Here is a 115,396-nt window from a genome sequence, read left to right as displayed (position 1 = left end):
CCGAACCTCCAACCTCTAAAATGATTCTAGCTGTCATGTGTGTGGCTGGGGGTGCGGGGTGAGCTGAGCACCCCCCTGTGGCGGCGGCGAGTGGGAGTGGGAGTGGCTGCTGAGCCTGACCATCTGGCCCAGCAGCCCTTGAGAACTGTGAGGTGCTCCAGCACACCAGCGCAGTTTGGATCAAGCATCAACACTCTGCTCACCCCACCCCCAGCCTGGCAGTTCAGCCTTGAGGCGGCGGCGGCGGGGCAGGCACAGGGTGGCAGCAGGAGGCAAGACAAAAACATATGCAACATACTTGTGCCCCAGGCCACCCTCCAGACCACTGGGCCCCGGTAATTTATACTGACTCCCCCCACATTAGCCCTGCTTGAAAGTAGTAGAAGCATGCAGGGAATGCTGGGAAACATTGATAGGGCTTAAAATGCAGGGAAACCTTGATAGCTCTCTACCCCAGAGCTTTGGAACACGCTCCCTGCTGAAATAAGAGCCTCCCCATCTCTAACAACTTTTTAAAAGTCTTTAAAGATGCGCCTATTCACCCAAGCTTTTAATTAAATATTGTTTTAACAGTTTTATCATCATTTTAAAATGTTGTTTTAAAAATTCTAATTGTTGTAATGTAACTTTTACTATGTCATTAATTTTGTTTTAACTACTGTTTTCATTTTTGTTGTCATTTAGTTTAACTAATGTTTTAACTTTTTGTTTGCTTGTTGTAAACCACCCAGACACATGAGTTTTTGGCGGTATAGAAGTGTGTTAAATGAATAAAAAAATGAATAAATGAATAGCATGTCACTATTAGAGGTGGTGGCTTTATATATGGCACTGACATGCGGAAGGGGGCAAATCTAGTTTAGTATCCCCAAACTATTTAAGACAGGAAATCCCAAAGCTAAAGCATCTCAGAGGAATTCTTATGATTCAACCTTTCCATAGCTAAGATTTGATTTGTCCAAGCAGTGTACTCAGTGCCAAATTTCAGCTTGGTAAGTGTGCCTTTGAGCATGTACCAAATGCAACTCACTTACCACTAGGGCCAATGTCAGCGGAGGGGCACTCTTGGGCAGCTGCCAAGGGCCCTGGGTCCTCAGACGCAGGGGTGTATTTATAAATGAGCAAAAGGACCAGGAGCCCCAGCTCCGGACGGCCCCCCAGCTTCAGCCCTCCCTATTTTCTTCATTATCTCCCTCACTCTGAGGGACCGCCAGAGAGGGGGTGAACATGGGCCCCCTCTCCCCTAGCTACGCCCCTGCTCAGATGAGCCCACTGCTGGTTCTTGAGACCATCTCTGTTCCCATAGCCATTATGGGGTGATGGCAGAGTGACTGTATCTGGGTCCACCTGGGGCTTATGGATGGAGGGCGGTTTGCTGAGGACTCCCTGAAACCTGCAGCTGGCCCTACTTGCCATTGTAGAACCACAACCTCCCCACACCGTTAAGAGGAGCAAATAGGGCTTCTAGTTTAGAAAACACGGGTTCCAGCAAGGTCTGGGTCCTGTCACCTCTCCATTCAGCAATTAATCAAAATGTATAGTACCTGGAACTTTAGAAACCTTAGCTCATTATTCATCCTCACAACAATATTGTGAGGCAGGCTGAGGCGACTATTATTTTGCCAGATGATGCTGGAGGTTTTGAAGCAGAGGCTGGATAGTCATCTGTCAGGGATGCTGTAGTTTCCTGTATTGAGCAAGGAGCTGGACTTGAGGATCTCAGTGGTCCCCTCCAACTCTAACATTCTACTATTATTTCTTCACTCCCTCTCCCAACGTGCACTTTAGTTGCTCCTGCTGTGTGTCACAGGATGATTCAGGCACATCTTTCTGGCATGGACTGGAGGATCATGCTTTGCTCTGTGTGGTAGCCACCAAGTCTTTTCTGACCTATAATGCTGCCACATAGTCTCTGAGACTACAATCCTATAAGCGCTAGCTTGGGAGAAAGTCCTATTGAACCTAGGGACACCGACTTCTAATGAAACATGCACAGGAGGTTGGGCTGCATGCCAGATAGTCCAGGTATGGCCGGTGCAGTGAACAACCCTAGGAAAGCAGATGTGGCTGGGTTTTGTTCTTCTTTCAGATCCCTGGGAATTTTATTAGAGAATCAGATCCCTCAGTTATGTTTTCTTATCCCATCTGACTATATGTTTGTGAACTCACACTTTGTTAGGCTGATTTGTTCGGCACCACTGGAGTAGTGGAGACAAGTGAAATTAAATCCAAGTGCCCAGCTATATCAAGGTGGCCTGAGAAAGAACACCATTTTTGAAAGGGGGCAGTGCAGCTGTCAATATCCCTTATCAGGGAATATATGCAGGCCCAGCAAATTAGGTCAAATTAATTCATCTCTGTGTTGTTTTATTCATAATCCAGGGTTCTCCTAGGACATATATTTGAAAGAAGTATGCATCCAAATAAAATCAGGTTCAGATTTTATTAATAGGAACATAGGAAGCTGCAATATACTGAATCAGACCATAGGTCCATCTAGCTCAGTATTGTCTACACAGATTGGCAGCGGCTTCTCCAAGGTTGCAGGCAGGAGTCTCTCTCAGTCCTATCTTGGAGATACCAAGGGAACTTGGAACCTTCTGCATACAAGCATATTGGTGCTCTTCCCAGAGTGGCCACATCACCTAAGAGGAATATCTTATTTGTAATGGTGTCTTATTTGTTTTGGTCTCTACAATATATATTGTAATAATCTTTTCCTCCTCCTCTTCCCAGTTTTCTGAATCTGCTTATGAGAGCACACACACTTTCACTGCAAGTATTTTTTAAGGCATTCCAATCCTGGATATCTGCTCTCTAGGGGGAAGTACTCAAGCACTGGCGATATCTAAAGAAAGTACAGTTTCTCTCAAAGAATGAGTAGGCACTTTGTTTCTTGCAAACAATATCCACTTTCTTGGAGTTAGCGTCCTGTAGACTGTAGAGTAATTGCCTTCTAGCTAGGAATCCTAAGTAGCTGCCTAAAAGCTAAGGGAGGGAATTACTGAAGAGGAAGTGAGTAGGGGTTGCCTTGGTCTGTGTTATTTATTTTTTAAATTATTGATAAAGTCTTTTTAGATTAAAACAACATAGTTATTTGCATTATAATAATAAACACATAAAAACACAAAACAATCAAGACAATAACATAAGTTAGCAATAACACAAGTTTAACCACAGAATAAGATAAACCAATAGCTCTCAGAAAAGGAAATGTTTTAATTTTCTACCTAAAAATGACCAAAGAGAGACATCTATCTATCTGCCTTGGGGTTTTCTTTTAACGAAAGGCAGTATAGAAATGTAAAAATAAAAAAAAAATCTGGGGAGGAAATACCTCAAAGAAGGTGCCACTACTAAGAAAGCCCTGACTATGATGCTTACCAACCGAATTTCTGTCAGAGACAGGCCCATGAGCTGGGCCTTAAAGGCCAGTCACAAGACCCTGGTATGTTTGTATGGGAGAAAAATGTCCTCAAGATGTATCATTGAGACACACTGCCAATTCACATGACCACTCAGCGTGTGGCTAGTTGCTTGTCATCCTCACTATAATTCAAATCCTGGTTAGGGTTATGGTTAGGGTTCTTATTTATTTATTATTTCTCTGTGCAAACTGCTCTGAGCCATTTTTGGAAGGGCGGTATAGAAATCAAATAAATAAATAAATAATGAATAAATAAAATAATTGTGTTTTAATTGTGTTTTAGTAGTTATAATGTTTTAAATTTTAATTGTTGAAATGTGTTAATCTTTTTATTGGTTGTTTTATTGTCTTGTAAACTGCCCAGAGAACTTGTGTTTTGGGCGGTATAAAAATGTGTTAAATAAAATAAAACAAACAAACAAACTTTTCCCAGCATTATGGACTTCTCAAGGGATCTGGATCTTCACATAATGTGTCCAAAGTATGATAGTTTGACCCAGGTCATTTGTGCCTTGAGCGAAAATCCTGGATTGATTTGTTCTAGGATCCATTTGTTTGTTTTCCTGGCTGTCCATGGTATCCTCAAAAGTCTTCTCCAGTACCAAAGTTCAAAAGCGTCAATGCTTTTTCTATATTGCTTCTTCGAAGTCCAGCTTTTGCATCCATAGAGTGTCAAAGAAAAACCATTGTCTGAACTATTCTAATCTTTGTAGATGTAGACACATCACGGCATCTAAATAGCCTTTCCAAGGCCTTCAGTGCAACCCTACCAAGTGCTAGTCTGCGGCGTATTTCTTGACTACTGGATCCTTTACTGTTGATGTTCAATCCTAAAAGGCAGAAGCTATCCACCACTTCAGTGTCTTCATTGTCAATTCTGAGGCTGGTTGCTGTAATTTAAGACATAGCACCCAATAATTTGGACACCACCCCACAACAAGTAAATATTGGCAAGAAAATACAAGCCATGTAAATCTGATCACATCCCATGGATTCCTTTTCTTCTAGAGCCTTGTGGCCAGGGCTCCACAACATACCCCTGGCCTGGCCCCGCCCCCTCCTCTTCTCCTTGTGATTGGCTGGTAAGGTGCTAAGGCTCAGCCCACCCTTCCTTCAGCCTGACAGGCTCAGCAGCCAGGAGCACTTCCCTGGCTGCTGAGCCTGTCAGTCCAGTTGAGGGAAGGGGTGAGCTGAGTCTGAGCACCGAGCCAGCCAATCAGGAGGAGAAGAGGAGGAAGGGGCACTATCTGACATTCTTTCTCATCCCTCCTGGAGAGGACTTGTCAGCTTGAAGTTGAGTACTGGGATGGGAAGTGAACAGCATGCTAGTGGATTATGGAGGTGGGAGTGGAGAGCAAAGAGCGGATTGTTGTTGCCAAGCCCACAGCCCTCATCTCCCCTCACTGTCCAGGAACATTTGTTCCAGCATGCTCTGTAGTAACTATGCCTCTAACATGGACTGATTCTTTGTATCAGTGTGAGCTGAATTCTGTGGATCTCTGTCTCATATGCTTACAGGGCAATTGTATGTGTATTTACATTAAAAAATAAATTCCATTGTGCTCAGTGGAGTTTTCTCCCTAGCAAGGGTGTTTTGGAGTTCAGGGCTCACTGCTGAATTTTTGTCATGGTGAAGTTTCACATTTTGAACTGAATCTCAATGAAGAATTAGTTCTCAGACAAATTAAAACACCACCAATAATAATGTCCTGGTTGTGAAATATTTGGATCCTGATGTGAGGAATTCCAGATAAGATGCTTAGCTAGAGAGAGAGGCTGCATCTTGTCTTTTATCCAGCAGAATGGGGCCAGAGTAAGACCCATTTTGTTCCACTGATGCCAAACATGGCTTTTAAAGTGAGAACTATGCAGAACCCAAACACAAGATCAGAGTAGCCTGCGGCTAAGGAAGACTTTTCTGGCACAATTCTATAAGATTAGGAAATGAGCAGGAAGTGCATACATGAGATCCAATCCTGCCAGTATCCTCTTAGAAAAGGTCTCGTCTTAAAAAAAAAAAAAAAGACTGGGGCCCCTGGACATATTTATTGAGCATGTGGTTTCCATTACTGATCCAGGGATTTTAAAACTGTGTAGCTTCCAAATATGTCTAATCATATGAACAAGCCACAAGGAAAGCTATTCTGCCTGCTTTCAGCAAAGAAAATGCATTAAGAAAAAAGAAAAATGCATTAAGGGCCTGGCTATTCAGGTTTTTCATGGGCATATATGGGGAAAGACACACTTCCAAAGGGGTGATATCTGTGCAACAACCAATTAATGACAAGTCTACACCACACAGATCAATTTCTGCAGTCCTATTTGGCACATGGCTATTGCATACACGGTCTAGATAACAAAGGCATAAATTTCCCTTCGATATGTATGTACCTTTACAGACTTCTATTTTTTATTGGCAGAAAGGTAAAATGCAGTTCAGAAGACAAATCATGATGGTTTTCTGTTCTCCCCACTTTCCCCCTCAGGGCAATGCTCTCCTCAGTCTGAAGTCAGGATTGCAACCTTTTAACACTGTCCATTTTCGAATGTTGATGATTGTGCTTACAGGCAATTTAAGATTTTATCTGCACAGGGTGGAGATCTGAACTAGAACATCAGATTAATGTAAGCCACACATGACCTGATCAATTTCCTGATCCATCTCTACGCAGCAGAATGTGACTGCAGCATGACTCAATGCAATGCAATCATGGGGTCCTCCCATCCTAGGCTGGCTATAAGTAACATGCTGAGCAAGGACTAAGGAAAGATCCTGTGCAGAAGCACTTGTGTATGAGCAAGTCACTCTGATCCTCCCAAAAGCCCCAATGCAGACATGTCTTGAAGTTGGTCCAAAGGATTGGAACTTGTGTCTTCTATGGAAAATGTTTTAATATAACAGTCTTGTTCTGCCACCAGAATTTTTGGAATGGTTTTCTCATTTCCTCTGTTGAGGATTAAAAGAAACCATACAAAGTAGGGGGAGGGGAGATGGAATGTGCTTGAGGATGAGGGTGGGGGAAGTCAGAAGTCTAGATGGAGTTCAGAAAGGGTGGAATTCACAAAAAGCCTGAAAAAGGGAGGTGTCCAGATGGAGATGGAGGAACTGTGGAAGGTCTCCCCCCCCCCTTTTGGTTTAGATAGCAGGCTGGGGAGAAATGTGTACCACTATTTGTGCTTTCAGAAATGTTGCTGTGAAATACGAATGCTTTTAGCCAGTCAGGACTCTGGATTGTAACAAGTCTGTTTGGGAACTGGCCCGGTATTACTGTGAGAGCCACAGTCTCCTTTGTCTGAGCTGGTGTGTATCTTTTCACTCTGCTAGAAAAGATACATACATTTCACTTTCAATGTTCAGAAAATGGCATCAGTTTGAAGTAGTACAAGCAGTAGAGGCTCTTCTCACGATCAGTGAGAATAGCCTGGAGTGGGTTAGCGGGGAGAGTGGGCTTAGCCCGCTCTCCCTGCACATGAGCAGGCAGTCTGCTCCAGGGCGGAGGGCAAAGCAGCTACCCACACGACTGCCGGCTCCATTACGGAGCCAGCGGGGGCTGGGAGGATCAGGGGCCGTGCAGCCCCTGGAAGCTCCAGCATGCCCTGCGTGAGCACACAGGGCATGCTGGAAAGATCCCAGTCGGGGGTCTACTCGTGAGTTGCTGTAGTGCGGAGCCGTGGCACAGCAACACACAAGCACAAAGACGAGGTTAGCGGAGCGCTCACTCCGCTAACCTTGGCTAAGGGCAGCGGCAATTAAGTGGGTGACCTGCTTGTAAACCACCAGGCTTGCCTGCGAGCCCGGTGGTTTACATGACCAGCAAAAATCGGGCTAGGAGAACCTAGCCCGGTTTTTGATGGTCGTGAGAATAGCCCCGTAGTCTTTTATTTAGCAGTGTGACAACATACAATTTGCATATTGTTATCCATATTTAATTGACTTTAACACTATTTGCACATTGTGGGTTTTTTTATTTAACTGAGAAGAAAAACTACAGAAAAGAAGAAGATAAGAAGAAAATTACACAAATACTGCAGATAACATCTCACATATGTCTTATACATCAACCTGGATTTCAACTCTCTGTCATATCAACATCCTATTCTATCTACTCTCATTTTAGTTTGGTCTGTTGACCTCCAAATAGAAATGTCTAAATAAAATATTTAGATATGTTATCTAAATATATAATTAGGGATCAAAGTTAATTAATATTAAAATTAAATACGATTCACTCACGAGTTTATTTGCAGAGAAAACCCAAATCTTGGATGAGGTATCTGACCCTGTAACAAACTGTAAAGTATAAATGGTTCCCAGGTAAGTTCAAATTTATCATCTGGTTTATTCTTTATGTACTGTATGAGGTAATCCTTGCCATTGAGGCATATTCCCAGAGTTTATGTTGCCATTCCTCTAACGTTGAGACTAAGTGTGTTTTCCAGTAAGAAGCATAAAGGATCCTAGTGGGAGTCAACGTATATAAAGAAAGCTCCATATATTCTACCAGTATATAAGGCTTGGTGATATTTAACATGAAAATGTCTGGTAAAAAATGAAAATCTATATTTAAAATTTGTTGCATCCTACGGTGGATTGTCTTCCAAAATTTCTGAGCTTTCTGCGTGTCCACCATATATGATAAAAAGTTCCCAGCTGATTCATACATTTCCAGCAGTTTCCGGGATACTTACTATCCATCATTGCAATCATCGTTAAAGTGATATACCAATGAAAGAACATTTTACACATTGTTAAAGTTGAGGATATCATATCTGGGGAGTTGCATATATTCTAGAAGTGTTAACCTCTAATGCTGGAGGTGGGGAAGGGGATTATGGTTGTCATCTTCACCCCATGGGGCAATTCTATGTAGTAAAGGGTGAGGAACTCCTTCCCAGATAAAGAGGCTCAGGCCAGAGTTAAACTGTCTGCCACAACTCCTGTTTTTAATAAATAGTAATGCAAAGGCTTTCCACTCTTCTCTTCTCCATTAAGAAGTGGGCCAGGGTGGGGAAGGTTTTGTTTCAGGATACCTCTTTCCTGATTTGGGTGTTAATTGAGGGAAGCCCCCAAACAATTGTGGACAAGCCACTTCCTGCTTGACTGCACCCTCTTCAGCTGGCCTGGGCTGTAGAGGTCATGCTGAGACATGCCTCCCTGGTAGCCTTAGATGGGGTCTTCATCTTAACACCTCTTGGGCATTGTCCCATCTCATGCTAGATGGCTGAATCTTCATAATAATCCACCACCAGGCCACCCTCCTTCTCTCTGGCTCCTGGTTCCCACCTTGCCAGATCTTCTTATGGACCGTTGCCAGAGTTACTATTCCTCCCTGAGCCATTTCCAGGCTGTTCATCCAATATGGCCATTTCCAGGCTGTTCATCCAATCCTGGGTGATGTCATCACCAGGTGTGGCTGTGCATGGCCAAGATGCTCACCTACTGCAGCGGTTGTAGCACTGAAAGGAGCAGGTGGGTGAGTCAGGTCCATAGAGGCCCAAGGTCAACAAATGAGTTGCATGACTCAGTTTGAAACTGGAACTCTCCTGTTTAAGTCCAACACTAATCCTTATACTAACTGGGCAAAAAGGCACCTTTTAAACTGGTGGCGCTTTTCTATTTAGCAGGGGGAAAGCCCCAGTCCCTATGGAGCACAGCATTGTGTCCTTTGCTGTGCTTGCACCTCCCTTGTGTTTCTTTTTAGATGTTGATTGACCCCCTTTGAGACAGGGAACTAGCTTATTCATGAGTGTAGCTATAATTGAGCAGATAGGTTCAAAGAACCCGGCCCCCCACCCAGCTCCTGAGGGCCCCCCAGCTCTCCCCCTCCCCATTTTTTCATCATCTCCACCCACTCTGAGGGGCTGCTGGGAAGAGGGGCAAACATGGGCCCCACGTTGCCCTAGCTATGCCCCTGAGCTTATTCCTTTTTCTCATTCTTAATCCTTTTGCTATGTAAATTGCTTTATGAACTTTTTGTTGAAAGGTAGTACATAAATATCCTTAATAACAATGGTCAACTTCCAGTCTAAGTTAGCCATGACTAAATCCCATTTAAATTAAGTAACTTCTTGTATTGATTTCAGTAGTTCTTAGTCATGATGAAGATGTCTGTTACTTGCTCAATAAATTCCACAGTGACTCTGGAAAGTCTAATGACTATGCTCTTTACTCACTGTAGATGCCTCATTGTTTCCAAATTTTGCATTTATTTCTGTGATGCCCACTGAGGGACTAAACTTCACTTATTTCTTCTGAGTTTCTCAAGATTCCATCAAGAGTGCCCAGGTGCCTGAGAGGCCATATGTAGCCTATAGACAGAACATTTTCAGGTCTTGCCTTATTGGTCGTCTTAGAGAATCCATGACAGATGCACAAGATCCTTTCTCTTATTAGAATGAAGCTTACCTGTCTATCTGAGCAGGACTGGCATGTGGCCTTTCACCACTAGAGGAGAAGGCAATGTGTTGGCCAGCCTCCCTCATAAGCCTTGCCTGGAACTGGCACTGACATTGCCCTGTCATTCTTACTGGCCCCACCCCCACTTCACCTGACCCACTTTCTGGCAGGTATTGTCCTCCAGGTGGCCCATTCCACTGTTTACAGCTTCAGTTCACAGGCTACAGCATCCTGCTGGGCTCTCTGTCACTGGTTGCTCTCTATCCTGCTATCACTCCACTTGGTGCTGAAGTGGGCCAGTGGGTTTGGGACTCTGAAGCTATGAGCTAGAGCTTTAAACAGATGTGTGGGCTGCCTGGAGAGTGGAACATGCCAGAAGGTGAGTCTGGGGGAGGGGAAAGAGGGGTGATATCTGAGCTGGTGAAGGCAGTTGAGGAGGGTAGAGCTACATCAGTGTTGGCTTCAGGTGGGGTCCAGGGCCAGCAAGGGAGAAAACATACAGGGAGAAGGGTGGTGGTAATATGGAGGCTGGAGTGGGACCAGGCAGGTGACTGACACCTACAGCAGGGGGTGTGGCAGGATGCCCATGCTCTCTGCCCTGTAGTGCACTTACTGCCTGAGGCCATTGCCTCACCTTGCCCATGGGGGAGCTACCCCTGTATCTGATCCAATCAGACTATATATATATATATATATATATATATATATATATATATATTTATTTATTTATTTATTTATTTATTTCAAGTAAGATTACAGCAGTACATTTAACATAATCAAGGATAACAACTATATATGTGTGTAACTACTGAAAAACGGGGGAGGAAAGAAGAAAAATATATAATAAAAAGATCCCTTAAGAATAACTTTATCATAAAATATAACCTGCCAAAGAAAAAAGTGGAAACAAACAAAAGACCTTCTTAGGATTCCCCCCCCCCCCTTAAAACACCTTGAAGAATTCGTTGAAATGTGATTAAAACAACAACAACCTGTTCAAATGTTGATAAGGAACACATATCAGTTATCCAAAGTTGCAATTCGGGAGTACATTTGTCCTTCCAGTGCTGTATTATAATCCTTGTGGCAACCCTTCAAGCATGAAGAATTCACAATTTTTGATGTAAAGCTAGATTCCATATGCTGGGGGTGTACCCCCCAAAAACAACAAACAAACAAACAAACAAACAAACAAACATGAAAGTCTTTGACAGGCAATGATTGCTGCAAAGTCATATTAACAACCTTATGGATTTCAAACCAAAATGGAACAATAACCAGACAGGACCAAAACATATACATAAGTGTACCCTCATACAAATTATACATCCAACATCTAGAAGTCTGGAACCAACCCATATTAAATACTTCATGTATTTAATGTGAATCAGCTATACCTTTGCAACCTTCTGATGATCTAGTTTGTGCCCAGCCTTTTTGGCTCCTCTGCCGTGGCTTTCTATTGCCAGTTACCAGTATCCATTTGTTGTGCATTAGCTTTCACTTTTACTTTGATACCACTAGTACCAGGCATTTGCCTCTCCCATTGTTAGTACTAACTTGTTCTAGTTTCCTGATATAGCACTGCAAAGACAAGAATGTGCCTGGTCTCAATTGCCTCCCACACTCTGTTGAAAGGGCCCAGAGTCCATCATAACCACTTCATCTATTTAATTTCTGTCATCCTCTGGAACAACACCCAATTTACTTTGCAGACAAGGCATTTCTGTCATATTGGAACTTTCATATTATTCCCATCATACCCATATGGTTTGATAATTAACTTTAATTATCTGCTAACTTGGCAAAGAAGCACCTTTTAACGTGGTGATTCTCGTTATTTAGCAGGGGGAGAGTAACTGGCCATATCCATCCCCTGAACAGCATCCCTCCAGTGACTGTGGCTGGTGTCTCTCTTATGCTTCTTTTTAGATTGTGAGCCCTTTGAGGACAGGGGTCCATCTTATTTATTTGTTATTTCTCTGTGTAAACCACCCTGAGCCATTTTTGGAAGGGCGGTATAGAAATTGAATAAATAAAATAAATAATAAATTTATATACAAGTCATGCATTAATATATGTGTTTTTGAGAAGGAAGAATGATGAAGAACAGCAAGGTAATGGCCATCAATGGGCCAGGTTGTACAATATTCCAATCAGCTCCTTTTAATCACATGTAGGAAGAGCGTAATATAGGAAGGTGCTGAAAGGTATCTCATGCTGCACGGGAGTAGGCAAAGGTAAACCCCTCCTGTATTCTACCAAAGAAAACCACAGGGCTCTGTGGGCGCCAGGTGTCGAAATCAACTTGAGGGCACAATTTTACTTTAGGAAGAGCATAGATGTGGGCATCCCCCACATTCACTGTGCCATCATGTAATCACATGGGAAGGCTGGTTGTTTGAACCAACCTTCTCCTTTCAATACTACTTTAAAACAACCTTCTACTTTTAATATTACTTTAAAGTAGTATTAGAACCATGCATAGATGGGCAATCTGGATGAACCACCCAGCCTACATGATTGAGTGCCAATATGTCTGGTTGGGGGCAGGGGGGAGATGTGTGTGCCCATGTACCTCCCCTGCACAATTAAAGGGGACCAGTCGGAGTATCATCCAAACCAGCCCATTGTGTATTATCTAGCTGCTGAAAGAAAGGTGGAGTTCTGGTATGATAGGATTCCAAAAGGTTCATAAAGTGAAGCCATAAGAAACTCACCTGAAATATTTGTAATATGTTGCACAGTAGGGGAGATCTTAAAGTGAGGGGAAACCTTTGATCCCCTGTCCCTTCTCTGACTTCTTGGCTACACTGTTGGACTAGAACAAATTCAATCTACTTATAAAAATAAAACAGGAAATTCTGTGCCATTTGGAAGTACATGGAAATATACTGTGGTAAGGTTATCTATTGTTGGTATGAAGGTGGGTTGAGTATTTTGGTTGCAGCTGGGATAATGGAAGGTGATAATGAGTCAATAATTTCTGATGTGGGCAGTCTTGCTATACATAGACATGGTGGGTTGCTGTACAAAGTGGGTTTGTTGCAGCAGGAGTGGGTTGACTCCAGTCTTCTTTGGCTTTTTGTTTTGTTTTATTTTGTTACTAGAATCCCCATGGTCCACTGCTGTGTTCATGCTCAGCAAGAGTTCATACTCAGGATGTCTTCACAGTTGAGGCATCATTGATTTGGCTTAAGTGATCCTGAATATTGTGTAAGATCATCATAAATAACTTGCTGGATTAGATGAAGGTCTATCTAGCCCAGCATAACTTTTGCAAGAATCCCAGCAACCAGAAGGCAGTAGGCAGCTTACCAGAAACTGATCAGTAGACTATGATCTATCTTCTTCCCACTCCTGTGCTTCCAAGTCAAGCTAGTTTGGTTTGTTGGCTGCACAATGCAAAAGGATGTAAGCCCTATTTATATTCAGGGCAGCTTCAGTTGTCAAACAGACCCTTGGTTAAAGCCAGATATCTATGCAATATCTCTGGGCTCAGAAGCACATGCTTCTCCCTCTCATGCCTGTGCAAGCATCCTCTTCCACTCTAGGTTAAAGTAAATGGAGAGAGATCATGACATCTGAATTCACCAATATTGATTTATTCTAGATGGAAGGAGTATACTGAAAATCTGTATAGCAGGGATGTCAACATCCAAGATACTCTAGAAGATATTCCCTAACTGCAGGAACCTCTAGTATGGGAAGATGAAGTCAGATCAGCACTCCAGTCATTACCAAGTCGGAAGGCTACAGGAATAGCTACAGAATTGTGACAGGCAACAGAAGAAGAATCAGTCAAGGCTGTAACCAAACTATGCCACCAAATTTGGAGAATGACACAATCGCCAACAGTTTGGAAGAGTTCAGTCTACATAGCCATACCAAAGAAAGGAGACTTAACAGATTGCACAAACCATCACACAATATCCTTAATTTCACATGCTAGTAAAATAATGCTCAGGATAATCCAATGCAGATTAGAGCCCTATGTGGAAAGGGAAATGCCGGATGTTCAAGCTGATTTCAGAAAAGGTGGAGGAACAAGAGACATAATTGCTGATGCATGCTGGATAATTAAGAAAGCCAAAGAATACAAGAAAGAAATCAATATGTGCTTTATTGACTACCGAAAAGCCTTTGATTGCATCAACCACGTGAAGTTGTGAAATATCCTTAGGAAAATGGGCATCCCCTAACATCTCATTGTTCTCATGAGAAACCTATACACTGGAAAGGAAGCCACAGTCTAGACAGAACATGGTGAAACAGACTGGTTCCAGATCAGCAAAGGGGTAAGACGAGACTGTATACTTTCTCCTTCTTTATTCAGTTTATATGCTGAACATATACTGAGAGAAGCTGGATTGGAAGAAGTTGAGCATGGTTTTAAAGTTGAAGGAAGAAACATCAATAGTCTGTGCTATGCTGATGACACCACTCTAATAGCTGAGAATGCAGATGATCTGCAAGCTCAAGTAATGGAAGTCAAGGAGCACAGTGAAAAAATGGGACTACGACTAAATGTAAAGAAGACTAAACTAATGACAACAGGTACAGCAAGCAGCCTCAGAATTGACAATGAAGACACTGAAGTGGTGGATAGCTTCTGCCTTTTAGGATCAACCATCAACAGTCAAGGATCCAACAGTCAAGAAATATGCCTCAGACTAGCACTTGGTAGGGTTGCAATGAAGGCCTTGGAAAGGCTATTTAGATGCCGTGATGTATCTATACCTACAAAGATTAGAATTGTTCGGACAATGGTTTTTCCCTTGACACTCTATGGATGAGAGAGCTGGACTCTGAAGAAGCAAGATAGGAAAAGTATTGACGCTTTTTAACGTTGGTGCTAGAGAAGACTTTTGAGGATACCATGGACAGCCAGGAAAACAAACAAATGGATCATAGAACAAACCAATCCAGAATTTTCACTCGAGGCAAAAATGACCAGGCTCAAACTATCATACTTCGGACACATTATGTGGAGACCCAGCTCCCTTGAGAAGTATATAATGCTGGGAAATGTTGAAGGAAAGAGAAGAAGAGGAAGACCAGCAGCAAGGTGGGTGGACTCAATTACGACAGCAATGAATGCACCACTGAGAAACCTTAAAGGCCAAGTTGAAGACAGATCATCCTGGAGATAATCTATCCATGTGGTCGCTATGAGTCGACACCAACTTGACAGCATTTAATCAATCAAACTTCAAATAAGCCGAAATCTGTAACTTACTTCAAAACTTGGATACAGATCTCAGCTTATTTGAAGCAAGTAGGCTAGGATAAATCAAGATCAGTGGGTTTGGATGTCATAACCAATCTCAGTTTACTTTAAAACCTGGAGCAGACAGTGGATGCTCAAAGGGACATGGAGGAAGGAGTGCATGCTCCCAAGGCTCAGACACAGACACAGAGCACAGCTTTAACTGAGGTTCCATGTAACATCTGAGCCAGCCTATTATGTTCAATGCATGCACAATCTGTACAGTATATACATGTACAGATCTGCATACATGTACGGTCATTAATACATTATGTTCAACATACATACAGTAGTATACTTTCTATATGTAGCCTGCATTTGAGGTGGCCTGTACCCAGGTTCATTTTTCAAATGAATGCACATGCATTCACATAAAAACATGTACACATACAGACACCTGTGCATATGTAAACAACTATACAAGACTATACTATACAAGACTATACAACTATACAAGTGTCTGTATAGGGATGGTAGAATGCAATCAAAGGGATTCTGTGGGCTGCCACACTGAAAAATGGGTCACATAACATGTACATTAGTTAGTAACCTTCAATTATTTCACTCTTATTTTAGCAGAATAATAGATGAATTGGCTAAGATAGAGAAGCCAGCTAGTTTTTATGTGCAACTGTTCATCTATGTACTTCCTACAAGTGTCGGTTTCTGTGAGCTATAATCATTATATACATTTTATTATAGCAATTTCAGGAGTTGCATCTGAAAAACCATTGAAAATAGCAGCTAGCACTGTTCTGCAAATGCTTGTGCAAGAGCTTAACAAGTAAAGTTCTGTTGGGAGATTTCATGATTCTGCATAAGCATCTTTAGATATAGTTTCACTTTCTCATGTATCATTTTAGACCAAGTTGTAAAATAGCCTTTCTGGGAGCAGAAGGGCACCTTTGGATCCAACCTATCATCTTGAATTGCAAGTCTTCAGTTTTTTGCCTTTAGACAATTCATTGATGAGGCTACATTCATGTTTCCTCTGTTAACACTTTCCAGGTATTTCCCATATCAGAGTCTTGGACTTCCATATTACATTTTTTCTTTTTATTTTATTGATACCTATGCTGGCTGGAAAGATTCCTCACTAAGGTTTAGAGTGATTAGGTTTTGGTTAGGCTTGAGCACTATTTTGATGAGGTGAGTGATCCCAGTCCAGAAAAGGTTTTGATACAGGTTAAGCAAAACAACAAAAATGAGGAAGGGAAGAAAATGCAGAGCATGATAGAAAACCCCCAAAGTCTGTAACAAGATGCAGTTGAGAAGGTGTGATTTGGGACTTAATTAGATTAGTGGACGCTAGCTAAAAAAAAAAATTTCTAGAGATGCTGGAACGCAGAATCAAGAACTGCTGTTCTCCCATGTGAACCAAGATAAGTGCCAGCAATTACTAGGATCTATCTCCAGCTCCCAGCAGAATACAGAGGTCCCTTGTGAAGCAATGAGCAGACATAAAAAGAAATGTACTAGTCTTTATACTGTATTTAGCAAGGCCGAAGATTAATTTTCCATGGTGCACTAGGTAAAGAGTCAATTCCTCTAGTTTTGGAGATCTATAGTGATAGTCAGTCTTGAGGGAGGAATAGGCCTCAACAGTTACAGTAACTGCTTGGAGAGTGGGCTTTTCCAAAAAAAGGAAGAAAGCCCAGGAGAATCACATCTCTGTGGCCCAATGCAAAGTGAGGGGCAGAGTTTACTGGACAGCAGCCTATAGAGGAGTAGAGGAGGGGTATGTTAGAGTTCAGTTCTTCTCTGGAAGCTTCAGAGTGAGGTCCTATCAGTAACTACTGTAGGAAAAAGGGAGACTAACAGCATTGGGCTGGCAATCAACTGGAAGTTGTCCCCTGCTAACTGAGCAAAGAGGCACCCTTTAAAAGTGGTGAATCTCTTTATTTAGCAGGGGGAGAGCAACTGACCCTATCCAACCCCAGCACAGCATCCCGCCAGTGGCTGTTGCTGGTGTCTTTCATACGTTTCTTTTTCAGACTGCGAGCCCTTTGGGGACAAGGAGACATTTAATTAATTTATTTATTTCTGTATATAAATCGCTTTGGGAACTTTTGTTGAAAAGCGGTGTATAATTTTTCATCATATGCGTATTCATAAGTTCTTTACCTGGAAGTAAGTAGGAAGGATAGGGAACAGTTTAGCTAGATGTGTCAGGGAATTTATTTCTGTTTAAGTGCTTGGATTTTACTGCATAGTTCTTGTAGTTCTTGGGGAAGGGGTTACTTGAATGGGAGCAGCGATTGTTGATGCATCTATAGGTTTCTTTATCAACCAGTTATAAATAAATCCTTGTTGTTAAAGAGCATCACTCCTTACTGGGTCCTGCCCTAGTCACACGCTCTTGAAGGCCTAAGACTGCTCAAGCCTTTCATGTAGGGAGGGGTTTTACACTTTACTCTCCCAGAATATTCCCTTCGAAGGGTGAATCTGCTCATGTAAATAAGTGGGTGATGGCAGCCTACTAGGGACTCCTCACCACTAGAGGAAGGATTTTGCACGTGCACACGCACACACCTTTGAATGTTACAGGATCTCTCCCCTGGATGGCTAAATTTGGTATTCTCTGAAGCACACAAAAATCCTAACTGTAGCCATGTCAGTCCATTCAAAAAAATCTCAAAAGTCACTGTAGGATAATGCCTTTATTAGGACCATTTGAAGTGTCTCAAAAAAGCAAGCAAGCTTTGGAACTATTCCATGTTTTTAAGGTGCCTGTGTCTGTAGAGATGCTGGTGGGAGTATTTTAAGCTTGAATAGGCTCTCTGGTTGTCCAGACTGATTCCCAGGTAGGTGGAATTACTATCAAGCCACATGGTGGAAACAAATGTGTTTATCAGATGTTATGGAGGACCTTTGCTTTTAGTTTGAATTATGTAGAGGACTGCACATTTTTCAAGCCCAAACGGTCCTGTTATATCCTCTCTCAAACAAAAATTGTGGTTATAAAGTTGTCAAATGTTGTGCCTGTTGTTATTGTTAATAAGAATAGCTTGGATCCTAACTGCGGGGCTTTCCTGCCTCCTCTTCCTCCTCCTCCCCGCTCGGTGGCAGGGAACTTGTACACACAGGCAATACTCAAGCAACTTAGACAAACAGGGTATTTTCTGTAGGGCTCCACCCCCGGAAGTCTTGCTCTCAGCCTCTGAACCCAAGCTCCACATCTGCCCAAACATGCCTAGCTGCTGAACTCCAGAGGCCCCACCCAGGATCCAAAATAGTTTATTTCAAATACTTATTTTTATCATGACTTGTGGTTTTGTAATGCTGGGCAAACTCTTGCTATGTATGAACCCAACATATTTCGAATGGTTTATTGGAGGGGTTTTCTGTATTCAGGTCACTATGGAAAAGCTCCATTGTGTTTTTACCAGGATGTCAGGTAAGTAAATATGTCAGTAGGAAGGGTGGGGAGATGGTTCTAAAATGAAAGGGAATTTCCACAAATGAATGATAACAGCCTAGCATTTGAGAAATTTTGCTATCCTGACAGTAATCAAAATAGTCAGGTAATTCCAGGAATTTGGGCAGGAAGAAGAACAGGAAATGTTCAAGAAAAGAATTTGGATTTGAGAGAGAATTTAGAAGATTTGGGAAATTGAGGTAGGTGTAAACAAGGAATACCGAATCAACTCAGCAGAGTGAGGAAGAGGAGAGCTGGTCTTGTGGTAGCAAGCATGACTTGTCCCCATAGCTAAGCAGGGTCTGCCCTGGTTGCATCTGAATGGGAGACTTGATGTGTGAGCACTGCAAGATATCCGCCTCAGGGGATGGAGCCACTCTGGGAAGAGCAGAAGGTTTCAAGTTCCCTCCCTGGCTTCTCCAAGATAGGACTGAGAGAGATTCCTGCCTGCAACCCTGGAGAAGCCACTGCCAGTCTGTGAAGACAATACTGAGCTAGATGGACCAATGGTCTGACTCAGTATATGGCAGCTTCCTGTGTTCCTATGTTCCAGTATATGGCAGCTTCCTATGTTCCTATGTACTTATGCAGATTGTTCATCGTGCCACACAGAGAATAAAGATAATGTTGGGCACAGGAAGGAGATGTTCCCTTCCTTCCTCCCATATGTATTTTTTGCTTTAGGGTTATTCCTCTAACATTTAACCATTCTGCTGCTGCTAGTCCTCCTGCTTTCAGTTTCAGCATAAGCAACTTGCACACAATCCTGGCAGCCTGGTTCACACCCTTAACCTCGGCTAAAGGCCCGGCATAGAAGTTGGGTTTGGCTGGGCAGGAGCGCCGCAATCCGCATGGATCCCAGCGCTCCACATGAGCAGCCTAGCCCAGAACAGCCTTCGTGTCTTGGAAGGAGTGTAAGAAGGGAAGATGTCAATTGAGTAGGAAAGACCCATGTGATTGGCCCCAACCCTGTGGATGGAGAACTCACACACCCTTTCCAGTGGTGTGGCAAGCAGATTCTACACCTTCAAAAACTGTGTGAACCCTAGTTGATAGCTTACAAGCCTCCTACAACCATGTGGCTGACTGACTGCACTACCCACCTGAAACCAAATCCACATTTACTATGCCACCATCAGTCCAGTTAAGGATGTGCTCCATTCTGGTAGTGCAGTAAATGTGGGCTACATCTTAAGCAGGGCATGTGGTGAAGCATAATTGCCACCACTCCAGCTCAGCTGTTCAGCTTGTACGGTGGTACATCATATGAATTGATCCTAAGCACGAATTCAAGGAAAATTAAAGGATTGGGAGATAATAGCGTTTTTTTGTTTGTTTTAAAAGAATGAGATATTAGACTTGGAAAGAATGTGAAATACTCCAAGGAATATAGGGTTTTTAAAAAATAACATCTGAGACATCTGCTGGAGAAAGGAGGTAGAAAATATATGATAGAAGCATATGTTTTCAGGAGTGGCTGCAAAAGAAGCATTAGTGAATATGGGAGCAATACAACACAAACTATTTAAACAGGTATGAAAAACAGATGTTACCAGTTTGAAAACTACACATACTAACAATCAAAGCCAAGAACAGAACCATTTTGATCTGGTGCTAGCACCATCAAAACTGAAGGAAGCCTTTGTCTTCCCTGAAAAAATGGGCAGAATATGTTTATAACTATATAACTACAATGTTTTTTGAGTTAACGAAGTCAGCTGGTCAAAGACCAAAATAAAGTATTGATCGATTGAGCCCTTTCTCACGATCAGTGAGAAGGGCTTGAGGGCACACAAGAAGAAAGTTTGGAAAAGCTTACCTCCCCTGCAAATGATTGGTTTTCTGGGTCTGGATGCAGAGATTATGTGCCCAGATGTTCAGCTGCCTCCTCTGGCCGTGCAGAGGGTCAGGGGCCAGGACAGGTAATCCTGGCTCCCAGAAATCCCAGAAATCCTGTAAGTGCACACTGCATTGTGGTTATCCCCCTGACGACAGGAAGGAGCCCCACAGTCTCCCAGTCCCGGCTGCAAGCAGCTGGTGCTGGCAGATGATCCAGAAAACAGGGCTAAGGGAGCACTCACTCCCTTAACTGCATTTAAGAGGCTGGCTCTGCAGGCAATTTTGCCACCGAAGCACCACCAGGCTCGGGTGCGATCCCAGTGGTTCTGCCAAGACCAGGCTTGGCTCCTTAGCCTGGTTTTGGCTGGTTGAAAGAACAGCCTCATTGATTTAATAATGTTTTAAAAAATGGTTCACTGAAATCCATTTACCAGGGCAGCAGGGATGACCCTTCTGAGGAAGGGTGAGGTTGTTACCTCAGGCACAATTGTGAGGAACAGCACAGGGGACTTCTGCTCCTATGGGCACCACCCCACAGACTTTCCTGCCCTCTCTTGTCACCATCCTTCCTCATGCCACTGGGGTACACCATTCCCCCCTCCTCTTCTCCCTGCCCCATGTGCCAGGATTAGCATGCCCCTGCTGCCACAATAAGAAACCTTGCCCACTAAATTTGGGAGCCCTAGTCCCAAGAAAACTGAAATCCCTGTCTACTGTATCACAATAAGAATCCTAGTCCCAGATAAGTAACATCTGAAATTCCCAAACTAAGGAAACTTAAATCAAAATAACATCTGACCAATAAAGTGAAGGAAAACCAAAAAAGAAAATGAAAAGAAAAAGAAACGTACAGCTGATGTGATATTAGCTGCCAGGGAAGCAAAAGTTCTAAATGCCTTCAGCATATCATAAGATTTATTTCTGGATAGGCAAGAAATTTTTAAAGGTGCTGGAAATAAACAGATAGTAGGAGGAACTTAATCCCAAGGAAGGACAAGTGTATTGAAACCGACAACCTTTCCCCACTCCCCCCCAATAAGACCACAACAGTGCATATAACATAAACAAGGATAGCAATTATATATGTGAGTATAACTGGAAAAGAAAAGAAAAGAAAAGAAAAGAAAAGAAAAGAAAAGAAAAGAAAAGGGGGGGGGATCCCTTAAGCATAACTTTGACATAATAAAATACAAGCTACCTAGGAAAAATGAAAGGGAAGAAAGAAAAGAAAAAAGACCATCTTCTAAGGTCTTATATATCTTTATATCTTTATATATATCTCCCCCCGCCCCAAAAAAGCATACACAATTCATTAAAATTTGACCAAATAGCTGAAAATTCCTCTTTTTACCTTTCTGTTGGCGGGGGAGGGGGGGACCATGTTCAAATGCTGACAAGGAACACATGTCAGTTATTCAAAATTGCAGTTCAGGAGTAAATTTGTCCTTCCAGAGCTGTATTATAATCCATTGGGCAAACTCCCAAGCATGAAGAATCCACAATTCTTGATGTAATGCTGGATTCCATATGCTGGGGATGTACCCCAACAAAACATGAACATCCTTGACAGCCAATGATTGCTGCAACGTCATGTCAACAACCTTATGGATTTCAAGCCAAAATGGCACAATAACTGGTCACGACCAAACCATATGCGTAAGTGTACCCTCATACAGATTATACCTCCAACATCTATCCCTTGTTAAACATTCTCTGAGGTGTCCAATAAACATGGAATAAAAATTTCTTCCATCTTAGCCTCATTTTGAAATACAAAAAAGCATGTTTCACTGCCTTCAAAGCAACTCACCATTGATTTAATAAAATAGGGTATTCAAGTTCATTGTTCCAAAGATCTCAGATATAATCAATATTGATTTTATCAATGTCTTTAAGCTTCTGATAAAGCAAGGTTACAGGCTTAGGTGTACCCAATAGATGTTCTAGGTACAATAATAGAAATGGAGTTTCAGAAGCTGCAATTGCATCAGGACCAAAAAGCCATGACAGTAAATGTTTTAGCTGAATAAACTGCCAGCTAGCATTTAAAGATAAATCAAGCTCAGCCCTCAAAGTATCAAAAGATTTTAAAACAGCTTCAGAAGATATCAATTGATCTAGTGTAATGACATTTTGGGCAGGCGCAGAGCCAGCCGAATGGCGGCCTGTGTCTGGCCGTGCCTGGAGGCCCCTCTAGTGATGTCCCGTGTGTGTGATGTCATGCACATGGGGGCGTGGCTCAGGCTCCGGAGAGTCAGAGTGAGCTCTCCCCCCCCCCAATCCATTTTAGGCAGCAAGCGCTACCTGAAATGGACTGGGGAGAGCTTGCTTGGGGCTCTCCAGAGCCTGGGCATAGGTGGGGGAGAGTTTTCAAACTTTGCCCAAGGCATGACCAAAACCTGAAACTCATTGTTCCACCTTAAGAGTGAAGACAGAATAAATAAATGCCCAAAGATAAGCTTGAAAATGCAGAAAGTAACCTGCCTTCTTCAACAGGTAGTTGAAGTTTATGAAGTGAAAATCTGGGCGGGTGTCTTTGCTGTAAGTGTTGGAAAGTTAAAGGACTTTGCGCTGTCTCTTGCCTCAGACAGTGGAGGACAGACTAGTAAGTCAGAGGGCAAGAGGGTCAAGACATCTGTCATCACTTCTCCACTGCTCTGATGCTATCCCTTTGAAATGTAGATTGCTAATCTCAGGGATTCAACTTCCTTCCTCCTTCTCTCTCTTGCTACCTGCCCGCCTACCTTGCAACATGGCAAGTTCCTCTCCCTGCACCAAATGTGCAGAGAGGATGCAGAATCCAACTGCATCTAGTTAGATAGATAGATTAGAGATCCTAAATCCTCACTTTCCTATCTAGAATGGAGTTCCTTAATAAATGCCTTTTATATTGATTTGAAACTATGAATTGGCTCCAAGTTACTTTACTCTCAGCACATACGCATGCCTAACCCAATCCGCTGTGTGTTGTGCCTCTGTGCACTCTGCTATATTGAGAAAGGAATTCTCTCACCACAAGAGAATTTCCAACAGTAAGAAGTCATTGAGGTTATTCACATGATTGTAGAAAATGGGGCTAGCCTCCGCTAGCCTGATTTTCTACAATCGTGAGAACCACCAGACTTGGCTGCGAGCCCGGTGGTTCTTGAGCGGGTAACACACTCAAGTAGCCCACCCCTAAAACTGGGTTTGCCGAGCAAGCGCTCCGCAAACCCTTTTTTTAAAATCATGAGTAGCTGCAGTTACTCATGAGTAGACCCCCAGAGGGAGGCTGAAAATCAGCCTCCCGGCTCAGGGGTCTCCCCAGTATGCCCTACGCACTTGCGCAGGGCATACTGGAGCTTCCGGGGGCCACACGCCCCCCAAACTCCCCAGCCCCCGCCGGCTCCGTCAGGGAGCCAGCTATCATGTGGGCAGCTGATCAGGCCACCCAGGGCTCCCGCCCTGATCGTCTGCGGGGAGAGCGGGCTTAGCCTGCTCTCCCCACAAACCCAGGCAAGGCAGGTCTCCTTGATCATGAGACCCGCCTCATTGACTAATTTATAGGCTTGCTTAAAATATGGTGAAGGCACAAGAATTGGAAGACCTCTTAAAATATATATGATCCTTGGTGCTAGATCTTAATCATATTTATTTTACCCCAGATACTCATGGAATTGTAGCCCATCTATCTAAGTCATTTTTCATTTGAATCAAAAATTTGGAAAGCAGACAACCTGCTGTTTTTGTTTATGCTTAAAAAAAAAAAAATCTGCCACCAATGTGCACATTCCCTGAAGCTGGTTCAAAACAGACAGGCTATTTTTAGTCTACAGCTAAGACCAAAAGGTGACTTTTAGTCTCCCAACTGCTTGTGCAAAAGGTCATCAAAAATAATTACTTCCTGTTTGGACCCACTGTCCTGATAGGAGGCTCTGCCAAGATGCAAAAATTGTGGGACAAGATCTTGCCCAGGGTTGTACGACGGCAGATTGCCAGAACAAGAACAACAAAGGCATCCGCATAAAGCAGACAATTAAATAAACATTTGTGGCTGTTACAGGGCTTGAACTTTTTCTCACTGAAAAGAAAACCACCCCAGTGGTAAAACAGAAGCATGTAGCTGATAATGTCTTTATGCAATGCACAGTGAGGGTCTGGGATCTGAACTGCCATGTCCTGGGCCTGAAGTCACATATAAATGATGAACATAATAGATAACAGGTCCCTATGTATGTAGAGTCCAATGTGTGTAAGCTTAACAATCCATGATCCTTTCCCTTTCCCTGGATTTTGTTGGGTGAGGACCATGTAGTCAGGCCTACTTGTATTATACTCTGAATTAGTATGTGATATGTCTGGTACACATAGGCAACTGGGGGATAAATGAGTGGAAGTGAACCAGATGCTCCACCTTGTTTAAGTAAATGCTTCCTCCCTCCCTCTCTCTCTCTCTTTCCCCCCGCCCCAAATTTTAAATTAATGTTGGTGTTTTTAAAGACCTGTCAGAATCCTTATGTATGGGACCTGAGGACTGTTACGTAATGAGGCTGTTCTCATGAGCAGCCAAGCCTGGGCTTGGCTGCCCTTGAGAATCACTGGGATCCACACAGATCCCAGCAGCACCTTAGCAGCCCAGCTCAGATGAACTGCTTGTGCGCTAGCGCTGGCTGCTTCCAGCTGGTGCTGGCATCACCAGGGGAATTGCCACAATCAATGCACTACATGCTCACGTGGTGCATTATGGGATTTCTGGGGGCCAGAATGATGCATCCCGACCCCACACCTCTGCACTGCCCATGGCAGCCTGGACCATCTGGGTGCACAATTCACGCACCCAAAGACTCTCCAGGGATCATCTGCCGGGAAGGCGAGCTTCTGCTGCCTTCCCCACCGCCTGCCCTCAAGCCCTCTCATTTAATTCTGAGAATGGGTTCGATAAATGATCAAACTAATTCTGGACAGATGACAATACCAGAGCAGTAGATGTGGTCCTCCCCTACTTTAATCATACCATGGTTCCAGAAGTTCAGGTCAGGAGATATCAGTTGACTAAGTCGGGACACAAAAGGAATGCAGGGGAATATGAAAAGAATACAAATATTCTGTTTCAAATCATGCACACCTAATGCAATTTGAGTCACCTTTTGAGATACTTCCCAGCCACTGATACACTTGGTTTCTTTGCTGTTGGAATATCACGACACCTCCAGGCTAATGCTGGAGGGGGCAGCTTTGCCCCACCTGGTAAAGAAGTGCACGACACCCAGTGCACGACACCCAGGACAGTGCACGACACCCAGAGAAGTGCACGACACCCAGGACAGCTTAGGGTAAGTGCTTCTCTGGAGCAGTACTTTGCCCTAGTCATTGATGCACTTTGCACATGGCATCTCATTTGACACAATCTTTGTCTTCACTCCCTCCCTCCCTCTCTCCCAAGGCACAGAATTGGCTTTGCTAGTCATCCTATTGGGGGGCAAGAAGGAATTGTTTGCCTTCTGACAAGTTAGTCTAGATGTGGGGGGAGGGAATTCACTTATTCTATTCTGTCCCTGTTAATTAGCTTTTAAATCACAACTGGCAGGGTCCATGTGGGCAGGGGATAGGAGTAGGGATGTATGATCAGTGAGTACCCTTGGCATGTTTGAGCAAGGGGAGAGTCGTCAATCACTCTTCAAGGTTTAGTGGCACAAGGGCTAGGATTGGGACTCCTCCCCACTTTGGGGGTATCACCAGCATCAAGACTAAATAGCTTGGGGGGAGGAGTAGGCCTATGAAGATACAGGTCAACCCTCTCCTTAGGGGCTGACAGTGCTAACTGAGCAAAGACGCACCTTTCAAAGTGGTGATTCTTATATTTAGCCAGGGAAGAGCAACTGGCCCTATCCATCTTATAAACTGCTGTAAACTGCTTTGAGAACTTTTGTTGAAAAGCAATACATAAGTAGTAGCAGTAGTAAGAAGTAGCAGCAAAGCTCTGAATAGCTCTGATCCACTGTTCTAAGCCAGGGTATGATTACCAAACAGTCTTGGGGGAAGGATGCAAGTGTCTGACTCTGGCCTAAATGTAGGGCCCATACTCTCATGATGGTGGTGGAGAGTTAGAATTGACTCAGGTACCTGAATTGTTAAAGTTATTAATAAAGTTGTGACCTTTTGACCCACAACCAGTTCTCAGTGTATTTATTGCCTTGTGTCTTCTTGGTGTGGAGGCAAAGTTCCGAGTATACAGATTGAAAACAAAGCACTGTCTGGGACCAAAACCGGGACCTTAATTCAGCTTAGCCTGGTCACCTTCCCCACACACCCCATCATGCCTTGCCCATTCCAACTGTTGAGGCTCCAGTGTGTGTAATCTGTAACCATAAGAGGGAGAATATCCACGCCTTAATATAGCATGGTGGTGGGGATAATTTCAGCTGTTCCATATTCAACCCCCGTTTCCAGTTACCATCATTATAGTCACAAAGATCTTAGCCTCCTGTTCCTCTCCCTCTGCCACTGCAGATATTAAGAACTCCCTTTCCCCCATATAATTTTTTCATGGCACTGTGCTGAATTTCTGTTGACACACATTCCTCCTTATACAAAACTATTCCAGCTTCTCTTCAGTTTACCAGGGACCAATAAGATAGTGGTCTCCTTGCCAGGTGACCCTTTGAACCACATAGGGGCTATTCTGACGATTGGGAAAAATTGGGCTAGGAAAGCCTAGCCTGATTTTCCCCGATCGTCAGAACCACCGGGCTTGACTGCGAGCCCGGTGGTTCTAGATCGGGTAACCCGCTCAAGAACCCCTGGCCTAAAACCAGGTTTGCGGAGCAAGCGCTCAGCAAACCTGGTTTTAATTATCGTGAGTAGCCGCGGCGTGGCTTCGCACCGCACCTGCTCACGAGGAGACCCCCGGAGGGGAGGCGAAAAGCTGCCTCCCGGCTCCGGGGGGTCTTGCCAGCATGCCCTGAGCACTCTCCCCCAGGCCCCGCCGGCTCCGTCATGGAGCCAGCAATCATGTGAGCGGCCAATCTGGACACCCAGGGCTCCCGTCCCGCTCACTGCAACAAACCGGGTCTCACGGATCGTGAGACCTGGTCCACCGTTTAGGGGACAGGAGGGAAGAAGAGAGTGATACTGCAATGCTATACACACTTTCCTGGGAATAAACTGCATAAAACACAGTGGGCTTTCGTTCTGAGTACATATGCATAGGATTGTGTTGGTAGAAAGCTGCATTGTATCTGAGAGTGAGGGGAAATGATTGGATTGATCCTGTTTATTATTTTGATAAAAGTGGATGTGTTCTTTTGGGGATGGGGCAAATCAATCAATCCATTATTAACTGGTAAAAAAAACCCAGGTGGTGGGAAGAATGAATGAGTGGATATTATTGTTACTGTTTTTGAGGAAGGATCAAAACAAAAACAAAAACCCTGATTAACTGAGGCTGATATGGATTGAAAAGTTGAATGGTGGGTTCAAAAATCATGTGGTCATAATATAACTTACATGTATCTAAGGTATCAATTCCATCCTCTGCCCTAAATCAAATCAGCACCCTCTGCCAAGAGAAGAAATTAATATCCCTCAGATAAATTTGGATTAAGAAACAAGGTAATATATTGATGGCAATTTATTTAACCCATGTATGTGATAGGTAGCCACCTAATGGCACAGCGGGGAAGCAGCACGACTAGAGAGCATGAGGCTGTTGGTTTGAATCCCTGCTGGTGTGTTTTCCAGAATATGGGAAACTCCTATATCGGGCAGCAGCAATATAGGAAGGTGCTGAAAGGCATCATCTCATAGAGATGGCAATGGTAAACCCCTCCTGTATTCTACCAAGAAAATCACATGGCTCTGTGGTCACCAGGAGTTGATGCCATGTCAATGGCACAACCTTTATGTGATAGGTAGTGCTAGAAGCCAGACACAGTCACAGACAGACTGAACTGGCAGAGTTTAGAAACTGCATCACCTGCTGCCAGCTTAAGTTGCGTTACTTCTCCCAATGAAACGGGCTGCATGAAATCCCATTGTCTTCTAGCTTCTGGTGTACATGTGGCTAAGGATGAGTTCACATGTTTGTAGATATGGAATTTCTTTGCACACTGTAGGGAGCAAGCTAGCACATGATCCTGTCACTACCTGCTAGGTAAAGGTAAAGTGTGCTGTCAAGTCAATTTCAACTCCTGGTGCCCACAGAGCCCTGTGGTTTTCTTTGGTAGAATACAGGAGGGGTTTACCATTGCCTCCTCCCTTGCAGTATGAGATGATGCTTTTCAGTATCTTCCTCTATCACTGCTGCCCGATATAGTACCAGCGGGAATTCAAACCGGCAACCTTCTGCTTGTTAGTCAAGCATTTCCCTGCTGCTCCAGTTAAGGTGACACCTGCTAGGCAGTATTGTGTAAAAACTGATTTGAAAGTACTTCTGATTTATATGAACTGCCAGCTTCTCTTCCAAGTTAAGGTAGGAGGAAATTCCTCCTAGCAGAGAATGAGAACTTAAGAGAATGTGCACAAGTCCCAGATTCATAAAACCCAGTGAAATATTAACAGGAGTGTGAACTGTTAATTAATCTAGAGTCAGAGAGTGAGTTTGCTACATCTCTTAGCTGTGCTCATGACAGCAACCTATGACATCAGATACATAATGGAGAGTGATATTCTAATTATAGGCTAGTTTGGGAATCATGGGTATTTGTTGGTTATGATTTCTAATTACAGAGGGCAGTTTTATAAGTGGAAGCCTTCGTGTTTCAAATTTATCTGTGCAGATCCACAAAAATAACTCTATGCTCTCCAAATGAGCCAAGCACGCAGGCCTTTATAGAAAGGGTTTATTTAAAATAGGACTGACCAGTTTGTTATATCTTCAGCTCCCTTCTAAGGTGCCTCATTGTTTACACCAACATACTGAGTGCAAATGTTTCGATGAGGAACCAAGCTGATGTTTTGCTAAATTTACCTTGGTGCCTCTGCTGATGAGCTGCTAGGTATCATCAGCAGACTGGGGCCATTGAAGTACATTCTCCTGCTGTGTTGTGTGATGCACCAGCAAACGAGATATTGCAGAAACTAGTCTATTCTTCAAAGCAATCAGAAAAGAACAACCATAGACCAAAATGTCTGATAGCTTGGAACAGGGAACTGGGAAGTTTTATTTGATGCCAAATAATTCATGTTTATCCTTCCATGTTGTCAGAAGTACACAATACATATCAGCACCTAATTACACTCATTGCCAAGTATTTTCAGATTCTTTTGTGCCATTCCCCCCCCCCATTAGAATAAAACAGAGGAACGGAAGGCTCTGCAATTTGAGAAGCCTAAAATTATAGGTTGAGACAGCAAGAATAAATTACCAGTCTGAGAGGCTGATCCAGGATCTGGGGCTACACACAGCCAGGATCAGAGAGCATTCAGAACCAATCATTTGTTTGAGTAGGAGCGGGGAGAAGGGGGTTGGGTTCAGTCCTCAGCCCTCTCCATGAACAGATGATTGATGGTACCAAACACTGAAGCTATTCTCACGTGCACCCTAACCCAGGGAAGCCCAGCCTGGGTTGAGCTGTGAATGAGAACCGCCGGGATCGGGATCAATCCCAGTGGGGCAGCGTCACCTAGCCCCACGTTCAAACCCAGCTCTTAGCCAGGTTTAAGAGCTTGAGTGGGCCTCGGGATCATGTGTTCTGGGGTTATGTTTAGCCCCAGCCACACAGAGATGGGCTCCTAGAATGCCTGTCTCCTGGGGGAATCCTCCAATACATCACATCATCTCAGGAGCTCCACGCTGCGGCATACAGCATATTGTATGGGATCATGGTTCACACTTGAAGCAACAGACAAGCACTCATCTGGGAAGGTGAGTTTTACCAGCCTCCCCCCACCCTGCCTGCCCACCTGGTCATGTGAATTACCTCACTATCTCATTAGCTCTTGGCTCTATTGGATCAAGGCATGAGATGCAATCCTATGCACCCTTGGAGTCAGTCTCAGTGAATTAAATGGGACTTACTTCCATAAGGTGTGCACAGGATTGGGCTGCATGCCAGTTGGCTGTCTACAACAAACACTGTGTGTGTATGCACAGGTGTTTGTGCCTCTCCCATAAAGGAGAATATCCAGCTAGAAGAGAAAGAAATATTCTAGACATAAAGAGGAGATGGATGAATTCCTGTGCAGAGCATCCTTTAATAAATGAAAATATAACCATATCTTCAAAAACAAAATCCTCATAAAATTGCTACAGAGCAAACCTCCCCTGGACAAACCTTTATTAATTCATCGGTTCCTAACTCCTCCCACCCCACCCCTTGCAAAAAAGAAAAAGAAGGGAAAAAACATCTTTGAGGTTAGCACCGGTCTATGTGTATCCCACCAGCCTCAGTGTGTTGGGGAAGGTCTTCCTCATCCCCATGCATTTCTCCTGGTCAATGAAGAGCGTATTTGCTTTGACAGCTAGGTCATGTTCCAGGTTGGCTTTGGTGTGGACCAGTGTCTGGAGTGTATCTTCTGCATCTCTCAGCCGCTGCTGAAGGGTCTGGATTGTGTCATCAATTTCATACACTTCATTAACAAGGCTGGGTGGAACACAGCAACAAAGAATGAGTTAGCTGACTCTGCATAGGAAAGGCATTTTTGCCTTCCAGTTGTCAAATTTCTGGTGAAGCCTCTGCAGGCTTAGTAAGGAAACAGCTCTGAATGCTACAGACACCAATTATCTTGTGCTTTGGTGAGTGTTCAACATGCTGGCTTGCTATAAGGAGACTAGCAAAAATATCATGGCTTCCCAGCAGAGTAGGAAGCAGCCCCTTTCCCCATGAAATCAGTAGGACAAAACTTTAGAGTGATGGAAAAAGTCCATTCGACAGGCAACACCACTGAGAGAAAAAGGATGGAAAGTTGTGGTTTCCTGTTCTCATTTTGGTATTCTGGTTGGTCAGGTTTTTTTCCCCTGGGCTTCACATTCCTCTGTCAACTCATGTGAGTAGGCAAAACACAGCAGAATTCATGAATTGCAGGGTGGTGAATAAATGAAAGGTGGATAAAAACAGTAAAGGTGGCAAGAGGGCATTCTAAGGTGATACCTATTTGTTTCCAGTTTGTGAACCAAGTTAAAAAGTGAACTCTTGAATACCGATGCGGGATAAGACCAACAATCTATTTAGCCTTGTTTCCTGTCTCCCACTGTGGCCTGTACGAGGAGTTCAGAGGAAATGTGTACAGCTATTCTTTGCTGGAGCCAGCTGTCCAATAATTCACTCACAGCTAAGCTCTCAAAGTTTCAGGATAACATGAATATAAGGTTGCATCCCCTGACTACAGTATGTGTCTCCCTTCTTGGTGCCTGATTAATTTCTGCAAAAATATGTAATTAAAATCAGAAAATAGGCACATCATTATGTTCTGGGATTTAAAAGACAAGAAACTTGTTATCACAACCAAATTGGGGAGTTGGAGGGAAGGCAGGATCCCACCTGCCTGTTCCCAGGCAACCAGAGCCTGCTCTGGTAAGGATGTGCCCAAACCGCAATTTGAATCGCGGTTCAGGCACTTTGAAGGAAATTAAAAAGGGGACTTAAAGAAAAAGGAGAGCAGGTGCTTACCTGCTCCCCACAGCCCCTTTCAGCTTCCTGCTGGGGCAGCACTGGTCCCAAAAAGCCCCCCATGCACCATCAGCATGCAGATGGCATCTGTGCAGGTGCCAATTGTGTGGTCAGCAACACCATGCTGACCACGCAAATGGTGCATGGGCGGCTTTTTGGTGCCAGCGCCACCCCAGCGGGAAGGGACAGGGGAGAGCAGCTAAGCACCTGCTCTCCTTTTTCTTCAAGTCCCCTTTTTAATTTCCCTAAAAGTGTCTGAACCACACTTTGAACAGTGGTTCAGGCATATCCCTATGCTCTGGTCTCTGCTGCTCACGCACCCACACGAATGTCACAGCAGCAATCTCCATTACTGAAATCAGGAGTTGGGGCCTCCAGATATACCAAAATGCAGTGGAGGAACAGTAGAGAGGCAGCCCATACTATTGCAGCAGCTCTGCTCTGCCTGGCCCATCTTCCCACTCAGCTCTATGATTAAAATGGCCACCAGCAGTCTGGGTATGTGGCTACACAGTTGTTTATCATATTGACTTTATAAAAATGTAGAGAAATATCTGTAAATGGTAGCAAACTTTTATTAGATCAGGGACCAGTTTAGACCAATGCCCACCATCACAGTTACAGGTAGCATTCACCTCTTCAGACAAACCCTGCTGTAACTGTATGCAGTGCAGTGGAGGGGGTGGGGGGAGTGACGTGCCGGGGTTGGACTTCCAACCCTTTTTGGAATGTTATGGAGCCTTAGAAGCTTGATATAACTTAGGGCCACAGCATGTCATAATCTGGCCTGCATGTGGCAGGCAGGAAAACCATTAAGTGCTCCTGCCCACCATTTCTCCAGTTCCAGTCACCTCTCCCTCCAGAAACAGCATTTCCTGTTTAAAAGGACTGTTGGGATAACATGTGAAAATCTGTGTAACATGGTGTTTGCCCTCCAGCTGTCTTCTGCAGAAATATGAGTAAATATGCTCAGTGAAACTCTTTTTACCAAAAGGATTCCTTATTTCCATCAAACAAACAAACAAACAAACAAACAAACAAACAAGCATTTTAAATCTAATTGTAGGACTGTGCTCCTTTGAGGAGCTGGGTAGCTGAAATGCCAATTGAACTTGGTGAGCAATGAAGGAAACACATATAGGGCCTGAGGTCACAATGTAGCGGATGGATGATTTGTTTCAGAATCTGTGTTATTTTTGACAGGGGAATAAGCCTTTCCAAGTCACAAAGGCCTTGTGGGAAGTGACCACAGTATTATCAGACATCTAGGAAGCTATCATTTTCCCAGATGATTTACGGATGCACTTCAGATAACTTTATCAAGACTCTGGTTGAGCAATTTATGTTCTAAGCATGTAAAACTGTGGATGATGAAGCTGAGCTGGACAGGAATGGAAGGCAAGTAATTCCCAAAGACGTGCAAGGCCATAGCTGTTTATAAGAACCATTGCACACAGGTCCGGCCCATCCATTGGGTGCCTAGGGCACCAAGCAGGGAGGGACACTGATGGCCTAGGTCACATGCCACCTGGTGAGCCCCAAGTGGGCTGGCCTGCCAGCAATGCAGACCTAGGCGGCTGTCTGGGGCAGCAACCTGTGGGGTATGCTGTTGCATCCCTGCCCTTTCTACCATTCAGGCTCTCCCTGCAGGAGCAGTGGTCAAGGGCAACAGAATGGGAAAAAAAACAGCAAGTGGGTGAGTGGGTGGGGGGTGATGGAGACCATCTACCCACATGATGGGAAATGCCCACTGATCCACTCAGATGATGGGGCCTGCCCAACCACCCACTTGGATGATGTGAGACACTCACCCCCATGGGCAAAGGGAGTGGAGGATGCCAAAGCCAGGCTTCACCTGGGGTGCCACCAATCCTTGGGCCAGCCTGGAATGCACAGAATCACATTTTCCCAACCTGGAAGCAAGTATGCTGTTTTTTGCTGTTTTTTGCTTACCGTAACTGGGCAGAGTCTCGGCAGAGTTCAACATTGGGTCTACGAGTGCGCTCATCCAGACGTGTGTGGGCCACCTTCAGAGCAGGCCCTTTGTCCCTGATGGACTTTCGAATGGCTTCTATGGTCATCTCTGTCTGGAAGATTTCTTGTAGAGTCTGCAGTTTGAGGGGAATAAGAAAGTAGAAATGCCATCAACAAATTGATACATGTCTTTAATAAAGAATATGCTTTAGTACTGGGGTTCTTAAACTTGTATCTATAAATGCTGTTGGACTAAAACTCCCATTATCCCTAACCACAATAGCTGAATGGATTATGGAAGTTGTAGTCCAACCATGTCTGATGATCCAAGCTTGCTTCATTCTTTCATTCTTTCATTCATTCATTCATCTATCATATTTATATGATATGTGTCTAAGTGGTATACACAATTTAAGCCACAACAAATATAAAACAGAGTAAAAACAATTAAAACACTATCCCAGAATAAAAGTTTAAAACAATTTCATGGGATAAAAATAATTAAACAGTTCAAAATTAATTTCGGTTAAAAGCCTGAGAAAACAGGTGTTTACTGAGGGTCATCCTAAAAGCAAACAGAGATGGAGAGGCTCTTTTGATAGGCAGCATATTCCAAAGCCCCGAGGCAGCCACAGAGAGGGCCCAGTACCAAGTCACCTCCCAAACGAGTAGTCAAGCTTGGATGTTACCAGCATATACACCACTGTTTTAAGGTCATTTACCTCCAGAAATGGGTGTAGCTGACCTATCAGCTGAAGCTAATAAAAAGCGCTCTTGGCCTGATCCTGGCAGTGAAGCTCCATCTAGCCCAGCTTTTCAACGTAGCTCTTAGTCGGAGTTAAAAGCTCGAGTGAGCCCTTAACCCAGACTCCAGGATCATGTATTTGTTGTGGCTGCATTCAGTTCCAGCGGACACAGATATGGGTGCTTAGATATGGGCAGACAGGGGCACCACACATGTCACACGGGATATCTATTGCATTGTGGGATATCCGGAGGCCGGGATGCGTGGTCCCTTCACAGCTCCGTTTTGCACAATACAGTAAGGACCGTCTGGGAGCGTAATGCGCACTCCCAGCAACACTCTAATGATCACCTAGGAGGAAGGTGAGTTGGACCAGTCTTCTCCCCACCTGCCCACTTCCCTGCCCGCCCGGTCATGTGAATGACCCCAATATATTACAGTTTTCTTTACTGTGCTTCTGTAAAAGGACTTCGATCCATTCAAAATCTAGTATGTTCACCTATAGTTCCTAATTTTCTTCCATTCAAAATTCACTGACACAATTATCTTCAGTCTGAATGGGCCGTAAATGAATTAGACTGCAGTTTTATCCACACTTACTTTGGTGTAAGCCCCACTGAACTCAGTGCAACTTACTTCTGAGTAGATGGGCATATGATTGTAGACAGCTGAGTACCACGACAGACCTTATCTCAAGCAAGGTACAGCTCTACACCTGCCATTGTGAGTGCTTTGGTTTTTGACAAGTGAGTCACCAAAGCACATACAAGAGAGCGAGAGAGCGGGGGTGGAGGTTGAAGCTTTGCTGGCTGCTTCAGGGCACATCTCCATTTTCTTACTGGAGAAGATGGAGCACCGAAATTGATTTATGTAAGAGTAGCATTTGGGAATCTGGTAGTGACATAATTCCTACCATCATGCCAATGGTGCCCATCACACAGGTCTCGCTATCAACCCCATTGCTGTTGAGGATGGTGAGAAGCCAACATAGTCACGAGACTGGTGCACTGAAAAGTTTAGATGTCTCAGTCTTCCCACCCACCCCATGTAAATCTACTTGTGTAGCTGTGCCTTTGGCTATAACCATTCTGCAGACCATGACTATTTTCAACAAAATGTCTAGAAAGGGAAAAGTTAGATGTGGCTGTATCTCAGTATAGAACTTCTCATTATGATCACTTTGTGGCACAGAGACATTTTGAAGACAGATGCCAGAGGCATATGACCCCCAGCAGCAAAAGGGGCAGATCTATATTATGCTGCTCAATTAAGTTACTTCTGTTAGAACAGAGGCCTGGGTTTGGGTGATAATTCTTTCGAGGAAAGAGTAACAGAGCAGGGCATGTTTTGCTTACCAAAAAGAAGACAGAGAAAGGAGAGAGGGGGAAACCCCAAATATTCTTTTCTGTCCCTCAGGGAAGGATAAAAGAGAAAACTTATGTTGAGAGTTCAAGAATAACCTCTTAAATGTAAGAACAATAGAAATTAAAGGGGAAAGTTGTCTAGAGAAGCTGCGGAATCTCTACTTGTAGAGCTTTAAGGAATATTCTAAATAGCCTCATTGGGATGCTTCATGAAGAGGCCTTCCTGCTTCAGGACATGGGCTGACTTCTTGGTTAACCTCTTCCTGTTCTCTGTTCTGGTCAGGCTTGCCCAAGCCCCATTGGTGCCTGAGGCAACTTGGTGAGCCACACTGCCCCATTTCCATACTCATTTCCTCTTCCCCAGTCACACAGAGCCTCCTTCTTCCCCCTCACAAACTGGACCTCACTCCTCATTTTGCCCAAACACAGCCCCACCCCTCCCCTTCTCCCAGTTGGACAGTTTTCTTTTTCACACTCCTACTACTACCCTTCCTCCACAACTCTCATCTTTTCTCCTTCATACTTTTTGGCAGAAGCTCCAAGTGCAACTGCTGTTTCTTGGTCAGTCACTGGTCTGCCCATTCTCCCTCCTTTTTGAAAGGGGAACAGGGCAGGGACCTAAGCAACATGAAATGTGGACTCACATTGCCTTCTGCTTCATTCCTCACCCCTGGCCTTTCCTCACCCTTGGCCTCACTGCCTCTGTCTTATCTGATCTTAGCAATGCCATTGCCTTCCTGTGACTCATTAGTGGGCCAGCCCTGGTTTCTATGATCCTTCTAAACCATCTTCTAATGACTGTAGAAAAGTATCCTCCTCAATGCATCATTTCAAATGGCTCATTCAGAAGAAGAAGAGACCTTTGCAAAATCTAGCTGTCTCTCTGCAACTTCAGAGTGTACCTTTGACAATGAGTAGCTGTCAGAAGTGCATTGTCTGTACCAATACCTTACATTCAATTCATTTTACACTAAGGAGGAGGAGGATGACAATGACGATGACAACAACAACTTTATTTGTTAGCTGCCCCATAATGAATTGTTCTCTGGGTGGCTAACAAAAGAATAGCAGAATATTTTAGTGCAGGGCTAAATAAGTCTGTGGAATTTGAGAACGATTGCTGTTATGGGAATTCGCAGAGAGTTTTTCATCCAAAAAGAAGAAAAGAAACAGAGACACTGGACATTGTCTTATGAACATTGACTCTGAGCTAGCTTATTTTACTCCCACATCAGGTCTGCATTTCCAAAGCTGTTGGGTTAAGGCAAAAGTCTTTGCAAGATGTTGTGGAGTTGGTATCTATGTTATTGTGCTTTCTTTCATGCTGGGTTCATAGAATTATAGGTTTGTAGGGGATTTGTTTATTTTACATGTGCATCCCATCTTTCGTCCATGGTAGGGCTCAAAGAAGCATAGATAGGGTTCCAAAGTGGTATCCAGACACAGACCTGCTTAGCTCCAACCAGATGGATGCATCATGTGCTCTCCAACTATGTTCTGGGATCAAAGATGAGCTAGTCTAATGCCCACAGGCAAGATCATTGCTGCACACAGATCCACACAGCAATCTACAGGGTGTGCCACAGGCGGAAAGCAGATGCACTGCAGCACATAAAACTCCATATGACTCACATGCCCAAGAAGGCAGCTAACCCCAAACAAGAAGACAAGAAGTTGAGTTCACCTTAGCCAGATAGGTCTGAATCTTGTTCTTGGCATCAGCTGTTTCAGAGATGCGGTTGGTAAAGGCAACATTTGCTTTGTTAAACTGGTTCCACATCTCATTGGCAGTCACCACAAGCAGCGTTTCAATATCATCCCTGAGCTTGGAAGAGGCAGCCCGCTCACTCTGGGAGCGTAGAATGTTATCATCAGTAAACTTGGCCCAAGATTCTGGCACGGAAATCCTGGGAAAGCACAGCAAGAGACAAACAAGAACGTTTGTGTGGCCCTTCCTAAAAGCTGCTTCAGTTGCTAATGCATCCAGTAAACATTCCAAAAGCTCTGCATTGATTGATAACAATACAGCTACTTTTGCAGCTTAATTACATACTTAACATTTGCATTTGCTCTATTTTGACATACTTTTTTTTTTAGTCTAACAATTTATATGCATATTTTCTGGATGATAGTCTTGGAGCATCTTCCTGAAATATATATATATATGGAATTTAGGGTGGGAATGAGGGAGGGAGACAAAAAGAGATTTAACAAAAGGGAAAGAAAGGAAATAAGTAGCCAGAAATTTTGAGTTTGTATCCAAGTCTGCCCATATGTAGACTCTTATCTTCACCACTCACATTAATTTAAGCACCATGTCCTCTTGATTCTTAAGAAGTAAAAAGAATGTATGCTTTCCCTTTAAAAACAAACAAACCCTAGTCCACATTATTGCAGTAAAAATCTTTTAAAGCTAAAACATGCATTTCCATTGAAAACTGGAACATCTGTAGCCACGTAACTCTGTTCTATATTGTTTACTCCCCCCTTTAAAATATGTTTGGGGTAATTATGAATATAGAATGGGAGGGAAGGCAAGGGTTAGTGGAGGCATAACTCAACAATCATCCTATATATTTATAAAGGTGCCACAATATACATATAGCTCTTCATAAATGAGGTTGCCCCATGTCACTGCTCTACCTTTCCAGATGCAAAGGAGTTTTAAGTATTTTGTGCAGCTTCGGCTATTGCCTAGAAAAGCTTATGCAACAATACACTAGTTTAGGGTTGGTGCACATATGAATGAAGCATTGGGTGTTTCCTTGTATGTGTGAATCACAGTAATCAGAGATGAGTCACCATAGCTTCCACTTCTGATTCTAAACTAATTACAGCTTCTTGTGTCATCCAAATTCAGGAAGCAAGGTTGAGTTAACTTATTATTTCAACTTAAGGTTCAAACAAAACAGGATCACACTGTGGTAGATCCTGGTATATGAAAAAGCCAGCCACAGTTAAAACTAACCTCAGCTCCCTGAGTATGGACAACACACAGAGCCATGGTTCATTTAAAATCAAGACCAGAAGCTTTCAGTCTTCTACTTCAGCATGCTAAGATGGAGGGGAAGGGGAGCACACAAGCCTATAGCTCCCTGGGGCTCATTTATGATAATCTAAACCATGGCTTGGATGATCATCTGAAGAACCCAAACAATATGTACTGATGAGTAATCATAATATGAGAAACCAACAACACAGCCCTATGCTAGTCTGCTCAGAAGACAGTCCTGTTGAGTTCACTAGGAAAGGCTCTCAGGTTAGGGTATGCATAAGATTGCAACCCAAGTCATGAACAGTCAAGTACAAACCACTATTAAGTCTCTAGGATGGAAAGGAAATTGGACCTTTATGCTGCTCTAGAAAAATACTTTTGGACTTTGGGATATATTTGCATCTAGACATATCTATAAAAAAAGACAGGAAGATTTTAGCCTTACATCAGTAGAGTGATTCAACGGAGGCCAAATTGAAGTCTGTATGCTTACTTCAGGAACAGGCACACAGTTTCCCATAGCAGGCTCAAAGGATGATCCTTCTGGGCTGTTACATCATTAGGTAAAGGTAAAGTGCTGTTGAGTCGGTTTCGACTCCTGGCAACCACAAAGCTCTGTGGTGGTCTTTGGTAGAATACAGGAGGCGTTTACCATTGCCTCCTCCTGCGCAGTATAAGATGATGCCTTTCAGCATCTTCCTATATCACTGCTGCCCGATATAGGTGTTTTCCATAGTCTGGGAAACATAACAGAGGGGATTTGAACTGGCAGCCGATGGCTTGATAATCAAGTCACTTCCCCACTGCACCATTAGGTGGCATGTTACATCAATAGTAGTCATATTTTTTGCAACTAGAGCTACAGTTCTCACTCCAAGGGCACGTAAGCACAAGGATCCAGACAACACTTACGTAGCATCAACTCGCTCCACACCTCGGTAGTAGCTGATGCCATCAGATGTGTTCCTGAGATGGTGACATTTGTCATCAATCCGGTGAGCTGTCTGCTTGTCACTCAGGTCTTTCTCTAGCTCATGTTGAGCTGCCCTATCAGATCTGTAGTCAAAAAGGCCAAATGCAGTCAAGCAGTGAGGCATGATCATGGCTCATTAAAAAAGCAAACCCTAACCCTCTTTAGACCCCTTATTATAGAGTTTTCTATCTCCCCTTCATTATGACAAATGGGTGTTAAGTTATCAACTTAATTTCATTTTTACGGCTTTTCAATAATGATTAAGTCCACTGGCAGATGTGATTCCATCATAGGCATCTAGAGAGGGAAGGCAAGAGGGGGCAGTTACTGCCCCGCCCCCGTATCGATCCAGTCCCATTGAATTCAATGGGGCTTGTTCCCAGGCAAGTGGGTACAGGACTGCAACCTTTGCCCACTCCCCACTCCCACACCCACAAAAAGTCTTGCAGATGCCCGTGGATTCCATGGATTGCAAATATCTTGTAGGGACATGTTTTATTTAGTATTTATTTATTTTATTTGTCACATTTATATCCCGCTTTTCCTGAAAGGCTCAGAGCAGCTTATAGCATTCTTTAGAATTTATTTATTTATTTATTTATTTATTTATTTATTTATTTATTTATTTATTTATTGAAACATTTTTATACCAACCAAAACTTACATCTCTGGGCGGTTTACAACAGAATAAAAACAAAGTAAAACATTTGTTAAGACAAAAGGTGGGGGGACCACACACACATTACAACAATTTAAAAATTTAAAAATAATATTTTAAACAGCATTAAAACCATTAAAACCACATTCATTAAAAGCCTGGGTGAAGAAATGTGTTTTTAAAGACTTTTAAAAAGCTGTCAGAGATGGGGAGGCTCTTATTTCACTAGGGAGCACATTCCAAAGCCTCAAGCCAGCAGCGGAGAAGGCCCGTCCCTGAGTGGCCACCAGACGAGCCGGTGGCAGCTGCAGACGGACCTCTCCAGCAGATCTCAGTGGGCGGTGGGGAATTAATAATTATGTCCCAAAAAGGGCTCACAATCTATATATATGATTCTCTAAGGCATACCCGTGGCTAATCCCATGTGTGGCAGCTCTCGAGGGTTCGCAAAAAGAAGCACCTGATTGGGCAGTGTGGATTCCATATGCAGATAGGGAGGAGGAGCCTGTGAGAGCAGAAGCACCATGGTGATTGGGTAGTGGGGATTTCATATGCAGATAGGGAGGAGGAGCCTAAGGCACCATGGTAATTGGGCAGTGGGGATTCCATATGCAGATAGGAAGGAGGAGCCTGTGATGGTTAAGGTCAGTTGGAATGCAACTCTTACTCTTTGGAAGATGTTCTTGATTGCAAAGGAGAGTTGTATAGATAGATAGATAGATAGATAGATGTCTGCAAAGAGAGGGGTCATGAGGGAGGAAAGAGCCCCTTCAGGAGAAGGAGGCTGCTGTTGTGTGAATTAGATAAGGAAACAACATGAACAAGATCTGTTAACTCAGGAAGGGAGAGAGAGAGAGAAGAAGAGAGGGGAAGAAAGAGGGGTCAAGCAAGTGGAGGAGAGAAATAGAAAAAGAAGGGAGGGGAAGAGAGAAAGAAGGAAGGGCAAGGGACGGGCCTGAGCCTGTCAGCAGCCTGAGGGGAACAAGCAGCCATGGTGGTGGCAGCAGCAAGGAAGGGCCCAATCAACTACTGCTGCTGTTTAGGGCTACTGAGGTCATTGGCGGAGGCAGGCAGGTGGGCAAGGGACAGGCCTGGGATGGACAGTCAGCGGCCTGAGGGAAATGGTGGTGGTGGCAGTGAGGAAGGGGCTGGTCAACTGCTGCTGCTACTGTGGGGAGGAGCAGGAGCAGGGCTTGGGTGAGGGTGGGGAGGACTCTGGGGATAGGGGGCTGCAGCTTGGCCAATAGTCACCAGCAATGCTGCAAACACAGCCAAGAGCAGTGAGGGAGATGGAAGCAATGGGATGGAAGAAAAGAAGGAGGAGAGGAGTGCGGCTCAGGTAAGGGTGGGGAGATCTCTGAGGTGAGGGAGGCTGTGGCAGGGGTGAGGGGAGCAATCAAGTACTAGTCTACAGATGCTCTGCATGGGTTAAGCTAGTCTTTAAAAAAAAATCAAACAAAGATGTGGAGAGTTGTCAGAGGGGAGAGTCCAGAAGGTACTTAGTTCTCCTCAGGCTAATGGAGGGGCCTTGCTGCTTGCCTCACCCTCTGCTGCAGCCTGATGACAATGGCTGTAGAGGAGGACTTGGTTCTCCTCAGGGGGAGTGGCCAGAAGACAGTTGGTCTTATCGTGCTGGCCTTGGGGTAAGCTCACTTCTCCTGCTGAAATGGCACATTTGCAATTCAAACACAGATATGGCTTCTTTATAATCCCTGTTTACTTGTTCCCTCCATATGTTTTATGATATGTGTAGAGGGGGGAAGAGGGACAGTATTTGCTGGTCCCATCCCTGACATTGCTGTGCCTGCTGCCCCATCTGTGCATTCAGCACCACATCTGAAAGGAAAGTCTATGCATGTATAGCTGTAGTCATCATGAACACTGTGCAACACATCTTGGAAGCCTGGCCCAGACAATTTCCTCAGACTTGTGTACATGAGTGTTTAAAAATGATGTCCATATCTAATACATTGGTTGCAAGAAACACTAGTGCAACAAGATGTTGCTCATAATACTTGTAACTAGCTTAACCCACGCAGAGCATCTGCATGCTAGTATTTGATTGCTCCCCTCACCTCTTGCCACAGCCCCTCTCACCTAAGAGATCTCTCCACCCTCACCTGAGACCCACTCCTGCTCCTCCCCACAGGAGCATAAGCAGCAGTTGACCATGCCCTTCCTTGCTGCTGCCACCACGGCTGATTGTTCTGTTCAGGCCACTTACAGACCCAGACCCGTCCCTGCCTGCCTGCCTGCCTGCATCTGTCAATGGCCTTGGTAGCCCCGAACAGCAGCAGTGGTTGACTGGGCCTTTCCTTGCTGCTGCCACCACCACCATGGCCACTCATTCCTCTCAGACCACTGACAGGCTCGGGCCTGTCCCTCACCCTTCCTTCTTTCTCTCTTCCCCTCCCTTCTTTTTCTCTCTTTCTCTCTCCTCCACTCACTCTTCCCCTCTGTCTTTCTTCCCTCCCTTCCTTCCTTCTTCCTTCCTTCCTTTCTCCCTTCCTGAGTTAACAGATCTTGTTCATCTTGTTTCCTCATCTAATTCACACAACGGCAGCCTCCTTCTCCTGAAGGGGCTCTTTCCTCCCTCATGCCCCCTTCTGCTATTTTTAAAGAATGGGTTAAACCAGGGTTTCTTAACAACCATGTTGTTGGACTACAACTCCCAGAATTCCCAGCCACAAAGGCCATGTCTGGGGATTCTGGGAGTTGTAGTCCAACAACATCTGGGAGCCCTGGGTTAAATGATTTTTAGTTATTTCGTTTAATTAAATTTAAACTAAGCTTTAATTTTAACTGTTTTATTTTTGCTGTGTTTAAAATAGTTTGTACACCACCTGGAGATTCCTATGTCAGGCAGTTTATAAATATGACAAACAGTCTCCCCAGTCTAATACTGGACTGCAACTTTAGGGAAATACCATTTCCTCCTGCAATTCAGGGTTTGTATACAACTTAAATGGACTTGATTTAATCAACTGCTGATCCTCCAGGTCGATGTCAAAGTTAAAATGAAAATTCATACACAACTGAAAGTTTGCAATGATACAGAACCTGGTTTTTATTTTATTTTGAACATTTTGAAAAATTTAAAATCCAACTTGAAAAGACATTTTCAAACTGTCTAAATTACCAAGACAGTAAGGATGTCTTGGCAAGATGATAGTCTGCAATTTATGTTCAAAGGACCCGTAACAGGTAAGAACTATCTTACCTGTAACAGTATGAACTATCACAATCTCTCTCTCTCTCTCTCTCTCTCTCTCTCTCTCTCTCTCTGCACATATGTGCTACAAGCTGGCATGGATATGAGTTTGGCAAGCTGCTCACCCATAAGGAATTGCTATTATCCCAAGGCTAGGTGAAAGGCTGACTTCCAGGTGCTCTAACAAATATGGATAGAAGACAGTTTGGTAACTCCCATGGACACAGGGAGCCCTTTCTCACAATGCATGAGAAAGGGTTGGGGAATGTGGAGAGGAAGGCTGTAAAACCTTACCTCCCCTGCAGACAATTGCCCAGTCTGTGCTGGGTGCACAGATTGCGTGCCCACATGGACTCCAGCTCTCCCCAGCAGGCAGTGGCAGAGAGTTGGGGCTGGGATGTGTCCCCCCCCCCGGAAATCCCATAATGCACCGTGTGAGTGCACAGTGCATTATGGGGACCCCCCGCTGACGCTGCCTGGAAGATGATCAACAAAACGGGGTGCATGCTCCCTTAACCTCATTTTGGAGGTGGGCTCCAGTAGCAGGTTTGGCGCTGGACACCGCATGGCTCCCAATGGTTCACACGCACAGCAAAGATCAAGCTAAGGCAGCCAAGCCCGATCTTTGCTGCGTGTGTGAACAGCCTCGGGGTTTCTTTCTGGTCCATCTCATATACCCTTATTCAATGAGAAGGCCAAAGGCATAGCTAGAGACATTTCTCCCTCTCAAGCTTCACTATGGGGAAAATGGATGAGGTGTTCACATCTGAATTTATGTTTAAAGCCCTCTTGAGGGAAGTGAAGACCAAATGTTTTCTTACGCAAGCTGGGCTATCGCCTTATCCAAGTGTCTTCTCATTCGTTCTTGGCACGAGTGGATGACATCAACCTCCTGGTCAAGTTAGAAAAGCAAAACTCTTGTCAACATTTCCCTTGATTCGTGAAGGTAACAAGAATCATAATGAAAACTACCCCTTGGTGGCCTCTGCAAGCACTACGACCAAACATGCAACTTGGTGTGGCAAGTCAGGAGTAGCTCTCTGTCCCTCGAGCATAATAATTAGTGTCCTGTCTTTTAGTACTTCTTTTAGAGGCCCTGCTGAGAGTCGGCTCCATTTGGGGGGTAAAAGTGGGTGGGGAGACATAGCAGGGTTTCATGCTGGTGGCTTTAAAGCACTAGAATTCCATCCCTCAAGAGCCTCACAATGCCCCTGTCTGCAGATTGGCAATACAAGGCCTCCCTAAAACCTCTGTGTGTCGTCAGAATAGCTTCAGGCATTAGAAGTGTTTCTAGAAAGAAGTTTAATGTTACTTTATTCTTCAGAAGGGTAGATCCCTCTCATTCTGGATTTATGCAACTGTTGGCTGCTAATTTTAATGTATTTTTAAAAAATCTTCTGCATTTTATAATAATTGTATTATATGTTGCTTGTACTCAGTATACATATTATAAGTCATTTTGAGTAGCTTAGTAGAACATTAACATAGGGATGCTTCTCACGATCAACAAAAATCAGGCCAGCAGAGGCTAGCCCAATTTTTGTTGACCGTCAGAACCACCGGGCTCGCAGCCGAGCTCGTGCCTTCACGCCATGCCTACTCACAAGTAGACCCCCGGGCAGGAGGCTTAAAAGCAGCCTCCCAGCTCGGGGGTCTCCCCAGTATGCCCTGCGCGCTCGAGCAGGGCATACTGGGGCTTCCGGGGGCCGCGCAGGCCCTGCTCCCCCCACCCCCCTCCAGCTCCGTCTTGGAGCCGGCCATCGTGTGGGCGGCCGATCCGGCCACCCAGGGCTCCCTGCATGCTCGTCTGCGGGGAGAACGGGCTTAGCCCGCTCTCCCCGAAGTTCTGTCAAAACCAGGTCTCACGGATCATGAGAACCGGCTCATATACTAGGGTTGTGCACAGAACAGGGTTTGCATTCCATTCCGAGCTTGAAACGGAACGCAAATGCCCAGAATGTCCCATCAGAACCACCGGTTGAATTGATTTGTATGAACTGAAGCAGTGTGGTGCAGTGGTTAGAGTGCTGGGCTAGGACCGGGGAGACCCGAGTTCAAATCCCCATTCAGCCATGATACTAGCTGGGTGACTCTGGGCCAGTCACTTCTCTCTCAGCCTAACCTACTTCACAGGGTTGTTGTGAGGATAAACTCAAGTATGTAGTACACCGCTCTGGGCTCCTTGGAGGAGGAGCGGGATATAAATGTAAAATAAATAAATGAATAAATAAATAAACAAACAAACAAACAAACAAACAAATAAATAAAACTGATTTGTATGATAACAAGCCAACCAAGAAGCAAGGACATCGCAAGCCAGTCAAAAGCCAGTGCCAAAACCAATCAGCAAGACCTTCAAAATGGTGCATGGGACACTCAAAACGTTTTGACTTGGAATGGGGTCATCTCGTTCCAAGCTCAAAACAGGCCCTTCATTTGAAGGGTGTTCTGTTTAAAGCTCGAAGCAATGGAAATTGATTATTTTGAGTCAGAACATTTTGAGCTCGAAATATTCTGCACATCTTTAACATATACATTGAGGCTGTTCTCACTCAAAGCCTAACCCAGGCTAGGGAAATCTAGCCTGGGTTAGGTTGCACATGAGAGCCACTGGGATCAGGCCCAATCCCAGTGAGGCAGCACCATCTAGCCCAGCTTTTTAGCCCAGTTCCTAGTTGGGGTTAAGGGAGCGAGCGCTCCTCTATCCCAGGGTTCCTGGTTGCGTGTGTCCTCGGGCTGTGTTCTGCTCAAGGAGACAGAGACAAATCAGCATTGCTCAGCAATGGATCTAGACAGTATGTGTTTTCCTTTGCATAACAATCACTTAAACTTAGGATTTCTTCACACAATCAAGAAATTGAATATTTTAAGTGAGGTAGGAGAGAGAAAGAGAGTCCCTTTCTTCAAACCTGTTTTTATGATGAGGACACCTCCTTTGCTCTTCATACAAACAGGCAGCAAATTGTCCAACTCTTCTCAGAGTTAAATGACAATTTGATTAATCACATGACCTACCAGGTGGGAGGGTGGGGGGAAGGCTGCACAATCCTCACCTTCCCCCCAGATGATCCTGGGCACTTGCCTAGAGCACCCATCTCTTGTGGAAATCCCCCAATGCACCACACTCGGTATGTGGTGCATTGTAGGATACCTGGAGGCCGAGATGCGTTGTCCTGGCCGCTGGAGCTGCACACTGCTCAGCGCAGCACTGCTTGTGTGGGAGTACATGCTGCACTTCCAGAAACCTTTCCATGATCATCTGGGGGCGGAGGTGAAGATTGCGCAGCATCCCCGCTGCCCGCCCAGTAGGTCATGTGAATAACCCAATTGTCATTTAACTCTGTGAGAGAACAGTTGGACAATTTGCTACCAGTTTGTATGAAGAGCAAAGGAGGCGTCCTCATCATAAAAACAGGTTTGAAGAAAGGGACTCTTTTTCTCTCTCTTACCTCACTTAAAATATTCAATTTCTTGATTGTGTGAAGAAATCCTAAGTTTAAGTGATTGTTATGCAAAGGAAAACTCATACTGTCTAGATCCATTGCTGAGCAATGCTGATTTGTATGAAGTGGATAATCTGGCCAGCATGCTCATTCTTTTTCTATCTACTTGTCAGTCATGTGTGTGTTTTGTTTAGCTTTGGTTTCTAGAAACATTTTTAATGCTTGAAGCTATTCTGAGACTCACAAGCCTTTGGCTCTGGCAAAATAAAGGAACTCAGGCTCTTGAGGACTGGATTTTTCCATGTGGCACTTCCCTGTTGGAAACTCCTTATTTCCTTTGGATGAAAGCATTCTCCAGATAGCTTCTGGCATCCAGCTGAGCTGTTTGCCCCTTGCCTTCATGAGCTAATAAGCACCTTGGAACAAATGACAGTAGGGTTTGGCCAACACAATGCTGTAGCACAGGGAACAGGATTTGTGCTCTGGACTGAGTGGCAGGAACTAGCAATGGCTTGGAAATAGACACTGGAATGGGTTGGGCCAGCTCTTATTGACATCAGTATGAAACTTTCCACTGACTATCATGGAAGCTGAAGAACTAAGCTTTATTTAAGATAAAATTTTTGGAAAGGGTTCTGAGTTGTCCAGTTGCCATTCTCTTGGGTAAATGTGGTATTTAATTAAATGGCAGCAAAGAGAGTGCACTGACAAGTTATAGTAAGAATCCAGGCTCATTAGCTTCTAGGAGCCCAGGATAGTGCATTTTTAACAGGATCAGTAATTAAAGCACAAATCTTTATTAGACCAGATAAGGTCCAGGCAGTTCTTTGGAAGTTGTCGCACTCATCACATATCGGAAGGAAAGACAGAACTGGGGAAAACACATGCATTTATGTCCAAAAGACGTAAAAAGACCCTGGTGGTGGTGAAGCTAGGTTGCTGAAGAAGTAAACACTTGAGAGAATGAAGAACAAATAAGGTAGGTAGAACTAGAAAGCAGGATGTACAGAGGAAGGCAAAGCCAGGAGCCACACTCCGCAGCACTTAAAAACATAAAATTGTTTCTTGGAAATTTCCTGTCCTGCAGGGGTATAGATCTCACCTCCCCCGCCCCCGCCCCACAGTATTTGAGGAGTTCCCCCCCCCTCATTTTAATGAATTCCTAAAACATATTTTTTTCTCCAGAACTGTTTTTCCTCACAAAGGAATAAGGACCAGGAAGGGTCTTAAATCAGGCATTCCAGCAAACCACAGGCACTTTACTTCCGGGGCCACCAGCACTCAATGGAACCTCAGCAAGCTGGGCAGATTATTCTCTGTGAGTTAAGGCTGCAGTAGCAACCTGGACATTGTCAGGTGACCTCACAGATGGAATACAGTCAGCTCAGCTGACTTACAAACTAATAGTAAGCCAGCCTTTGCAAAACCCTTGCATTCATGTCAGCTGCTCAGTCTAAGCAATCATCCTACTGAGTAGCAACATGAACTTGGACTTGGTATCTGTTATCTGACCATCAGCCTGTCATCGGCCATGTCTGCTGCCTCTGGCCCTTGTGATCCTAGTGTACCCAATCCAGAACTTGATTCCAGCCTGTCCTGACCACCACCCTCTGCTGCTGGTCACTGTTGATTCTCATCTGTCTGCACCATAACTGGACCTTCAACTGGAATCTATCATGAAGTTTGGTGGATGGTGCAGTGGGTCATTCACGTGGATGGTACAGTGGGTCATTGGTCAGTACTTCATGACTTGTTGCTGTCATGCATTTCCTGCTATCCTCCATTTCCTGACCAGCTGGTTTCCTCATCTAATCCCATTCACAAGAAACATGCAATGTCGTAAATGCTTTGCATTTATTTCTTACTAGTGTTTTTTAGCGCGTTAAAATAATGGGCGCTAGTGTTTCCCCTCCCCCCACCTCCCGTTCCCTCCGTCTCTGGCGGGGCCGAGTGTGGCCGCCGCTGCCAGTGGGCCCAGCCCGCCGCAGCAGCCGCCGCCGCCAGCAGGCCAGGCCCAGTCCTCTCCCCGCCTCCGCCGCCATTGACCCCAGTCGCCCTGCAGCGGCCACCGCCACCAGCGGGCCACTCTCCCCGCCGGCGGCCGCCAGTGGGCTCAGTTCCCCCGCCGCCAGTGGGTCCAGTCTCGTGGCCGCTCGGCCGTACTGTGTTCTCTGGCCGAGGCGGCGGCAGAGCCGCCACCTCGGCCGGCTTCCCCCGCCTCCTCCCATCTGGCAAGGTTCCCGCTGCTGCCTCTGTCCTCCCGGTCCTCCTGCTGTCGCTGAACATGGCCGCCCGTGTCTGGGCGGCCGTATCTTTCACGGACGTTCTGGGCATGCGTTCCACGCATGCCCAGAACGGCCAAGAAAGACACGGGCCAAGAAATGACACGGGATCATGATCAAGCCTTTTATTATAGAGGATGGCTCTTTATAGTGTATGTATGTATGTATGTATGTGTCTGTTTGTCATCTATCTGTTTATCTATTTGTGATATCTATCATATATCTATTTATCTATCTATCGTTATTTTGCCCCACTTTTCAGCCAAAGGTCTAGGAGTTATTGAACACTACTTGGTGGTATGTCTGCTGATAGTCTCAAAATGATGTTTCCTCTATTTGTGCTTCCAGACACGAAGGCAGGCATTGAAATGAAGTTTACTACAATGCCTTTTCCTTCACCATATTTCCCATTTATAGCTCCACAAAGAGAGTGATGAGATAATATCATCATGCAAAACATCTGATCCAGCCAGCTGCACTGGCTCCCAGTCAATTTCCGGGCCCAATTCAAAGTGCTGGTCCGGGCCCAATTTAAAGCCTTAAATGGCTTGGGACTGGGTTACTTGAGATAGCGCCTTGACCCATATGTCCTTACCCTTACCTTAAGATCGTCTTCAGAGGCCCTTCTCTGGGTGGCACTGCCAAACAAGGTGAGGCGGGCAGCTACCAGGGAGAGGGCCTTTTTGGTGGTTGCACCCCGTTTATGGAATAGCCTCCCCAGTGAAGTTCACCTCACTTCATCACTTTGTTCTTTTAGATGCCAGTTAAAGACCTTTTTGTTCACCCAGGCCTTTTAAATTCAGGGTTTTAAATTCAGCTTTTCAAATTTGATCTGATTTTTAACAAATTTTAAAATGAGCATTAATGCTGCTTTGTATTGTATTATGTATTTTGTTTTCACCTTTTTTGTCGGTTATGATGTAATGTGGTATGTGTTTTTATTCTATGTATTAATCCTCTGTTATGTGCTGCCCAGAGAAAAATTTGTTATGGGGCGGTTGACAGATAAAGTTGTTTATTACTATTACTATTATTAATATGTATTCAAAGCTACTACACAGCATACCGCTAGCCAGCGCAGAAGGTTCAAGAACTCCACATTTCCTACTCAGGTTGCTCCATGAACTCACCGTCAGGAGTTGTTTTTCCACATCATCATGAACAAGATCAATGCCCATCCTCTTCTCTCGGTGAAGCAGGCATTCTTGGGCTACCTGTTTGATATCACAGAAAAACTGGTGAAATGTTTGCATTTTTTCAAAGTGCTGTATTATATATTTAAAAGATTCTTTTATAAAATACTCATCACATTAATATATATACGGTATATGTACTCCACTCTGTTACTCAAGAGTCCTTACAGTGATAAATTTGCACAGTATAATGTGCCATTTTCAACAAGTTAGTTCCTTTTGGACTTATGACTTCACTTATGGCATATGGGCCATATTTATTCCTAATAAAGAAGATTGGAATAGACAACTGTATTACTGATAATAAACAAAGTTCTGCATACTCAGTATGTTGCCCTGACACAATTATGGAATTTTGTGCAACTGTCACTTTTCTAAACCTCCTGGTTGTGAAAACATTCTTCTAGGGGGCAGAATTTCCAGTAGACATGCACAGAACTGAGTTCAGGTGAAACCTAATAAGATATTTCAAAGGCTGCATACTGACATCTGATTGGCTGAACTACAGCTGGAATCATTGCATACCAGTGGAAGAGATCAATTTACCTGGAGTGGCCCTTCTGTTTCTGCTAGTGCCCTATCCAGTCTCTTCTTCATATCTGCAAGAGCATTTGTCTCCCCAATCATTTCATCTGTCTCATGGTTGAGCTCTGTTTTCCAAAATACAATGTCATTGACTCGTTCGCCCAGATTTTTTGTTGTTTCTGTTTGGGTTTTCCTCGTCTGCTGCTCCTTTTCCTGGATCATCCGGGAGGTGTCCACCCTCAGCCTCTCAGCACCATGCCGTGACATCTCTGATTCCTTGTAGTTTGACAGATTACATCTATACCAGTCATCCGGTGTGTACCTAGTAAACAGTGCTGTTCTGTTGGAAACAAAGGGCAGCATCTTGCTTGGAGTGAGCCCCTGAGAGCTCTTGGAGAAGGGCGCCAAAGTTGGAGTGATGGCGGCCACTTTGTAATAGGCACTGGGTCTCCAAGGAAGGCTTAAGCTGTGGGTCAGGGCATAGTGAGGGAATCGGTTCCTGTAACTTGATGCCATGGTACTGATGGCTGGCAGAAAATTTGAGGGTGTCGGTCTTGGATGAGCATATGTTGACGTCAGAGTAGAGCCTACAAGCTCCATGATTGCAAATGTCTATTCAGTCACGTTTCCTATGCCAAGGAGGAGCAAGAACAAGGACACAATTAGTGAAGTCCTGCTCACAAAGAACAGAACTAATTGACAGAGAAGTCGGATGCCAAGGCTGGTCCTACCTCTGAGCAGTGTGAAAAGCAGCCCTCTTCAGGCACCAGATATTTGAATGTCATTTTAAAAAGCAGAATGTGATCAAATATTGAATGAAATTATCACCATAAGAGTCACCATTTGAATTGCCTGTTTCATGTATCAAAATGCCTTGCATTGTCTTTTACTAACTCACATAAAATACTTTACATCGTGCGGGTGGTATTGAGGTTTCAAACATGTGTCTGCCAAAGCAACTCCTGTCCCACATGCTTTAATACTGTACAACCCACTTTTAGCAAGTAGCTCAGGATTTTGCCTGATATAAAAGAAGAACAAAGGCTTATTATACGTATATTATACAGGAAGGACTATAATTTTATTATATTACATTATACAATTATATATATTATTATACAGGGATGAGAGCTGGCCTTGTGGTAGCAAGCATGACTTGTTCCCTTAGCTAAGCAGGGTCTATCTCGGTTGCATACAAATGGGGAAATGCATGTGTAAGCACTGTAAAATATTCCCCTTAGGGAATGGAGCTGCTCTGGGAAAATAATCTAGGTTCCAGGTTCCTTCCCCGGCATCTCCAAGAGAGGGCTGAGAGGGATTCCTGCTTGCAACCTTGGAGAAGCAGCTGCCAGTCTGTATAGACAATATTGAGCTAGATGGACTAATAGATTATAGATGGACTAATAGATGGACTAATAGACTCAGTATATGGCAACTTCCTATATTCCTATATGACACAAACCATTTTCCCCTAGGGTACATGGCTTCATCAGACTAAATCTCTGTGATTCCATCAATAAGGCCTTTAATCAGCCAAAAAAAATTTGATCAACTGACCAGTCACACATTGGTCAAATGATGGGAAAGTATTTTAAAAGCATTAGCTTTATAGGAACAACAACAAAAGGTGCTTTAATAATTAACAGGCTTGATACTCATGCTAATTATAAAAACAAATACATTAATTGTCATTGTGAAACAATGAATATTACTTTTTAAAACAGTAATTAATTAATGTTAAAAGTTATAATATCCTATTACCATTTTTGTAAGAAATATTTCTGTACTATTTCAACAAGTTTGAATGATTTCCTGAACAATTCTTCGCTTTGCATTTATCCTGGAATACCAGGGTCATTTGTATTCAGCAATACTTGACCACTTCAGATCATAGGTCAATTATCCATTGACTGATAACTGACAATATTCAACAATGTTTGAAAAGCAAGTAGCTACTGTGGACAAGAGAAATGTGGACATGGAAAAACAGAACGGGTTCTAGGTCACAGTACAGTTTTAAATTAGTTACCAAATTACCATTCTGGAATTGCATTTAGTACCATTGTCCTGCCCATTCTTGTCCTGGAATCATTTCTCTAGCAAGGTATCTGTACAGTATAGCTACAAAACCTGTACAATCTCAAAACATCAGGGGGAGACCATCGCCATCATGTACAGTTTATGAGTTGCCTAAATAAAATCGGACGACTGCTTACTATTGGAAACAGATTGCTGGGGCAGAGGCTCTTGTTCTGATCCAGCAAGACAGTTCTTGCATTCTTCAAGTCAGTGCATGTCCACATCATATGCTTAGCTGTAGTGACTGAAAATTCCTAGGCAATAACAGAAATTTCCTATGGGATGCAAAGTTGTCAAGTAGGAAACATCTCATGGAATTCCTGTGAGACAACATCCTGTAGCTGCACAGGACCTTTAAAAAAATATATGCATGTGCTTGTGTATACAGTCTTGATAATGAGAATGGTTCCGTATACATTCAGATCCTAGGCCAATTCATGCTCCACACACAATAAAGCACTTGTGTCAGTATCTGCACAATCCAAGAAGTTAAAGCTTGGCCTTTTAACAAAGGAACTGTTATACAGATTATCTGTATAATACAGATAATGTAATGGATGATACAGATTATTTGGACCCATTTCAAACTGGCTTTCAAGCAGGCTATGGGGTTGAGACTATCTTGATTGGCCTGATGGATGATCTCCAATTGGCTATTGACAGAAGGAGTGTGATTCTGCTGATCCTTTTGTATCTGTTGGCGGCTTTCAATACCATTAGCCATGGTATCCTGGGTTTCCTGAGGTGGGATTGGGTAGCACTGTTTTACAGTGGTTATGTTCCTACCTCTCTGGTAGATTCCAGATTGTGCTGCTTAGAGACCACTGCTCAGCAAAGTGAGAACTAAAATATGGAGTTCCACGAGGCTCCATACTGTCTCCAGTGCTCTTTAACATCTACATGAAACCACTGGGAGAGATCATCAGGAGGTTCGGTGCAGGGTGTTATCCATATACTGATTACCCACATCTATTTTTCCATATCAGCCTCATCAGGAAATGGCATAACTTCCCTAAATGCCTGTTTGGAGGCAATGGGCTGGATGAGGTAGATGGCCTTAAAACTGGAGGTAGATGGCCTTAAAACTGTGATGCATATGTTGGAAACCTCCAGGCTTGACTATTGTTATGCACTCTATGTGGGGCTCCCTTGTATGTAGTCCAGAAACTACAATTGGTACAGAATGCAGCAACCAGACAGGTTTCTGGGACAACCCAAAGGGACAGTTTTAACACTGATTTTAAAATAACTGCACAGGCTACCGATATTTTCAGAGCAAAATATACAAAGTGCTGGTTATGACCTATAAAGTCTTCAATAGCTTGGGTCCAGGGTACTTAATAGAGTGCCTTATTTGTCATGAACCCAGCCGCCTATTAAGATCATCTGGAGAGGTCCGGTTATGGTTGCCACCAACTCTGTGGCTGCCCCAGGGCTTTGGAATATGTTCCCCGCTGAAATAAGAGCATCTCCTTCTTTGTTTGCTTTTAGGAAGACCCTCAAGACATACCTGTTCCCTCAGGCTTTTAACTGAATTTAATTTAAAACTATTTGTTTTAATCCTATGAAATTGTTTTAATTTTTTATTCAGTGAAATTATTTTGTTTTAACTGTTTTATATCTGTTGTGTTTTAAATTGTGTACACTGCCTAGAGACACACATATTGGGCAGTATAGAAATATGCTAAGTAAATTAAATAAATAAAAAAATAGAAAAGTCATTGTGTGGATATAGAGTAAATCCACTTAGAGCAGAATATCACCCAAGGTCAGCTGTTTGACAGTTTCTTTTTTTAAACACAATAACATTGTTGAAGTTAGCTTAATAAACTCACCTTGACACACAGAGAGATTATTGGTTCAAGTAACCACAAGCTGACTTGCAATCCATTGTCCTTTTCACTTAGGTAATTGTATGCTGGAAATCTAATATTCATGGCAATCTAATGTAAATACCTAGGTGTACATAACACACAATTCAGGGACAAATACACACAGAGACCATTGTGCTGAGGAGAACTTCACTTGGGTTACAAGAGCAGATCACTGATGATCAAACAGAACCTCTTGGATGTATTAGACAAAGACAGAAAAGGTGGTGGCTAAATGTGGGCACAGTACAGTATCAAAACAGAACAGAATTATATCACACATCTTACATATCGTTTTCTTTCCTGTCACCCTAATTGGTATTTGCCTTTGTTGCCGCAGCATTGTGATGCTGCCTCATATGTTTGCTTGTTTATTATTTATATTTTTATACCGCCCTTCATCGAAGGACCCCAGGACAGTTAACAGTATAAAACCACTAATAAAACTTCAATAAAAACATACTGATGAAACAAAACAAAAGCACAACTACATTTTAAAAAAGAGCCGGGGGCCACTCATTGGCCCAAAGCCTATATAGAAAAGGCAGTCTTCAGATTCCTCCAAAAGGCAGGAAGATGTGGATCTCAACCACAAGTGAGTTCCACAGCCTGGGGGCAATCACTGAGAAGGCCCTGTTCCATGTGCTTGACAAACCAGCCTCTGCAGGTGTCAGCCCATGAAGCAGAGTCCTCACAGTCGATCTAGTCAGGTGGGGAAATTCAGCTGGGAGCAAGCAGTCCCTAAAATACCTGGGGCACAAGCCATTTAGGGTTTTAAAGGTAATAACCAGCACCTTGAATTGTATCTGGAAACAAATAGACAGCCAGTGCAGTTGCCCTCAGAATCGGTGTAATTTGAGCACAGTGTGCAGTCCCAGAAATCAATCTGGCCGCTGAATTCTGCACCATCTGTAGTTTCTAGAATACTTTTCAACAGCAGCCCCATGTAGAGCACGTTGCAGCAGTCCAAGGTGATGTGACTAAGGCATGACTGACAAAGGCCAAATCAGCTTTTTTGAGGAAGGGTCACACTGGCACACCAGCTGAAGCTGAGCAAAGGTACTCCTGGCCACAGCTTCAACCTGCTTTTCTAGGATCAGTCCTGGATCCAGGAGAATCCCCAAGCTGCAGACATAGTCCTTCACAACAACCCCATCTAGAACTGAAACCCCATACCCTGGTCAGATCTTAAACTACCCACCCCCACCTCCATCTTATCAGGATTATGTTTCAGCTTGTTAGACCCCACCCAGCCCATCATGGCTTCCAAACCATGGCTCAGAACCTCCTCTGCTGCTTCCCTGGGACAGATGACATAGTGAGAGAGCTGGGTGTCACCTGCATCTTGCTGACACCATAGCCCAAATTTCTGGATGATCTCCCACAATGGTTTCATATAGATGTTAAACAACATGGGGGATACAATCGAGCTCTGAGGGACCCCACAGGCCTGAGGGACCCCATGAAGCCAAGCAAATGTCCCCAATAGCACCTTCTGGACCTGACCTTCCAATTAGGACTGGAACCAGTCCAAGACTGACCAACTCAGCCCCAACTCAGAGAAGTAGACCAGAAGGATACCCTGGTCAAATGTAATAAAAGCTGCTGGGAGGTCCAGCAGAACCGACGAGTCTAGCAGAAGCAACTAGACAGCACTCTAGACTCCTGTCTAGTTCCAAGAGTAGATAATCCGTCAAAGCAACGAAGGCAGTTTCTGTCAATCAAGCTGAAAACCAGACTATCATGGGTCCAGATACTGAGGCTATTCCTGCAATCAGGAGAAATTGGGTTAAGGGAGCCTAGCCCGGTTTGTCCCTGTAGTGTGCTGCAATGGCAGCAAGCCTCTGAAAATACTGCCCCCTTAAATGAGGTTAGCGGAGCATGCACATTGAACTTCTTAAGAATCTAGTGCTCCAGCTGGTGAAGTGATTTTGAACATGTTTGTTTGTTTAATTTAGAAAGGTAGTTTTTGGGCAAGGCCCCAAAGTAGCATACAACTCAAATAAAAAACAATCAAGACAATGCAAGGTCATAAAAAGAGCAGTAAATAGCACAATAAAACTTCAGCAGCAGGAACCAAAATGCAACCTTTTTTGAGAGTGCAGAAGTAATCCACACTGGACTCATCTAAACAAGGCAGTCTTCACCCGTCCCCAAAACTCCAAGAGGGAAGAGGCTAGGCAGGCTTACTGAGGAAGGGAATTCCAAAAAAGTCTGGGCACCACCACCAAGAAGGCCCTGTCCTATGTGCCCATCAAACATATTTCAGACAGAAGAGAGATGCAGGGCAGGGCTTCTCTGCCTGATCTCTGGAGTGAGCAGGCAGTCCTTCAGATTCCCTAGAACCAAACACTTAAAACTTTAAAGGTGATGACAGAAGCAGCTGGTGCTTGTGCTGCTGGGGCAGTGGCAAGAGGCACCTTTAAGAGTAAATTAGTAGGTGCTACCAACACACCAGAAAGCTACTTGGAGCAGTAGCATGCTGCACTTCCTGCAGCGAGGAATCAGCTCCACCACTCACCTGGCCTCCGCAGATGCCTCTGCCAGCTGAGTGGCGGAGCAAATCCCCTGCCACTGCTCCAAGCAGTTTTCAGGTGCAGTGGTAGTAGAGATAAGCAACTACTAATTTACTCTTAGGTGCCTCTTGCCATCCCCCTCCCCCAGTGGCACCCGCACTGGCTACGAACTACCGGGTGATGATATGGACTTCCCTTCATATTCTCTATATGGCAACACCAAGGTGTGCTCTTGATGAAAGCATCTTAAAATATGAAAAAAGAACAGACGGCTCACAACCCCTATTTATTTGGCTCACTTCACATGATTAGAACAATTTCCAATCAATGTAAATTCTTGATTTGTGTGGTGCGTGCATTCTCCTGATTTCTGGTCATGTGAACCATTTTCAGCAGTTTCAGGTTGACACCGTGCTGACCCAGTGTTGACCTAGGATCGTGAATCTAGGATTTAAGGTTTACTAGAGAGCATTCTAATCATGTGAATAAGCCCTTAATGTGCTTAGTTTGGCAATTACGATCTTCCTTATATTAAATATATATTTAGCATATTCCTTATGTTCAACTTAAACTTCTTCTTTATTCTTTCTTGGTTACCTTCCTGACCCATGAAGGGCAAATAGGCCTAACCTGCTTATAGCAGCCTCAGACATAATTGAGATTTCTCAGTCTGCCACCCTTTAACCTTTCGATGCTTGCTAGTCTTTTTTCAAACTCTGTATTCTTCCTACTCTTGGTCTTGTCCACTCTACGTTGTTTGCCTGCTGGGCAAGGACTTGTATGTGTTGCTAAAGAAATGTAAATCAATAAACATTTACAGCACAAGCCTATCTATGAATATTTACTCAAAGTGCATCCACTGTGTTCAATAGAGCTTACTCCAAAGTAAATGCATATAGGATTGCAGCCTTAATTTTTTAAATTTCAATTTATTTATTTATTTTTATTTTTATTTATTTGATTTATATACCACCCTTCCTAAAGTGGCTCAGGGTAGTTTAGACTTTTAAAAAAACACTTAATAAAACAATTAAAATTTTAAAAAAGCATTTGAACTAGATTAAAGTTGAAATTAATACTAGATATCATTAAAAGCCAGGCTAAAAAGATGGGTCTTTAAGGCTCTTCTGAAGGCCTCCAAGGAAGATGATGATGATGATGATTTGTATGATTTTTTGGAATAGAATTACTTTAAAACATCTAAATAATAATTGTACTAAGGCTGCTACACCTACAAATGAGCTCCTTCATTTGTATCATGAACAAACTGTGTTTTAGGAATGCATGGTATTATTAGTTACTCAGTGATAAGGCATATGTGATTATTTTATTTATCTCTGTTTGCTTTGTCCAAAAAAATCTTCATTACAAAGTATGGCAAATCAATGAAATGAAATGGGGGAAAATAATAATAGTGGAAGCTATTTCCTGAAATAGAGAAATGAATTATCTCTAAATTCTCAGAAGCACCCTCTAATTTCAGGCTGGTGTGCAGGTGCCAGCATCCACACTTCACATACCTGTCACTAGGATGCCAAGTGCCAAAAGCTTGATAAAAGGTTCAAGAAGATCTCCAAGAGCTGGGTCCCTTCTGGGACAATCCTACAAACTGAGAACTCCAGCCTCTCCAAGCCCTTCCCCCATGTGCCCAGGATTAATGTACATGCTTATAACATACACTTGTGACATCTGCTGTCCCCTAAGATATATCCATGTTAACATTCAGTGCCTATTTAGGACTTGAAGCAGAGGGAGCAAGGGTTTCACACGGTATCTCTTCTAACAGGCAAATAAGTCTCTTTTTGCTATTTAAATCCTCCCACCTGTTTGCACTTAGCTATGGGAGAAACTAAAGGTAACAACGAAGGACTACTGCCCATTACTTCCTACTACTTCCAGGGGGGTGGGGAATCCTGTTTTCTCTGCCTTCTTTTTTCCACATATTACTTTTCCACTCCTCTCCTAATATTCCAGATAGCTCACAGCTCCTTCCCCCCTTTAACTCTGTTCTATAAAAGTGGCTCACTTTGGAGTTGTGCAGTGGATTATGCTGAAGAGGTGCAAAATTACCTTCTTCTGACTGCTTGTCAACATTGCTTGTGACCCTTTGTCTCATTCCAATCAGCACAAGCATACATGCATTTAGTCCTGAACCTGTACTAAGATGAATGGCTTTTGATTCCCCTAGGATGCATTGTCCAGGAGACAATGGGATAAGGTGCCCTACCCCAGGCACTGGGTATGTTGTGTGAAACTGGCAGATCCTTACTAGCCTTTTGCCCCTCAGCTGTCAGGAGCAGGCTCCTGGAAAGCCAAGGTGACTGCTGCCACTCACCTGTTTGAGGGTTGGTGCTGAGAAAGAGAAGAGGGATGGATGGAAGGAGCTTCCTGTATCCACAGGCTGCTGTTCACTCAGTGCCCAGTAGCAACATCTTCCTCCTACACAAGGCTTCTATCCCGCCCTCACCCTTTGTGACACACACCCTTCCAATACTTGTCATTGGTCAAAAGGTGGGTGGAAGAGAAGGGAGGGGCAGAAGGAGGAGAGAGCGTTGTTAAGGACTCACTAGCTGCTTAGTAACTCTATTCCCTGACTGCTGAAAGGGGGGTTGGGTGGGGAGGAGGGAAAGAATGAGGGAGTGAAGAACTTTGGTGTGCAGCTGTAGGCACACACCGGTGGCACCTCGGAGGCTGAGGAAAGTGTGTGTCTCCTTACATTGCACTAGCCATGAACATACACACTCAAAACTGCTGTCATTCCCTCCAAGAAGTCATGCTGCTGCACACTAATGCCGTGGATGAAAGTAGTTGTGTTTGCTGACTGTCTCCTCCATATGACTGAACATTGCACAGCAAGGGAGTCGAGGCCAGCTAAAGGTGCTGCAGCTTGCCATATTGTGGCAGGGTGTAAGTGCTCATAAAGGCAAATGTTCCTGGGAAAACTTAACAAAGTACAATATATGTGCAGGTGGGGGGGAAATCAAGGTACACCCAGATTTGGACAACATGGTTGCAGTTAGAGATGGCTTGTCATTTTTAAATACATTAAATCATTTGTTTGTGTGACTCTTCTATTTTTAACACTGTTTTCATTCTGCCTAATGTATGTTTTAGCTATGTATAATCTGGCATTACATTTGACTTTTCCATAAAGATTCCATAAAGCAGTGTGCATTTCTAGTTAAACAAATGTATAAGTAAATCATAGAATTTTAGAATTGGAATGGATTTTAGAGATCTTTTAGTCCAACTTCCTTCCTGCTCAGTGCAGGAAACTGCTAGCATCTCTGACAGATGCCTGACTCTTTTTGAGAACAGAGACATAAGGAGAGCCCATCACTGCACAAGGCAGATTGTTCCACTGTTAGATAGTTAGGATCCCCCCCCCCCCCGCTAATGTCTAGCCTAAATCTGCTTTCTTACAATTCCAACCCATTTGTTATAGTCTTGCCTTCAGGAGCAGGAGAGAACCAGCCCACCCCTTTCCCAGCTCTTCATATTTGAAGATGGTGATCACAATGCTCCTTTGTTTTCTTTTCTCCAGGCTAAACATACTCAGTTCCCTCAACCACTTATTATCGGACTTGGATTTCAGACACCCCACCCCCTTACCATCTTTGTTGCCCTCCTCTAAACCCCTTCCAGTTTATCAGTGTCCTTAAGATGTGGTGTCCAGGACTGGACACAGTATTCCAAGTGAGGTATGACCAGTGCAAAATAGAGTGGAAGGATTACTTCTTGTGATCTGAACACTATGCAACTGTTATTGCAGCCTAGGATTGCATTAGCTTTTCTAGCAGTTGCATCACACTGCTGGCTCATATCTTTTTGTTCACTAAAACACCTAAACTCCTTTAACGTGTATTGCTGTCAAGCAGGTCAACCCCATCCTGTACTTGCACATTTGATTTTTAGCCTACTTTTCTTAAGGAAAGTAAATTTATGAGACACCCAGCAGTGTGTGTGTGTGTGTCCCCATGTGTTCCCCCTATCAACTTCACAGTGCCTGAAACAAAATAAACCAAATTGGGCACAGTTGGATACATAGTCACACCACAATGACATAGTTTGTATTGATGTCATCAACCCTGATTCAAGATGGCGGACATGTGAATGTTTGAGGCATAGGTGGGCTAACTTGTAGACCATCTGACACAGGGATTCTCAACATTGGGTCCTCAGATGTTTTTGAACTTCAACTCCCATAATCCCCAACTAAAGGCCACTGGGACTGGGAATGATTTGAACCAAATTTGGAACAGTGGTAGGGGCACCCCAACAGCGCAGCTTGTGATGATGTCATCTACCCCAGTTCAAGATGGTGGACACATGAATGTTTGAGGCACAAGAGGGCTAACTTGTGAACTGTGTAACCTATTTGGACCAAATTTGGGCCAAATACCGCTGTAGGGACATATAGGCACACGTCAATGGCATAGTTTGTGATGATGTTATCCACCCCAATTCAAGATGGCAGATGTGTGAACATTTGAGGTGCAAGTGGGAACCAATTTGGCCTAAGTTTGGTACAGTTGTAGGGAGACATAGGAACACCTCAAAGGCATAGTTTGTGATGATGTCATCTACCTCAATTCAAGATGGTGGATGCATGGATGTTTTAGGTGCAAGTGGGCTAACTTGTGAACTTGTCAACTTGTGAACTGCCTAACCAATTTGGACCAATATCTTCATCAAGAATGATGTAGGTCTTTGCACCTTCCTTTCCTCACTGTTGCCTTTAGCATCTCCCCCTCATGGCAACTGGGTATATATATGAACATAAGAAGCTGTCTTACATCAAATCAGATCACTGGTCTGTCTAGCTCACTATTGTGTACATTGACCAGCCCTGACTCTGCAGTGTTTCACATGCGAGTCTTCCCAGCCCTACCCAGAGATGCCAAGGATTGAACCTGGGACCTTCTGCATGCAAATCAGGTCCCCTACCTCTGAGCTATGGCTGCTCCTCTAAGCGGGCCCATTATCTGTGTGGTGGGTTTCTTCTCCTCTCACTTCCTTTGCATTTTACAATTGCACATTTCTCTATAGATGTAACACAACCAAATGATTTCTTGTAAGTTTGTACAAGTAATTGAGAAACACAATGTGGTAATGGGCAAACAGAGATGCCTGAAGGAGAAGAAAGTAGCCTTGGCAAAGCCTGAGGAAAGCTTTTGGAGCATGAGGTCACTAAGTGCTGTGCAAACAAATAACCATTGATAATTTGGCAGCAGTGTGGAGTATATTCATTTAGCTATAAAAGTGATGCAAGTAGTCCTCCAGATGAGCACCATACAAGTTTGTGCTATAATGGCTTGCAAAGTAGTCAGCACTGTGTGTTCAGAAGATGCAGAGGATATCTGTCCGTCTCTCTGACTATGGCCACATTCACACATAACATGAAACTGGAGGTTGCCTAACCCACAGTTAATTTTTCAAATCGTGAATCACATTGCAGATGTTCGTCCAACTGTAATTCAGCAACTGCTGTATTGAGGGCAGGGGAACCCCTCCCTCTTCCTGGTCCACTGAGGCCACATCCCAGCAAACTCCATAGCGCTTGCATCACCAGACTGTGGGCAAAATGTCAGGATTTATCCAGGGTGGCAGCCACCGACCATGATCTTCAAGGGGGTGTGCTGAGAGCAACTGTGCCATTTTGGAATGGTCCACCTGCTCTCAGCAGGGATAGGGCATTTAAATCCCTTTAAATGCTATGCCACACAATCCCTTCTTCTGACAGCAACTGCACCGTACAATTTCTAGTGGGGAGGGGCAGAAGCTGAGCGGAGCACACCAGTGAAGTAACTGCCCCCCAGGGAAGTAACATAGTTACTTGCAGTTATTCATGAAAGAGAAGGAAACATGACGACTTCCTAGGAGGGGATATGTATATGAGGGAGGGCAAAGGATCCTGGGGTCTGGCCCGCTGTGACCAAGGATGCCCTTGTGATGGTTCACCCCGGAAAAGCTATCAAAAGAGACCAAACCTCACTCCTGCAAACATGGTGGCTTACTGCCAGGAGACTAACACTCTCATGAGAGGTCCAGTCTACTGGGGAGGATCTTAGGTTGAAAACCTTTGGTCTTCTGTCATCCTCCATGCTCATGAGTTGAGCTATCCAAAAAAAGGGCCCCCCACTTGCATGGGGCCCCTGTTCTCTCTGGTTAATGATAGAACATTTGCACAGTGGCCCCCTCTTCTCCAGGGAAGCCTTTGACACACCCAAAGGAGATTTTGATGCTCCATTAAACTGATAAGAACAGATTGACTATGATTAGAGAATACTTGACCATAACCAAAAGGCCAAGAAGCCATTTGTCCGGGCGTAGTTGGGTGAGCAGACTGGGGAAACACTGGGACCGGGAACAGATCTTAACTCCCATTCAAATTTCCCAGGTTTGGCCCGGTATTGTGCCATATGCAGATCTGCCACCATGAGGAATCAGAGGAGAAGGGAGCCCTGGTTGTCTGTGACCCCAAGAGAGTGGGGTCACCATTCCAGGCAAAATTAGACACGTTCAAATAGGCAGATGGGCATACTTTGACTGCTCCTTCACAGCAGTTGGCAAGACAGGGAGAGGTGTTGCTGGGGTACCCATCCCCGTGGCTTGCTTGTAAACTTGGATGGCAACTGCCATCCAGCTCACATGTGTGTCCCCATGGTCTGACACTCTCATGACAGAGCAGTCTGTGGGAGAAGGGATGTTATTGCACAGTCCCCACAGACGGTTCTTCTCATGAGTTGAGAAGGGGTATCTTGATGGCCTCATGGCCTCACACTCACATGAGTGAGTGGTCTGCTCAGGAACAGCATCCATCACCATCACAGAGGAGGAATCTCCCCTGTCATTTGAGGCAATGCTGATCCTGCTGCCCGGCCCTTCTCATGAATAAGCCTAGGGAATACACATGTTTCCCTTAAGGGGAAAGGGCTGGGCCTCCCTTCCCCAACATTATTGTGGAAAAAATAGAGCAGAGCCATTCAATAATTACCAGTTGGGGCTGCCCTTTAAACCTGACCCCTGATATCACCACCCTGCCATATGTTCCCATCCCAGCGATCTAATGTGGTTGCCCTGTTTATGCTGCCAACGCAACTGCATGTGCTTGTGAACATATATCTTGATCACATCATTTCCTGAGAACTATACACGTAGTGCCCATCTTGCCATCCCATCTCCTTTCTCTGTCAAAAGGGGGAATAAGGGACAGAATGGGAAGAGGGCATGCCCCCATGTGACTTTCCCATTTGACAGGCTTTGAAGCTTGGGATGGGACATGGTAGCGTCCCTGTTTTGGGGGAACTGCTTTATTGGATCAGAGACAGTGGGGGAGGGGCAAGTACTCGGAGAGGTGGCCAGCGAGAAGTGCTTCAAGCATGCAGCCCTCTCTATTATGATGGTTCCAGAAACTGCACAAAATTGCATTTATGGTGGCATCTGCATTTGGACGTAACGCTTCCGCCAAAAACCCTCAGCTTGCAGCAGCAAAACTCACTACAAACTGCAGGTTAAAAGTGGAGTTTGGCGAGGCAAACCACAGGTTGCTTTTGCCATGAAACTGCAGTTGCATGCATTCAGATATTCACAAATTCAAACTTCTGCCCCGTTTAACTGCATTCTTGTGTTACATGCGTATGCAGCCTATGTCTGCTAGAGTATCCAAATACAAAGGAGGGCAGCAGCCCTGTCTTTTAATATTGAAGGAGTGAGCTGCAGATGCCCCAAATCTCACTTCTGCATTATTAACAAATGCTGTGCTGCTTTGCATCTGATCATACAGCATTGGTGGGAAAACTTGAATAGCTTTTTCAGATATTTTATCTTTAGCACTCTGCTCACACCATACACATTCCAGGGTCAGTAGTATGATATCCCACCCCTTGGCAAAGGAGGGAGCTTTGCTGTTGTTGGGAGAATAGTTATAGTTTTGTTGCAGAGGAAAACCTTTGTAACATTTTCTTCTCTTTTTTTAGAAAAGAAAGATGAAAAATGCTCTGCAGCACTGCAGATAGAGTACATCTAGCCTGCAGACAATGGGAAAGGGATTTGATTTGAATATTAATGCATGTGCTTCGTATGTACAAGGTCCCGGGTTCAATCCCTGACATCTCCACCATGAAGATCATGAAGCGGGGCTGGGAAGACCTATTCCTGAGACCTAGAATGAGCGCTGGCAATCAGATTAGATATTATTATTAAAACTACAAGTAGGGTTTAGCTTGATTTGTGTTTGCCAATTGAAAATTTGTGGCAGGTTATACAAATGTTCTCACCTGTTACTGGTACACTGCAGGAAACACCCTTTAAATAATGTGTTGAGTCCCTAGATCAAATCTCGCTTTGGCCACCAATGTTTTCAATAGCCTCAGAGAATCCATCACTCTTTCAGCCAGAGGCTCCAACACGGGGATGATAAGAATAACTGGTTTACCTTACAAGGCTGTTGTATGGATTCCTGAAATAATACCCATGAACACTGGATATGAGCAGTGTATATATTTCATACACAGTGAGGTTATTCTCACAATTAGCCCTGCCTGGGTAGGACAGTGCTAGCCCAGGTAGGATTGGTTATGAGAAGCACTGGGATTGCTCTTGATCCCCATGCTCCTCTGCCAGGTTTCCTGGGTTTGAAATCCAGGCTAAAAGTGGGGCAGGAGGACACGTGCGTGCCACCTACCTCACTGCCCAATCGTGTAGGCAAACGGGCTGCTGGCAGCCATTAAAACCAAAGGGGCCAGGGGGAGGAGCGACCCGGCATCAGGAATTTCCACGTGCAGCCCTCAAGGACATATTCTTGAGTGGCACAGAGGTCTTCCTGGGGGAGGGGAAGTCGTAAAAATTGCCCTTCCCCCAGGGCACTGGTGCAGAGAGTTAGGAAGTGCTGTTAGTTTGCTTTTCTCGCTGCCCTGGTGCTTCCTTGCTATGCATGTCATCCATTGAATGTAACTTCTGAATAGGGCTAATATAATACATGTCTTTTGGAGGAGATTCCAATACATTAACCCTTTTAAATGTATCCATTTAGTACCCCCACCAAAATACACGTTATGTGGATTTCAATAGGGCTGGTTTCTAATAATGAAATTCAACAGTTTGATATGTATATTTCAAATTGATTGCTTTTCTTTGCTCTCAAAAAGACAAAAACCAAACCAAAAACAAAAGACATTACCATTTCACACTTTGCCTCAACTATTCAGCATCCCTTCTTTGCTCTTCTCTTCCATGAGACCTACTATCTCTCAGGCAGGCAGACTGACTCAAGCAATGCATTATGATCTCCTGTTGCTACATTGGAACCTTTAGACAGAGAATGTTCAGCTCCCTGTTTCAATACTGCTTTATTATTAATAAAGAGCTTCAGGGTTTTTATTTATTTATGCTATTTGGGGATGAAATCAAAGCTAACTTTCAGCGATGAGCTAGACGTGCAGCTACGGTGTTCCAAAGGTTTATTGGGCTTTCTTACCTTGAATGAGATTTTATTGGGATGTTATAAAACACATATGGCTGGTCCTTTAAACATATGCACTAGAGACACATTTGCTCTGATATGAATATATACCAGTGGGAGAAATATAGTTTATAGAGGACACAGTAGATGAAAATCAAGACTCTTTAAGCTAGTTGCTCCGAATCCAAAGAATAATGGTGGTGGAAATAATGGCCACTCCAAACATATATGCTTCATCTGTCTCTTTTGATATCTATCTATCTATCTATCTATCTATCTATCTATCTATATTAAAACTTTTATCCCGCCCTTCCAAAAGGCTCAGGGCGGTTTACATTAAAACACTATTAAAATCAGTTAATAATTAGAACAAAAATTATAAAGGCATAAAACAATGATTAACAATTAAAAACATCATAAAACAACAATTAAATAGTCAGAACAATTTTTTAAAAAGTTTTTAAAAGCTGAGAAAGCCTGGTTGAAGAGATGTGTTTTCAGAAGTTTTTTAAAAAATTGCCAGAGATGGGGAGGCTCGTATCTTAGTAGGGAGTGCATCCCACAATCTCAGGGCAGCAGCTGAGAAGACCCGTCTCTGTGTAGCCACCAAACGAGTTGGCAGCAACTGGAGACAGACCTCCTCAAATGACCTTAATGGGCGGTGGGGCTCATAGCGAAGAAGATGCTCTCTTAAATACCCAGGGCCTAAGCCGTTTAGGGCTTTGTAAGTTATAACTAGCACTTTGTATTTTGCCTGGAAACCTATTGGCAACCAGTGTAACTCCATCAACAGAGGAGTAATGTGGTCTCTTCGAGATGACCCAGAGACCAACCTGGCTGCTGCATTCTGAACCAACTGAAGTTTCCAGACTACGTACAAAGGCAGCCCCACATAGAGCGCGTTGCAGTAATCCGTTCTGGAGGTTACCAACAAATATATCATTATTTTTTGAGGTCATTGATCTCAAGAAACGGGTGCAGCTGGCGTATCAGCCGAAGCTGATAGAAAGTACCCCTGGCCACCACCTCAACCTGAGAAACCAAGGAGAGGCGTTGATCCAGAAGTACTCCCAGACTGCGAACCTGTTCCTTTTGGGGAAGTGTGACCCCGTCTAGAACAGGTAGATCAAAATTGTGTCTAGAGTTCTGACCCCTCACAATAAGTACCTCCGCCTTATCTGGATTCAGCCTTAGTTTATTCTCCCTCATCCAGCCCATTACTGCTTCCAGGCAGGCATTTAGGGAGGATATGCCAGCTCCTGAAGAAGTTGACATGGAGAAGTAGATCTGGGTGTCATCAGCATACTGGTAACATCCAGCTCCCCTGATGATCTCTCCCAGCGGTTTCATGTAGATGTTAAAAAGCATTGGAGAAAGTACGGAGCCTTGAGGGACACCATACTTAAGCTCAGATTTTGAAGAGCAACAATCTCCAATCGACACAATCGATTAGGTGGCTATAATGTATAAAGTGGGGTATGCTTAGCCATGATGGGGGACCTTTGATCTTAAAAGAAGAAGAAGCATAGACATGACTAAACTAACCCTTTTTATTGACAACATTCAGGTAGAAAAGGAATTCCATTTGTAATATACCATAATCGCTTATACAGGCATACCTCACTATTGGCAAACTTGGCATCCACGGTTTTGCGTATCCACCAAATTTCAGGTACTTGGGGAGCACATCATTGGACTCCTGAAGGCCCTTGCAGCCTGGTAGGGTACTTTATTTGGCCCATTTCCATGGTTACTAAACACTTTTGGCAATTTTTTAAAAAAAGTCTGGGAAGCTAACCCCCACAATTCTATAGACTCAATGACTAAATTTATGAATGTAACGCGAAACCAGAGTTAAACGGGGCAGAATTTGGAACTCCATTACATCCAAATTTGTGCAACCATGGTTTCGAGCCAAAAGCAACAAGCAGTTTGCCTTGCCAAACTCCAGTTTGAACCCTGGTTTTGCAATAAGTTTCACCATTGAGACTTGAGGTTTGGCCCCCAAAAGCATTGTGTCCAGAAGCAGACACCGCCATAACTGCAGTTTTGCACTGTTTCTGGAACCGCAATAACAGAGGGTGGCACAGACCTGCCCAGGAACACAGTAGCTGCAGCTCTCAATGGCCGCCTCTTGGCTAAAGTGCCACGCCCCCCACCATCCTCCTTTCCCCATTTTGCCTGGCAACAGTGATGTGTATAGAGTTTTTAAAGAGACACTATCCTTTCAGCTATTTCTGGCTTTCTGCCACTGTCAAAGGGGATTGGGCACCCCCACCCACCACCACCGATGGTGGGGGGAGAGAAGAAAGACGGTGATGGCGAACAGTGTATTGGCTGAACGGTTGTACGCGTCTCACCATTCCAGCCAAGCTGGCGGCCATCTATGCAGATACACGGGTCCACACAACACAGCATTGCACTGCACCCCAGCAGCTCCCCCTCAAATGGATTGCAGCACTCCACTTCAATTCCTTTGTGGTTTTGTTCCAAACACTCCATCCCCCTCACAGAGCAACTCATTCCGTTGTCCCGCCCACGACCAACATAGGCGGCCTGGCAGAGGAAAGGTGTTACCAGGTCTGCACCAGCAGCCATCACCATTGTTGGGGTCCAGGCCAGATTGAAGGTGGAGGGGCTGATATTAAAAGCTGGGGGCACAGGTGGCCAGTACAGTGCTCCCCCTCTGAAGCATCTCAAAGTTAGTTCCCTGCTGTTGAAGTGCTACCTGGCCAATATGAGGCAGCTGCATTCCAGTGGGCTGCCACTGTGGGGGTGCACAGTTTGTTTTAAACACACACACCCAGGGTTCCCTCCACATTGGAGTGTATCTGGGCATTGGTGTAAAGACTGTGATGGGGGAGAAGGCCCTCTTCACCCAGCCGCCACACCTCTCAGTGTTCTCCCCATGCATGTCTCTAACAAATGTTTAGAAGGTTGTTGTTTTTTAAAATTCTGAACCAGCAGCGATGCTGGGATAAGGGGCTTGCTCTATGTGAGAAACCTTGTCCTGTTCCAAATATGGGTTCATCCAGGGGCCCTCCAAGGCCTCTCTTTGCCATGCTCATGCCCCTGCCTCGTTCCTCCCTATGAGCACTCAATGAATCTGTCATCAGTACTCATCTCAGTTGTGCTTAGCAGTATCTACTATCCTGCAGCTGCCCCTCTGTTTGATGTGCTCTATTACGCTATCAGGGAATGTGTGAAGTAGATACTGTTGATGGGGCCTTGAGGGCATGAGGGCAATATCCCTGCGCTTGGCCCTATCCCACTATGGGGAAAGTGGTTGCCTAGCCCACACACGTCCTGTCCTGCATGAGCGTGCATGCAGCAGATGGCCCATTGTATACACCTGCCCTGACTGCCAGTCTTGTGACCACAGGTGTTTGGTGGCCCACAACCTCTAGTTTTGTGCAGACACCTAGCTGCACCAAACAGCCATGCAGTGCCAGCAATCTTTTGCTGTCACAACATCCAACTGGTGGCACTGTCACTGCCAGTGCCACCTGGAGTGGTCAAGGTGGGGATGCCCTGAGAAAGGTCTGAGCAAAGCTCTGGATGGATGCAGAGACCAGGGTCTTTATGGAACTGTGGACAAGCAAGGGGGTGCAGGCCCAACTGCAGAACCAGTTCCTCAATGAGGCCACCTATGGCTGGATTTTCAACCAGATGGCTCTCTGTGGGTACCAGCGCACTGCCAACCAGTGCAAGGAGAGGCTGCAGCACCTCAAAAAAGAAAGGTAACCTCGCACAACAAATTCTCCAGAGTGGAGCACAGGACTATGGCCCACTACAATATGCTGGCATCCGTCCTGCTGGAAAGGAGGAATGGCATCCTGGGAGCCACAGTGCATCCTTCTCTTCCTGGTCTGGTGGTCTAATGGCTACAACTGCGGTGCCCTGCCAGCCCCACATGCCCACAACACTCTCCAGGATGCCCGAGGTGGCTGCAAGCTCTGCTTTCCCTGACCCCTCATGCACACCTACAGCCACCCAACAGCAGGCAGGAGTGCCAAGGACAGGGTAAACATCAAGGGATGACAGGGGCTGCGGAGAACCCATGATTGTCCAGTCCGTGGATCCTGCTGGAGATCCTCTGCAATCTGGTTTATATGCCATTGACTCAATCAATGACGATCATGAGAATACCAGGACTGCATCCATTGTCCCCAAACCACCTCTCTGAGGAGGAGAGCCAGTCCTCCCTGCCAGTCCTCCCTGAGCATGTCAGATCCTGCAGGAGGCAGGACTTGGAATCTGCAGCCCCCAGTACCAAAGCCTTGGTGCTTTTACTGTCCTTGGGGCAGGTGGTAGTCATGTGGTGATGAGATACGCCCCGTTGGATGGAACTCTGTGATCCGACAGTGCACCAAGGCAGGTAATGCCACAGGATCTGTTTCAATTACATCTTTATGCTGATCTCTCTCTCCATGCATCCTCCCTGTAGCATCACCAGAGAAAGAGGATCCTGGCTAGCCACAACCTGTGCAGGAAGAACCGGCCATGTCAGCTGTGCATGCCATGCCCATGACCAGCAAGATGCTGTCCCACACCAGCTACCTCAAATGCATGGTGGGCTCTATAGGACGGCTCATCAACCAGCCCCCACCCATTGCCCCTCAGCAGTCACTCTACCAACTACAGCTGCTGATGCCAGGGCCCTACCTGCCTGCACCAGCCAGCCATTCCCAAGCCACTCTGGCATCCCAAGGAGTGCAGGGGCCGTTCTTTCTTCCCCTAGTCCACCGAAAGGGACCTTCAGGGTGCTGCAGGCTGGCCATTTGCCATCCATGCCTGATATGCCCCTAAGACCTCCCCCTGTGGATCCACATGCAGAGCCTTTAGGTGTCAGCCCAGTTATTTATTTATTACATTTATTTATTTATTACATTTATAAACCACCCCATCCAAAGGATCTGGGTGGTATACAACAAATTTAAATAGACACATAAACACACACCATTTTTAAAAAAACAGTGCTCAAAACAATATAAAAACAATATAAAAACAATTTAAAACCAATTAAAATACTTTAAAAAACAATTTTAAAACCTTGGAAGGCCAGGCCAAACAGATAGGTTTTAAGGGCTCTATTAAAGGCCAACAGTGAGCCTAAACTGCGGATATCTGCCGGGAGTGCATTCCATAGGCCAGGCGAAGCTACAGAAAAGGCCTGGTTCCAAGTCGCCACCAGATGTACTGGTGGTAACTGGAGATGGACCTCTCCAGATGACCTCAACGTGCGGTGGGGAACATACAGAAGAAGGTGCTCTCTTAGGTAGCCTGGACCCAAGCCATTCAGGACTTTAAAGGTAATAACCAGCACTTTGTATTTCGCCTGGAAACATATTGGCAGCCAGTGCAACTGTTTTAAAACTGGGATAATATGGTCTCTATGTGTCACTCCAGAGACCAGTCTGGCTGCAGCATTTTGAACTAACTGAAGTTTCTGAACTATGTACAAAGGTAGCCCCACATAGAGCACATTGCAATAGTCGAGCCTAGAGGTTAGCAGCTGATACACCACTGTTTTGAGATTGTTCTCTTCATGGAATGGACGCAGCTGTCGAATCAGCTGAAGCTGATAGAAAGTGCTCCTGGCCATAACCTCCACTTGAGATACCAGGGTGAGACTAGGATCCAAAAGCACTCCCAATCTGTGTAACTGTTCCTCCTGGGGGAGTGTAACCCCATCCAGCACAGGAAGATCTAACTCATCCCTCAAATTCCAATCCACCACAATGAGTACCTCCATATTGCTTGGATTCAGCTTCAATTTGTTATCCCTCACCCAGCCCATTACTGCCTGTAGGCAGGCATTTAGGGAGTGAATTCCATTTCCTGATGATGATGATGATGATGATGATGATGATGAAAAATAGATTTGGGTGTCATCAGATACTGATAACACCCTGCACCAAATCTCCTGATGACCTCACCCAGCGGTTTCATGTAAATGTTTAAAAAGCATTGGTGACAGAATGAGCCCTGAGGGACTCCATATAATAGCTCCCATTTTGCAGAGGAACAATTACCAAGCTCCATCATCTGGAATCTGCCTGAGAGATAGAAGCGGAACCACTGCAAAGCAGTGCCTCCTATCCCCAATTCCCTCAGGCGATCCGGAAGGATACCATGGTCAATGGTATTGAATGCTACCGAGAGATCCAAAGGAACCAACAGAGTCACACTCCCTCTGTTGATTCCCTGGTAAAGGTCATCCATCAGGCCGACCTAGGCAGAATCAATCCCAAAGCCCGCTCTAAAGCCAGTTTGGAATGAATCTAGATAATCATTTTCCTCCAAAACTGCCTGCTGCTCACTCTCTCAATCACCTTGCCCAACCTGGGAGATTGGAGACCAGCCTATAACTATCTATCACTAAGGGATCTAGGGAACTCTTCTTAAGAAGTGGTCTCATCATTGCCTCCTTCGAACAAGGAGGCATCCTACCCTCCCTCAGTGATGAGTTAATGATATTAACTAGGCCATCTCCAACAATCTCCCTGCTAGATAGAAGCAGCCAAGTCAGGCAAGGATCCAGAGAACAAGTGGTAGGCCGCACTGCCCCAAGCAGCTTGTCCACATCCCCACTGTCAAAGGGGAATGGATAGAAGCAGCCAAGTCAGGCAAGGATCCAGAGAACAAGTGGTAGGCTGCACTGCCCCAAGCAGCTTGTCCTAGTCCTCTCTGTCAAAGGGGAATGGGCACCTTCAATGCTGGCATCACAGAATGAAACTGATCCAACCTAATACTGCAAGAGGGATTGCTGGACACCTCCTTAATAGACTCTGCAGAAATAGTGGAGTCCAAGTCAGTCTGAATACAGGAGATTTTGTCCACAAAGAACCCATTAAAAGCCTCACAGCAGAACAAAGTATGAGGGGACTGATTTCAAATCGAAGGAGCCTGAATCAAGCTCCTCACAACCTGGGACTAAACCTGGGACTCCTAAAGCTCTGCTGAATGCGAACCTGCAGACACAATGCGTGCAGACCAGAATTGTTTTTTTGCTGCATGAACCGTTTCCGCATAAACCTTCAAATGGGTTCTATACTGTGTCCTGTCCATTTCAAGCCGGGTTTTCCTCCAGTTACACTCCAGTCGCCTCCCTTGCTGCTTCAGACCCCGCAACTCCTCTGTATACCAAGAGGCCACTCTTAAAAGCAGGCTGGAAGGGATGCTTAGGAGTTATCATGTCTACTGCCCTGGTGAGCTCCCTATTGAAGGTTCCCATCAGGGCATCGACAGAATCACTGGCAGGACCAACACTAAAACCCTCCAAGACTTTTTGGAATCCTACTGGGTCGAGCAGCCGTCTCGGGCGGACCATCTTAAAAGGTCCTCCACCCCTGCAGGGCTGAGTTGTGGATGTGAAACCAACCTTAACCTTAACCAGTTGGCATGCCAGGGCAGTAATCAAGTACCCTTGCGCACGTGGAGCCCATGGCCCCACCAGAAGACCCTCACCCACAGTTTTGGGGAGAGCGCCGGCGGGGGGAAAGCAGAAGGGCAGGGATGGGCAGGTAGGAGGCACCTTTCCTGCCCCTTAAAGTAACCTCCCCCTTCAAAGGTAAATATATACACATATGCCCACCACTAACCAGTGGGATGTTGTTCTTCCTTGAAGAATATCCCCTGAAAACCTCAAATGCCCCCCCATTTTGCCACATCAGAATGGATCAGCACTTGTCATGAAGCAGAGCCAGTTCAGACTACTTAAACCAGGGTTGTGAAGTTAAACCACACAATGTGGAGCTGGTTCGGACATTCTGGCCTTGTGTAGTTTATAAAGGGCCGGGGACAATATGTCAGGGACTCTAACTTCTTTATACATGTTGAGTTGCTACTTGGATAGTATGCTAGAACTGGCTTGTAGTGTTATTCCAGGGGGCTCCTGGGGAAAGAATTGTGGTTGCCAATGGGGTGAGAAATTCAGCCCCATTTCTCAGCCTCCTCTCTCAAAAAAGTTCAGAAATTCCCCCCACCTCCAATATTCTCTCCTTGGAAATGTGGTGGAGAAAATGAGAGGAGCATTTCAGATCAGCCTGCCTATTACATATGCACTCACTGAACTGTCATCATTCTTGTGCAGATTTTGGGACCAGCATTGTAATGGTATATTAACAGGTCTGAAAACTGAGCAGAAATCACCTCTCGCTTGTGACAGGGCTTGTTAATAGCCTTTCGCTAACTTCCAGTACACTAAAGCAGCTGACATCATACCAAAAAAACTCATCTGGACAGGGTTTTGGTATATCAGATGCAGTGACTAGAGTCTTATGTGACCCCCTGATACTGCAGCCAAAGAGTCAAAGAGTGCCAGTTTGAATCTGTGTCCCCTCCCCGCCCCCCAGGAAATACATTAGAATGGTGGAGAGACTGGCATGAGGTAACCTGTGTATCCTCTCCCCGTTCAGCATTGATATGACTTATGAACATAGGAACAAAGGAAGCTGCCATATACTGAGTCAGACCATAGGTCCATCTAGCTCAGTATTATCTTCACAGACTGGCAGTGGCTTCTCCCAGGTTGCAGGCAGGAGTCTCTCTCAGCCCTACCTTGGAGATGCCAGGAAAAGAACTTGGCGCCCAGATGTTCTTCCTAAAGCGGCTCCATCCCCTGAGGGGAATATCTTGTAGTGCTCACATTTCTAGTCTCCCTTTCATATGCAACCAAGGCAGACCCTGCTTAGCTAAGGGGACAAGTCATGCTTGCTACCACAAGACCAGCTCTTCAGGTATAGTGCAGTCTCAGACATAGCTCTGTTATTTCCAACATTTCAGGAAACCAGAGAACTGCAGACTTTCCCTTTTCTACACTGCCCTGCAGAGCCTCCTGCCTCCAGTGTAGCAGCATAGCAGCACCTCTTGCTGTGCTGTGTTTGAACATTAAAGACCATCATTTCCAAACGCGAATTTGCAGCTGGAGTGAGCCCAACAAACTGCTCAGTTTCATCCACAGAGCAGAAAACCACCCAGGCAGTAGCAGCAGGACATGAAGCCAATACCTTTGCCACATTATTGCACTCCAGTTCAGGCCTAAATAGAACGCCACTATCATATTCTCCATATCATCAATCAAAGCATGCCCTCAATCAGGTCTGTAGTCATAGTAATGTGTCTGTGTGTCTGTCTGTCTGTCTGTCTTTTTTCAGCCATTCTTGTATATGACCAGATTCATACTGGGCAAAACAGCCTAAAACTTTTGTCATGTTTTTTTATATGCAGGAAGGGGGAGGGGTTGTTGGGGTGGACCAAATTTATTTCTTACATTTCTATACCGCTCCATACAAAAAAGTCCTTGGGTGGTTCACAATTGAAAAAACTATTAAAACATTGACACAATTAAAACAACGTTAAAAATACAGATAAAAACACTAAACCCCGAAGCTCTAAAACTATAAACTAAAAGCCTGTTTTCAAGTCCTTCTTTGAAATATCCAGAGAAGGGTAAATTCTGATTTCACTATGAAGTGCGTTTCAGAGTCCCAGGGCAACTCTAGGAAAGGCCCGGTTACAAGTCACTACCAACCGAGCTGGTGGCAACCGCAACTGGACATCCTCAGATGATCTTGCTAGGCGGCAGGGTTGATGAAGAAGAAGACACTCTCTTAAACATACAGTCTAAATGGCACACTCCAGGAAAAACTGCACTGCACGTTTTTGCAATGTGTGTAAATCAGCTCTCAAACCCAAGGTTCATATGGCAGCTCAGGGGCCTCTAAAATCCTACTTGAAGGGCATGAAGGTGATAGCCAGTCCCACTGTCTTCATGATGTGATACTGAACTCAAAAGTATCGTTTTAATTTATGTGTTAAAAGGACCTTTATCCAGCCCTTCTGTCCCAATATGGGGTACTCAAGGTCGCCCACAACAGACCACAATAGTCTCAACATAACTATTTTAAAAACCCAAAAATATATCCAACAAAACCTACCATCTAGCTTCAAGTCACATGTGTGAGCCATATGAGGCAGATCAATGGCTCATTAGATGTATAATTATATTGCATTTTAAAGCTCATGTGGCACTACATATCTTTTTTATTATGTTGCTTAATAGGAAGGCTTCATTCTCCTGGTGTGTGGCTTATAGACTCATTCGCCATACATTTGTCTGCTTTCTAACTTTGCTAATCCCTGGAAGATTTTCATTTCATTTCATTTCACATCAATTGGATGCTTTTTCAACGGTTTGGATGCCATTCTTCCACAGACAGATTTGCACTCAAAGTAGTTTACAACAATGACAAATATATCATCTAGCACAAGGGTGGGGAACCTTGGCCCTCCATGTGTTTTTGAACTAAAACTCCCACCATCCCCAGCCACAATTGCTGGGGATGATGGGAGTTATAGTTCAAAAACAGCTGGAGGGCCAAGGTTCCCCACCCCTGATCTAGCATATAAATCCTATTTAAGTCAAAATAACAAAAGCAATGCAAAAAAAAAATTGAATGTATCAAAAAATAACATAAAATAATCCAATAATAGATAATATTCCAGTAGCAGAGATGCTGAGATTAACTAACAAAATATCATCTGATACAGCATAAGCACTAAAAATGCAATAGCAAGTTTATTTTGATAATATCATATATATATACACCATATTTTTATACCGCCCAAAACGCAAGTTCTCTGGGTGGTTTAAAAGACAATAAAAGCAACCAATGAAAAGATTAACACATTTCAACAATTAAAATTTAAAAAGTTAAAACTATTAAAACACAATTAAAACACAATTAAAACAATATCTAATTAAAAGACTGGGTGAACAAATGCATCTTGACTATCCTTTGAAAAGTTGTAAGAGATAGAGAGGCTCTTATTTCACCAGGAAGTGTGTTCCAAAGCCTCAGGACAGCAATGGAGAAGGTCCGTCCCTGAATTGCCACCAGACGAGCCGGTGGCTGGTGATATAATAATGAGCCGGTGGCTGGTGATATAATAATGAAATTAAAACAATATTTCACACTCATTACAAATACTCAGTATCAGCCACTTTTTAAAAAAATAGAACACTATCAGTGAATTAAGAAAACCACATAAATCATTACCACACAGGAAAACAACAGTGAAGATAAAAAAATGCAGAGAAATGAAAGTAAAAGGTTATCCAGGGCCCTCAATGTCAGTCAATCCAGATGTACGTCACATCATGTGACGTAATAATAAAAAGTGGATTTGAGCAAATGTGGAGGGTGGCGGGCATTATACTCCCTAAGAAGTAATCCCAGCCAGCACACACACCTGGGAATGGGAGGCAAAGACTTCTAAGTCACAAGCCGTGACTTCCTAGTAGGTCTGAGAGCCCCAGCCTCCTTCACCTCAGAAATTAAGCAGAGCTCATTGAGCAGAGCAGGAAACAACAGTAGCTGAGTGACTCCAGATGGCCTGGCCTACGTGTGATGGTGTGGGGGGGCTTACAGGAACAACAGAAGGCACGATTAATCAATGTAAAGCAGCAAAAACATAAATCCAATATATTTATATGCAATAACCGTAGCAGAATATAATGGTAATAATTTTGAAATAAGTGCCAGATGTACAAACACTTATCAGTTGTCCACTACTTCTGTACTTGTTGGCTGAAACAATGGAAGCCAGAAGCCAGTTTTCATCTTGCTCAGCAACTGTGTTAAAACCTGTCTGCACATTTCCCCTGATATCACAACTGAATTATATCTACTGGGAGGAGTCACTTCTTTTCCAGAAAATGAACTGGGTGAGGTTTATTTGGACCAGTCTTTCTGATGCCACTCATATACAATTCGTGGGCATTTTCTTCTTTTCGTGGAATCTTTTTTCTTATGGTTTCAATCAAAGAGAAAGGTAAGTACGTAGCGATCTTTCATTGGTGGACCAACTGTTGCTTGTAAATATATATATGAGGGCTTTTAAGCTAAACAAAATTGTTCAGCAGACAGAATGGAATGATAGCTATTACTTTCTTATAATGAGAAAGGATCCAGACTCAGCCCACCAACAGACCTGTATTTCTGTATCTCCACATTTCCTTTTTCTTAAATTTAGCCTCATCTAGAGCTCATCTGGCTTTTAGGGGGGAAACCAATGAAAACATATATTCAATTATATATATCGCTTCCATGCAGTGGACCTATCAGCAGCAAGTTCAGGAGGGGTGGTGGTGCCCAGTCAGGCAGGGTGAGTTTGTCGCCACTCTCCTCTTTGTCACACGCCCCGACCTTAGTTCCCCGACAATATCCAATGGAAAAATATGTTTTTAAAAGGCAAAAGCAATTAACCTTTTATCAAAAATGATAACTTTGTATTTTGTTTCATTCATGCCTACAAGCCTCTCTTCCATGATTGGGGGGGGGGTTAGTTAGTTAGTTATGAGGGGCAGGGGTGTAGCTAGGGGAGAGGGGGCCCTTGTTCATCCCTCTCTCTGGCAGCCCCCCAGAGTGAAGGAGATAATGAAGAAAATAAGGAGGGGTGGAGCTGGAGGGCCCTCAGGAGCTCGGGGCCCGTGTTCTTTGAACCCTTTCGCTCAATTATAGCCACGCCCCTGATGAGGGGGTAATGCTGCAGCAACTCCTCTCCCTGATCATCAGCAAATGGGGCTATGTGATGAGAGCAGCAGCTCCTGCTTCTCCCACTCTTTGAGAGGGAGAGGGAGAGGAGGAGGAGATGAGTTACTGCCACATCCCCCCATTCATTGATGGGGAGGGTGCCTGAGAGACCAGCTGCTGCTAAGGAACTTGGTGGGAAGATGCAGTGATGGCAGTAGTAGCTCCTCCTCCTCACCCTTGGGAAGGCTGGGAGAAGGTGAAGGAGCTTCCAACATTACATCCCCCACATTCACCAGTGAGGAGGGGGAAGAGCTACTGCTAAGTCCCTTGGTGGCAACGCCTCTTCCACGTACCTCCCCATCAGCAACTGGTCTTTTCTGTGTCATCACGGGGGAACTCTGGGAGGAAGCTCATTTGGAGAGGAAGGAGGTGGCAGCAGCAACACCTCCAGTTTGTCATGCTGCCACTGTCTCCCCATCTGCAAATGGGTATGACCTCCAGAGGCAGGGACATTCCCATCGGAGGATGGGGAGATGAATGGGAGAAGGCAGAGTCAGCATGAGAAACCTGTGATGCAATTTCCTCTTCCTGACATCCCCCCGCCACCAATATGGGTCATGGGTGTTTTCCAGTTGTCCATAGGCCCTAGGGCCAGTGCCCAACTTGGCCAGCCCCTGATGCCATACCTGAAAATGGGTTAACTTCCATCACACTTCTGTACTTGGCTGTAATGCTTAAGAAGAACTAAGCATGTTAGAAGGCCAAGGATTCAGCCTTTCAAGATTGCCACAGGGGTGTAGAATTTTACAGTGAATTTTATAAAAGATACTTTGCTTTACATAAACATCCCCCTTTCCCAGCATCAGCTCCTTTGGTTCCCCCATATGTTTCCACTAAAAACACTTCAACTCAAACCCTTGACTGGAGCTCTCCAATATAACATCTGCATGCCCCAACCAGCCCTCCCATGGGATGATGAGTAGAATCAAAGGTTATGTTCTGCCTCAGGCCTCTTCCTTTCAACAGTACTTTCCACCAACATTTAAACAGCTCCGTGAAGTATTAGTGTGGGCATGGCAGGCTAGCCTCCCACAGAACACCAAGACTGACTTCTCTGATTCTGTTTCCTGCCACCTTGAACGGACAACAGACACAGGACCCTAATTAGGAAAATACAGCTGTGTTGCATTTCCAAACATGTACAGTAACAACATACATTGCAGAGTTTTGAGCCAAAACACTTTTAAAAGCATCGGTTTCATAGCATTGGACACGGTATGTTTGCTTTTTGTAAGCCTTAATTAGCCGAAAATACCCTACTTTCATAGAAAGCCAAGCTGTCTTTTCGAAGTAAATTATCTTAGGACCTACAGCAGCCCTCTGTACCAAGTTGTTTGTCATCCTGAACTGCAGAGCAGGAGGGAAGAAAACTTGCCTATCACATCATCCTAATGTCCTCAAAGGACAAGATACATCATATGTCAGTTGCTCTCTGTGGAAGCAGACACTGATGTGAAGATGCACCATGCCAGTGGTAGCTAATCTTTTGGACAAATGTGCTATCACAGTCCAAAGTGGCACATTTGTCCAAAAGCACCACTCCTTTTGGATTTAGGACCACTCTAGAATGTGTGCTGTTACACATATGCAGTCCTACTTCTACTACGGCTACTACAAATATGTATTTTCAGCAAAAGTTCTCAAAGCAGTTTAGATAGATAGATAGATAGATAGATAGATAGATAGATAGATAGATAGATAGATAAGCTCCCCCGTCCCCAAACACCTCACAATCTAAAAAGAAATGCAAGTTAGACACCAGCAACAGCCACTGAAGGGATGCTGTGCTGGGGTTGGATATGGGCAATTGCTCTCCCCCTGCTAAATATATGAGAATCACCACTTTAAAAGGTGCCTTTGCTCAGTGAGCAGGGGTCATGAACCTCACTGGCTTTTGGTGTGATTTTTCCTTTAGGCTACTGAGTCAGGGAGCAGTCAGCTGCACAGTATTGAAGAAGCAGGAGTGTAGGCCTGTCTGACCAATGCTGGGATTATGTGGGAGAAAGTAGAGGGGGGGATTAATTCCACAGCCTCACCCCTCTTACTCCTTCCAGTTTTAACCAAATTATCCCCCCACTGCAGAAAAGTAGAACTAGCCATTCCAATTAAAAGCAAGGCAAACTAAACGTTTTTGGCCTCCTAAATGGCCAAAAAGGACAGAGAAGCACAGAACCCGGCAGGCATTGTCTAGAGTACGGCCTGGTGTAACGGCCTTACTTCCAGCCACAGCAGTAGTTCTTCTCTCACCAGAAGTGAATACACAAAGTAGGGCCTGATCAGGCAATCATGGCTAGCATGGGGGAGGATGCAAGATTGTGAGTCTAATCTAGGATATGACTGAATGACATACCTCTACACAGTGTGTAGCCTGTTCAAGATGCTACAAACTCCTGCTGCACGTGCCACTTCTTGTGGCAGACATGCCCAAAGTTTGCCCACCTCTACTCCTTTTGATTGGATCAATCCACAGAGTAAGCAGGTTCCATACAATTTGCTTGTGTATGGAGTTCCTGCCATGTGGAAGCATTTTTCAGTGGCCCCAGCATATTGGCCATAACATTTTAATTTGATTTCTGTGTACAGTTGTGAGAAGTTAGATGTCCTCAGAGATCCTTTCAAAAAGTGATATTATTATTATTATCTTGTTTACACAGTCAGACAGGTGTTATTGACTGGTTTGTTTTATCCAGACATAGAGTCCTTTTCCAACGACCTGGGATGGCTGAATTTTATTGTCAATTGTCATAGATATCGTCGCAGAATATAGGCTGTTCCCAGTAAAGCTGCTTTTTGTAACTGGCTGATGGTGATTTCTGTGGTGTTGAGGTGCTCTTCAAGGTCTTTTGGAACTGCACCCAGGGCGCCAATTACCACTGGGATTATTTTGGTCTTTTTCTGCCACAGCCTTTCAATTTCAATTTGTAGATCTTTGTATTTGGTGATTTTTTTCTATTTCTTTTTCTTCTATTCTGCTATCCCCTGGTATTGCTATGTCGATTATTTTGACTTGTTTTTCTTTCTTCTCGACTACAGTTATATCTGGTGTATTGTGTGGCAGATGTTTGTCTGTTTGTAGTCGGAAGTCCCATAATATTTTTACATCTTCATTTTCTTCAACTTTTTCAATTTTATGGTCGCACCAATTCTTGGCTACAGGTAGCTTGTATTTCAGTGTATCCACTGATGCACTTGTTCCAGTGTATCATCCCTGCTACCTTGTCATGCCTTTGTTTGTAGTCAGTCTGTGCGATCTTTTTACAACAGCTGGTTATTGACCATTTGAAGTGCACCTTCTTCACTGTCCTTTCTATATTCTTCAAGGCCTCTTTTCTCCTCCTCTACTGTTTGATGGACTTGCAGCATTCCTCTTCCACCTGAGCTGTGAGGGAGGTATAGCCTATCGACATCACTGCGGGGGTGCAGAGCATGATTGATGGTGATGATTTTCCTGGTCTTACGATCTAGCGTCTCTAGCTCTGCCTGGGTCCAGTCTATTATTCCTGCAGTGTATCTGATAACAGGTATAGCCCAGGTGTTTATGGCTTGTATGGTGTTCCCGCCATTGAGTTTGGACTTGAGGATTTTTCTAACTCTCCTGATGTATTCACTTCCAATTTTTCTTTTCACTTCAGTGTGTGTGATGTTGTTGTTGTTGTTGTTGTTGTTATTATTATTATTAAGCATCTAGACTAACACAGCCCTGATGTTAGAACATTAACAATTTTTCACGATGCCCCCCTTACTTCTGATGCCTCTAATGCCTCACCCCCTGAAAATATGTCCCTGAGGGCCGGGGATCCATACATCTGGGGCAGTAGAGGGAAGGAGGGAGCAGGAAAAATTATTCCACACCTGAATAAGGGCATCAATACAATTATTATCATCATCATTATTTTATTATTTTATTACTATTCATTTTAAATGCAATGCTGAAGTGTCTATTGGGGAATTTATCATGGTCAAAATATAGACGTTTGCACTATTTGATGAGAGGCTTTCCTTTATAAACTTGACCAGCTTACTGAAAGCAGTCTTGTGGAAGGTTTTCAGTTCAGTGTATGACTATGCATTTACTAGAACAATTGGGAATGGCTACCTTGCCCATATGCCTGTGCATATGTCTGTGTTAGACAAGATTGTGCTCATACCCTTATGCTGTTCAATCCATTGTTAACAGATCTTCCCCAGTTATTGAGTTCAATTGACTCACACCCTCCAAAATTACTAGCTAGGCAACATCCTATATTATTTTATGCAGATGATGCAGTACTGGTGTAACAAACTAGACTTGGCTTGAGATGGGGATTATTTGGTTTCTCAAAATACTGTTAAGACAACTGTTCAGTTATTTGTTTAGAAATAAACATATGGGACATTGGCATTGTACTAATCTGTGCAATTCCATCTTAACACAATGTTCTTTTCTTCTGTCAGACCGTTCTCCCTCTGAACTCTATCAAATGACAATGGCCAAGGCAACAGAGATGCTATATTAATTTTTGACAGCAGCAAATAGATCAGGAGGTCTCACATGTATGTATGCAACATTCTTCATTAAATACCACTAAGAAAAATATTTATGTTGTCATGGAAATTTCATCTTGGCTGGACATGTGCAGCTTGGTGTAAGCGGTGCTAATGGGGAAGGGAGGGAGCTTTAGAAGGAATAGATCAACCCCCCAAATATGAGCTTGACATAAAGGTTTTTATTGCATTGTTTTATTCATGTATTTGTTGTATATATTTCTGTAGCTTTCTATCTATTTGCCTGCCAGTCTGCTTGCCTACTTACCTATCTATATACACATGCATGCATACATAAATATGTACAACACACTTACACACCCACGTTTGATTCTTTAAGATCTTCTGCAGTGGTTTGTCATGATTTTCCAGGAAGAGACTGATGATGCCAAGAAAGTTATTGTTAAGTTTCACTGTGTGTGTGAAAATTTATATCCTGCAAATACTCAAGAATCCAGCTGCTCACCATGGCACCTCCATGGCGTGGCCTGTTTGTCCCAGCTCTTTTGAATGTAGAACAAGGCATCGGGGGGCTGACTGGCTCCTGAACTAGAGAGGGCAGATATTAGGGGGCCCATGAGCCTTTGGTGTCTCCAACCCCCTCAGTTCAATCTGAGAGGGAACCCCTCCCACCCATCCCTTGTGTACAGTATGGGCTTAAGCAGGTTGCCTATTGGAGCCGGACAGAAATTTTTTGGGCTTCTCACCTGATTGGACTATAGTGCATGCCTTTTTTTGCCTGCCTCATACTGTTCCCTTAGTTAGTCTAGGTTTTCCTGGTCACAGCGGAAGGCACAGTGTGGATTACAACAATAATGTAGGGCTGGTGAGCACCTTAGGCACGTGTTTGGCCAAAGAGGGGCCCTGGTCAGTCCCTAGACCTTTCACAGCTCAGGGAGCTCTGACTTGACTCTCATCTGTTGAAGCATCACTTCTCTGAATGGCTTGGCAGCTTCAGCAGTGTGTGTGTGTGGGGGTGGGGGGTGACGGTTTGGACAGATGCCTGATCTTAGGTCAGCTAGGGAGGGCAGCCTCCACCGCAGAGCAAAGGGGCTGCCTGTAGCCAAGGTCTGTCGCCCGTGGTATTTTAGTTGGGGCTTGCAGTGTGGGTTACCACACTGAATGGGGGTGGAGAGCCTATCCCCTTCCACTTTAAAATTATTACAATGAAGTTGTGGCCCTTTAATACCATAAGTTGTGTCTCGTGTCTTCATTAGTCTGGGTGCAACAGTAATAACATCCAATGAATAAATAAAAAACCATCAAAATAAAACAAACAACACTAGATTCCCAAACAGTCATAATTGCCTGGAAGTAAACAGCAACCAAGAGTGATAGCCAGCTCTCTATAAACAAATGCTATAGCATCAGGCAGCACCAAGATTCATGTCTTACCATATGCCTGGCAAAAAAAATATGTCTTCACAGCCCTCTTCAGCCCACTGAGTAGTGACATAAAATAGATTTCTCTTGGTAAGGCATTCCATCATTGGAGGTAAACGCAGAAAAATAATTTACTCTGCACTTGCTCAGAGTTTAGTTTTAGAGGGCTTCCTTTCAAATATTTCAAAGACCAGGAAGCTCATGTGGAAACAGGAATTCCCTCAGATAAGCAGGCCCAAGCCATTTTGGGTGTTATAAGTAGCAACAATCACTTCCAACCCTTCTTTTAGATTTCTACACTGTGAGATGCAATAAAATTACAGTCATGGAAATTCTGTGAAGCCTGTTCTCAATTCTCCTATTATGGACAGAAAAAGGAGAAGGAGAAAGTTCTGCCATGAACATTGTTCATGGCACTGAACCAGATGAAAATGACAGAAGCAGAAAAGGCAGACAGACTTCTGCCCCCAAGAAGTTTGCAATCAGAGCCCAGACAGCTATCAGTTTTATCACACATTCATTTACATATCTCAACACCGGAGATATGTAATAGAATGAGATGTGTGTGGTAAAATCTTCACCACTTAGCAGGATGATACAGATTAGAAAGCTATCCTCAGATGAGGATGCTCATCCTGGGATAATTTAGCCTGTTGTTTATGGGAGACAGAGGCAATTGCGCTCAAGAGGATAGCAGGCTTAACAGTTTTGCTAGGCTGACATAAACCTCACCTTTTCTGCACTTTCCCTTCCCACTCAGCCGTCCTCTACTCCACCACTTCTCTGTGCTACATCAGAGCACATTACAAATCATTTTGAAAGAGAATATGCCAGTAGTATGTTTTGTAACAAACTGAGCACGCTATTGGCATGAAATTAACTTCCAGTAGCAATAACACTGGTAGTTTTCCTTCCGAAAAGTGGTCCTAAATCTCATGAATGGGTATACTATCCAGATCTCCAGATCTCTTCACTAGACTTCAGTTAACATTTACTTTTTTAAAAATGGTTTTCAGAGGGAGGGTTGACCATCTTGATGTTCTGTTTCCAAACCATTTAACATGATCTTAATCATATCACTGTCAAACATGGCCAAGCGAAATGTAAGGCTGTGGTTTGGTGATTCATACTGAGATAGTTTAGAATGGACTAAAAATTATTTCTGCCTGTCACAACCAATCATTTGAGAAGCCCCAGTCACTAAATTTGCATGGTCAAATGCTTCTGTTAATGCATGTTCTCGCTCTCGCTCTCTCTTTCTCATACATGTGTTTGTTGGGGGGTGGGGGGCACACACATCATCATCATCATCATCATCATCATTATTATTATTACATTTATATCCCGCTTTTCCTCCAAGGAGCCCAGAGTGGTGTACTACATACTTGCGTTTTCTCCTCACAATAACCCTGTGAAGTAGGTTAGGCTGAGAGAGACATGACTGGCCCAGAGTCACCCAGCTAGTATCCTGGCTGAATGGGGATTTGAACTCGGGTCTCCCCGGTCCTAGTCCAGCACTCTAACCACTACGAGTTAAAGCATCTCCAGAAATAACGGATATGAGTGATGACAGTTCTCCATATGTTTGAAGCACTCTAAATTTCTGTCCACACTGTCTGTGAGTGTGCTTTACGTCATAAGCAACTCCAGGCCATCCTCAAGCATTGCCCTTGCAATGTATGCCCTTGCAAGCAGTGATTCAATTGCTGGAGGTCACCTGGCCCTCTTACCAGTACATAAAGGCAGACACTTTGGGAAGGTTATTTGTAAAAAGGCAATAAGTATTCCAGAGCCACAAAGCCATTTGAGGCCACGAAGTCATTCAGCTGAACAAAAATGTTTGGCAGAGAATCCACGCTTCTGGAAAAGTAAAAGATTGCATAGAATAAATGGTCTAATGAACACACACAGAGAGATAAACATGAGGCAATTGTATTAAATGAGAGCAAATAATATCTGAAAGAGGATTAAAGCTCGCTTCTAAAATCTGAGGATCGAGACTATCCACACTGAATCATAGGGATACTTGATACCGTTCTTTCTGCTATGGGGATATTGTAATGATTGCATAAGTAACACCACCAACCATTAGGTGGTGCTGTTCCATGTTTTACTGTTTAGTAAGCTTCTGTATTTTGTCTTAGTTGTTCTGTTCTGTTATTGTTACTCTGAGAGAGTTCCCTCCAAAATGATGTCTGTGTGATGAACGGCCTGAAGAATCGCAGGCCCATCATAAAGTCCTCCTGTTAAACCAGTATTACAACATAATACCCAGTGTTGCACAGCTGGAGCCTGAATCGCTCCCCTGTGTGGTCTTCAGTATCACTTGGAACTGGGGTCTCTGCTGCTCTCCTTATGTGGCAGTTCTTTGCACCTCCATCCTTCCTGATTTTGTGCTGAAGCTTTAAGGTTAGGGTATTCGAGACCTGCATGAGGTGCGGATCTTAAACAAGGAAGTGAAGATGTAAAAATGACACCTTCACAGTTCATGGGAGATGTTCCATTTCTCTTATCCCCAGATGGACACAAGACCATGCAAAATAATAAACTATGTGAGTATAACTGAGGGGGCATATTTAGTCAATAGCTGTGCTCCCTGTAACAGGGATTCCCAGATGTTTACTACAACTCTCATAATTCTCAGCCAGAGACCACTGCAGCTGGGGATGCTGGGAGCTGCAGTCAACAACATCTGGGAATCCCTGTTATAGGGAACACTAGTCAAAAGTGATTAACCATGGTTCTAAGTATGCTTCAGAGTGCTACAGAGTGAAGTATGTTTCCAAACAAAAGGCTGTGATGTGGCATTCTGATGACTGGAAGTCCCTCAAGTATCAGGAACAGCTGCCCAGCTCCATGTGACATCATCATCATCATCATTTTTACATTTCTATCCCTCTCTTCCTCCAAAGAGCCCAGAGCGGTGTACTACATTCTTGAGTTTCTTTTTCACAACAACCCTGTGAAGTAGGTTAGGCTGAGAGAGAAGAGACTGGCCCAGAGTCACCCAGCTAGTATTATGGCTGAATGGGGATTTGAACTCGGGTCTCCCCGGCCCTAGTCCAGCACTCTAACCACTACACCACGCTGGCTCCACGTGGTGTATGAATTATAATTAATTATATTATAATAATAATAACAACAACCACAACAACCAGGAATGGTAGAAGCTGTGTGTGAAAGTGTCTGTATTCTGTGTGTGAAGCTGTGTGTGAAGTGTCTGTAAGTAATCAGGAATGGTAGAAGCTGTGTGCGAAGTGTCTGTATTATAGTGGGCCTTCTTTTGAGGTGGGAAATGTAGTTTAGGGATCAGAAAATATGACTCAGCATAGGCCAAGGCTAGGGCGGTCTTGCTATTGATGGGGAGAAAGGGAATGAAAGCCTCCAGCACCGTGCCTCACTGGGCCAGGCAAGAAGCTATGCCATAGGGAGAAAGAGAATTCTGAGCAGTAAAAAGATTCCTCCAGACTCTGACCACTGAAAGCGCTTCTCCATGTCCTCTACCAGCACTGGTCTTCACTGACTGTGGAGGTAGAGCCAATGAAGACAAAGGCCCAGTTCAGACACTCATCAGGTGGTGATGGTCTTCACATGCTCACTTCCCCTATGCATTAAACATGCTCATGTGTCTGTTTTGTGGCTGTGGAATCTGTACAATTTCTCCTTCCCTTCAAAGGAGCAGGAGGGGCTGTGCAAACCAGATTTTCATGCCTTGAGGTTTCCTTGGGATGCACACATTATTTCAGAGGCAAAGTGGAGGGGCAGGGTGCATACCCAGCCACCCAGCCAGCCAGCCACCATGTGAACACTTGTCACTGCTCAGATAAATGTCTCAACTAGGCCATTATCTTCTAGCTTATTTGGTGATATGGCCTGCCCATGCCAGTAGCAGGCATTGGTTTGAATAACAGCAGACTCTGGTCCATCTTCTTCAAATAGAAATTATAAGAATCAGAAACAATTTGAGAGACTCTGAATCTCAACATTTTAGTTTTGAAGCAAGCATAAATTTCTGTCATAGCCCCCCACCACCCAGTTAAGAGAACTTGTAAAGCCTTGTAGTTGTGTCGGCTGCTGCCTGCTTCAGCTATCTGGAGCCTGAGTGATTATACACATGTGCTTGGCTAACAGCCAGCACCAGAGCTGTCCCCTCTTCAGAGCAGATGTTTTCCTGATAAAGGGAGAAGCTTTTCAAAGACTCAGGCGAGCTCTCAGAGACAGGGCAACTCTTACTACTCCCACAGGGACTATGAACTCCTCGTAAATTATTCTCAGAATGTTTTTTGATGTCGGGGTTACCTCAAGTCCCTACCACAGCTGCTGCTAGCATACAATAAACTAACATTGCATGGAGACAGACCTCCTGAGATACTGAAAGCACCGTGAAGTAGGGTGGTGGTCTGCTTAAACCATGCTGCAAGTATCATGGACAGGAAGTATTTTTTTGCTGAGTATGCAAGCCCTAGTTCTTAGTATGTTATTAGTTAAAGCAAACGTGTTTCATGTCATTATTACCATCAAGCTTGGGTAAATTATGAATGTGGAAACAGTGTGGGTTCCTCCTGGTTCGCAAAAAAAAAATCTTAGGAAAGATTAAACAACCATTTTGACTTTTGCTTGTGCCATTTTAATGAACTAAGTTGTAGCTTTCTAAATCTGTTCTATACAATACACAGGCAGAACGTGCTTAACTCAAAGGTGAACGCCAGCACTGTTCAGATATTGGATGGGATGCGTTTTGTACTAATAAGTGAACATTGTCATGTTGAAATTTAGCGTTTAGAGGGGCAACTCAACCTCGCCACATGGTTAAGGACTCACTGAGAGCATATTGGATGTATTCCACAACTGATGTCATGATGGGTGCACTCTCAGCACAACCCCTTCCTAACTGTGTGTGTTGGAATGGTATTGTCCATATGGCCCTTTGTCTCTAACTGCAAGTAACTCTTTCTACACACACACACCACGTGATAAAGGGATGCACGGAGATGTCTTCCACTGACATAACAATGTGTGCACAGTTGGCATGTCCCTTCCCTAATAATGAGGCTATTCACACGAATGGGAGAAAATCGGGCTAGCCGATGGGATTTTCTCCCATGGTGTGAACCACCGGGCTCAGCTGCGAGCTTGGTGGTTCCTAAGCAGGTAACCTGCAAGAGTGCCTCTGCCCTTAAACCAGGTTTGCGGAGCGAGCACTCCACAAAACATGTTTTTTTAACTCATGTGTTGCCATGGCTCCACACCACGGCAACTCACAAGTAGACCCTCAACTGGAAGGCTCAAAAGCAGCCTCCTGGCTCGGGGATCTCTCCAGCATGTCCTATGCGCTCGTGCAGGGCTAGAGCTTCTGGGGGCTGCACGGCCCCCAAACTCCCCAGCCCTGGCCAGCTCTGTGACAGAGCCGGAAGTCGTGTGGGCGGCTGCTGCGGCCGCCCAGAGCAGACTGCTGCTCATGTGCGGGGAGAGCAGGCTAAGCCTGCTCTTCCCACAAACCCACTAGAGGCTCTTCTTACTAATCGTGAGAAGAGCCTCAAAGTGTGCCAGGACAGTATTGTCCATACCAATCCAAAGACAGAGTCAGAAACAGAAAGAGAGGAAGTAGGGAGCTGAAGACACCTCACTGGGTGCAGGGTAGGGGTGTGCACGGAACCGCCAAACTGCGGCCCGACACTGGGGTGGGGGGTTTGCTTTAAGAGCGGGGGGAGGGTTTACTTACCCCTCCCGCCACTTTCCCGCTCTGGCACCCGTAATTTTAGTAGTAATTGGGGCGGCAGGATACCTCCCTGCCGCCCCTTCCCCGCTTTCGCTATGAAAAGCTCCCAGGAGTCCTCTGCACGCACAACGTGCGCACGCTTCACGTCTCTGTGACGTGCACGCGCGTGCAGAGGACTCCTGGGAGCTTTTCATAGCGAAAGCGGGGAAGGGGCGGCAGGGAGGTATCCTGCCGCCCCAATTACTACTAAAATTACGGGCACCAGAGCGGGAAAGCAGCGGGAGGGGTAAGTAAACCCTCCCCCCACTCTTAAAGCAACCCCCCCACCCGAACTGAACCACCCAGGTCCGGACCGGTCCGGGCACATCCCTAGTGCAGGGTACCTCTTTCTGAGGATTTGATGTGTACTTCTAGGATATGCTGCTTAGCAGAAGTGTGCATGTTGCTTGCCACATTTATGTTTGTATTTGTTTATTTCGGCCCAAGGCCAGCATATTTGCCACATTTATGCTCTGCTTGTATATTTGTAAAAAAAACTAATATTGCTACCACTGGGAGAGATCATCAGGAGTTTTGGTGATGGGTGGTATCAATATGCCGATGACACCCAGATCTACTTCTCCATGCCAACCTAATCAGGAAATGGCATATCTTTAATTTTTAATTGTAAACCGCCCTGAGCCAGCTCAGAAGGGCGGTATAAAAATCAAATAAATAAATACATAAATAAAATATCTTCCCTAAATGCCCCCTGGAGGCAGTAACGGGCTGGATAAGGAATAACAAACTGAAGCTGAATCCCAATAGAACAGAGGTACTGACTGGGGGGGGGGGTGTGTGTGGAATGGAACCCAAGAGATGGTTTAGATCTGCCTGTTCTGGATGGGGTTACACTCCCCTGAAAGATCAGGTACAATGAAGCCCTCAATGGCTTGGGCCCAGGGTATTTAAGAGAGTGCCTTCTTTGTCATAAACCCTGCTGCCTACTATGATCTTCTGGAGAGGTCTGGTTACGGTTGCCACCATTTCTTTCGGTGGCAACCTAGAACTGGGTTTTCTCTGTGGCTGCCCCCGGGCTTTGGAATATGCTCCCTGCTGAAATAAGAGCATCTCCTATTTCATTTGTTTTCAGGAAGACCCTCAAGACTCTCCTGTTTTCTCAGGCTTTTAATTAGAATTTTAATAATTTTTAAAACTTGTTTTACTAATTATTGTATTCTATTGTTTTTATTGTCATGTATTTTAATTTGTGACTTTTAAATATTTTAAATTTTGTACACTGCCTGGAGATGTACATATCAGGTGGTATAAAAATATGATTGATAGATAGATAGATAGATAGATAGATAGATAGATAGATAGATAGATAGATAATGCTTTCAGTCTCCAGTGCTCCAGAGCAACACCAAACCCAGCTAGTGCTGATTGCTGCTGAACACATCTCATCACCCAAGGAACTGGGGGAGTGTGCAACAATAGCTTATTTGATTTAATGCTTGATATTGCTTCATAAACTATGCACTGTGCCTTATGAAGACTTGCAGACCATATCTAACCCACCCATGGTTTTTCCTGAGCTCATGGAGCTCTGCACCACATCTGTGTGGTCAACAGTGTGGCCAGCTTCCTAGGATTGGCCTGGAGTTCTCAGAAACTGGTGCCAATCTCCAGGAGACTATTGAAAGCAATCCTGGAAGTTTTAATGGCTTGATATTGGGAAAAACATTGGGAAAATATGGTGGGGGAGGGAACATTTCCAGGAATAGCTTCAATCAGAGTTGGCAACCCTACCTGCAAAGCCGGCTATTCCAAGGAAAGATCACTTGCATGGAGACAATGAGGAGACCAGTCACAGAAGTAAAGGATAAGGGGCACAGGCAACAACCTGGACAAACTTTGCAGAGCCCACAGATAATTTAACAATTATCAACAAGTGGTGCACTCTAAATAAATACTTTGGCCCACCACTCTCCAAACCAAGGCCATTGCTCTGAGAAAAGAAGCCTGCTACAGTGACCACTCCCCAATGGCCCTGATGAGGCCTGGCCTCACGCCGAACATCCGGTTGATTCCACCCATCCCCTTCTGCATGTGTCCCCTCCGAAAGTAGACCATGGTCCAAGGTCATGGGTGACAGCCCTCAAAGGGCACCAGAGCCCAACAGCAATGGGTGTCCAACCACCAAAGAGATGGGACCGATGATAATAGGGAGGGGTTCATGCAGCCATCTGTGGCAACCAAAAGAAGATGACCTAAGAATGGGCAGAGAGCCTTCTTCCTTGCAGCCTTGCCAACAGGAATCATCAAGTGGCACACTAAAGATTTATTTCCACCACCCTCCAAGCCAAGGCTACTGCCCTGAGACAGAACCTCACTACAATGGCCACTGAATGATGGCCCTTGCGAGGTTGGGCTTTGCACTGGACACCTGGTGAAAGGTGAGGTAGGCAGAGGAGTAAAAAGGAAACCCCACCTGGGAGCTACCTGTCAGTCGGAGTGTGACCATGTCCCAAAGTGGCATGCCAGCAGTGCCCTAGGATCATAAGGGTCACCCAACAACTCTCCCTTTGACATGACTCCACCACTCAGTGATTGGCAGCCCAGCCCTATACAGGGTGTGGTAAAGTAGCAAGCCCCTGGGAGGCAACATCCAGACTGCTCAGGCGCTGCAAGCTGAATTCAAAGAGGCTAGATGGCATACAAACCCCTTGCCCTCTAACTACTCTAGCCAGCCATCCCTTAGTCCATGTCACTTCCGCTGGACCTGCACCCCCACCCACATGCACCCCCTCATAAGCAAAGTGGGGTGCAAGCGCAGAGCAAAGCATCCTAACCCTCTCTGACTGACAATACTGCTACGGGGGAAGGCAGTTGCTGAGCAATGTGAACCAGGCTCTCGTCGATGATAAGGGCAACTTCCAAGGTGGGTTGTCCATAGTCGGTCCTGGTTTCAGGGTCCAAAGCCTCAGCAGCAGTCACTGGAGCACCACTGGAGAGAGGTTTGGTGCACCAGAACATGATGCAAATGCTGGCTTTTAGGAGCGAGATGCTGTCTGAGGTGCAGCCCATAAATACCCCCCAAATTATCATGTCTCACAAAGCAACACAAGAGGTGGGGAGCATGAAGCATCTGGCTCCTCCTTGCTCCATGCAGATTTCCACACACACACCACTTGCATTTGTGCCGGTGAGGTGCAATTCTGGTGAAATGTTCCAAGGACCTTATGTGGTATGTAGGAAATGGCACACCAAGTTAATAATATATAAAACCTTTGTTACTGATCATTCTTCCTTTCTACAGGATGTTTAGATGCTACTAGATGACCATGCTTTGTTAATTATTACAAGGATATAATAAAATCAGCTTGTTAGATTACCAGTCTGTCAAAGGGTATGGCAATTTCATTAGACCTTTTTCCATGCTGCCATTTTTAGTTTAACAGCCCTGCCCCGACACACACACCTTTCTAAATAATGCCACAAGTGTGCTACAAGGCCTTCTGTTATTTGGAGAAGGCTACTATGGAGAAAAGTAATTGATCAAGAAAATATGCAGCTTCCTCCTTATGTATACTAATTCTATCAGTACCCTTTGAATACAGTGTATGCCTTATTATACCGTCTGGTAGGTCTCCATAAACAACATAGTGGGCAATGCAGCCTGTTCTCTGGAGTTGTGTGTGTGTGGTTTTTTTAATGAAGCATGTGTGCTATGGTGTGTGTGAGAGAGAGAGGGAGAGAGAGTGCTCCCTTGCCTGTTCTGGAAGCTAACTCTGAAAATAATGGAGCAAACCTTTCATTACTTAGGTGGAATTCCAGACCTTTGTATTTTTAATAACCAAGACATTTTCTAGACTTTCCTGGAGCATGTCATGATCACTAATTGTACAGGAGGCCAGGGGCGTAGCAAGGTTGGAGTGGGCCCAGAGACAAGATTTTAAAATGGGCCCCCCCCCCCAAAGTCTAGGGCCTCTGCAAACCCCAGGCCCCCAAGGATTTAAGTCTGATATTCCAAAATAAGTATGCTGCCTGCAAATACATTTCACTGAATACACACACACACATCACAATATATAGTGATATACATTGAGTACTATACATTTGTATTACTTTTAATGCCTAGAACACACTAGAAAGATGAATTATTAAAATGGGCCCCTCGCTGCAGATTAGCAAAGGAGACTTTCAACCATGCAGGGTGAGCCTATGTTTGTTTTCTCAGAATTCTGAACAAATTCAGTCAAGTTTGATTGCAGGAGGTTTTTCACAGGAGGCTTTTAAAGCCCTTGAACACACATCTCCTCTGGAATGGAGGTGCTGCATTCACATGTTGGCCAGATTTACCCTGAAGTCCCTGCAAGTTATTGGAGAGCAGTTCACACACAAGAAAAATAAAATAAAAGCACCACACATGCTTCACAGTTCTCACTCAGACCTTCTGGGTTGCAAAACAACTTGAACATAAGTGCATTTATAAATGAATGAATGAATAAATAAAATTAATAAAATACTGTTCCAGAAGTTTTTGCAATTTTCTGCCATGAAACAAGCCACTTATAGGACTTTTTAGATAGTTTTTTTTAAGTCAGCAAATTTCCCAAGCTGTTTCAAAATAAATATTCAGAGACTTCTCGGTCCCTCCCCCCCCCATATCCAAGCCCTATGGCAAGCAGATCCCTATATATGGGGGGGGGGCGGGCGGGAACGGTAACCACAAAAAGGAGTTCACACTCTACCTGGCAAATGCTGGTCTGGGTTAAGCAGGGCAGCAGGGGGTCTTCTGCTGCAGAGAACACTCTGGCTGCCTCCTCCTTCCTGGCTGGCTTGGGCCCTACTCGAGTTCAGGCTTCACTGCGGCCTACACGGAGGCCTCTGTGGAAGCCCCACCCACCCGCCGATCAGCTGAGAGGCGGGAGAAAAGGAGCTCTTTGCCGCTTGCCTGCTGCTTCGATTGCGGGCCAGCAGAACAAGCAGGAGAGACGGCGAAGAGGGCAAGTGGCTGAGAGGCTATGGGGCTGGGCAGGGGGCAATGGGGAGTCACGTGAGGTGCCCCTGGGGTGCCCCTCCAGGCAGTGGGGCCCCCAGACAACTGTCTCCCCTTGCCCTATCATTGTTACGCTCCTGCAGGAGGCATTTTGGAAAGAAAGCCTCATCAGTACACACAGGGCAAATGAAACCGACGCTTCCCCTTGATTATGTGTTTCACCAAACATGGTAGAATAATACTTACTGTGAACTGATTTATTTGGGATTTGTTCTTTCCTTATCACTGGAGCTGGAGCTGGAGTGGAGGTAAACAGCAAAAAGAGATGACAACAAATACTCAATGCTTCTGGCTTTGATAATCTTATTATCTTCCCTGTCAGCAGCATACAAAAGCTTCCACAAGAGCTAAGGATCAACTCATGTTCTTTTTCAAACCACCAAATGCTTTTAAACTTTACAGCTTGGTGGATTTTGGAGATGCCTGCATTATTAGCTCCTTCTTATGTACAGAGCAGTGGGAAGCTTGGGACATAGGAGTTTTTGTCAAGATTCATGTAAACCTTTGGGGTCATTCACAAAAATTGAGGCTATTCACATGATTGTAGAAAATCAGGTTAGCCTCCGTTAGCCCGGTTTTCTACAATCGTGAGAACCACTGGGCTCGGCTGCGAGCCTGGTGGTTCAGCCCGCCCATAAAACCAGGTTTGCGAAGCAAGTGCTCTGCTAACCCGGTTTTTTAAATCGTGAGTAGCTGTGGCGCCTCCCAGCTCAGGGGTCTCCCCAGTATGCCCTGAACGCTTGCGCAGGACATACTGGAGCTTCCGGGGGCTGCACAGCCCCGAACTCCCCAGCCCCTGCCGGCTCCGTCACAGAGCCGGCAATTGTGTGGCCGGCCGATCTGGCCACCCAGGGCTCCTGCCCTGATCGTCTGTGGGGAGAGCAGGCTTAGCCCGCTCTCCCCACTAAGCTTCTCGAACCGGGTCTCACTGATCGTGAGACTCGGCTCACTGTGTGTTATAGCTTCGAGAATCCTATCTAATAAAAGGCTTGGTGTCCGTCCGTGGACGGACACCAAGCGTGTGTCCGTGCCTCGCTCGGACGTTCTGGGCATGCGCGGAGCCAGAGGGAGACAAGAACACCCAGCACCCGGCAGCCATGAGAACCCGGAGAAGCGGAGGAGGGGGAAACTGAGCGAGGCGGCGGCACAGCCGCCGCCTCTGCCATGAGCAGCAACGAAGGGGAGAAACTCGGCCCCAGCAGAACCAAAAAAAACCGGGGCCAATGGCGGCGGAAAAAACAACAACAAAAGTAAAAAGAGGGAAAAAAGGAGCGGGGAATGCTTTGAAAACAGGAGGACCAAAACACTAAACGGAAGACAGGAACGCTGGCCGAGTTGGCAGCGAAGCCAAAAACACCCACCCGCCCTCCCAGCTGTCCAGAATCACCTTCCCCACCCCCCACCATTAAACATTTGCACGTCGCCCCCGCGTGTCGGACTCCTGCCCAACCAACTGCCCAAACCCACCTTACTCACACCAGCCCATGGTAGTCACAAGAAAAAAAACCATTAAAGAAGAGAGGAGCACACAAAAAGAGCTCCTCCCTGTGCTAAACCACTGCCCAAACTGCCGCTATGAACGAAACGGACGCCTAATGCATACTTAACGTTCATTGAAACAGTATGGGCAGCAGCATAGCTCAGGGAGGAGCTCTTTTTGAGTGCTCCACACATCCACTTGCTTTTCCTCCGTCAGCAGATTCAGCACACTTCCCAGCTATGGGGAGATTAGAGACGCCGACGAGACACACACCAAAAAAATTACACTAAGCACTACACTAAATCCCAAAACACAAAAAGTAACACGAAGCACCACACACACCCAGAAGACAAAACTACACAAAAAAATAACACAGACTAGAGCAGCGACCAGTGGCGTGCCCCACATTCCCCCCCCCAAAAAAACCAAGAGAGTCCCCCACCCACAGCCAAAGGCGGAGGGGGGGGGAACCGTTATTTGCGCTCGCACCCATAGACTGCCAGCCTAACGGTCGTCAGCAGTGGACTCCTGCAGTGCCATTAGCACTAAAGCAGCTGAGCAAGATAACCAATAAAAAAAGGAAAGACAGATACTCTAATAGCCCTACTCTACAGAACAGCATAGAGCAGGCAGGGCAGAGAAAAAGGCAGTCTTAACATGCTCAGGTGAGCCAAAAGAGAGCATAGACGGACCTCCCCTACATCCCAACTGACTCTGCCAGCCAACCCCCCCCAACTGTCTAAATAATCTAAATAATAATAAACAAAAAAAGCCCATCACCAAGCAGAAAAAAATTGATGCTGCTGTGCTGAGTACACCAAACCAATAATAAAAATAAAACTCTGAAGGGAAGACTGCCCTACAGTAAATTACTACAGAAACCAGAAGCCAGAAAAGAATCTTTAAAAAAAGGGGGGGCCAAGGGAGAGAAAGAGCCAAGGGAGAGGAAAGCAAACAGGGGCAAAAAGGAAAATAAACAAGGACAAGAGAGCGGAAAGAGGGGGGGGGGGAATGCAGAAAAGACAGATCAAGAGACAATGAGCAAAAACCAGAAAAAGAAACACAAAAACAAAAAACAAAAAAACCAAGGAAGAGAAGGCTAGTGCCCGTTAGTATAACGGGCTTAAAAATACTAGTTAAACTATAATAAGTCAGCTTCATTCTCGAAGCTATGAGAATGTTTGTAATGTATGAATGATATTTCAGTATTTTTTAAAGCTGCCCCACTGCAACTGTTTTGTGCAGATCTGTTATATATCGACTGGAAATGCATGACTATTTTGCAAAGCATAGGATCAAGCGGCATCATGCATCCACCGATCATCTGCGGACACCCAGAGCCTCAACCCATCACTGCTGACTGAGGAACTACTGACAGCTCTCAGCTGTACTACGTAATGAAAAGGCCCACTTTAGCAGGTCCAATCAAGAAGGGCCTTAGTTTGTGCCAGTGAATTAGGGCTGGATTAATTTGATAGGTATCCTTCAAGGTCTCAGGCCCTGGCCCAGAGCCCTTGAAAACCATAAGCTACCACAGATATCACACCGACATGGGCATGAAAACTAAGAGTGTAGAGCTCCAACACACTTGCTGGATTTGTGGCCTACCATTCGGGATGTGCAAGCCGGCTTGATTTGAGCCGGGCTCAACATTGAACTGTCCCAGTTCAGGTGGTCCGAGTTCAAACCAGACCAGCCCCAGGTTATAAGAAGTGATCTGCGGACTGGTGTTTGAGTGTACTTGTAAAGGGGAATCTGGTGAGGATCTCCCTTTACGAGCACAAGGAGATTCCCTAACATAAGGTGGCAGGGGGCAAGTGAAACAGCACTTGTACCTTTTATTTCAAGTCTGCAGCGGCAGTGGACAGTCTCCAGAGGTGGTGGTGAGTGGCGAGGGCTCCTCCAAACCTCTCACTGGTCTCCCAAATGACAGCCTGGGCCAGCTGTGGCCTGGTTCAGGCACTGCACATGTGTGGAAGCCATTTTCATGACCTCTGTGCCTGCACAGAGGTCACAAAAAATAGACCTCCACTCATGTGCAGAGGCCCAAACCAGGCCACAGCCAGCCCAGGCAGTCATTTGGGAGGCTGGTGGAGGGCTTGGAGAAGCTCCCGCCCCCTCTGGAGACTCTCTGCTGCAGCTGCACTGCTGCAGGCTTGAAATAAAAGGTGCAAGGGCCTTTTGCTCGCCCCACCCACATTATGTTAGGGAATTTTCTTTTACTTGTAAAAGGGAATCCTCACCAGATTCCCATTTGCAAGTTTACCCCGGAACCTTCCCGTGAACCGGTTCAACCCAATTCAATGGCCAGACCTCGTAGAATCCAAGGGAAAGAGTTGTGGTAAACAAGGACAAGGCAGTGGAGTGGAATATTAATAGTTTAATGAAATAGATATTATGTACAGAGAGGCAAGTGCAGACTGCTTTTCAGTGCTCCTGCTGCTGGCTGTTTGTTAGCCCTGCCTCTGCTCCAGGACTGGAATACAAATGACTAAAGCCCCATTCAAAAGCTGGCCTGGATCAAGGAATGGATTAACCAAAAACATCACAAGTGCACCAGACTCAGTTCATCCGAGCCAGAAGCCGGATCGGGCCGGGTCAGTTCGAATCTAGTCTGGATTCAGACCGAACCGGCAAAACCGGTTCTGTGCACATCCCTACTTACTATCCTCCCACAAGTGCTCAAGGCAATAAGCAAGTAATATTAAATAATATGAAAAAAAAAATTAAACTAAAACCTGAAACCAAAATAGATGAGATGCCTGCCAGACAGGAAGGTCATGCACACAACCTTTGGCCACCACTTTCAATGGCTGCAGGGAAGGCAGGCACTCCCCTGCCTTCCCCATCAGATGCTCAGTGGCCATTCATGCCTTCATCGTGTCACATGCCCACATGAGTGGTGGCATGGTGATGAAGGCAAGAGCTGGGAGCAGGAGGACTTCCCCCTCCCACAACCTCATTCCTCATCCTGCATCCCCCCAGCCTCCGTGCTTAGCGCAGCTGCCTCTTCCCCCTGCCTCGCTGCTGGAAGTGGTTTGGGGTTCGGGGGAGGCCACTGGACCCAGCGGGGCCGGGGTTAAGTGATCACTGGCTGGGGTTAAGTGAACCTTGACTAGGCCCTGAGGGAGAATGCAACTGAATGGACAGAGGTGACAGTGGTGATAAGGAGTTGGGACAATTCATGGAAGGGGCCCCATTTTGCTCAAGAGCTCCACAAAACCTGAAGCTGGCACTGGCCCGAGATGTTATGATGCCTGGAGCCATGTTTCTGCAAGCCAAAGCTCCCATCTTGTCCTCTACTGTAACAGGGATTCAGAGTGAATGTAATCATCCTCACAATGTCCAGCTGCGTGAGTGAAAAAATTGGCTCTTCTATCTCCAAGATGAATCTTTCCTGCTCAGATCCTGGAAAAGCTCTCTGTTTTGCTTGAGGAACCAGGCACCTGGTTAGGATTACACTGGGCTCATTAAACATTCAAAATGTGTGTCCAGCTCCTGGCCACCCAGATGACTGTTGACAGGTGTTTCCCTGGAGACAGTTTCTCTCTTCATTAGCACAAGCTGTGTCCAGAGAAATAAAAGAGATGGGCACATGAGAATGAAAAGCCAAATGCTTCTCTTTCTGTTTCATGTTTAAGGTTGTTGCTTTCTCCTCTCCCCCGGTCTTCCTATTCTACATGGATCTCAGTGTGTGTGTCCCCCACCCACCCATGTGAACTGGAGAAGCTCAGAAAATGCAGAGAATTTGCAACAAGAGAGGATAAGATAAGAACTCCTTACAGGTATTGGATGGAGCTAGAGGAATGTGATGTAAAGCATGTGATGTACAGCAGTGTTGTTTGTGTTAGTGAACCGTATACGAATGTTCACAGAGGCATCTATCGTGGAGAGGATAGATTATACAGTTGATTATGCTTGGTACAGATTTCAAATGCATTCCTGATCTGGGGAGTTTTGTAAATTCTGCAATTCTCAGGAAGGGTATCCTTCCTAATGCCCTCTTTAGGAAGGATATCCAGGACAGCATCAAGCTAGGTATGCAGCCCAGAATCAAAGAAAAGTGGTCTTGGTAAAACAGGTATAGTCCAGACCCACTGGAACTCAATTACTTTTGTGAAATCTGAATACTCTAAGGTGTGTATAAACGTAGCTTAGAAATAGGACTCATTGCCTGGGTTCGGATATAGCACTGAACCATGCATCCAATGGGCCAGCGGTTCTGCACCCCTCCCCCCACTGTCCCATCTGTGTTCAGACACTGAGGAGAAGGGTCTCTCTACAGTCAGTGAGACTGCAGAGAGGCAGAGTTGCTGGCTGTGTTGGCTTCCTTCTTGACAGAAAGACAGCCCGCACAGCCAATTGGGCCAGAGTGACAGAGGAGCTTCTGGGCCAAACTCGGGCCCAAACTGCCATGCCAGTGTTCAAATATAACGCTGGCACCGCAAAACCAGAGTTAGGCATGGCGACACTCCACTCTGACTGAAGGTAAAGAGTGGAGTTTGGCGAGGGGATCTTCAGGTCCCTTTTCACCCTTACCTCTGGTTTGCCAAGTTTGGACATGTGGCTTCAGAAACTGGAGGTGAAGGGACATCCAGTTACCTATTTCATCTGAACTCGGCCATCGTGTTTCCTGGCCCAGGGTGGTCCAGGTTTCCTCCTACCTTTGCAATGTGTTTTACAAATGAACTTCACCAGCTTCAGGGGAGCTGCCCACCTTTAAACAATGCTACATATACATGTATGCAATTAAATATAGATTTATTCCCATCTATTTTAAAAGCACGCTCAATGTTTTAAGAATTGGAAAAACTGCTCTGGGGAGGCAGAGGTGAGTTCCTAATCAAACACGGGAGACCTGCAAATAGGGATATGCACAGAACCGATTTGCCCAGTTTGGTTCGAATCTGAATCAGATTTGAACCAGACTGGGCATCAGGGGCGTAACTACCATTAGGCAAGAGGAGGTGGCTGCCTGGGGGCCCCCACGCCTCGAGGGGCCCCCCAGAGGCAAGTCACATGTGAAGTGTGTGTATGTGTGTGTGTATCAGCGAGGGGCCCATTTTAAAATTTTGTCTCTGGGCCCACTCCAGCCTCGTTACGCCCCTGCTGGGCATGTTTGGTTCTTGCACCCCCAAATGAGGGCCAAGCTCGGTTCAAATTAGAACTGGTTCGGGGCCTCTTTGGGGGTGTTAGCAGGCATAATTTTTTTAAAGCTGTACTTACCACTGCCGCCAGGTTTGACGACCCTGGGGGGTTCTGCTGCAGCCGTGTGTGTGGGTCTCTGGTGGCTTCCCCACCCCCACTGGCCTCCCCCAGTCTCCGAAGGGCTGGTTCAGCCTGTTTCTAGGCTGTTTTGGCACTTTGAGAGTGCACGGTGGCCATTTTTGAGGCCGATATGCATGCATGCTGACAATTTGCATGGTTGCTGCACGTGCACACTGGCCATTTATGTGGGTGTTGTGCACTCTGAAAGGGCTGAAACAGCCTCAAAATGGGCCAAAATGGCCCTTCAGAGACTGGGGAGGCCAGCGGGGGGAGGGGAAGCTGCTGGAGACACACACATATCACGGCTGCAGCAGCACCCCTTTGGGGCCGCCGAACCCATACCCGGCTATGTGCTGGTAGCATTGAGTATGACTTTTTAAAAAAAATTATACCCACGAATACCCCTGAACTGCCCTAATCCAGCCCGGGGGATTCAGTTCAACCTCAGGCCAAACTGGGCCCAGTCTGGCTCAAGGGCAAGCCATCAAACCGAGCTGGTTTGAACTCGAGCTGGCTCATACATCCCTACCTGCACATTAATGATTCTTCAGTTACAGACCATTCATCTTTCTCCATACATATTGATGGAAGAAACATACAATTGATTTTTATGGAGACAGATGAAAGTAATAAAAAACACTTAGGGAGAACTGCCCCACCCCCCACCCCGCATTTCAGATGCCTTTATCCCCAAGGTCCATGAAATGAAGAAAGTGTTGATCTTCCACTAAAGGTACTCTTTGTGCTTCCTGATCCTGCTGCAGCTTTCCTCCTTTGCTCCTTCATCCCTCATTTCATATCCTCTCTCATTTCTTGGTTTGTGGCTGTATTTTGGACACTCAAAGGAACTAATCAGAGGCAGATCTGCAGCATAAACCATGATGGGCTGGAAGTGTAAGATCATTGAGAGCCCTGTGCTGCAGTGGATCAGAATGCCTGAGCTACTGTGCTTGTGTGTGTGTGTGTGTGTGTGTGTGTGTGCGTGCAGGCTAAGCTTTGGCAATCATCAGCAACCAGGCACTAGAACCAGGCAGGCACTGTAGCATTCCCTAAGAACATCCAACATACCTGCAACTCAGTAGTGGGGGCTGATGCCTGCAAGAGTGGGGTTGGCAGACGTACCTATATAGGTCCAGATCAGAAGAGTTATCAGTGTCAGCTGACTCGTGGGAGTTTGTCTCGTGAGAAATCACCAAGCATATGAGGGATTTATCTTTCTCAAATATTTTCTGTTAGATGCCTGTTTATCTCCTGTTGGGATGCTTGCTTTTTGCCCTGAGTGTTTCTACAAATTCAGTTGCTCCCCACATGATTTGCTGCATTGACCAAATGATTTCACCTGCTTCTGCTGTGTCTTCATCCATCTTGGCTTAACCATAAAAATTCATAGTTTTTCTTTCCAAGAAAACACTACCCCTCTTCTGACACTAGTGTTACACTGCTTCAGTTGCCCCACTTCCCTGAATAGTGAGAAGTTCCCCTGGAAGGAGGGTCACTGCAGACTTAGGATATCTCTGTAATATTTGGCTTATTTACACAAATTTACTGTTTGAGCCTTGGGTGGATGTTGGGAAGACAGCAGATCATATCCCAGGTGCCCCATGCTGCCAGGATCCCAATATCAAAAGAACGAGGGCAACCCAAGCAAAAACCTCCACCACAACCTGAAGAAACAGTCCTGCCTTCATCCTCTGACTCAGAGGAGTTGCCCTAAGGAACTGCCAGCTCTAACAGAGGTTCCAAGAACCAATGAAACCAGCATTTAGAAAATCAGAAAAGGCCCTTTTAAACAACAGAGCCTTCCCTGGGCAAGGGGTGGGGACAATTCACTTTACCTGGGTAGCAGTCATAAAAACCAGCAGCCTGCTCCAAGTAACTGCTGGCACAACATCTCTCATCCAGCTCTTGTGGGTTCCTGCTTGGAGCTAGACAAGGTCCTGATCCCATTCTCCCTGAAGCTCTTGGAGGTCTGCACCCCTTCCAGATCCTGCTTCAGCCTAGAACAGGATAGAAACTCACAAACGAATGGCAAGCCAGCTAGTGACCCATCATTTTGTAACAACGTTGTGCCTTAATATGTCCATTAAATAAGAACTGGTTCCATGTAACTGTTTTTCTCATCCTGGAATTGAGGAGGTGCTTTGGTGAAGTCAAATTTCAGGTTGTTTTACCACTCAAGTGTGCAAACAGTCAAATGAAAAGGCAGGCTTGCCGTTGATATGTTCCCCTATGATGCCTTTTGGCACCTGGAGGCTTTGCTGCAGGACCAGGGTTGAAACCCAACTACTAACAATTAGCCATTAGCTATTGGAATACATACTTGTGGCTTCCCTAAACTCCTTTCCCTTCAGGCAGCTTCCTGAATCAGGTTATAACCTATATTTAGGGGTGATTTTGGTCAGGAGATTGGAATTAATAACTTTCCTTCCTGTAAAGAAAACAATCATGAGGATATTTAGAAATCTTCCCTTCTGTGGCCTCAGCTAAAAAGGCATTTATTCTGACCATGTAATAATACAAATTAACTTGTTAGCACAACATTTACCAAATAGTTATGACAAGGCTTACACTCTGTGAGGTCTGACAAGAGGTTCAAACAAATGTTCTTAGCATTCACCAAACTCAAGGGATATTTGTTTTAATGTTCTGAGTAAATGCCAGTGATCAGAAAAGGGGTGGCCCTGGGTCTTTTGCCTGTTGGAAAACTACAAGCCAGGTTCAACCCTTAGCTGCCTTTCTTTCATTTTCATTACACAGGTCTCAATGCACAACTTCTCTTTATTGTTACAACTCAGGATCAGCAGAAGCCCCATCCAACAGGCACAGTTCCAAACTCTACATGAGAGGGAGAGATCCAAAAAGCACTAAAAACACAGCACATCTTAGCATATATTACAGCATTGTCCCAAGCCATTGTTATGAATTAGTCATCCAATCTTTTAATTAGACTTATAGAATTTGTTATGGTTCTAAATTGTTTTAATGTTTTAATTTTTGTTTTGATCTGAATTGATATTGTACATTGTCCAAACATGAGTTTTAGTAAAAGTAAAGTGTGCCATTAAGTCAATTTCAACTCCTGGCGCCCACAGAGCCCTGTGGTTTTCTTTGGTAGAATACAGGAGGGGTTTACCATTGCCTCCTCCCACACAGTGTGAGATGATGACTTTCAGCATCTTCCTATATCACTACTGCCCGATATAGGTTTTTCCCCATGGTCTGAGAAACATGCCAGCAGGGATTCGAACCGGCAACCATCTGCTTATTAGTCAAGCATTTCCCCGCTGCACTGCTTAGGCGTTTATTAATTAATTAAATAATTAAATACACTGTGACAATATGAGGCTGTTCTCATGGGCAGCCTAGCATGGATCCCGGTGCTCCTGCCCAGCCAAACCCAACTTCCAAGCCCAGCCATTAGCTGGCCATTAGCCGGGATTTAGCCTAGAGCAACCACGTTTTTCGTGTAGTGCATTGAGGGATACCCAGAGGCCAGGATGTATCATCTCGGTCTCCCGAGTTCCGTACTGCGTGCAGCAGTGTGGATCGCGTGTGTGAGCATGGTCTGTGCTCCCAGCAGCAATTTTTGATCATCTGCGGTGGGAGGTAGGTGAAACCCTGCCTCCCCACCCGCCGCCAGTCCGCCCACCCCATTGGTCATGAGTATATTTTCCAGTTCCTCACTGATAAAGCTTAATACTTCAAAAGGTTTGTGTAGTTTCAGTTATTAGTTAAATAAGTTAAGAACTTTAAAAATCATTTAACTTCAACTACTAGCTATTACCTATAAAGTCATTTTAATTACTAATTAATTACATTTTATTAAAAGTTACTGGAGCTACTTTTGCAACTACTTTGAAATATTGTCGTTTCAACCACTTTTTGATACAACTTCTTTCCCTTCCCACTGACTTGAAATTTTAAACATTACCCCCCAAACAATTTTAAATAGTTCAAGTAAAACATTTTATTGGAGTTTAGGAAATGTGGACATTTACATTATGCAAATAATCCATACTCGAAAAATTTACTCGAAGCATAGTCTTCTTTCCTGGGCACTTGATTCATAGCAGTATTCAAAGCAGGTCTCTAAACAGCAAATATGATGCAGTCCTTCCCCAATCTGGTGCAATTGCTCTCTTCGCGGGCCAGACAGAACTGCTAAAATATGTTGAGTGCAGCCAGCTCCCTGAGGAATGCTATATGCTAAGAATTCTTCTCGCTGCTAACTTTGGTAATGGAAGGGAGTTGCACTCTCTCTGCTGGCAACTGCAGACGTGCCTATACACTTCTTAGTGACAAATCTGGTATTTCTCTTGGTATCCATATGGAGTTTTCAGTACGATAATAAATAATGATTTAAATGATGAAAGTAGCTATTATTGGTTTACTTGATGCACAGGCTAATGGAGGTGGAACACTCTGTGTTGGGGCTGCAGCAGAGCCAGGAGAAAGCCCAATGCTTTTAAAAACTGGTGGCTGCATAAGCAGCGTTACTACATTTATCCCCATTTATGACAACGGGGAGAAATACGGTAGTGCTGCTTGCACAGCTGCCAGTTTTTTTAAGTGTTGGGGCTGCTATCTGGCTCCACTACAACCCCATCATGGAGCATTCCAGCTCCATTAGGCCGCACATCATGTCAGAAATTGTTAGTAGTTAAACTACGATAGTTTTAACTACCAACAAAAGTAGTTTAATGGTGTAATTTGAACTACTTTCCATACATTAGCTGTAATTACCATTCCACTATTGCTCCTACTACTATTATTACGGCTCCTATTTATATTCCACTTTACAACAAAAGTTCTTATTTAGCTAGTAGCTTGAACATTGTCCATTGCTACAATTTCCTCTGGAAATGCATCACCTATATAAATTACCAGCCCTTCTCCATGTTCATTGTGGTTAATAAGGCAGCTCCATATTTCCAGGATATAATTCATTTTTTAATAGCTGGAGCTATTCCTATCGGATTAATTTCTCTATTATGTATCAATATACCACTCTTTAACATCTGGGGGATTGTGTTACTGTCATCTTGTATATTGTTCATGTTCTTTCCGTCTTGCACACAGAACAAGTGGAGCCATTAGCTCTGTCTTACAGGCTGCAATGATCAGGATTCAGGATTTGAATTTAAGGACAAACTATAAAATTTGACTGTTGACTCTTCAAGTATATTTGTCAAGGGCAGAACCAAACATACCGATCCTCCTCCACCACCAACAATCTCTTAATGCAATATGCAGCCTGGGAGATAAGAGGAATCATGTATAGGCATCAACAACCACTTCCTTTTTTAGATGTTTTTTCCTGCCAGTATAAAGCAGGGTGTGTTCTTCTTCCATCCACCTGCCTGACTCCTACTCCCAGACCAAATACAAACATCTGGCTAGAAATTAGACAATGGGATGCATTTTCCAGGAATGACATTCAAATCTCTACTAGTCAAGCAAAAATCTGTTCTTCTGTCCTATCCTTATGCTGTGCTGTTTTCCCCCATTTTCTTTTAGAACCTACAATATTTTGTCAACATTAGATACTCTGACCCTTATATCTAGTAATTTCACCCCAAATCACAATTTGTATGAATTTAGCCAGTTCTTAGTGCTTCACTTTATTACAAACTGAGTACCATTTTCTCCAAAAGTTCTTCGCTGGCTCAGAATATTCTGAGCACATGGGCATCTGGAAAGGAGAGCAAGAGGAGCTCCCCCTCACCCAGACTGAGTTGGTCCCATTGAATGCAATGGGGCTTGTCCCCAGATGATGATGATGATGATTGATTTTATTCAATTTCTATACCGCCCTTCCAAAAATGGTTCAGGGCGGTTTACACAGAGAAATAATAAATAAATAAGATGGATCCCTGTACCCAAAGGGCTCACAATCTAAAAAGAAACATAAAATAGACACCAGCAACAGTCACTGAAGATACTGTGCTGGGGGTGGATAGGGCCAGTTGCTCTCCCCCTGCTAAATAAGAGAATCACCATGTTAAAAAGGTGCCTCTTTGTCAAGTTAGCAGGGGTTAATAGGTATAGGATTGCAGCCTTCCTCCACTCTGCAGAAAAAGTCTTTTGGACGCTCATGTCTGTGCATGTGCGATCATCAGACCAGGAATTCAAAGGCAATAATTCTCAATGAAGCTCTTGTTGATTGTTGCAAAACTATAGCCCTAGCCAGTCATTAAGGTCATTCACACGACCAAAATCCCTGGTGGCTAGGGAGGGCTGTGGGAAGGCAGTAATATAACTACTTTCCCCTGTATAACCGTGGCGATCCTCATGCTACACCACATGACCAGACATATGATTGCCACTGCAGTGAATAGTGCAGCATTCTGGAGGCCCGGGAAACACAGCCCAGCCTGCATTAATCCCACAATGCACCATTTGAGGAGTGTGGTGCATTGGGGGATTTTTCCACAAGCTGGGCGCACTAGACCCTACTACCTGGGTAATAGCCCAGGGGGGAACCTTGGGCTACCAAGCAGGGCAGCACCAGTATCGGTGTAAGAATGGGATATATTTCAAAAAGTAACAAATTTTGTCTAATGACAAAACTTCAAGAGATGAGAAAATTCACAATGATGGAGCCATAGATCTACACCAAGCTCTTCCAAACATTCTTCCTGAAACAAGCTTAGTAATCCTCCCTGATCTAGATTTCAGTTCAGGTTTATCCCATCCAGAAGATAACTGCATTCTTTGTTGATCAAGCAGTGAGATACTAGAGACACAAATACAGATCCCCCCCCCCGCCCCGCTGCTGCCAAAAAAAGTATACACCATTCATTTTCTAGACCAGGCGATCTCATGCTTGGTTCCCAAGGTTGTAATTTAACCACAGCTGGGAGCCCAAGGTTGGGAATGCCTGGTCTAGATAAGGAATAGGCAACAAAGGTTTTGTGGGCTGGGCATGGCTAGCAAAGGCCCTTTCCCCAGAAAAAGTCCCCGCCTCTCTTTCCTCCTCTGCCTGTAGGTTGATTACCGCTCAAAGCAGCTCAAAGTTGTGCAGGCCAAACAGAAAGCTTGAGTAGACCAGACAGAAAGCCCATCTATCTCACTGTGACTGCCCTTGTCCTTGGTGGAAAGGGTTTGCTAAGCAGAGGCAGTAGTTATCTGGGAATCTACTTTCTCAAAGGAAATCTCATTTTCTGCCCACCACTTGAGTGGCATACATACAAAATTCAGCTCCCTTATAATTTCACAGATTGCAGGATTATCACAGGAGTTCCACTGGATATGACAAAGTCCTGTAGGTTTTTTTTTTTGTTTTGATTTGTTGCTAATTCTGTTGCTGTTTGAATTCTCTTGTTATAAGCTGCCCTGTTTATTTTAGATGGGATAAGGAAGGTTGGGTTAAGTACATGCATATGTGCATAAGTCAGTAAATCAGTGCAGGTACAAATGTGGATAAGGCTTTTTAGTGATAAATGTATACACACAGGGGAAGGCTAATGTTTTGGAGAATAAAAATGTTGTTTCCCACCTGCCCCCCACACACCCTCTATTAGCAGATTCCAGTAGCTAAGAGAGAGATTCATTCCACTCAAGGCAAAACCCTGATAGGACAAAAAGATAAACCCAAGATGGCTCTCTGATTAATGCACTTAAAGGCACCACACAGAGTGAAGATGCCCAGTGCTTTCCATGCAGTGGCATGGGGCCATGTGGCTCCAGAGGAGCATAAGTAGCTTGTTTTGTTCCAGGAGTAATTAGCACATTCCATCTGAGCCACTGGGCAGCCTGCAGAAGGAGAGAAGAGGCTCCCTCATAATAGCTTTGGTCAGAGAGAGCTCCAAGCTGGTGGGAGTTCCTCCAGACACAGTCCAGAAAGCAGGCTGCTCAGCTGAGAGGCCCTGCCTACTTTCTGTGCCAGCAAAACTATGCTGAGAATGCACAGAGGGCTTCAGATTAAGCCACCACCGATGTTTTACAACCAAGAGGGAGTAATGTTCCTAGAAGAGGACAAGGGATGGGAGGGAGGGCTGTCTGGAGCGCAGAGAACAAGGCTTGTATATAAAGCTGACATCAATGTTTGGAGTGGGTTGGCTATTTAAAAGCACAAAATAGTAACAATGGGTGGGGAGGAAAATGGGTGGGGAGGTAAGGGAGTGTGTGTGTGAGAGAGAGAGAGAGAGAGAGAGAGAGAGAGAGAGAGAGAGAGAGAGAGCGCCTTCCCTCACCTCCAGTTTCCAAAGCCAGTCGTCCGAACTCGGGAAAACTGGAGTTAAGGGCAAAAAGGGACCTGCATTTTCCCTCACCAAACTCCACTCTGAATCTCCAATCAGAGTGAAGTTTTGCCACCCTTAACTCCGGTGTTGTGGTACCAGTGTTATGTATGGATGCTGTCAGCCCAGTTAGGGGCTCACCAAGCCAGAGTTGAGGAGGAAGCTCCTCCCTCACTCTGGCCCAATTGGCTGTGCAGGCTGTCCTTTTGTCAAGAAGGAAGGCCAAACAGCCAGCTCCCCCGCCTTTCTGCAGTCTCACTGTCTCCCAAATGCAGATGGGAGCGGGGGCAGAATTGTGAGTCTATTGGACTCATAGTTCTGTGCTAAGTCTGAACTGAGTGAGAGAGAGAGAGAGATAGAGAGAGAGAGAGAGAGAGAGAGTTGCCTCAGTGCTGTCTAATGAGACTCCATGGTGTAGTGACAAGAGTGCAGGACGTGATGTGGAAAACCAAGCTTCAAGCCTTGCTCATTCATTCAGCTGACTGGGTGTCTTTTGGGCAAGCCTGTCAGATTAAAATAAAAATATCATCACATATCAGCTGTCAAATAATATTGAAAGTTAAATGCTTCTGCATGCTAATGCTAACCATAAAATACTGTTTAAGATGATACATGTGCTTTTGAAAATTACCATCTACATTTTCAGGGAAGCTTATCAGGGGTTCCTTAATGGAAGTAACAGCTGAAAGACCACTTGTCCACCACAACTCATCTTTCTCTGTGCCGTGTAGACACAGGGGAATGTTCTAGGACGCACTCTCCATTCATAACGAGTAATGGCGAGACTCACATTGCCCTGTGTGAATGCAGTATACACCTTAGAACATGCCCCAGAATCCTTTGCACAGCACAGGGGCTCTGTGGAAGACTCTCAGATACTCATTGGCAGGCACCAGTGTGGAAAGTGTTCCCCGAAGGCAGAAAATTTAAAAGCCACTGTGATACGCCATTGAGTATCAGCTATCAATCCTGTCACATGCAAATATCACTGCAACCATCAATATTGTCAAATGTCAACTGTCAGATATCATATGTTGAAATTGTGTATCATTGTGGTGTCACATACAGCTATCCAGACTGTGGAGAGTGTTTAGAAAGAATCCAAATGTTCAGACAATATTCAACATCAAAACAGATTTTTGAGGATAACATTGAGGAGCAAATTCAATTCAGCTCTATCTATGCATTGCATAGCAGCTGAAAGACAAATGATATTTGGAATCTATTAGATTGAAAGCCTGAGGGCAGGGCATATTTTAAATTTCATTTACTGTACAGTGCTTTGCTGTGAAAGTATTTTAGAAACAAATAAAACAGTAATATATGTTCTTCTTCTTCTCATCATCATCATTATCTGTGGTAATAATAATATCTATCTCAGGTAATAACAACAACAAGCATAATGATTATCTGTGTGATCATTATTTCCATGAACTGAAGCTGAGGCAGCCTGGACTTCCTATCACAGAAAGAGTTTATAGAGTTTGTCTCCGCAGACAAATGCTACAAGCGTGTTCCTTGTGGGGGCAAGGTGTCTAGACAGGAGAGGAGAGCTGGTCTTGTGGTAGCAAACATGACTTGTCCTCATAGCTAAGCAGGGTCTGCCCTGGTTGCATATGAATGGGAGACTTGATGTGTGAGCACTGCAAGATATTCCCCTCAGGGGATGAAGCTGCTCTGGGAAGAGCAGAAGGCTCCAAGTTCCCTCCCTGGCTTCTCCAAGATAGGGCTGAGAGAGATTCCTGCCTGCAACCTTGGAGAAGCCGCTGCCAGTCTGTGAAGACAATACTGAGCTAGATAGGCCAATGGTCTGACTCAGTATATGGCAGTTTCCTATGTTCCTATGTTCCTATGACATGTCAGTGCTGGGCCAGTAGCCCACCAGATGCCTCTGCGGAGCCCACAGGCAAAAGGGATGTGCATACCCTCTCTCCTGCTTTTGCTCCCCTGCAACTGGTATTGAGAAGTATTATGCCTCTGAGGCTGGAGATGGTCCACAGCCACCAGACTAGTAGCCATTGATAGACCTGTCCACCATGAATCTGTCTAAGTCCCTTTTAAAGCCATCCAAGCTGGTGGCCATCACCACATCCCATGTCAAGGAATTCCATAGATTAATTATGTGCTGTGTGAAAAAGTGCTTCCTCTTGTCGGTCCTAAATTTCCCATTCTTCAGTTTCATGGGTTGACCCCTGGTTCTAGTGTTGTGAGAGAGGGAGAAACATTTCTCTCTGTCTACCCTCTCAACTCCATGCATAATTTTATACACCTCAATCATGTCTCCCCTTGATTGATTGATTGATTGATTGATTAAGTGCTGTCAAGTCGGTGTCAACTCTTAGCGACCATATAGATAGATTCTCTCCAGGATGATCTGTCTTCAGCTTGGCCTTTAAGGTCTCTTAGTGGTGCATTCATTGCTGTTGCAATCAAGTGAGTCCATCCACCTTGCTGCTGGTTGTCCTCTTCTCTTTCCTTCAACTTTCCCCAGCATTGTAGACTTCTCAAGGGAGCTGGGTCTTCGCATAATATGTCCGAAGTATGATAGTTTGAGCCTGGTAATTTGTGCCTCGAGTGAAAATTCTGGATTGATTTGTTCTATGATCCATCAGGTTTTTTTTCTGGCTGTCCATGGTATGCTCTTCTCCGGCACCAAAGTTCAAAAGCGTCAGTGCTTTTCCTCCTTAGTCACCTCTTTTCCAAGGTAAAGAGGCCCAGATGCTTTAGCCTAGCCTCATAAGGAAGGTGTTCCGGGCCCTTGATCATTTTGGTTGCCCTCTTCTGTACCTTTTCCAGTTTTACAATATCTTTCTTAAGATACGGTAACCAAAGCTGTAAGTAGTACTCCAGATGTGGTCGCACCATAGATTTATATAAGGGCATGATAATATTAGCATTTTTATTTTCAACCCCCTTCCTAATGATTCCTAGCATGTAATTAGCCTGTTTCACAGCTGCCACACACTGAGAAGACACTTTCAGTGAGCTGTCCATCATGACCCCAAGATCTCTCTCCTGGTTAGTTACCGACAGCTCATATCCCATCAGCATATATGTGAAGTTGGTGTTTTTGCTCCAATGTGCATCACTCTACACTTGCTTACATTGAACTGCATTTGCCATTTTGTCACCCACTCCCCTGAAAAGGGCTAAAGTGAAATGTGTGTGTGTGTGCAGCCAATAGCATAATATATTTGCTGAGCTGGCTCTAAAGTTAACTATTTTCAGATCCTGATTCTGGTGATCAATTAGAATACATTTTTACTTGCTAGGTCAATAAAATAATGAACAGTTGGTAGTCCTACTCTTTGGTGGGTGTGAAGATTTATCCATTAAGTATTTGTTGTTTTCTGTCTAGTAGTCTTTTATGTTTTGTTGATTATAAGTTTGTCCCAGTGGGGATCCTGTAGCGAGTGTGGGGTGGGTGGGGGGGTAGAGTCAGAAAGAAAAGGGAGGGAAAGGAGAAGAAGAAAATGGAGTTGTTCCTGGAATAAAGTCAGACCATTGGTCTATCTAGCTCAGTATTGTCTTCACAGAATGGCAGCGGCTTCTCCAAGGTTGCAGGCAGGAATCTCTCTCAGCCCTATCTTGGGGAAGCCAGGGAATGACCTTGAAACCTTCTGCTCTTCCCAGAGCAGTGCTCACACATCAAGTCTCCCATTCATATGCAACCAGGGCAGACCCTGCTTAGCTATGAGGACAAGTCATGCTTGCTACTACAAGACCAGCTCTCCTCTCCCTAAAGTTAAACAAATTTTGTCTTAGTTAAACAAACAAAATATTACTTTGTATTTATGAGGGAAACAGCTATAAAACAGTACTTCCCTGGCCTCATTTTGGAAGAGGGAGGAGTCCATTTTGTCCTTTTCATCTTTTCACTCTCAGCTAATTCATGCCTTCCTGAATCAC

At 44.7% G+C, this 115,396-nt stretch overlaps 1 protein-coding gene across 11 annotated transcripts; it reads right to left on the bottom strand.

Annotated features, from left to right (window-relative positions):
* Positions 1-29,459: 29,459 nt before the first annotated feature.
* On the bottom strand, positions 29,460-98,080 carry TEKT3 (tektin 3). Of its 11 annotated transcripts, XM_053302707.1 has the most exons (10): positions 60,103-60,209; positions 55,216-55,336; positions 53,518-53,634; positions 51,323-51,930; positions 50,714-50,797; positions 44,680-44,750; positions 39,929-40,072; positions 37,706-37,928; positions 33,892-34,046; positions 29,460-30,912 (listed from the first exon to the last, which is right to left on the bottom strand). In XM_053302707.1, exons 4-10 carry the CDS (start codon positions 51,899-51,901, stop codon positions 30,696-30,698), a joined length of 1,473 nt encoding a protein of 490 aa, XP_053158682.1. In that variant the 5' UTR covers positions 51,902-51,930; positions 53,518-53,634; positions 55,216-55,336; positions 60,103-60,209; the 3' UTR covers positions 29,460-30,695. The 11 variants fall into 11 exon arrangements, with proteins under 11 accessions (XP_053158682.1, XP_053158686.1, XP_053158681.1 ...); XM_053302711.1 differs by lacking the exons at positions 53,518-53,634; positions 55,216-55,336; positions 60,103-60,209 and adding exons at positions 96,686-96,736; positions 97,967-98,080; XM_053302706.1 differs by lacking the exon at positions 55,216-55,336 and having other exon boundaries at positions 60,103-60,220.
* Positions 98,081-115,396: the final 17,316 nt, after the last annotated feature.

This window comes from Hemicordylus capensis, chromosome 2, assembly GCF_027244095.1.
Source record: "Hemicordylus capensis ecotype Gifberg chromosome 2, rHemCap1.1.pri, whole genome shotgun sequence".
NCBI classification, from domain to species: domain Eukaryota; kingdom Metazoa; phylum Chordata; class Lepidosauria; order Squamata; family Cordylidae; genus Hemicordylus; species Hemicordylus capensis.
This window is presented reverse-complemented; position numbering and strand designations above follow the sequence as displayed.

Coding starts and splice junctions, on each gene's coding strand:
- TEKT3 (XM_053302711.1), bottom strand. CDS start 51,901: ATGGAGCTTGTAGGCTCTACTCTGACGTCAACATATGCTCATCCAAGA. Junction 40,073..44,679: donor AAGGCGATAGCCCAGCTTGC/GTAAGAAAACAT, acceptor TTTTGACTACAG/ATCTGATAGGGCAGCTCAAC. Junction 30,913..33,891: donor CGAGACTCTGCCCAGTTACG/GTAAGCAAAAAA, acceptor TGTTCCACCCAG/CCTTGTTAATGAAGTGTATG.